Below are 109,087 nucleotides of genomic sequence, written 5' to 3'. Positions count from 1 at the left end.
GTGGTTGATATCATTAATATGGCTATCCGAAATAAAAATCTAAAGTACACTGTTGTACTGTGCTCTATGTATTGTGTTAGAAACTTACAAAACAACTGCAATATATTTGTTTTCAGTAAGGTAAACGAGAGTAGCTATTTCTAACTTTTGGGTTGTAGGATAGAGATTCTTTGATATTGAGTATCTTATATAATACAGTGAAAATGAAGCAATCTTCCTTAAACTTACAGACAAGGACAAAAAAGTCAGAAACAAAACAGTAAAAGATTTTATTTTAAAAATATTGTACATGACATGTTATTATAAAAAGCAGCCATATACACAAATGACTAGAATCTATTCTCTGCCTACTATTGAAACAGCAAGGCTGTCGGGGTTTGGCTTAGAAGCCCGGGACCAAACTGGAAGCTGCAATTCCTTTAGAGCTCCCTCCGTTGTCGGTCCAATCGCAACGATCTGAAAAGAAACATCATATAGCAGCAATCATTCTTTTGTCCCAAATGAATACCATTGTTTCACGTGCAGTTTTAAATCTCCCCGACTTTGGTTTACCAGTTATACACACACTTTTTTTCAAGATGAAAAATGAAAATCCAAAGCCTGTTTCCAGTCATTCAACCAGGTCAGGAATGGAATAAATGAAGCCCCCAACTAGCGGCGAGGATAGGAACTGTATAGAGTGCCGAAACCTGTCGCATTCCTCAGGGGCAATGATTAATGAATGACAAATGATATGAAATTATATTGGAGAGTGATGCTGGAATGAAATACGACAGGCAAAACCGGAGTACCTGGAGAAAAACCTGTCCCGCCTCCGCTTTGTCCAGCACAAATCTCACATGGAGTGACTGGGATTTGACCCACGGAACCCAGCGGTAAGAGGCCGGTGCGCTGCCACCTGAGCCACGGATGCTACACCTTTTTCAAGATGAAGGATTCAATATCATTATCTAAAGGCAGTATATTTTAGTTATATAATTTTACAGCATGCAAGTTGATAATAAAATACAAACATATACAGCAATAATTACTCTGTATTCATAGCTTTAAAAAAATCTATTCTTCACTGTCTTCCTCCCATCAGAAAAAATGTGGGCAAAGATACAACAGATAATTTCATGTACAATGAATGAATTAATGGAGGAAACCAAATACAAAGATTTTTTTTTTAATGCTATTTGTTTGGGGAATCTACCTAGAAAGATCTTTTGCCCCTACTTGCACCATATGTGAGGAACCTGCATGTATTTTGTAAATGGCAGAAGTGTAAAGTGTTGAATGTGAAGAAAGGAATGTTAAGGACGACATGAACACCCAGTCCTCAGGCCAGGGATATTAATCATTTACAATTAAAAAACCCTGACCCGGCCGGGAATTGAAATTTTTTAGTAAACTGACACAAAACACAGAGCAATTTTCCAATATCCTAATACTACCAGTTACAATGATATGTAACAAATACAAATCACACATCATTATTCAAAATACCAGCATAATATAATGGTTAACACTATCAGATGCCATCCTTGGAGACCCAGCTTCAATTCCCCGACTTGCTAAAAATGTCAGGTTGGCAAAAGGGCTGGTATGTAGATAAAAAGGTACATGCAGCTCACCTCCATTGGGGGGAAGGTGTGCTTGAAAAGAACTGCACCATCTTCACATGCGAACACAAATTTCCCATTATTCCCCATGACCACTTTTAGCAAGCGTGCACTCCAAGTCTTTGTTTACAAAAAAACGCTTCATACTGTAATGCTTACATGTCTCTCTTTGTAAATTAATTCCTGAAGCAGAGATCTCAATTTGTAGTCAAGGGGATTTATGTTCAGGCTACCAGAAGGGCAACTAGAGCTAATGAAGTCCAGCACATTGGTTGCAAGCCACTGCTTGGTTATCCAAGCCTTATGTGCTGGGGTCACATCCTGTTGTAAGCTCCAGTTCTGTGGAAGAGGGTGTTGTTGAGGTTCCTGACCAGTCTCTCTAGCACTCTCTCCTGGTACAATTTGGCAGATGTCTTAACCCATTTCTCATAGAAAAGTACCTCAGTTATGCCCTTGAAATTCACACCCCAACATACCATGATTGAAGGTCTGCACACTCCAACACGGGAAGCGGGAACAGGAGCGGGAACGGAACCTATAATCCCGTGGTCACTGCAAAGTTCGTCCTTGTCTTCACACCAGAGCGGGAAACAGTAGCGTCTGATGAGGAAGTGCTTCTGCTTCTAGCAGTTGCCGAGGATGATTAATTATTATTACGACAGGGTCTTTCACTCAAAGTGGGGCCAGTCGACTGACCAGCGCAGCGGGTAGATGGACGAGCTGTTCAGATGAGCACATGGCAACTCGCTGAGCTTGGGGCTGGGAGAGCGCCATATGAATCGCATGAAAAATAACAAGCACACATAATAATGCGTAATCAAAGTAAAATAATTTCTTACCTTGTCACAGAATATGTTGAAAATGTCTTTCACCTTCATCTAAGGAAATTTTCATTCATACGCATTAGTTCATCTATCGAGATAGCCAAATATCTCATGATATTTTGTTTGAGTTCATCTACAGTGTGAAAATTGGAGTGTTGGCGGTAGTAACTGCAGACAGGATAATAGCGCCTATAGTTTTTGAAACCAAAATCACTGGGCAGAGATATAGGAATGGCATTCTCATACCATTTCTTAACAATTGACAGACAATGAATGCCAGTCTGGATATTTTCAGAAAGACTCGGCAACCACGCAAATGGCTAAGGAGTCATTAAATTTAATTGAGGAAATTTTTGACAGCAGAGTAATTAGTAAACCATTGTGGCCTGCAAGATCCCCAGATCTTACGGTTTGCGATTTTTATTTATTTCAAAAATTGAAACATAAGGTTTATACAACAAACACTCACACTGTAGATGAACTCAAACAAAATATCATGAGAGAAATTGAGGTTATCTCAGTAGATGAACTAATGCGTATGAATGAAAATTTCCTTAGATGAAGCCAGAAATGTGTAGATGCAGGTGGAGGACATTTTCAATATCTTCTGTGACAAGGTAAGAAATTATTTTACTTTGATTATGCGTTATGTGCGTTTGTTATTTACATGCGATTCATACGAGTGCTCTCCCAGCCCCAAGCTCAGCAAGTTGTCGTGTGCTCATCTGACCAGCTCGCCCATCTACCTGCCACACTGCCGCGGCCGGCTGGCCCCACTTTGAGTGCAAGACCCTGTACTTTTTTTATTTTATCCCAGTTATTTCTGGGGTTATTTCTGTGACCCTAGGTTGTTCAGCAATAAAAATGCTTTAATACGCAGACTCTTCTTTCTCAAAACCATTTTAGTTTCAGGTAAAAAAACAAACATGCGTGATCTCAGTAGAGGGGAGCCGTAGTACGATGAAATGTTGAGAATAAGCAGGGAATGAAGTGCCGTAGAAAAATAATTTTAAATTTGGAAAAGAAAAATTCAAATAAGCCTCAGATTAAATGGAGACTCGGATTTCTGAGACTCTACTGCACATATTTTCCCTTCAGATTTATGGCTACTGAAGATTCCTATTCTACAATTGATCACTGTTTCCGGGTTGGATTGACAAAAATTGGTGCTACTGTGCAAGATGTTTGCCAAGCTATTTGTGACAGAATACAAGGAATATACATGCCAGAACCATCTACCGAAACATGGATAGAATCAGCTGAAGGATATTAGAGAATGTGTCAATTCCCAAACTGTACTGGTATTATCGATGGAAAGCACGATACTATACAATGTCCAAGGAACAGTGGATCAAATTATTTTTGTTACCTGAAGAAATTTTTATTGTGGTTTTATCAATTACTGATCCAGATTAGAAGTTCATATGTATGGAACATTATGCACGACGAGCACCCACCGTAACTTTCGCCGATCGTGAGAAATTTGTGGAGTTCTTTGGGATGCATAACAACAGTGTATAGATAGTTTTAGCATTCATCTTACATGTACCTGGATGTTCACAAATGGAAAAAAGTGTGCAAAAAAAGACACAAACAGACAGCAATAAATGAAGAACTGATACTTATCAGGTATATGCAATTCTTTTCCTATTTCATCACACAGCATATCTTTCTTCCTTACATTCTTATGATGCTCATCACTCATGTCATAAAGCACTGGATGTTTCTTAATGCACTCTATGAACAGTTCAGTCACCACTGTGATCGTTCGCAATGAACGCAGGGCGCAGTAAAACGCTGCATGCAGCGAACTGAAAATGGTTCGTTGCAATCCCACCATGTAGGTGGGAGAGTGCCGCTCCGGTGTGAGTGGATTTATATCCCGCTGTACTCATAATAGTTCCTGCGTCCCACGGTGTGTGCAGACCTTATCACAGGAAGATGGCCCCTTGAGACTGTTATTGCCAGCTTCTCGTGAACCTGTGGGATATACTTTGTCATTTGGGCAGTGAGAATGTCTTCAATACTGAGACCCATTTCATCAGTGAAAAGAGTTTGTCAGTGGCCATTTGCTGTGTAACAATTAGATAAATATTTTACTTTTATGAATCTCTGGTACTTCAACTCATTTGTGAGGGGATGCCCTTAGCATTGTTAGTAAACATGTAGTGCAAAGTCACTACTTAACATGTGAGACAAAATACATTCTGTTCAGAGGTCATCACTGACCATCCCCTTACCAGATTTTTAAACCTACGATTTGCCACTGCTTTTACTCACTGGTGCTTATTCAAGGAACGATTCCATGCATGCTTATTGTAGAATTGAAGCTGACATACAAAATTTTTAAATGCATGTAGGTCATGTGACAAGCATGAGATTTATCATGCAGCACTTCTAATTTACTACAAAAACTTGAAATAATATTTTTACGTTGACCAAGTTGCTGGAACATATCCTGTCAAGTTTAACCCTCCATCGGGCGCACCTCTGAGGGCCGTTTTCCCCAAATGAGTTTAAACTAAGGTTTATTTTAATCTGGTTTAAGTCTGAGTTTACACTAACATTCATTTTCCCCATATTGGTTTAAACTTTGTATCAAGTTTAAACCTGGCTCAGAGTTAAACCTTCTATTTTGTTGGTTTAAACTGCTGTTTATATTCAACTTTCTTGACATTTTATTAACATATCTGTGATTTTCCTAATAGAAGGGTTAGTTTTGACTACCAGTACTGCAGCACTTTAATGAAAAACGTACTAAAATTATAACCTAGTATTAGCATTAGAAAAATGGGAGAATTTATTGAAGTCTTTGGTTAAATAGGAAATAATTTTGATGTGCAAGAGAGGTTAAGAAGCCGCGTTCCAACAAAAGTTTACAATCTTGGAAAATCGGATGTAACGGAGTTCTTTGATGGATTTATAATTCATAAGCGAACAGCAAGGATTGTCTAGTATCGAAGAAGGATTCATTTAAAACGTCAACTGCACGAAATAATGCTATTTCGCTAGAAGCAATGATTCTGGTTGCTTTAAGATATGATGCAGCAGGCATTTTTTTCATTAACAACGGGAACCACAGACCTTAAATTGCAGTCTCCTTATAATATTATATACTGTAAAATACTGTTCGTGGTATGAATACTGTAATGTGAAGCATAAAAATATTCCTACTTAAGTCGTGTAATACGTCCGCTCTTCGTGCGGTACCTGGTGGCTGTGGTCGCTAAAGCGTGAAGTCAGCATCGTCCGAATCCGTGACAAGGCGATTCGAATCTAATTTGTCGAAAATATTTTTACCATCAGAATGTTGACCGGCACGGTAGGAGAGGCGGTGGTATACAATTTCTAATCGCTAGATTATATATTTGTAGGATCAGAAAAACAATAAAGTATTTCATGCTTGCTAGTAAACTTGTAATAGAATAGATTATAGTTAAGAATGTTTCATCGTATCTATTGCCAGCATACCAGCAATAGAAATATTAATGCTATAGGGAGAAGGGTATTATGCATACAGTACGACATATCGCGAACTTGGTTATGTTATAAACGAATATGGAATCAAGTAATACATCTCCAAATTATACATCCTCAGTGGTCTGTCTGCTGGATCCAAGGTTTGTGAGATTGATCCCGGCCGAGGGCGATGGATTTTGATAGGAGATAGATCCCGAGTATGCTTGGAATTTTACTTGAAATTCACATAAATGTTGATTTTCTGAGGAAAGGAATACCATAGGCCTATTGCTGAAAGACCAGGATTTTAATATTTCAACGTTCCCGTGTGTTCCGTAAGACAATACAGATATCAAAAGACACGTATTAGGCCCACGGTACTTGTTTATGGTAAAGCATGACAGAGAAAAATAAGAAATAAAAGTGCGTTCCAATAAATTGTAAACAGCAATAGGTAGAATTATATGATACAACACTTCGCACAAATGTAAACAATTTATTTATCAGTAAAGCTAATATCCCGCCGAATTTGTTCTTTATTCACTACGTACGATAGTATTAATTCGCCACAAACAGCTGATATTATTACAAAAATGTCGGTCATTGAATTACTTGGCTCTGATTGGCCAATTCCAATCGACCATGCCTTCGACTATTCCTTCAGTGCAGCCAACGTTAGCGCCAACGACAGCTCGCCCGTTTAAACTAAACGAGTGTCAGAAATTGGTGGAGAAAATGGACGCAACTTTAAACTAGGTACTAAAGTTAAACGGGTTTAATTTATACCAGGTTTAACTCGATTTGGAGAAAATGGCCCTGAACGAAACAAAATCAGGCACAGCTGGCCTGAGAGGCCACCCATATATTTTAACCCCTCCTCTCTACCTAATAGTTTGCTTAGGATCTAATAATTTGCTAGGATCTAAGGAAGGCAAATATACCAAACTAACAGGAAAGAAAGTGTTTATTACATGAAATAAAGCTTAAACTAAAACAACAAAAATTGATCACTTATCACAAAAGAAATTTTAAAATTAGATGAATTAAACATTATGAAAGGAAAGAACTGAAATACAAAGGTAAAATACACTGTCTTCTGATGTGGGACCATCATTCTTTGCCGCAGATGTGAGCAGAAACCTACGATGAATCTTCAGAATCAGCAGCTGAATAACAGGTCTGGCACAGCGGTTTTATGTGGCTTAGACAGATCGGTTCATGACAATTATGACACTCGTAATTTGTCATCCTTCTGAATCCTGTTTCAGCCATGCATGTACCACACTTGCATCTTTTGGGAGGTATGGAGGAAGATGTTTCACATTCTTTTTGGGGCAAAAACCTTTTCAAGCGCAATTGCAGCTGAGTAGGCATTCCACTTGTGTTCAGACTTCGCCGGGCTAGATGTCCAATCACTATTTGATGAGACAAAGTTTTGAGGAAGATTCTCCTTAGTGCTTCCAGTCCATTTCCAATCAAAATCACTTGGGAATTTATGCCGGCTATGTTCAGACAGGCAAAGAAAATGACCACCGGCCAGCGTCTTGTGTTCCGGCTCACATTGAAAGTTGCAAACATTTGGTCAGCTGTGTCAACTCCACCTTTGGTTATATTGTAGAATGTAATCCCTTCTGGTTTCTTCTGCACTCCAGTAGATTGATCAATGGCATCAGTTTCACAAAGTGATGAAATGAGAATTACATTTTTCCCTTTCTTTGGTATGTATGAAATCAAAGTGTTACCATTGTTGAAACCAAACAAGCTGCTATATTGATCCCTCCCTCTGACATTGACAAAACTGGGTGGCAACTGCTTTTTATTTTTACTTTCTGTCCCAACATACGATAGCTGCTTCTCTTTCAAATCATTTACCAGATCAATGTCTGAAAACCAATTGTCACAGGTTATGTTACGCCCTGTCTCAAAAATAGGCTCAGCCAATCGTTTGACCATGTCACTTGGCTTATTGCTTACTTTATATGGCCCTTCAGGCTGTCTTCCTGCATAAATTTCCATATTGTAGGTGTAGAACATTCTGGCATCAACAAGGGAAAATATCTTTATCCCATACTTGGTGGGTTTAGATCGTATGTATTGTCTGAAACCGCACTTTCCATGAAATCCTGGCAACATCTCATTGATTGTGATGTTTTCTCCCGGAATGTAATTCTTTTGACAGTTGTGAACAAAACAACCAAACAGTTCCAGATTGGGCAAAGTCGATCATGTTCTTCCGTTGTGAATGGCTGGTACGATCGTCACAACGAATACAACGTATGAGGAACTTGAACCGTTTTATACTCATCACGAGGCCAAATATTTCAATCCCATCTCCTGTTCCCCATAGTTCCTCCAGACTCTGACTGTTCGCTCTGTAAGCTCCAACCAGGTACAATAGACCAATGAATGCCTTAATTTCTATGAGGTCTGTTTCCTTGGCATCTCTATCTCTGGCAAATTTGGCTTTGACCGAGTCAATATATTGGTTGGTATATTTTACAATCAATTCCAAAATATCTGTATTGAACAAACATTCCCAACATAGTAATATGGTTTTACAATTTATTGCATCTCCTTTACACCTGGAAGGTGTGTAATGATGTTGTGACGTTGTGCACAATGAACAGCAGCCAGAGATGGCTTTTTGGTCAATTTTGTCTGTTTATCTTTTCCGAGAAAAAAGGCATCCGATATGTGCTCTTCTCCTTCGTCTTCCTCACCACTAGTCCCGCCTTCTTCCTGTTCAGTTTCTGAGTCCACTTCACGTTCTTCAACCTCATCCTCAGAAGCAATGTCGCTTTCTTCAGCCAAATCCTCAACTAAAGCAGGATCACCACCATTATCCTCAAGGAGGATGCTTCGTATTTCTGCAACATACTTGGGGTTGGAGATATCATACATTTTTTGGGCCATTTCAGCAGGAAATCTGAAACTAAAGATATAAATACTTAAATTAGTTATCGATATAACGTTATCAGGCGCACTCGGCCTGAGAGGCCAGGTTCAGAATAGCACTTATTTCTAAAGATATTGATGAATTTTCATACAGAACAAGCTTATTTGAGTAAAATTAACCCTTGCAATAAAAATACATTGAAAAAACTCACCTTCAAAATTATGACGTAATCGGGCACAGTCGGCCTCACAAGCCACGAAAGTTACAGGCGTGCCGCATGGAGACTGGCAGTTAACTGAGGTACGGTGTCTTATGCACTGCCACGAGTCAGGAAACTATTCATAGGGGCGGCCTGCTGGGGAGTGAGGTGGAGGGAGGGCATGCCAGGACGTGTTTTCGTGGCCTCTCAGGCCAGCTGCGCCCGACGGAGGGTTAAAGAAATCTCTATAAGGAATTTTTTTAAAAGTTAACATCCTCAAACAAACATAGTAGGTATTGAGAAGCTGGTAAGAAGGATATTTCAAAGTGGCTCGAATGGGACAATGATGGTAATTCCATGTTAAAGATACTTTTTTGGCAATAGAGATTTCAGTGATGAAGACAGTGAAACTAAAAATGTCCTTAGTGACAGTTATAAAATGTAATAATAAATAACAATTCTGATGAGTATGATAACGAAATAGGAACTTTGCGGTGGAAATGATGAAGGAGTTACAACATACTCAGAAATGTACAATTTACCGTACTTTAATTATCATCACCATTTCTCCACTCCAGCAAGCCAGGTAAGGGTACAAATGAGCCTCCTTCAATATGTTTTATTCAACTATATTTGCTGTTCCAGGTTTTGTTGCCATGCTGAATCTCTTGACACTCTCTCTCCATCTGGTTCATAATGAACATTTGTATCACAACGATATGTGCAAATATTGATTGAAATGTGCTAAAAATATTCCTCATTGGATATTTAAAATGTTGGACTAGACAACAGAGAGGTTAAATGGGTGGCTGAATTTTTAAAAAACAGACCTCTGAGAATTAGAATAGGTGAAGCATTATCCGATCCTGTAATGATTAGGAGGTATTCCTGCAGGGCAGTATTATTGAATCATTATGTTTTCTTATGTATACAGTATGTAACTAAATATGTGGGAAAGCTCCGGGGATTTGATAGAGGACCTGACAACAAGCAGAACATGTCCTGTAAACATATGGTTTATTTGCTTTCATTTCCGTGTTACAGGCATTGTTTGTGGTGTACATGACACAGACCACTTCACTATGCAGGTTGGTCATTTGTGTTGATAAAGTGTAATGTACTACTTACGGTTCTCTACAGAAGGTTCTCAAAGTGGTTACCACGAGCTGTAATGCGCCGCATCACTGACTGTTCCAATCGTTCCCTTATTCCAGGCGTCTGTCGTATCTGCTGACGCCCTTTCTCTATTCGCTGACACAGCATTTCCACGTTATGAATAGGTGTGGTATACACAGTGGCCTTCAAATGACCCCATAAATAGAAGTCTAATGGATTGAGACTGGGAGAACGAGCAGGCCACGGTGTCGGTCCTTGATGCCCTAACCATTTGTTTGGAAATCGCTGATGTAAAATTGCTCTAGCAGCAAGAGAAAAATGAGGGGAAGCTCAATCATGCATGAACCAGATGCGCTGAATTAAATCCAGTGGAACGTCTTCTAACAAACCATGTAAATCATTTGTTAAAAAGGCGCAGAATGACACTCCTGTCAATGTTCCCGGTAAAATTAAAGGAGCAATTAACGTTTGCATTTTAAGTCCACAGCGTAGGAAGCCATTTTCGGTCCGCAACATGAGGCACCATAGTTAGGTCCATAACATCCAAAAGTGTTTTTTTGTGTGTATGTGTGTGATGCCCAGCCAATGCAGAGATCCAAATTTTTAATGTAGGTGTATTCTTAGATGAATTATTATTCATTAATTATTTATTTAGTTATTTCATATTTATCTGATATTTTCATTCTCTTAACATTTTAGAGAATACAAGAATATCACTATACTAGCAACAAAACATGAACAGTATTTTCTTTCAACTGTCTCAATCTTATATTTAGAGGAAACAAATAGTACATCAGATAGATAATATAAAGAAGGATTATTAACACACATCAGTCAAGGGGTCATTTTAAATCCATGACATAGGAAGCCATTTGCGTTCAGTCCATGATATCCAGAAGTGTTTGGCTGTGCATATGTGTGCAATGGCCACCCAAAACTGCAGCATGCAGAAATCTGAAATTTTTGTCATAGGTGGGCACAACATTTCAATGATCATGCATGGTTGTGTGAAAAAGCAATTCTTGCTCCAAGTAATGAAGCTCCTCACATAGTAATTGTAATGTGTGGTGAGACAGAGAACTACAACTATGGGAAATATACTTTAAAAGTTTTTTTAATGTGTCTGAAGGATTTCATTTTTGGTTGTAACTCTGGACTCTGCTGGAATATTTTAAAAATTGTTTTTTTTTTTTTTTTTTTTTTTTTTTTTTTTTTTTTTTTTTTTTTTTTAGGGAAACATCAAGATAATATGGAACTGTAAATGAACATTGCAAGATATAAGAATTGTTGTGAAGTGATTTTTTTTGTATATAAATTTTATGTAATGGATAATTTAAATTAATGTCAGCAAACATGTAAAAAAGACACTTGGGATGTTTTAACTTGAAGAATTTCTTGAAGAATTATTAGAAAATTATTTTTTGTAATTCTATATGTCAAAATGGTAATCTGATGAAAATGTAAAGTGCTTTAGTTTGAAACATCCTATACCACATGCACGGTTATTGCTGTTGAAATAGGTGTCACAATAGGAATTCTCGAGAAGTTGCTAACTATCCTAATATGACCATATATGGTCATGTAATTCCATTTGCTAAAATAACGAGATTTCCTATTGGCGAAAGGATAGGGAATCTAGTGGAATTTGTTTACCATTGGTGGATTGTAATTTGTCAATTTCCGGCCTTAGGCCGCCTCGCGTGCGGGAGGCAACTATGCAGGTCTATTCCATCTGACCATCCTCGAGTGGGGTTGTACTCAAGGGTTTCCCCTCTGGGGACCCTACCTCCTTATTGGTAGGTGCTATTTCTATTGCCATTTCAGTGTTTTCTGATTTTGTTTGATTTAATTTATTCCTTTGCGTTTCGTTATATTCTTGCTTAACGTCGTTTTCAAAGTTTTAAATTCAACGTGTTTGAGTTTGCCCTGGATTCCCGCTGTTTGTAATTTCAAATCTTTCACCTGTTTTTTTTAATCAACAATCCATTCATTTGTGTTTTTGGATTCGTAATTGTATCCGTTTGTCAAAAGCGTTAAGTATCAGCTGCTTTGTGATTTAATTTTGTTTCTTGTAATTTTTGTTTGTTATTTTTAATATAGTTGTGCAGGAGGGTGATTATTGTAAGTCTTTTCTCCCCCATAATGCCATACCTTCCCATGGACCTCATAGGATTCCAGCACCTTCCACTCTTCTCTCTTAGTTGTCATTTTTAGGCCTGCAAGTGTTCCCTTGTATTTGATTTAATTTTGCGTATTTAAAAGTTACTCATCACGTTTCCATGTTCTAATGTGAATTCACCGCCACTGCATTATTTTACTATTTCCTTATTCATATATTAAGTGTCTATATTATTTACAACTATTTCTTTATTCACATTTTATGTCAACAATTATTATTATTATTCTTTTATTATTTATTTGTGTACATGCGTTATCTCGAACCTACGGTTACATTTGGTAGCAGAGCGTGGTTATAGAAGGAAAAAGGATTTACAATGATCATTCTTGGCTAACTTTTCTAAAATTAATTTTAAATCTTAAGTGTTACGTGTGTATTCTTAATCCCTGTTTATTTATTTCTCATGATTCTTGCGCGAGTTGATCTCACCACGTGTTTTTCGTGTGGCATTGTGCAGTTTGTGCTGCTGTCTTTCATTTTGTAATTAACGGTTGGAGGAAATGGTGCGTCACTATTTGTAACAAGTTTTTTTTTTTTTTTGGTTTCGTTAATTTTAATAAATTTTCTGGTGTGACAAGGTTTCGCTTGATCACATGTTTTATAGTAAAGTGATATCTTCACATTTTGTGTGCTGTGTTTGCGTTCTGAAAGTCTTCTTTGATAAATTTCAATATGTTTTATTATGTCAATTTTCTTCAATACGTGTGTTTTGGTCTTAACATTGGAGTGATTATTTGTTGCTTTAGACTACATTGTGAAATCATGCCAAGCATTGTACCTTCTTGTCTGACTGCATGTTATCTTTGAACAGCTGGTGTGATTATCAGACACCTGGTTACTGACCTATACCTCGAGTCTGCGCGCGCATTTTCCATCTAATAAATTTACTTGTGTCGTAATCTTGTGTTTCTTCCAGGCCACGTGTATTGTAGTGTGAATTGTCAGATGGATCATTGTGTTTTGGTTACTATTAGCATGATCTCGTATTAAGTTTCTGAAAGTTCTGTTTTGGTAAATTTTCGGCAATAATTTTGAGGTTAAAGTTCGTAAATGTTTGTCTATTTCTTCAAGTGTTTTTCTGTTTGTAAATCTCGTGTTTCAGTAAATTATTTTCTAAATTTTGTTTTTTGTCCCCTGGTGTGTTACATTTGGTATGATTCTACATGTGAGATCTTTTAAAATTATTTTGGTGTCGTATTTTAACTCAGCATGTACTTAAATTTCCAGTCATGTGGTGGTGTTTTTGGCCTATTGCTATGTTTGGGTTCGTTTCTGAGTAGGTATGGGACTATTTGGGGACAGTTTCCAGCCAGCTGCTAAATTCGAAAGTTTCCTAGTTTGTCTCGTGCTTTTCCATTGTGTAAGTGCCTGTTCTCTTGCCACGTATATTTATTTACCCCTGTGTTCCTATACTTCCTAGGAAGGGTACTACTTTGACTGTGATAGTCTTTTAGGGTGAAACATGCTCACCATATTCATAGACCAGCTAGGCTGAGGCCCATTTTGGGCAATTTTGACGAGTTACGGATCTGCACTTGTGCTCGTGACATGTTTGAAATCTAGTGTATCTGATATGGGATTCTTCTGTGATCTTTTGGCCCAGTATTAGGTGCCTAGATGGAAAATGATGTCCCTTGTGATTGTAGAATGATTACTAGGAAGATTTTCTGCAAATGTTCATTTCGGTGTCCTTTTGCTGAGCTATAAATTGTTAAATTCATAGTAGGTCTGCAGGTTGTCAGGATTTTCATTTCTGTTATTTTAAATTTGTCACTAGTGAAATTTTGAAAGTATCGCGATTTAGCTACGCCAGTCAGTTAATTTTCCTGCTTTTTTTGTCTTGTTTGATTTCCTCGATGGTAAAATTTCTTGCATTACCGGTTTCGTGTCTTCAAAATTTATGTACTCAGTTTGCAGAAGTATCGGATTCTCTAGATTGAGTATGGTTCAAAATTTGGGTAGCCATGCCATAGCAGTCCTACCATTTTGTAAATAATTGTGAGTCTGTCTTGGGTGCCTTGGGTAGGCATATATGTATGTACTGAGACTTAGGGCTTAAGGTGCTGAGAGGCCATTACTCTCCTGGGAGTACGATATTGGCCCTAAGAGTCTCATTGTCGTGTGATAAGCTCAAGTGTACTTGAGGTCATGTACTGTCCTTTTCTATTGTGGGTACTTCTTGATGTGTCATCGCACGGGTGTTTTGGGTGTGTACTGTGTTCTTGTGATGTGAGATGGAGTCAGTATGAGGTCGTCCGTGCCTTTTACCATTCGTTGGTTATGCTGATTCAGGGATCGTCGCACTTGTATGTTGTGTGTTTTGTGGATGTTGTGTATGTCGGAGGACAGATGCACTTGGGCTTGGTAGTCTTGTGTGTCGTGCGGTTATCTGGTAATCTCTGGTATGAAGGTTGTGCTTGTACCTTTTTATTTCTTATATCAGTGAGTTGGATTTCTGTATGTGCACTCTTGCATCGCTTTCGTTTTTCATTTTTGAGGTCCTGTTGGTAAAGTAATGTGCTTTCGATTTGGTATTCCTGGCTTAATTGCGCCTTAAAAATTTTACGAGTACATGACATGGTAAATGAATAGTGACTTACTAACCTCAATTCATTGAAAATGGTTGCAAGCTAACGTAATTAAGTATTTATTTCCTTGTTTTGAGTTTCCTTGCAACATTCTAAATTCTTCCTTTTATTTGGTTTGGTTCTTTTCTTAACGTTGGGTGATTAAGAATGCACAAGGTAACTTAATTTAATAGTTATTAGGAATTTATTTTGTTGTAAGCAAAATTGTAGTTAATAAGCTGCACGGCAATATTTTGGACTTTATAGTTAATAATTTAATTTAGGATTGCCTTTGTTGTAATGAGTATGGTCATTTGTGACTATATTAGATATACTGGAATATAATGTATTTTGGGTAAAATTAGAATTTTATTAATGGGCATAGTTAGGGATTTTGTAATGTTTTTGGTACTAGGGTAAACTCTGACAGATTTCCTTTTAGTTTTTTAAATTGTCCTAAATTCTGAAATAGCACTTACCAAGAGGGCTGGTGTATCCCAGAACTATGAGAGGGAACCTCCCTAAGGTTACAAAAAAAAAAAAAAAAAAAAAAAAACTTGAAACTCAAATTTAAGTCTTTAATAGTTCAGGCCAGTGGCCTTATTTCTTCAGTTCCTAGTTTCTGCTGCGTCTGTTTATGTTCCAGTGACTGCAATATCATGGACTCTGTTCAACCTGGGGTATCTGTCTGGAGCCTGCAATGCACCTATTGGGCTGTGCTGTGGCTGTAAGAGAGCAATGGTGGGACTGTAATATGGATGGAGACATTGTCGTCGACCACGGTCCATGCCTTCGTTTGGCAGCGATACCAACGTTCTACTTGTTTTTGCCTGTAGAGACGTTCCTAAAGAGAAAGAAGATAAAAATTTGTGGTGTGGTGTGGTGCAATTGTGGCATTGCGAGAATCTTCAGATCTCCGTTTAAGCCTCCCTTTAATTTCATTTAAATTTGTTATTTTTTTAAAAAAATTTCGTCAAACGGAGCTCGACATTGGGAGGAGGAGAATGTCATGTGGTGAGATGGACAACTACAACTATGGGAAATAAAATTTTAAAGTTTTTTTAATGTGTCTGAAGGATTTCATTTTTTGTTGTAACTCTGGACTCTGCTGGAATATTTTAAAAATTGTAATATTTTTTTTTAGGTAAACCAAGATAATATGGAACTGTAAATGAACACTGCAAGATATAAGAATTGTTGTAAAGTGATTTTTTGTATGTAAATTTTATGTAATTGATAATTTACATTAATGTCAGCAAACATGTAAAAAAGACACTTGGGATGTTTTAACTTGAAGAATTTCTTGAAGAATTATTTGAAAATTATTTTTTGTAATTCTGTATGTCAAAGTGGTAATCTCATGAAAATGTAAAGGTGCTTTAGTTTGAAACATCCTATACCGCACGCGCGGTTATTGCTGTTGAAATAGGTGTCGCAATGGGAATTCTCGAGAAGTTGCTAACTATCCTAATATGACCATATATGGTCATGTAATTCCATTTGCTAAAATAACGAGATTTCCTATTGGCGAAAGAATAGGGAATCTAGTGGAATTTGTTTATCATTGGTGGATTGTGATTTGTCAATTTCTGGCCTTAGGCCGCTTCGCGTGCGGGAGGCAATTAGGCGGGTCTATTCCATCTGACCGTCCTCGAGTGGGGTTGTGCTCAAGGGTTTCCCCTCTGGGGACCCTACCTCCTTATTGGTAGGTGCTATTTCTATTGCCATTTCAGTGTTTTCTGATTTTGTTTGATTTAATTTAATTCCTTTGCGTTTCGTTATATTCTTGCTTAACGTCGTTTTCAAAGTTTTAAATTCAACGTGTTTGAGTTTGCCCTGGATTCTCGCTGTTTGTAATTTCAAGTCTTTCACCTGTTTTTTTTAAATCAACAATCCATTCATTTGTGTTTTTGGATTCGTAATTGTATCCGTTTGTCAAAAGCGTTAAGTATCAGCTGCTTTGTGATTTAATTTTGTTTCTTGTAATTTTTGTTTGTTATTTTTAATATAGTTGTGCAGGAGGGTGATTATTGTAAGTCTTTTCTCCCCCATAATGCCATACCTTCCCATGGACCTCATAGGATTCCAGCACCTTCCACTCTTCTCTCTTAGTTGTCATTTTTAGGCCTGCAAGTGTTCCCTTGTATTTGATTTAATTTTGCGTATTTAAAAGTTACTCGTCACGTTTCCATGTTTTAATGTGAATTCACTACCACTGCATCATTTTACTATTTCCTTATTCATATTATTAAGTGTCTATATTATTTACAACTATTTCTTTATTCACATTTTTGTCAACATTTATTATTATTATTTCATTATTTGTGTACACGCGTTATCTCGAACCTACGGTTACAGTAATGAAGCTGTCAAAGTCATCAATAAGCAACTTTTACAAAAATTACCCAATATTCTACAAATTTACAAGTCTATTGAAATGGCAGGTAATACAGATGAGGCTGTCAACTAAACAACAGAGCTTTTGAACAGCTTGAGCTTGGAGTCACTAGAGTACCTTCGAACATCTTGGAGCAGACGACTGTGGCAGTGATTCAGGAACATGAGTCTCAATCATGAAACTGATGGCGAATATTATTGAAATCATTATCATGACTGGACATGCCGTGGGTGAAGTAGTATTCATTCCTCGGATTCAAATCATCCCTTTGGATATACCATTTCAATTTAGATACCTGCAGTTCTCCTTTGTTTGAGTTTTGCTATGTGCATCAACAAAGCACAAGGACAATTGCTTGTAGTTGTAGGACTTGATCTTTGGAAACTGTGCTTCTCCCATCGTCAACTGTACATGGGTTGTTCAAGAGTTGGAACGGCAAACACTGTATACATCTTAGCTCCAAATGGAAGGACATTTACTGTAGATTATCCAGAAGCTCTAAAGGAAAAATTACTTGTTTTTTTATATAATATGGTCTTTTGTATTGTTTTAATATTTATGTTCCATCCACCAACCTGGCATCTTAAGCACTAAAAGTAACAATATTATTCAAAATAAAATAATGTATTCCATGCAATTTGTGAAAAATGATGTGTGTTAATACATTTTTTATTCTGCTTTTAAATAAATGGTTTAAAAACATTTAATGGGTGAATTAATAAACCCGGGTGAAGCCATGGATACAAGCTAGTTCTAAATATGAATTACAGTGCACATATAGCATACCTTAACCTGTTTCAGTGGAATCTGCAATTTCTCAAAAACTGGCACGGTGGACTTGACACCAGAAGGACTGAAGTAAACCAGAAACTCTGGAACCTGTGTTCCACGCGTTGTTGCTTCAGTTAAATTTTCTTCTAAATGTGCCCATGGCTTGGTCTGGTATACAGTCACCATTGAAAGTCGAACTCCTCCCTTGGCCAGTTTGTTGGGTAGGACATCATGCTTCAGGTTGCCACAAGGAAATAATAAAGGCTGCTCATATGTCCCTGTGGATGATGATAATAATAATAATAATAATAATAATAATAATAATAATAATAATAATAATAATAATAATAATAACAACAACAACAATAATAATAACAACAACAACAACAACAAAAACAGTAAAACCTACCTGAAAGACCACTCCTATTAACAGACCACCCCTCGTAGTGACTAATTCTTTGAAGAACCAATTTATAACTCTATTGGAACAATGTATTCTTTTACTCCTATTTAACGATCACTTCTCCCACCAACCACCCATGCTCCACTGTTTTCTTACTTTTTACTCCTTTTAAAAGTCCATATTTATAAATGACTCAATTAAAATTTACTGTATATTGTCTCCATTGACGTGCAAATTAAATCTGGCTATGTTGTTAACTGTTCGTAAAGTACTGTACGCACTCTCCACTAATACTGTATGAATGCAGCTGAGGAAATTCTGAGGAGAGACTAGGCAGGAGGCAGCAAGTCTAACAAAAGAAGAAAGGGTGATGATGTGGCATGACAGACTTTGACCACTGTGAAGTGATTAACTAGGGGACACAGTGTTAACAGTTCCAAGTTTTCTAGCATAGTGTGAAGTTGACAAACATTTCCAGTAAGATGAGAAGTGTATTATCGTTAGAGGAAAGCATGCATGCAACTGAACTATCAGAATGAAAATTAGTGGAAGAATTCAAATGCAGCAAAATTCAGATTAATTAGATTTTAAAATTGAAGAACAATGTTTTAGGTGATTGGAATTCAAATGTGAATCGTTGCATGAACACGAAGAGGTAGGAAAATTTTATGATATTAACACGTTGTTCGTAGAATGATTTAGAAGTGCTAGGTCAAAGAACATTAATATTAGTGGGCCTCTAATAAAAGAAAAGGCTTTAAAAATCACTTTAAAAAATTGGGATTTTAGATTTCACTGCTAGTAATAGTTGGTTCAAAAGATTCCATGAGTGCATCAATATTGTTTTTTGGTCAATCAGTAGTGAGACAGGTGAGGTAAATGATACAACTTGTGAGGATTGGAAAAAATACCTCTCCTAGGTTACTGCAGGGTATGACATAAAATATGTTTACAATATGGATGAAACAAAATTCTATTTCTGATTTTCTAAGCAGAAGTAATGATAATAAATGACAATTCCATTTTCAAGTTGAATACAGTAATTATGTTCATTAAATCACTCCACGATTAAGGCAAGAATAGCGGCAGGCAACAGATGCTATTATAGTTTCCATAACATGTTGCGATCGTCAAACATCTCAAGGCAGCTGAAGTTGACAGTGTCAGAACGTTTATAAAACCTGTAATTATGTATGGATCGGAAACATGGACAATTACACAGCAAATCAGAAATACTTTGGATACATGGGAACGAAAAGTGTTGAGGAAGATATATGGTGCAGTATACGAGAAAGGTGGCTGGAGAATTAGGACCAACAAAGAGCTGTATGAACTCTATAAGATTCAGTCACTAACTGCAGATATAAAGATTAGAAGATTACGGTGGTTAGGACATGTGCAGCAAATGGAGGAACAGCGAGTGCCAAGGAAGGTGTTAGTCACCAAGCCTGAGGGAAGCCGCTCAGTGGGATGACCAAGATTACGATCGCTGGAATGATGTAGAGGCGGACTTGAGAAGACTAGTAATATGGAACTGGAGAAGGCTGGCTGCTTCGAGAGACGACTGGAGGAGACAAGTGATCGACAAAGCCCAGGTCCTCCAAGGACTGTAGCGCCGGATAAGTAAGTAAATAAGTAAATCACTCCAGGAATGTTGTATTTCAATAATAATAATAATAATAATAATAATAATAATAATAATAATAATAATAATAATAATAATAATAATAATAATAATAATAATAATCTATGTTCTGGAGAAGGTCATCTGCAAATAGGAAGAAGAACTGGAAAAGAAAGGATTGCTCAATCAACTATACATTGGAGGATCAAAAAAACGGCATCAAGATCATAGATGACCTTCCTGTCTAGAAACACTGACACAGATATAGAACAAATAAATATACTAAAGCAGGACTCCAAATTTCCTTTAAAAAACAAAATACATGACTAACATCAAAACAGCCCATCATCGCTTGAAGACAGAGCATGGTAAGATAGGAAGAGTTGACAGCTTCAAGTATCTCGAGGAAATCGTTTATCTGAAAACTAGCAAGAGAGAAGCTAATTACACTAGGTGAGAGAAGTCGGGCATGACACATGCTTTATACAAGAGAAAAGCCATCTCAAGGCCAGCTAAAATAAGACCTTAAATCACAGTGATTAAAACAAAGCGTCTGTATGCTAGTGAATGCCTCTGAATGACAGGAATGTCGGACTAAGAGAAGCTGAGAAACTTGAGAGAAGGATCCTTTGCAAGATAATGGGTCCAAAAATCATAGATGGCCAGTATAGGTTACAAGGAAGAGGAGAACTATATCAGGAAAGCCAAACATTGATTGAGTCAATAAAGAAAAGAAGACTCAAATGTTATGGACATTTGTTTATAATGGATGAGAAGAGGTTGACAAAACAGATTTTTAAAACACTGGACATTAAACCCAAAGTTACCAATATATGGTTCATAGAAGTAAGAAAGGATCTTGAACAGTCTGGATTAAATCGGGAAGAGATCCTAAAGCACAAAGTATAGATCAGTGATTGACAGCTTCAGAGGTTCCCTAGACGAATAGAAACTTTTTACAATCGGTTTTACGTCATACCAACACAGATAGGTTTTATGGTGACAATGAGATAGGAAAGGGCTAGGAGTGGGAATGAAGTGGCTGTGACCTTAACTGAGCATTTTCCTGGTGTTAAAATTGGAAAACGAACAGAAGCTGTATAGGGGATGGGCAGAAGAAGGAGATTGGTTTTATGTCCCACTAACTGCTTTTACAGTTTTTACACATACCAAGGTGCTGGAATTTTGTCCCACAGGAGACCATTTATGTGTTGGTAAATCTACCAACACGAGGCTGACGTATTTGAGCACCTTCAAATACCACCGGACTGAACCAGGATCGAACCTGAAGGCCAGTGCTCTACTGTGTGAGCTACTCAGCCTGGTAGGGTGGTGCAAGAAAAATGGCCACATTATGCATACTGTAAATGCTGTTTACCATTAGCCAGTTTTTTAAAAGCCTTTTTAAAGGATTTCATTGAGTAGTTATTGATATGTTTGAGTTTTCTTTAGTCTGACATGCATAAAGTGTCTACATCACTTCCCCTTTTTGAATTATGCTGATGTATCTACTTCCTTAATAGGTAATTACGCAGGTTTTCTCTCATGCCCATTATGCACTGAAAGTCTATACTCAGAGAAGAGTCATGGACACCGCAACGAACTGCGAATTTACACCAGCCACAAATTAAGAATGTGTCAGTTTTAACCACACCTTCATGTGCCGTCCTGACAATATCCAACAGCATTTCAGCATGATTTTAACAAACACTACGGGAACATTATATTTTATTTACATTGGTTGATGCAGAAACACCATCTAGCAGTTCTGCGTCAGCTGGTGGTTATTTACAGTGGCATCCAGTGGCTTGCATACTGCTAACACCACTCAAGTAGATTTGGTGATTGATGATCTGACTACACAATCAATATTTACCAGTTCCCATTTTGCAATTGAAATTGTAATGATTAGCAGTGATGGAACTAACAATTCTATGAATATTAATGCAAGAAAGAGTCTAGATGATGAGCATACTCCAGATGCTAAGAATTTAGAGCCTAATTTATTTTTCAAATTTTACACATAGTTCATCCCAGATTTTAATGTCAATTGTGTGTTTTTACATTTGTTTAGTTATTAGATGTATTACATTAAGGCTGAAGATGGCCAGCCCAGGCCAAAACTAGTCCCTGGTTTAGTAATGTAATTAAAAAATATTGCATATTATAGTATTGAAAAGGTGGACCATTACGACATTAATTTAATAATTATTATTGTGATCACAATTCAATACAGATCAAAACCATGAACTTTATACCCTATGATCAAGAAAATAAGGTAAAATTCTTTACATTTCGGAGAGAACTTTGCTCTGCATCATCAGAAAAAATCTCAACTGTCCACGAGAAAAGCTTCTCAAACAACGAGGTTTGAATTTAAACGTTCGAGGTTTGAATTTAGATATTCAAACCTCTGTTTGAGAAGCCTTCCTCGTGGACAGTTGAGATTTTCTTGTGATGATACAGAGCAAAGTTCTCTGCGAAACGTAAAGAATTTCACCTTATTTTCTTGACACAGCATAAGCCCAAAAGCCTATATCATGCCTGTAAGTACGGGCCATGAAAGCATCAATGGCAACACTCTCCCTATGTTTATTAACTACATTTTCTAATTCTTTACCTGCTGTTGTGAGAATATCATCTGCTTAGAGTACCAACTTGCCTGTCAAGTTTCCATGAAAGACATTAATATATATTAAAAAAATGAATGGGCCTATTACTGACCCTTGAACTACTCCTGTTGTTACATGGAGTAACTACAAGTGCGGATTGTCAACAATTACCTTTTGGCTTCTATTTGTGAGGGAAGATTTAATTAATGATATCTCAAGACCCTTAACTCTATAGTGTTTAAATTTAGAAATTGTATGTCATGTCCTCATGTGATTCTGTATCGAAAGCTTTCCTAAGGTCAGTATGTGCGGCACAAGTAATTGAGTGGGATGCAAACTTATTTATTATTTCAGCAATAACACATTCTACAGCTTAGTGGTTGACTTCCCTGCCCTGAAATTCATTAGGTTGCTATGCTCAGAGTAGTTTGAAAGTTGCATTTTCATGTAGTATTAAATTATTTTTTATAAGACCGGTACAAGCACTATTGGTTGTTTAGCTATCTGGACTCTTTCTCTCCCCTTTCTTACACACTAGAACTGTGACTGAAACCTTCAGACAGTCTGGGAAAAAACCCTCCCTTGAATACCCAATTTACGAGTGTAATTCGAGGGAGCACCATTAAATCAATAAATTCTTTTAAAAGGGAGTTAGAGAAACCATAATAGTCTTCTATTTTAGAATTAATTTTCTCTGTAACTATTTTATTAATATCCCTGGTGTAACTACTTCCCATGTACACTTCAATCTGTCAGTGGTCTTGCTGGTTACCTAACATATCCATGATTGTAGACATAGTTGTAGGCTGAGCCTCGCCTCTGCCTAAAGACTGATTACCAGGATTGGCAATATTTTGCACTAAGTTCCCAAAGAAATTATTCAGGGTATCTGGTTCAATGGGTACTGGTTCCTTCTTCACCTTCCAGTTTGTTTCCTTACATATAACTGCCCAGTTTCTAATACAGTTTTCATTGCCCCTAACTTTTGCCAATTAATTTCTCTCCTGTATATTTGCTTTATCCTGTTGCACCTATCTTTATCTTCTGAACTACGCCTCTTATATTTCTTATATTTTTTTTGCTAGTTGCTTTACGTCGCACCGACACAGATAGGTCTTATGGCGATGATGGGATAGGAAAGGGCTAGAAGTGGGAAGGAAGCGGCCGTAGCCTTAATTAAGGTACAGCCCCAGCATTTGCCTAGTGTGAAAATGGGAAACCATGGAAAACCATCTTCAGAGCAGCCAACAGTGGGGTTCGAACCCATTATCTCCCAAATGCAAGCTCACAGTTGTGCGTTCCTAACCGCATGGATGTTTCTAGTACCTTTCCACCTTCCTCTATCTAACCACCATTGTTCCAATCCACATTTCTTCTAATTATATTATTCCTTATAGTTTTCAATCACCTTAGTATGGGTGTTGTTCTTGCCCTCCATCATCTACTTCAGTAACCTTCCCTCTTCCATCCTCTTAACATGTCCAAACCTTCTATGTTTATCCCTCTCCATTCTGTCATAAAGCTTTTCCACTCCAATTTCCTTCTTGACTTCCTCATTTCTTACCTTGCCTTTTTTTGTCTTTCCTATCATCTTAAAAATTTCAATTCACTGGCCTGAATTTTATTCTCCTGTCTTTTAGTCAGTGTCCAGGTCTTCACTGCATATATCTGTATTGGGTAGTAATACATCTTATACATCACCTTTTTCCACTTCAATGATAGTTCCTTCCTCCACACCAGGTTTCTCACACTCTGGTAGAATGCATTTCTCTGTTGAATCCTTTTACTGATCACAGTGTGACAATAGTGACACCATACTTCCTTGTCGCAATTAATTTTTATTTATGTCTGGCCGGTTACCCCACTATGGTAATAAGTAGGCCACTGACTCCTTTTCATTCCAATTGCAAGAGTAGACCATACATCCAGTGTCACAGTGGTGGTGGTGGTGATTGTTTTACGAGGAAGTACAACTAGGCAACCATCCTCTACGTAACACTAATCAGAGAGAAAATATGGAAGGGATCCGATACTTCGAAAAATGAAGATATCAGCCAAAGAAAGACAACAGCCATGAAGCGTGTGAAAATGAAAGACTCCCTAAGCCTCGATACCTAATACCGCCAGGGTTGGAAAAGAACAAGAGTTGACCAAGGCAGGTCAGATAGGATAGATGAAAGTGAAGAGTCCAGCACAAGTACTTGGAAGCAATGCCAGGACTCAGCTAAGGGCCCTGTGGTCTTTAATGCTTGTTCCCATGTTAAGAGCCCCTGGAGCCCCTTTTAGTCACTTCTTATGACAGGCAGGGGATACCATGGGTGTTATTGTACCGCCCACACCCATAGGGGGATCCAGCGTCTCAAAGCCAAGTATCGCATGATATAAACTTCTTCATGATTCGTATTGACAAACATTCACATTAATAAGAAATGAATATTTTAATTTCTTATTAATGTCAAAACACCTGCTGTGAAAATGGGAAACCACCAAAAGCCATCTTCAGGGCTGCCAACAATGAGGTTCGAACCCACTATCTCCATAATGCAAGCTCACAGTTGCACCGAGTGTCGAGCGGCTGTAAAAAATTTGAATCCCCATAGGGGCCAACGGCTTCAGGCGGATGAACCCCTTTGGGTAGGGTGATGGTCCCCCTCAGTGTAGGAAATGACACTGGAGCCCATCATCTTTGTTTTTGGCCCAATGGCAGAACGGATGGAGGAACCTCCATTTGTGGGTCTCAACAGCCACAGAGGTGGATGAGGTCATGCCAGACGGACTTTCTGTAAAGGCGCAACTCAATGTTATTTCGAGTCTGCGGCAGTCCGTTGCAGTCATACTACTAAAATCTCCAAGTCACATTTAATTTGTGCCGTAGGGTATAGTTCCGAGATCATAGTGTATTGGTCACTTCCTTGCAATTTGTGATCCACCTTAAACAAAATCCTGCTTGTGGCACTTTTTTCTGCTGTCACACCCTTCAACTCAAATCCAATGGCGATGGGATAAGGATGGTGGAGGCAGGTTTTGGGGTTGAAACTGGAAGCCTCTAGTTCGGACATGCACGTTGGCAGTAGATGTGTGATAGTAGTCTTTATGAGATCCCGTGGCTACTCAGGAATTCGGTCCTGCATCTGTGTTTGGGTAGGCCTATTTAGGATCACCGCTGCCCACCCTGAATGGGGAAGGCCCTGGAAAATGTGGGCTAAACATCGGTAGTCACTCCCTCAGCTGGCTGGGAGGCCGCACCCAGAAGGTCACTCCTTATGTGGTCGAAAAACAAAGATTACCAAAACTTTGATTATAGGAACTTGGAATGTTCGAACCCTACTTGATACAAAAGACAATAACAGACCTGAGAGAAGAACAGCGCTTGTCACCCATGAGCTTGGACGAAAGAACATTGATATTGCTGCCTTGAGTGAAACCAGACTGTCCAGTGAAGGTAAACTTACAGAGTTCAGCTCAGGTTACACAATCTTCTGGAAGGGAAATGACGAGGGAGGACACTGCATTCATGGTGTTGGATTCACTGTGAAGACCATATTGGTGAATGATTATCAGCTAACTCCAACCGCTGTCTGCGAAAGAATTATGACTCTCCGCATCCCACTCTCTGGAGCTAAATCTATGGCCCTCATCTCTGCACATGCTCCCACCCTGGATGCTGATGTAGAAGCTAAAGACCAATTCTACAACCTTCTGAGCACTACCATCACCGAAGTACCACCAAGAGACAAGCTCTTACTACTTGGCGATTTCAATGCCAGAGTTGGTAAAGATCACCAATTATGGAGCTATGTGATGGGAAAACATGGACTTCGCAACTGTAATGCCAATGGTCTGCTGCTCCTTGGTTTATGTGCTGAACATGAACTCTTTATTACTAATAGTTCCACCTGCCTAATCGTTACAAGACCACTTGGATGCATCCTTGCTCAAAGCACTGGCACATCCTTGACTATACGTATCATTACCAGGCAATGTGATAAAAGAGATGTCCTTATTACAAGGACCGCAAGAATTGTCGATGACTGCTGGACAGATCATAAACTCCTTTTCTGGCAGTTGAGAATCTCAACCTGTCGCAAACCAAAAAGATCCATCCACAACCTGCCCAGAAAAAAATTTGATACTTCTAAACTTCAAACTGAATCCATTACTACAGATTAGAGAAATGCAATCTCAAACAAACTGGCTAGTCATCCAGTCAGCAGTTATAGTACAAATCAGGAGTGGGCCACACGTTAGGTCATCACTAAGTCAGCTGAGGAAACAATTGGTTTTGTGAGGAAAAAAGACAAGACTGGTTTGATGAAAATAATGAAGAAATTAAGTGTCTGATCAATACCAAACGGGAAGCCCATCTATCCTATCTTCAAGATCCGTCTTCCAATGCAAAGAAATCACATTTCTTGGAACTTAAAGGAAAAAGTCAGACACACATTAGGGAAATCAAGAATAACTGGTGGCAACAAAAAGCTGAAGAACTGCAAAGACTATCTGAAGCCCATGACCTGCAAAACTTCTATGTTGGCATAAAGGAGATATATGGTCCAATTCGATCTTCATCGGGGTCACTGAAGACTGCTGACAACTCCATCATTTTAACTGATAAGGGAGACATTTTAGAGCGTTGGAAGGAACATTTCTCTGCGCTTCTAAATCGTGCCTGCAATGACGCTGAAGACTTTCTTCGTAATGTCCCTCAGCAGCCCCAATAACCATGGATGGCAGTTCCAACTACATACAGAGATTTCACCAAAGCACTCAACTAAAACCAAGAAAGGCTCCTGGTCCTGATAACATCCCTCTGGAACTGATGCAAAATGGAGGTATACCCTTTAAGACTAGACATTTCACACTCATCCTCTTGTTTTGGGAAACTCAACCTGACGACTTGAAGAATGCTACCATCATCACTATCTTCAAGAAAGGAGATCGTTGTGTATGTGGAAACTACCATGGTATATCACTTTTGTCAACTGCAGGTAAAATTCTTGCACGAATTCTATTAAACTGGCTCCAAGTTATCTCAGAGAGGATTTTGCCCAAGTCTCAATGTGGTTTCCGAACCTCCAGAGGCACAACATACACGATCTTCTGTGCTAGACAACTCTAGAAAAAATGCAGAGAGCAATAGCAGCCTCTCTATTTAGTTTTCTATGATCTGGAAAAAGCCTTTGATTCAGAACCAAGATCTGCTATGTGGAAGTATTGAGACATTTTGGATGTCCTGAACATTATGTGGAATTGGTTCAAGTTCTTCATGATGGCATGTCTGGACAGGTTCTTCATAATAACTCAATATCAGATTCGTTCCCAATCACTCATGGATTGAAACAAGGCTGTGTGCTTGCTCCTACACTTTTTGCACTGTTCATGGCTGCATGCTGCATAAATCATTTGCAAATAACTTAGGCATGTAGATTAAATTTTGTTTTCAAACTGGCAAGACTTTGCTCACAAAGATGTGCTCTGGTTACCCGGGTGACAGAGCTGCAGTATGCCGATGACACTGCATCTCCTGCTCTAACACCTACAGAACTACAACAGTCAGTCAACTGCTTTAAAATGATAAAATAACGAAGGTACTTGCACAACCTGCCCCAGGATTAACTCTTCCTGACATCAGTATCTCCATCTTAGACACAACACTGGAGCAGGTTGATCACTTTTCATATCTTGGAAGCATCTTGTCTAAACTGTGTACCTGCTAACAAGATGTTGATAAAAGAATTGGGGCTGCTCATGCAGCATTCGGAAGGTTAATGCACAGAGTCTTCATGAACGACGACCTAAAACTGCATACCAAACTCATGGTGTACAAAGCTGTTATTTCCATGCTACTGTATGGCTGTGAAACTTGGACACTATTGCCATGATATCAAAAAACTTGAGCACTTCCACCAACAAAAAAATGAGATACGTCTTGACTATTAAGTGGGAGGATTATTGTGACCAACAGTGCAGTTCTCGACAAAGCGCAGTTAAATAGCACTGAGGCAACAATCATCGCTCATCAACTGAGATTGTTAGACCATGTTCACTGCATGAGTGATACCAGGCTTCCCCGCCAAATTCTGTATGGTGAACTTTGCTCTGGCAGTAGACCTCGTGGGGCCCCTCTTAAGCGTTTTAAGGACCAGCTGAAACACATCATGAAGACAACTGGTATAAATATACAGACACGGGAAGTATGTGTTGTGGACCGTTCACTGTGGCAGAACACTACATCCATTGCTGTCAACTTGTTTGAAAGAGAACGCCGCAGACATCAAGAGGCCAAGTGACAAGCACGAAAGCTCCGTCAATTACAACCCCGCCCTCCTGCATCCATTCAGTGTGATTTGTGTGGGCGTATGTTTTATGTCAAGATTGGTCTGACAGTCATCGCAAACACATCCATAAACAGAGTTGAACTGCTCACTTTATGCAGGGAGAAGTTTTATATACTCGAATCGAGTTACAGCCAACGACGACGACGAATGTCAAAACCAAGTGTTGGGCAGCGGAAAGTAACCCAATCCCCTAAGGTGACCAATGGCTTCAGGTAGATGGGTTTCCTTAGGTAGCGTGGTGGTCTCCTCAGTGTAGGAAATGACACTAGGACCCCATATTTGTACTCCATGTTAGGAGCGGCCTGATCACCTGCTGGCAGTAGCTTTAAAATGCCCTTGGGAGTGATGACACCATCGTAATAACAGGCTAAAATGAAAATGACACTTTTAAATATCTTTGTTATAGATAGATTTGCTAGTATTAGTCACTTGCTCTACCTTGACATTACCCTTTCAGGCCAGAGAAGGGAAATGGACGACAATGATAGTGACGATGATGATGGTGATGATAATAAAGATATTTACAAAAACAATTCAAAATTGAAAATTAGAAAAGCTGCTGGAATAGATAAGATTTCTGAGGATATTCTAAAGGCAATGGATTGCCAGTATCACATCTGAAGTGCAATATTTATTAGATTACTGTTCATATACACCACACCCAGGCAACTGGAGAACGTCAACGATGATGATGAAGATGATGATGATTACTGTTCACATGAAGGGGGTTATACCAGATGAATGGAGAGTTGCTATAGTAGCTCCTGTGGACAAAGGAAAGGGCGATAAACATTAAGCAGATAATTACAGGCCAGTGAACTTGACATATGTTGTAGGGTTATTTTACTTTATGTCCCATTAACTACTTGTAAGGTTTTTGGGGACGCCAAGGTGCTGGAATTTAGTCCCGCAGGAGTTTTTTACATGCCAGAAAATCTACAGACATAAGGCTGATGTATTTGAGCACCTTCAAATTCCACCAAACTAAGCCAGGATCGAACCTGCCAAGTTGGGGTCAGAACGCCAGTGCCACAACCGTCTGAGCCACTTAGCCTGGATATGTTGCATGTAAGCTCTGGAAAGCATTCTTTCTGATTATATTAGACATGCTTAAAAACTTACTCACTGGTTTGATAGAAGGCATTTCATGTTTAGGAAATGTTATTCCAGAATGGTTCAACTTGTACAGTACCATGCAAATTAATCAAAACGTGGCAATAATGAACACATTTTTCATTTATTTACATAATACATTCCTTGAATGCCTTCTAATAGCTGATGTGTCCTCCTTTATGTTTTGTAAGTTCTTTCACACAATTTGGCATTGATTCCACGAGTTTTGAGCACATATTTTTCAGTTCATCATCATGAAACCCCACTTTAATTTGAAGTGTTGGTGGAAAATTGAGTTTAGCGAGTCTCCACAATTTTTCTATGGGATTATGTCAGGAGAGTTCCCTGGCCACTCTAAAACACAAATAATGTTCTCACTGATTTTTTTTTTTCATTTTCTTTTACGTATGGCAAGGAGCCATATCTTGCTGAAAAATTCCGTCACCGTCTGGGAACTTCTTCTGCAGCTAAGGAACAGCTCTTCTTTGCAATATTTGGATGTACTGGTCAGATTTCATCATCCCTTCAACTGGCACAAGGGTCCCAATCCTTCATGTGTGAAACACCCATAAAACATCTTCTGCATGGAGTGTTTTACAGTCTGTTGCAAATGATGTGAAGTTGTTACCTCACTTGCAAATAACTCTCATCAGAGAAGAGAACTGTCCCCAGTGTTCCATTGTCCAGTCCTGATGACTACGTGCTTCTTGTGCATTTTTCCTATTAGAAGGCGTTTCTTTACAGGTTTGCAGGCTTTCCTTCCAGCTAACAGAGTCTACGGTGAACATTAGAAATGTGCAGATTCCCTCCCCCTTTCCCAAAAATTCATGTGCCAAGTCCATAGCAGTCAGCCTAGGGTTTAATTTATTTCTCCTGAGGAGAAAATGGTCATCTGTTGGAGTAGTTTTCTTTTAACTGCCAGAGTTCCCTGTTGTTAGCTGCCTCTAACATGTCTACATTTGATATAGATGTTGATTCCCGTAGGGGAACCTACGCAGTGGCCTCCACGGTATGCACTAGCCATGCATCTTGGTGGGTGTGATATTTACCAACTGATGAACCCAACTTATGGAAAATTCTAAATTCCCATGGAAGGAATTAAGATATTTTTCACCAATAGAGCATGTCAAAAACATAGCTGCCTCTGTGGGTCAGTGGTAGAGTGTCGGCCTCCGGATTCCAAGATAGCGGGTTCAAACCCGGCAGAGGTAGTCGGATTTTTGAAGGGCGGAAAAAAGTCCATTCGACACTCCATGTCGTACGATGTCGGCATGTAAAAGATCTTTGGAGACACATTCGGTGTTTACCCAACAAAATTCATTAAAATCTCAGCCACAGACGCCCAAGAGAGATCCGGTTTACTCTGTCTGCCATCTAGTGGGCCTAGAGTAAAACGGAACATCGAAATTGATGTGCAGACAGCCAGATGGCGTCAAATTGAAATGTCTGCACACAGTAGCTGAGGCCATACGATTATTATTATTATTATTATTATTATTATTATTATTATTATTCCCTGTTTTTTTTTTTTTTTTTCCGGTGAAATTGATTCAGTTTGTTTGTACTGCTGAACAATTCTATTTATAGCGCCTACACCAACATCAAATTTAGTAGCTAACTCTCTTTGGGACATAGAAGTATTTTGAGATAATGCTAGAATCGCACTACGCTTCCTGGGATCACAAGTATAAAGATTGGAATTTCCACCTAATCAATACTATTATTTATTATGAGGTACTTAAATCCTTTTACATTACAGTACCAGTTTTGACCCTATGTACGCTGCTGAAGAACCTTGATCTTTTTTTAAAATAACATATAATGTTAGAACACGACTTATTCTAATTTTAGATCACTAATCCTAAGTTACATTGATGCACTGTAGAGTTAATATGCTTGAATGAGAAGTGTAAAAGTCTAAAGTTGTTCAGCAATTCATTATGATCACTGATATTGTTCAATCACACACACATTCTATTAGTTTTTGTATTACAATGTTAAATATTGTTTTAAGTTTTTTAAAAAGTCTTATTTCTAATTTATAAGTACTATGTTTTTATAAAGGGGCTGCCTGGCCGAGGCGGTAAAGGTGTGCTCGGTTCGTCCGGAAGGACGTGTTCGAATCCCCGTCAGGAAGTCGTAAAATTTCAGAAATGAGATTTCCACTTCCGGAGGTGCACATGGCCCTGAGGTTCACTCAGCCTACACCAAAAATGAGTACCAGATTAATTCCTGGGGACAAAGGCAGCCGGGTGTAAAGCTAACCACTCTACCCCATCAAGTGCCGAGGTTACGGATAGTGGAAGCCTTTACCTTCCACCCCTCCAAGGGCCTTCATAGGCTGTATGGAGATGACTTTGCTTTGCTATGTTTTTATAAAACGGCACGCTTCCAACAAATACACAGGTGACAGGCTAGAGACAGCAAGAAAATAATCTGTCACAGCACAATTATGAAGAAGGGAACATTTTCACCATCCCAGTTCAGATAATGTGACAACTTGACCTTGAGCAAATTACATGAAGATTTTAAACTTATTCCCCCTTCAAAACACACAACTCGCACCTGTTTTATTGTAGAAGTCAAAGTATGTTAAAAACATTTAGACAAGTGATACTTTCAGACATGATACTGTGTGGCTTTTGGACTTATGCCGTGTCAAGAAAATAAGGTGAAATTCTTAACATTTTGCAGAAAACTGTGCTCTGCATCCTCAGAAGAAATCTCGACTGACCATGAGACCACCCTGTCCCTTCACTACTGTTATTTCATCACAGTGTTTTCCAAATTCGTACGTTCCTTGTCGCCAGATGTTTCATTCCAGGCTTGTGTCTATATCATACACCTGTCTATGTCATATGTTACGCAAACACGTTATGTGAACCGCTTAGTCTGATTGTGATGGTTCGGTCAGCTTCCGCTTCGAACGCTAGCATTGTGCCATGTCCTGGGGGCCATCTGGTGTCGAATGAATGTACCATTTCCACTTCTATTATAACGTCCAAATTCAAAGTGTTATTATTTAGAAGCCTTTCTCGTGGTCAGTCGAGATTTCTTCTGAGGATGCAGAGCACAGTTTTCTGCGAAATGTTAAGAATTTTCCCTTATTTTCTTGACATTGCATAAGCACAAAAGCCATACAGTATCATTTCTATAAGTACGGGCCGTGAAAGCATTAATGGTAACAAGTGATACTTTATTATTAAACTTTCAGAAAACATAGACTTTCTGCTGATGCAAGTTTTATTAAAACATAGTACCATTTAAATTAGAAATAAGATGTTTTTAAAACTTAAAACAAGAGCATTTAACATTGTAATACAGAAGTCAAAAGAATGTGTGTGTGACTGAACATAAAGATCAATGACATCATAATGAATTGCTGAACTTAGACTTTTACACTTCTCATTCAAGTACATTTTAACACTACAGTGTATCAATGTAACTTAGGATTAGTCATCTAAAATTAGAATAAGTGGTGTTTTAACATTATATGCTATTTTTTAAAAAGATCAAGGTTCTTCAGCAGCTGAAGATGACCCATACATAGGATCAAAACCAGTACTGTAATGTAAAAAATTTTAAGTACCTTATAATAAATAATAGTATTGATTAGGTGAAAAGTCCGATCTTTATACTTGTGATCATTTGAATTATCAATACGGGACATGAAGCTAATAGATTATGATACGCTTCCTGGGAGTCTTATCCATCGTAGAAATAGGTATTACTACCACCACAAAAATCCTTCAGTGCGATTCATTCTGAAATAAATACCACTTTTATCCACAACAATCAGCACAAAAATTAAACAACACCAAATAACAGTGCAAATAATGTGTAGAGAGAGCAGGAACTAAGAATAAGTTATGTGTAGCACACTGTCACTAACCATTGGGAAAATAATGAAAAAATTGCATTGTTTAAATTAATTTGCATGGGACTGTAGGTTTCCAGCAAAACAGCAGATATTTTAGATTCAAATGGTCAATTTTACTGCATTACTATTGACTTTTCAAAGGCTTTTGATAGGGTAGAACATGGGAGACTGCTGACAGAAATGAGGGCTACTGGACTACACAAAATAGTGACTGAATAGGTGGCTACATTTCTAGAAAACAGGTCACACAGAATTAAAGCAGGTGAAACAATTCTTTTGACACAAATCACCAAGAACAATTTGTGCTGCTTTCCTTTGGGTCTTTTCTAGTCATTGCTGGTAAGTTTTAGGGATAAGAACATTGTAGGCTATCACATTTTGTTTTCTTCTGGTTCAGCGATACTGGGGCATTCAAGGCCTAGGCTTTCAACCCCTCATTCTTCAAGTGATTGCTCTTTCATGTTTTTCTTCTCGTATCAATAATCATTTTCATTATACTCCTGATGAAGACCATGCAGTTTTACATCTTATAAAAATAATCACAACAACCCTCACCACTACCAATGACAGTGTGTTACCATGATGAATGAACAATATTTCAATGTCGCAAAAATTGCTGTTGATGGACTTGGCAATATAAATCTCAATTAGTGAATCTCTCAGTTATTTTAACTCCTAGGATTCAAATGAGTGAGGCATAAAAGATTGGAAATAGCTGTTTCTACAATGTTTATCAAGTACAGTTGTGTAAAAACACACAAAACATAAAAGATTGAAAATTATATTTTGCACAACTTTTATTATGTACAGTTTTTAAATACAGATTTAAGATATTTTAATTTTTAGGGAAACTGAGAGGGGAAAGCTTTAAATAATATCACATACTTTCCAGAATATAGTCAGCCAAATCACCGGCACTTCCAGAGTGGCTTCCTTCTCCTTTCACTGCCAACTCTCTCTCCAGAGCTCTCTGGGTTCCCTCTCCAACCACAAATGCAGGTCGCTCCTGCCATTCTGTATGGAGACCTGATTTTGTACCAAGAGACAGAGCAACTGCCTTAACTGCTCGAGGACTAGTGAAGATGATACCTAAAGTAGAAAACAAGAAATGCTCGTTACAACAAGCTTACGCAATTATACCTATTTCAGAGTTCAAGAAAGTTCACTATTGTACAGGTACTGAATAAGAAATCTGGACATTTAGAAAGTAAATCATCAATATAATGGGGGCATATTTAGCTCAGTGGCATAGCTGCTGGATTCCCACCAGAAGGGCTGAGGTTTGAGTCCCCATCAATTTTGGGTTGAGATTTTCATCTTTAAAATTATGTGACATCAGGCCTTAAAACGCCAGCCAAAAACAAAATGAGCCTGGGTGGCTCCATTGACCCTGGAAATAACTGAGATAAGCTCAAGAAAAAGCAATAAACATGATATAATTTAAATTAAGATGGCGGCTGGAGGAGACACGCGCAAGCTTAGTGCTGCTGCAGTTTGTGTTGTTTGTGTGGTGATAATCAGAGTTGTTGCGCTTTACTGTTCTCTGCACGGGTCTATTCGAGTTAAGGAATCGGTGTGTGCAAGTGAAAAAGTGAGTTCTCCTCTTGCATGGCTACTAGCAGAGAGAAACTCCTACATTCCAGCGTTCTCTCTGACTGGATGCGCCATTTTCCAGACTTATAGGCGCCTCCCTACTAGCTCGGAGCCGAACAAGCCTAGGCCTGGTCGCTCAGCGATTAGGGGCTTGCTTTGCCTCCTACTACTGGCTGGAGATGTCCACTTAAACCCCGGTCCCACCACTTGTGAAATGAAAACAGATATAAACATCTATTGTCAGAATGTGCAAAGCCTAAACAATAAGTTGTCTGATTGTGAACTATCCCTGCCAGACTTAAGAGAAGTTGACGTGATTGGACTTACTGAAACATGGCTCTCTTGGGCTAGTGACAGTGAACTACCACTCAGTGCTAATTACAGCATATTCCGTCGTGATCGCGCTACTCTAGGTGGTGGAGTGTTGCTAGCAGTGAACAGTGCTTTACCATGTAAACGAAGGACAGATCTCGAACAGAACTGTGAGTCAGTGCGGGTGGAGCTACTCTTTCCTCGACGCCCTGTACTTGTGGGATGTTACTACAGACAAATAGTGGCCAATAGTGCCCCATTTGAACTTGGCATGTACATGTGAAGAACAGTACTTCATATGAAGATTTACAAATTTGCAGGACTGCCTCTTACCTTTTAACTTGCATATTGAAATGTACCATTGTCTTATGTTGCATTTACTGTATTTTACACAGTATATATTTGAAGAGGTCATTCAATACAGGTTTTAATTACCTGGCATTTCATTTCATTTCTCAGCGCAATCTCAAATTCAGATTCACATTACTTAATTTGACAAAGTTTATATAAAGTATACTACCCCATTTGAAATTGACACATACGCATGAGGAAAGAACAACACTTCATATGAATTTCACAAAACGTATATGATTGTCTTATACCTTTCAACTTTTATATATTGAAGTGTGCTAATGTCTTCTTTGCATGAAATGTATTTTAAATAGCATATAATTGCAGGAGTTATTCAACAGAGGTTACAATTACCTAGCTTACTATTATTTCAAACGCATTTCACTTTGTTATTGTAATTTCAACTTTGAATTCACATTACTCATTTTGACAAAGTCTAAGCCTAATAAGAAGTATACTGTATAAGCACATGCGGCTACATTTAAGCATATTTAGTCGACTAAAAACAACGCAATAAATTTTTTTTTTTTAATGTGTTAAAGATAGATATTATTTTAATATTCTTGATCCTTTAAACTTAGATGTAAGAAGCAGAATTTCACTTCTAGACATACTACCTAATGTCTATCAAACATGACATGTTTATTTGTAAGATACAACTGTTAAAACATGTATTCTAATGTGTATATAAATGACAGCTGAGGATGACTTGTGATAAGTCGAAACCGGTCCTGTTTTAAAAAACATTATTAAATTTAGTATTGATACGGTGGATCTCTTTCTTTCTATGACAAATTTAGCCAAATCGATCTCCTCTCACCAATTCAATTTAGTATCTCTTCATTCGTGATTTGATCTATCCATCTCACCTTCAACATTCTTCAGTAACACCACATTTCAAAAGCTTCTATTCTCTCTCTTTCTGAGCTAGTTATCGTCCATGTTTCACTTCCATACAATGCCACGCTCCACACGAAAGTCTTCAAAAACATCTTTCTGATTTCGATATCAATGCTTAAAGTGAGCAAATTTCTTTTCTTAAGAAAGCTCTTCCTTGCTTGTGCTAGTCTGCATTTTATGTCCTCCTTACTTCTGCCATCGTTAGTTATTTTACTACCCAAGTAACAATATTCATCTACTTCCTTTAAGACTTCATTTCCTAATCTAATGTTTCCTACATCACCTGCCTTCATTCGACTGCACTCCATTACTTTTGCTTTGGACTTATTTATTTTCATCTGGTACTCCTTACCCAAGACTTCATCCATACCATTCAGCAACTTCGAGATCTTCTGTAGTCTCAGATAAAATAACAATATCATCGGCAAATCTCAAAGTTTTGATTACCTCTCCTTGGACTGTGATTCCCTTTCCAAATATCTCTTTGATTTCCTTTACTGCCTGTTCTATGTAAACATTGAAAAGGAGAGGGGACAAACTGCAGCCTTGCCTCACTCTTTTCTGGATTGCTGCTTCTTTTTCAAAGCCCTCGATTCTTATCACTGCAGACTGATTTTTATACAGATTGTAGATAATTCTTCGTTCTCGGTATCTGATCCCTATCATCTTCAAAATCATAAATAGCTTGATCCAATCAACATTATCGAATGCCTTTTCTAGATCTACGAATGCCATGTACATGGGCTTGTCCTTCTTGATTCGATCCTCTAAGATCAGACGTAAAGTCAGGATTGCTTCACGTGTTCCTACATTTCTCCTGAAGCCAAATTGATCTTCTCCCAACTCAGCTTCAACTTGTTTTTCCATTCTTCTGTAAATAATACGTGTTAAAATTTTGCAGGCATGAGATACTAAACTAATGGTTCGGTAGTTTTCACACCTGTCACCACCGGCTTTCTTGGGAATAGGTATAACAACATTCTGACGAAAATCGGATAGGACTTCTCCTGTCTCATACATCTTGCACACTAAATGAAATAACCTTGCCATGCTGGTTTCTCCTAAGGCAGTCAGTAATTCAGAGGGAATGTCATCAATTCCAGGTGCCTTGTTCCTATTTAGGTCACTCACAGCTCTGTCAAACTCTGACCTCAAAATTGGGTCTCCCATTTCATCAGCATCAACAGCCTCTTCATGTTCCAGAACCAAATTATCTACATCTTTACCTTGATACAACTGTTGGAAATGCTCCTGCCATCTTTCTGCTTTGTCTTCTTTCCCTAAAAGTGGCTTTCCATCTGAGCTCTTAATATTCATACACCTAGATTTCCTTTCTCCAAAGGTTTCCTTGATTTTCCTGTATGAAGCAGCTACCTTTCCCAGGACCATACAGCCTTCGACATCCTTGCACTTCTCCTTCAGCCATTCTTCCTTAGCTACCTTGCACTTTCTATCCACTTGATTCTTTAATCGCCTGTATTCTTTTCTGCCCTCTTCATTTCTAGCATTCTTGTATTTTTGTCGTTCATCAATCAGGTCTAGTATCTCCTGAGTTATCCACTGATTTTTAGTTGATCTTTTCTTCCTTCCTAACATTTCTTCAGCAGCTGTACTGACTTCATTTTTCATGACTCTCCACTCTTCCTCTATAGTGTTTCCTTCAGCCTTTTCATTTAGTCCTTGTGCAACATGTTCCTTGAAACAATCCCTCACACTCTTTTCTGTCAACTTGTCTAGATCCCGTCTTTTTGCATTCTTTCCTTTGTTCAATTTCTTCAACTTCAGATGGCATTTCATGACCAACAAGTTGTGGTCAGAGTCCACGTCTGCTCCTGGGAAAGTTTTGCAATCCAACACCTGGTTTCTGAATCTCTGCCTAATCATAATGAAGTCTATTTGATACCTTCCAGTGTCTCCAGGTCTCGTCCACGTATACAGCCATCGTTTGTGGTGTTTGAACCAAGTATTGGCAAGGACTAAATTATGATCAGTGCAGAATTCAACCAGCCAACTTCCTCTTTCGTTCCTTTGTCCCAATCCAAATTCTCCTACTGTACTCCCTTCTTTTCCTTAGCCTACCACTGCATTCCAGTCTCCCATAACAATTAGATTCTTGTCACCTTTTACATATTGTATTAAATCTTCTATCTCCTCATATATTCTTTCGATTTCTTCATCATCCGCTGAACTAGTAGGCATATAGACCTGCACTATTGTGGTGGGCATTGGTTTGGTGTCTATCTTGACGACAATAATTATTTCACTATGCTGGTCATAGTAGCTTACCCGTTGCCCTATTTTCTTATTCGTTATTAAACCAACTCCTGCATTTCCCCTGTTTGATTTTGCGTTGATAATTCGGTAGTCGCCTGACCAAAAATCTTGTTCTTCCTGCTAACGTACTTCACTTATACCAACTACATCTAACTTTAGCCTATCCATCTCCCTTTTCAGATTCTCTAACCTACCACAACGATTCAAACTTCTAACACTCCACGCTCTGACTCGCAGAATGTCAGTATCCATCTTCCTGATGATCTCCCCCTCTCGTGTAGTCCCCACCCGGAGATCCGAATGGGGGACTAGTTTACCTCCAGAATATTTTACCCGGGAGGAAGCCATCATCAGTACACCATTCATACAGAGAGAGCTGCATGTCCTCGGGAGGTAGTTACGGCTGTAGTTTCCTGTTGCTTTCAGCCGTGTAGCAGTATCAACACAGCTAAGCCATGCTGAGTATTATTACAAGGCCGTATCAGTCAATCATCTAGACTGCCGCCCTTGCAACTACCGAAAGGCTGGTCTCTCAACAGATACCCATCCGATATGGTTGCACAGATACCCATCCGATATGGTTGCACCTGTGGCTCGGCTATCTGCATCATTGGGACACGCAAGCCTCCCCACCGCGGCAAGGTCACATGGTTCGCAGAGGAGGATTTTTCATAATAAGGTAACCTTTTCTTTATAACTTTTTTAAAATTGTTCATGGCGTCGACCTATGGGGATCTTTTGCCACTACTTGCACTATTTGAGAAGAACCTGCGTGTAAGTGGAATTGCGGAAGTGTAGTGTTTTGAGTGTGAGGCAAGGAATGTTAAGGACGACACAAATACCCAGTCCCCAGGCCAGAGATATTAATCAATTACAATTAAAAACTTCCGATTCGGACGGGAATCGAACCTGGGGCCGCCGGGTGACAGGCGGATGTGTTGCCCCCTACACTGCGGGGCCGGACTATAACTTTGCTTACTTGAAATTGTAATTATATCTCCTTAGGTAGGTACTTTATCTGTAGTATGGAGTTAGCTAAGTATCAAACCAAACTGTAGTGTTGGTGCATTTCCCTATTACCTAGTTTTTGTTGTCCTTTATTTCACTTTATTTTTAGTTTTATTTTATGTTTGTGATCTGCTCAGAGGTGACAAACAGCAGTGGGGACAGTGCACTGCACTGCAGGATGCCATTCTTGGTCATAAACCTTGAGAAGTGCCCATCTCCAATTTGAATGCAGCTGGTACAGTCCTTGTACAATATTTGGACTTTCCTTACAAGTCCTTCAGACATCTTTATCATTTGCAAGCACTGGCAGATCTTCTCCCTTGCAACACTGTCTTTTTAATATCCAAGAATACCACAATTTAAGTTATTGCCATTCTTCCAGTTCTTTGCCTTCAGCGTTCTGGCACTGAATATAAAATCTACAGTTGACCTGTTACTTCTGAACTCATTCTGCTCCTCTTCTAACTGTACTTCTATGATGGTTCAAAGCCTCCACTATGATCTTCATAAGGAATTTTCAGCCTATCTGACAGGTGAGTAATCCCTCTAGAGTTAGTGGTTTTTTGCCTATTTACATTTCCGATCTGCAGTTACTCTGTTGTCCTTCCACACCACATTAAGCACTCTGCATAGCCATTGCAGACCGTGTACCCCTGTTGCTCTGACCATGCCTGTATTCACTTCATATACTCTTGGCAATTTTCCTTTAGGTAAATTTCTTAATGCTGCTTCTGTTTCTACCCAGGTGATAGTGGGGCTCCTCCAAGCAGACTTTCACATTTGGCTCTATGTTTCTCTTTTCTTCCGATCCATTCAGCAGACGGCTAAAATGGTTCTTCAGGGCCCCTCTACTGTCACTTTCCTTTCCAACTACATTCCCATTTTCAGCTTCAAGTGCCTTGATAATATCAATATCCATCAGTTTACTTTTGCCTTTGATCATGCTGTATAGTAACTTCATATTACTTCTGCTATTTTTATCCAGTTTCTGTATGAAAGGCTCCCAACTCTCTGTCTTCTCTTCTTGCAGTATCTTTTTGACCTTCAGCTTCTTATATCAATATAGCTGTTCAAGATCTCTAACTCTGCCCCATTCCTTAAGAGTTCTGACTTTCTGGTGTATTTCTTTCTTTCTTTCTGTGATGCATTCCTTTTGCTTATGGCTGTTCTCACTCTTTCATTCCACTATGATATTTCCTTCTCCCTCACTTCACACTTGTCTTTCCATAGACTTCAGTTATTTCCTTTACCAAGATGTTTTTCAGTCTGGCCCATTCTGCATCTCTGGACTTCACTTCATCTCTTGCAACTGACCTCTTATCTAGTCTTGGTAGTCGGCTCTTGTCTGTTTTCTGAAGTTCCCACACCTTGAGCGTTGTCATTTTCCTGGTCTATATTTTTGGTACATGAAACTCTTTCAAATATGCTACTAGTAATTGGTGGTCACTGTCAAGGATCTCACCAAGTGTTACTTTGATATCTGTCATAAGCCTCGTTCTTCACCAGTGATGACAATCTATTACAGTCTGATGTTGTCCATCCCAAATGTATCTTATGACCTTGTGACCGACATTTTTTTCTTGAACCAGCTGTTTTTCACCACCAAGCCATTCCTTGTGTATGTGTCAAACAGATGTTCCCTTTCTGTGTTCCTTCCTCTATACTTGTGGTCCTATCACGTACTCATACCCAGCCCTGTCTGTCCCAATCTGAGCATTCAGGTCTCCTACAATGATGGCACTGTCTTTATGGATTTTTCTAGATCATCCAGGAATTGATTTTATTATCCTGGTTGCAACTGGTCAGTGGTGCATACACCTGTATCAGTGTTAGCTTTTCCTTCCCTATATGCATAGTTTCATTCTTTCACTGACATACTGCATGTCAGTGATCCCTTCCAGATCATTTGCCACAATTAATTCAACTTCATTCCTCCTCTCTTTGTTGTTACTCTGCCAGAGTAAGGTATACTGTTTCCTCAACTTCTTTGTCTGTTTGCCCTTCCATGTGCTCTTGCTCAGCACCAGGATTGCTATTTTTCTTCTTTCCATGAGGTCCACTTATTCACACTTTCTTGTACGGCTGATTATACTGATGGTCCCATTTTGTGTCGGCTGTCTTCTCCGAGACTAGTGCATGATCGCAGAGCCCTATCCATTATCAGGCCATAAGCTGCCATACCTGGCATAGGTTTGCTCATGCTGGTGTATTGCGTTCTGAGGCTCTTATCTGAATTGATGGCAAATTTACACAACTCTCTTACTGACTTGATAGACCTAATGTTACGAAGGTTTTTTTCTTTTGGGGTTAACTCCGTTGCTTTTAGTGGTCCCCTGCTACACTGGAAGGTGGCAGCTTTCTGATGAGTTTATATGGCACTTCCTCCATAAAGGCTCCAACAACCTCCTAATGGAGAAATCTTCCATCCGTAGTCATTGGTTCTTCCTTACTTTTGCCAGGTTTGATATTGGTCACCCAACCCTTGGCCAGACAGTCATGGGTAGTACTGTTTACTGTCATATATAGTAAGCTAGAAACTGAAAATGCTCTGAATACCATGTGTAAAGGCAAATCACCAGGCAACAATAAAGTAAGCACAGACATGATTAAAGCTGCTTGCATTCATTGACTTCACAGGCTACAGCACTGATTACCATCTGGAATAAGGGGAAAAAATCCTAGTTGATTGGACAAAGGGACATCCAGCTAGTGGAAATGTGCCAACTATAGAGGAATCACTCCTGTCTCATGGACTTAGTTAATGGAGAAAATTACAAAACGACAATGAAGAATCTTGATTGAACAACATCTTGAGAACTAACAGTATGGATTTAGAGGTAACAGAACAACAGACCTCATTTTTGCTGTTAGGATAATTATGGAGAAACAGTATTCTCATTCAGTATTATGCCTAGCAGCAGATTTCTGCTTGATCACCCTCTACTCTCCTCTATCTTCCACTTTCCTCTTCATTATTTCATAGTCTTCTCCTGTTCTGCTTATATCATCCAATATCCGGAAAAGATGTCATCTTTGTCTTCTTAGGTATAGGAAAGGCTTATGGCAGCTTGGCTAGAGACAAATTATGGACATATCTTACAAGAAGAAACTAGCTGATGTACCCATGCTTCGCTACGGGATTCTCAGGAAGACTGACTTTGTGGTTTTCCTAACTGAAGTTAATATAGGTCATTACAAAAACGTCAGTAGGAATGTAGCGATTAAAAGCAATGTTATCATATAAAATACTCGAACAAATGAAAAACTGCACATTGTCTCAATTTTATCGAACAGTACTACGGAGCCGATCTAACAGTCCAAAGTTTCAGAGCTGAAATGACCAGGCTGCAGACAGCCATGAACACTTCTCTGCCATTATTCCGTTAAATATGCACACTTCTCATTCCAATCAGTGTCTCAGAGTAGGGATTGAATAATTCGAATGCTATGATGAACCAGTGTGTTACGTACCAGTAGTATCAGAAAATTTATGAAAGAGAGAAATGGCATGCTAAAGAAGAAAGTTACCTAACTCCCCAGCTACTTCCCGCCAATATTTAGGCAGACTGTTACACTTGGTACAACCGGGCGAGTTGGCCGTGTGTTTAGGGGCGCGCAGCTGTGAGCTTGCATCCGAGAGATAGAGGATTTGAACCCCACTGTTGGCAGCCTAGAAGATGTTATTCCGTGGATTCCCATTTTCACACCAGGCAAATGCTGGGGCTATACCTTAATTAAGGCCAAGGCCGCTTCATTCACACTCGTAGCCCTTTCCTATCCCATCGTCACCGTAAGACCTAACTGTGTCGGTGCGATGTAAGGTAAATTTAAAAAATACTCAGTACGCAGCAGTAATCCTATCGGAAATGAGTGGCAACAGAAGACAAAGCACATCACAACAAACAATGGTCAATGTAATGTTATTGTTGATCAATGTTATGAGCTTTCTATATTGTAGGCCTTCACATTTAGTTTTCTTTCGACTCTGTGATCTTAGGGCGTCTTATAAAATTATTTATAGCGTTGATTGTAGTTCCTTATTCTCCGACTTTACATACCGATTTTCATTAAATCCTGTCTACCCACTTCCTCGTGAATTTATGAATATCTCTGATCATAGCCGGTATGGTAACAGTGTATAAGACATAAATGATCGGAAATATAATACTATATAACTTCAGTTATGTAGTATTTATCGATACGACCACTAATAACATAATTATTTGGGAAATAAATTTAGGCCTACCCCTAATCTACCATTTCATTCAGTGTGAATAAAATTATTTATGGCCTAGATTATATCGACTTATTTCCCGACTTTGCATGTCAATTTTCATTAAGATAGGACCACTAATAACATAACTAATAACATAAATATTGAGAATTCCATTGTAGGCCTTCCCCTAAACTACCATTTCCTCAGCATGAATACAATTATTTATGGCCTAGATTGTAGCAACTTATTCCTCGACTTCCGCTACCGATTTTCTTTAAGATATGACCATTAATAAAAATATTTGAGAATTAAATTTTTGTCCTTCCCCTAAACTACCATTTCACTCAGCGTTGGTAAAATTATTTATGGCCTAGATTTTAGCAACTTATTTCCCGACTTTGTATACCGATTTTCATTAAGATATGGCCACTAATAACAAATATTTGAGAATTAACTTTTAGGCCTTCCCCTAAACTACCATTTCAGTCGGCGTGAATAAAATTATTCATGGCCTAGATTGTAGCAACTTATTACCCGACTTTCACATACTGATTTTCATTAAATTCTCTTCAGCCATTTTCTCGTGATGCGTGTACAGACAGACAGACAGACAGACAGACAGACAGACAGACAGACAGACAGACAGACAGACAGACAGACAGACAGACAGACAGACAGACAGACAGACAGACAGACAGAAATTACGGAAAGGTAAAAAGTGCATTTCCTTGTTACTGTGGGCACGACTGATACAGAAATACCATCCTTTTTAAATTCTGAGCAATGTACAGACAAAACTCTTATTTTATATATATAGATGTACCCGAGTCTCTTACAGTCCATGTCAATGAAGTCTGCTCTCTGGAAGAAGATGGTGAACAGAAATGAGCTCAGTGGGGGCTGATAAGAAATTGATGTAGAAGAATTGTGACTGATGAGGACAGAGGCCATTTACAGTATGTGAAGATGGTAATATATGAAGATGCAGATACTGTCCATGTCTTTTTGTGTTTTTATGTTTGTCCTCATCTCTTCTTCCTGATGTTCCCTCTTCCCACTCTGGCCACTCTTATCCTCATGTTCCTATCTTTCTACTCATGAATCTGTTATGGTCTTTTTCTCCCTCTATGTTTGTCTTAACATTTCTAGTCTTCTGCCAATATATTGTTCCTCTTTTCTTTTATCACATTTATCTGGCTTTCACCTAATCCTAAAATTCCCACATCAAGAAAGAAAATCTGCTGAAATGGCCTCACAATGGGTGTTGAAGCCCACCCTCCTGATAAAGGTGGGAAGCAGAAACAATCTCATTGAGGACCATGAAGAAATGAATGTTGAAAAACTCAGATTGATATGGACAGAACCAATTTACAGTATGTGGAGTATATGAAGATGTGAAGATTGTCCTTGTACTTTTATGTTTTCATGTTTGACCTTCTGTCTTTCTCAAGGGTTATGAATTTCATGTTGTTGGTCCGTACTGAACTTTTTTTGTTTTTACCGACTTTCTCCATTTAAACAGGTCCAATTTGGTTTCCGCTAAGAACTGAGAATCAATATATCCACGTGCAGTTTCCACCTTCTCCTCAACCAGAAATTCAAAAATAACTTCACGTCCAACAATCAACAACGCAACCGACCAACACAGCTTTAATACACCAAATACCTAATTTCTCCGCTTAAGTGATCAGTGTCAAGCCGACTCGACATTAAAAGAGTATCACTCTTTACTCTCCAGACTTTGTACATACTTGTATATATGTTTATATGTGTTATTTTACATTGTTTCTTTAGTACGAGGACTACTGACATCCACGAGGTTATATTTTTACAACTCTAAGCACCCCACTTGTACTTTGTTCCAAACTTGTTTGTATATATATTATTATTTACTACTCACCTGTACCATACTAACATTTCTCATCTCATTACCAAACTTCACTCTATAAATTATAAAATCCATACGATTATTACAGTTAAAAATAACATGTTTTAGGATTCGAAAAAAACTTATGTATGCTATAATATGGCTGATGATGACCCCTAGGTGGGTCGAAACTAGTTCCATGTAATTTATAACATTGTAAATACATATTAGTACTGAATAGGTGGAAACCTTTACTGTCTTCTGTCTTTCTGTTCTTCATGAAGTCCTGAATGATGAAAATGTGTGTATGTATGTATGTATGTATGTATGTATGTATGTATGTATGTATGTACGTACAATATTCCCAACCTCGCCCAAAGTTCAAGCAAATGAATTCCACATAAATAGCAAATTTAAACCAACAGAATACAGCAATGGAAATATCTTTACAAAGCATAGATATCTATAAGCACATCAGACTACAACTGCACCCAGCAACTCGAGTGTCACATAACCAAGCACTCTACCGGACGGGAAGAGTGATAAGTTTTATCACTTCAATGACATTTGATACTCTATTCTCAAACATTCTACTCGGTACAACTTCATGGGAAGATCATGAGGTAAGCATACAAAAGAGAAAAGAAAAAGGGGAGGATACCATATGGAGATAAGAATCACTACTTGATAAACACGCTTGTAAGTGGGCAGTTCTATTGGATGAAAGAAAAACTTGTTGCTTCTTCTTCATTAATTCTAAGGTCACAAACTCTTTAATAATAATAATAATAATAATAATAATAATAATAATAAACCATTTTTAAATTGCAGGTCAATGAGTGTAATAATTGTTTATTGAAATAAAACAATGTAGGATATTAGCAACAACATGAAACAGTTATAGAATACTCCCAATTATCCAGACCTGGATTATTCGTGCATAATTCTTCACATTATTAATTTTTAAAGAGAACAAAAAACCATGAAAAACTGTGGGTAGTGGATCATCAAACGTAATCTTGTAAACAGAGACAAAAAATATAGGTGGTAAAAGTCTTGGAACACAAGACAAACAAAAAAGCAAAAAAGGAACCCAATGGGTCGATATAGATAATGGAAAAAAAAAAAAAATTGACAAATAAAGTCATATATAGAAAGGATTTCCTGTGTTCATCCATCTTTCTTCTTATCCTAAAATTCCCACATCAAGAAAAGATCTGTCAAGATGCCAGTGTGATAAGATGTAGACAACGTTATTGGCCTATTGTGTTTTAATGTTTGTCTCATTTATCTCTCTGTTTTTGCTCACAAGATAACCTGCCATTCTACTTATCCTGTTATGGTTCCTATTCATGTGCCTATCTTTCTATATATGACTAGATTTGTCCCTTACGAGTTCTTTTTCATTACTTGCGAGCTGTGTTGGTCAACTTAAGATATTATCTGTTGTTTACAGGTAGATAAAAATGTCCAGTACACACAAATTAGTGTACCGGTGCATCATATCGGGTGTTAAACGGAAGAGAGTTAAACATTATAACAAAATTTAGAAATCATACCAAAAACAAAAAAAAAGGTGGGTAAGGGTCCGTAAGGGTTTAGTGGCATCATGTACCTCAACAGAAGTCATAACTGCTATAGAATAGAACTCCAGCCAAATGAGTTTCTTCTTCTTTCATCTCTTGCATTAGTGATTCACTTTGTGAATTAGATTAAAATATTAAAATAATCACCAATTAGCTACAAAGTACTTTACAATCAAAATTGTGAATTACCTGTTTTTCTGAATTATGTATGACACTTTCCCTGGCCATTAGCCTGGATATTCAGGAGTACACTACTTATGTAACACTTACAGAATAATACAGTCATATTTCTGTTATGAATGGTGTAAATGGTTGCAATATACTCCAGGTGGGAACAACAACACTAGAAGCATTACATACGTATACATATATACACTCAGCTTATATACAATCTTTACAAACTTTTTGTATCAGACTCCAAGAAGACATAATTAGTCTAATTCTAGTCAGTTTCTAATGCAGGTTTTGTCAAGACAGTCTGGCAGACAAATAGAATGGATCTCCTCTTATAAAAGTGCAGGCACGATCATTTACTGCACAATTTATTTGGGTACTCCACAGAAAACCAACATACAGATCAGTACTTATTGTAAACAAGGACTCCGACCACTATTATAAGCAGAAAAACCTGTTTGATAGCACCAAGAGGTGTGTGAACCTAATAACCCTCCTATAAGGACCAAATGATCTGGTTACATGATTTGAGGCATGTAGCCATTATCTTACATTTAGCAGATGGTGGATTCAAGCCCCACTGTTGGCAGCCCTGAAAATGGTTTTCTGTGGTTTCCCATTCTCACACCAGACAATTGACAGGGATGTGCCTTAATTAAGACCATGGTTGTTTCATTTCCAGTCCTAGCCCGGTCCGCCACCATTCTCGCCATTACATCTCTCCGAGTTGGTGCAACATAAAACAAATAGACAAAAGACACAAACAAACAATTTAAAAACTCCACTATAAGAAAACTGTCCTCAGATATTGTCCTTGTTCTTTTGTGTTTTCATGTTTGTCCTTTTCTATTAGTCCATCTTCCCACACTGACCTGTCATTGTGTTTATTCTATCATGTCTTTGATTTCATATTTCTCTATATATTACTCAATTTAACACTTATTTGTTCCTTTCCATTACTTATACTCGCCTATTGGGATCCTGTTCTTCTTCTATGTTTGCCCCGTGTTCATAGTCTTTACCACTTGTATTTATCTTACGTTTCTTCCCTTTTCATGTGATTATGTGGCTTTCTTCTTATCTTGCAATTCCCACATCAAAACTGAAGGTCACCGAGCTCGATAGCTGCAGTCGCTTAAGTGCGGCCAGTATCCAGTATTCGGGAGATAGTAGGTTCGAACCCCACTGTCGGCAGCTCTGAAAATGGTTTTCCGTGGTTTCCCATTTTCACACCAGGCAAATGCTGGGGCTGTACCTTAATTAAGGCCACGGCCACTTCCTTCCCACTCCTAGCCCTTTCCCGTCCCATCGTCGCCATAAGACCTATCTGTGTCAGTGCGACGTAAAGCAACTAGCAAAAAAAACAAAAAAAAACTGAAGGTCCATCAGGACAGCCCCTCTAAGAGTGCTGACACCCATGATAAAGCAGAGAAGCTGAAACGAATCTTGTCAGAGGCCTGAGAAGAAATGGATGTAAAATAACAGGGATTAATAATGATGATCTACTGTACTTGAAGGTGGCAATAAATGAAGATGTGGAGATCGTCCTTGTCCTTTTGCATTTCCAAGTTTTCTATTGCTCCCTCTTCTCACAATGACCAGTTATTGTGTTTATCCTTTTAGGAGCTCCTTTTCATGTTTCTGCATCTCTATATATAAGGTAATTGAGTACCTTTTCGCAACACTCCATGCAAATGGCTGCAGCAGAGAATAAATCTTAAAATCTGTTCTCATTCACACCATCCAATAGAAAATTGAGATCCATTGGACAAAACAGCCTATAAACCTCCACACCATCCACTTCTGACCAGATCAGTTATGTCCTCATGTGTCATATCAATACTATATTCAAAACCATTACAAAAATAGATAGGTGGGTAGATAGGAATATACAACTATTACAAAGCGCAGTCTCAATATCAGAATAAAAGAGCACTGGTACCTGAAACAACCAAAAAAAATCTGTTGTAGCTGAACATGCTCTCAATTATCTGGACTATGACATAACATTTGAGAAGAGTGATCTGACTACCAACCATTAGTTCCATATTCATCATGCTCACTACTGTCATATACACATTTTTATAAGGGGAAAAGTTCCAAAAATTTTGTATGTTATGCTGTCTGTAATCTGTATTATGATTAGTGCTCCTGATTATCCATATACATAAAATTGTATACAGATAATAAGCAATGTTTCTCAACTACATGTACCCTATGACTCCGGTTACACAAATGTAAATGATTTCAGAGTTTGTTTTACACATTAAAAAAAGAAACAATTTAATGTTTATGTCCGTTTCTCAGTTATTGTGCTCCCCTTATGAAATTGACAACAAACAACATTTCTAAAATTTCTAACTTCCATAGTTGCTAAGAAAGAGGAGTGCATGCTCAGCCATTTAACTCTTTAAATTAGAGGAATCAGTGATCCAAATTAGGCTGTTAGCATGGTAGTCACAGCAAAATGTTACAGGTCCATCTATAGGTTCACAATATGTGAAATGAATGTCATCATTAGAAGCCTGTGTATAATTGATGTACAATTAAACATACTAAATGTTCAATCGTGCAAAGGAACCTAGAGCCAAGTTTTAATTTTACCTTCATACCTATCAACAACTGTTGTACCTTTTTGAAATATGATGTCTGTTATGAAGTAGTTGAAATATTAGTATTGTTACATGCCAGCCCTGCGGTAGCCCCTTTTGGTACTTCTTGGAAGGGACTAGTGAGTCAGCCGATCAGGGAGCTCCCAGCCTGTTTGGAGGCATGGCTGGCATTTCCGTGTATTGTTCTTGTCAGCGGGCTTACCTGTGAGTTTCTCAGAGATTCAATGAGAATGTTCCACCTCTAGCCACCTCACGAATATTCTGGTGTACATCGTCCGAGCTATAAAAAAGGGAGGCTAGCCACGGGCAGTCAGTGTTGGACTCCGTGGTGGAGTCAGTGTGAGACTCAGTGTGTTGATGGTTATGAATTTCATGTTTTTGGTCCGTATTGAACTGAGAATAATATGTAAGTAATAATAATAACAACGTAAACGTTTCCACCTCTTCAATACTAAAATATATTCACAAAATTATAAATTACACGGTACTAGTTTCGACCCATCTAGGGGTCATCATCAGCCGTATTGGAGCAAAGATTATTTTTCTTAGGATTTCGCCAAAAATGATCTTTGCTCCAATAGGCTGATGATGACCCCTAGATGGGTCGAAACTAGTACCGTGTAATTTATAATTTTGTGAATATATTTTAGTATTGAAAAGGTGGAAACGTTTACATTGTTATTATTATTACTTATATATTACTCAGTGTGTTGGTGTTCGGTGGCTGGGCTGAGGGCAGCAGAGGTGTTAGCTGATTCACAAGTAAGTATTTTTTATTTTCCACCTTGTCGATACATTAACTGCTTAAGGCAACTTATTGATTAAAAGTGGTATGTTTTGTATATTATTAACATCTTCAGCCACATAACATTGTTTAGATGAACAATTCATATATGACAAAGTATCAATGCTTAAGAGGAAGTGTCGCTAGTGTCCTACCGAGCTGTGAACGAGGAGATGTTATTGTTGGTATCGGAGTGTCTAGTGTGGCTGGACTGTAGACACTGTAGACGGTGTGCGGAAAAGAAGACTGACAGTCCTGTGTGATTTGTGTATCTCTGTGGACAGAGGATGGCTATGAGTCAGCGAGGGAAGCCGCTATTGTGAGTGTGAGGGTAACCGAACCTGCGTTAATATTCGCTGTTGTATCGTCTTGCTGTTGAATACTATTGAGCTGTTGCTGTTTAGTTGTTCACTGCATGTGACTGTGTGAATTACTGGACTGTCTCTGGAGTCGAACGAAGGAAGAGTCATCATGTTGTGTAGCCAGTAACACTGTGTTCAAATCCAGTGGTCTACACACAGCTGCCGTATGAGGGGACTGGACTTGGAAAAGTGAAAGTAGGGATTATAGCCATCCCCAGATAATTCCAACTGGCCAGGATTCCCTGGTGTGTGTACAGAAGAGAGACTTGTAAATAGACATCAATTAGTAAGTGTGGCCATTCATAGTTGAACATAATAATGTGTTATATTTATGTGTGTGCATTTATTGGACCGTCCTGAAATAAATTAAGAGTAATAAAACAGAGTTTTATTCGTAACAGTATTATACTTATGTAAAATTACTTACTACTACAATTCATTATTTCCTGCTGTATGAAAAAGTACTAAAAAAAAAAAAAAAAAAAAATCTTTATATGTGAAGTTTAAGCATTGTGCTCAAACCTGAAATTCACTTTGAGTTCTACTTTATACCTTTTACATAAGTTCCAGTTGTAATTCGACAGGAAGGTCAGCCCACATGAGAGTGAGGTTAATATCCCCTACCAGTGAATTTCTTCAGTCTCTGGGTTTTTCTCCGTTTGGTTCTGTTTATTGAGAACCTTTATTCAATGTGTATCAGAATCTTCCTATTCTTTCCTGATTAGATGACTGGAAAATTCTAAATAGAAGTTTAACATTTAAGTGTTGTGTTAAATAAGTTCAAATTTATACCATATGAATTGCATATCCTTACTGAATTTGGTTTACATCAGAAACTTGTTAACCTTATTGTGGTCACGCTTAGAAATACAAAATCTAGAGTTAGGTTCAGAAATGAAATCTATGAGCCATTTGAAATTCATACTGATCTTCGACAGGGTGGATTATCCCCATTGTTGTTTAATTGTATGCTGGAAAAAATTCTGCGTGAATGGAATAAAGTACGTCCACCGACTGTTAAGATTGGAAGAAATATTCAACTAAATTGTCTCGCATTTGCTGATGATCTAGCATTATTAAGCAAATAGTACTGAAGAAGCTAAATTTCAAGTAGACGAATTGGAACGATTAGCAGCAAAGGTTGGGTTGAAACTTTATTTTAAGAAAACAGAAATGATGCCATCTTTTCAAGGTGACACTTCATGTATTATCTTAAATAATATTTTAAAAAATTAAGGTTGTAGACATTTTTTTTTTTTTTTGCTATTTGCTTTACGTCGCACCAACACAGTTAGGTCTTATGGCAACGATGGGACAGGGAAAGGCTAGGAGTGGGAAGGAAGCAGCCGTGGCCTTAATTAAGGTACAGCCCCAGCATTTGCCTGGTGTGAAAATGGGAAACCACGGAAAACCATCTTCGGGGCTGCCGACAGTGGGGTTCGAACCTACTATCTCCCAAATACTGGATACTGGCCGCACTTAAGGAACTGCAGCTATCAAGCTCGGTATAGACAAATTTAAATATCTTGGTGAGATTATAACATGGAATGTTAATCAAAAAGCATCCACAGGTAGTAGAACTCAAAAATTGAGACGAGCACAACAAATTACCTGGCTGAGTTACAAGAAACAGTCTCTTTCAATCAATGCTAAATTTTGACATTATTACTTCCTCGTTAAGCCACAAGCAACATATGCAAGTGAAACATTATTTAAACTGAATACCCAATCAACAACAAACTACAGAAAGTTGATAGAAGAATTATTCAGACAATTATTAATAAAAAACACCAGATTGATGGCCAGTGGAAGATTTTGCCAAATTCAGTACTTTACAAGGAAAGTGAATCGATCATTGACACGATGCGAAAATGGAGGATTGCATTCTTTGAAAACATACCGCTTACCAAATACTAGACTCCTGAAACAACTTTTTGATTTATTTTGGAATAGTAACACAAAACACACATTTTTCAAATGAAAAAATTAAAAGTATCCTCCTATTCAACACATAATTCCATCATTAGATGGAGTAATAAAATTCAAACATGTTTCAACTCATTTGAGCCATCTTCAGTGAAATAAGGAGGGTTAAAGTAATTTACAAAATACAAGCTAAAAATATGCTAAAAACATAATGAAGGAACAAATGAAAAACAAAAGAGACATGATGGAAATATAAACAATACAATATACAATATTTCCATCATTAGATGGAGCAATAAATAACTCATTGAGATGAACTCAGTGAAAAAAAAAAAAGGTTAATAAAAAATATAATTGAATCTAAAAAGTGTGTTAAACCTAAGAAGAAAAGAAATGAAAACAAATGATACGGATGGGAACGAACAATTAGTGCTTATAGTGAGGTTGCGGACCTCTTAGTCTAAAAATATTATTTGCAGTTTGATAATTCAAAAAATCAGGACGAAATCACTGTGTTGAAAGTTCAGGCTGACAGTCTGTCTCTGTAGAGTCACCATCACCACAAATGGCTAGGAGGGGAACGAAAAAGCTTGAGAAACCAAGTTTGAGAGGAGACAATGTGCCAGGTGAAATGTATGTGACAAGTGATGGAAAAATGCAGATGAATTTCAAATTTTAGAATAGCAGCATTCACAATTTTTCCTCAATTTAGCAATCCCGTTCTTGATGACTGTTTCCAATGGTGGCTAGGTATGTTTGTTTTATTTTAAATGGTTGGGAGAGCAGGGACAAAATTGAGAAGCTGTATTAGAGAAGATAACAGGTGCATGGTAAACTGTATGCGACCCTAGTGGAAACCGTCAATGAAGTTCCAATCTGTAATGGAAAAAATGAGGTTATGTGAGAAACTTGGGCTGAAAAGCAAAAAGTGTAAAGAAACATGTTTGAATTGTATTACTCCATCTAATGATGGAATTATGTTATGAACTGAATAGGAGGATTTTTTTCCTTTGAAAAGTGAAAACCGTCAATACGGAATGATTCTTGCTAGTGGCTTTACGTCGCACCGACACAGATAGGTCTTATGGCGACGATGGGATAGGGTAGGTCTAGGAGTTGGAAGGAAGCGGCCGTGGCCTTAATTAAGGTACAGCCCCAGCATTTGCCTGGTGTGAAAATGGGAAACCACGGAAAACCATCTTCAGGGCTGCCGACAGTGGGATTCGAACCCACCTATCTCCCGGATGCAAGCTCACAGCCGCGTGCCTCTACGCGCACGGCCAACTCGCCCGGTGGAATGATTCTAATATCGTGTAAAAAACACATGGTTTAAAGAAATACGAATGGATTTATATGAATTGAAAATCACTAAAGATCAAATTGAAAAGAGAGAAGAGAAACTGATTCTAAATAACAAGTACGCAACACTATCACAAAATATTGCAGCGAAAGCAGTATGTTATATCTGCAGAAAAACAGGTCACTACAACACTGTCATCAAACCAGTATCGCTGTATGCATATGAATGCCTTATCCTGTCGGAGAAATGTTTGCTTGCAGATTTAGAGAGGAAAGAAAGAAAGATCCTACACACCATACTTGATCCAAACTACAAAAATGGCATCTACATTAGAAAATCCAGGCAAGAAGTATACTCTAAGATAGAGAAGATCACGGACACAATGCATAAAGGCAGAGTTCGCTTCTACGGTCATATACGACGGATGATCGACTCTCGATGGACGAAACGTATCTTCAGTATATTTGACTCAAAACCAAAAATGGCAATGCCATGGTACATTAATGTCAAGAAAGATCTTAAAGAATGGGGCCTACAAAGCAGAAGATGCACAAGACCGAAATCTTTTTAGAGCAGCCATCAAGACTTTTCGGACTTTCCGGGACGAAAAACGGGCAACTGGCGCTAAATGAACAAAAGAACATCATGCTAAACACAGTGAGCTAATGAAGATGATGTGGATCAAGCAAAAAATGAACAAATGCCAGAATATAAAATGAAGCTTATCGTGGTCCCTAGTTGGCTGATTAGCGAAGTTGAATGAACAAATGAAACAACAACAATAATAATAATAATAATAATAATAATAATAATAATAATAATAATAATAATAATATCTGTTGTTTTCCTTAGCTTTTCTTTAAAGGATTTAAAAGAAATTGGAAATTTATTGAACATCTCCCTTAATCCCCTTCCTATAAATGAATATTTGCCCCAATTTGTCCTCTTGAATTCCAACTTTATCTTCATATTGTGATCTTTCCTACTTTTAAAGATGCCACTCAAACTTATTTGTCTATTAATGTCATTCCATGCCATCTCTCCGCTGGCAGCTCAGAACATGAGAAATTATAACATGTAACATACCACGTAGTCGAACAGCTCGTCTTCTTTCTCCCAATTCTTCCCAGCCCAAACTTTGCAACATTTTTCTAATGCTACTCTTTTGTCGTAAATCACCCAGAACAAATCAAGCTGCTTTTCTTTGGATTTTTTCCAGTTCTTGAATCAGGTAATCCTGGTGAGGGTCCCATACACTGGAACCATACTCTAGATGGGGGTCTTACCAGAGACTTATATGCCCTCTCCTTTACATCCTTACTACAACCCCTAAACACGCTCATAACCATGTGCAGAGATCTGTATCCTTTATTTACAATCCCATTTATGTGATTACCCCAATGAAGATCTTTTCTTATATTAACAACTAGATACTTACAATGATCCCCAAAAGGAACTTTCACCCCAACAACGCAGTAATTAAAACTGAGAGAACTTTTCCTATTTGTGATACTCACAACCTGACTTTTAACCCCGTTTATCAACATACCGTTGCCTGCTGTCCATCTCACAACATTATCGAGGTCACGTTGCAGTTGCTCACAATCTTGTAACTTATTTATTAGCCTACTCTATACAGAATAACATCATCTGCAAAAAGCCTTACCTTTGATTCCACTTCTTTACTCATTTATATGTGTCTGTCTGTCAGGTCATCAGCCCAGAGGCTGGTTGGATCCTCAAATAGCACCACCAAAGGCTATGCAGTTACAGGGAAACTGCAAAAACCAATGGCAGAGCCCAAATGAGGCATACTAGGCAAGATGAGGAGTGAGGTAGTTTGCCATTGCTTTCCTCACTGGACCAGAAGGTGCCACTGCAGCACGACTGAACCTATGAGCAACACCTTTCATAACACTCAGACACTAGTTGTGCCCCAAATGTCATTACTCAGCACCACCCATACCGCAGCAGCTTCCACATTGTCACAGCCATGGATGAGACTGGGATTTCGGCAGAAGCTACACTTTGCTCTGGCCTGTGCCAAGAGATGGATACAAAAATACTGCATCCATCAACAAATGGCAACAGGCGGACACATATATATATATATATATATATATACATATATAAGAAAACAAAGGTCCAATAATACTGCCCTGAGGAATTCCCCTCTTAATTATTACAGAGTCACATAAAGCTTCACCTACTCTAATTCTCTGAGAAATATAGCAACCCATTCAGTCACTCTTTTGTCTAGTCCAATTGCACTCATTTTTGCCAGTAGTCTCCCATGATCCACCCTATCAAATGCTTTAGACAGGTCAATCGCAATACAGTCCATTTGACCTCCTGAATCCAAGACATCTGCTATATCTTGCTGGAATCCTACAAGTTGAGCTTCAGTGGAATAACCTTTCCTAAAACCGAATTGCCTTCTATTGAACCAGTTATTAATTCCACAAACATGTCTAATATAATCAGAAAGAATGCCTTCCCAAAGCTTACATGCAATGCATGTCCTTTGAGCACTTTCTAATACCAATGGACTGAGCCAAAATCAAACCTGGCAAGCTGGAGCCACAAGGCCAGTGCCTCAACCGTCTTAGTCACTCAGCCCGGCGATATTAAATTGATAACCTGGACATAACATACAATATGTACAGTTTAAAGGCAGCTTTTGGTTTATTACAATTTATTTTACTAAACTAATTAAATGAAATGGCGTATGACTTTTAGTGCCGGGAGTGTCTTAGGACATGCTCAGGACGGATTCGGCTCGCCAGGTGCAGGTCTTTTGATTTGACGCCCGTAGGTGACCTGTGCGTCAGGATGAGGATGAAATGATGTTGAAGACGACACATACACCCAGCCCCCGAGCCAGCGAAACGAAATTAACCAATGATGGTTAAAATTCCCGACCATGCCAGGAATCGAACCCAGGATCCTTGTGACCAAAGGCCAGCACGTTAACCATTTAGCCATGGATCCGGACACTAAACTAATACATACAGTGTACGATGGAGAGATTAGCCTACTCAAGACCAGAGAAATTGATAATGATAATGATGATGATGCTCAACATGTGCTGAATTGGAACCAAAGTTTTTTAAGCACACTGGCAAACTCATCCGAGCCAGTTTGCCCTTTGAAATATTAAGTATTGACTTCAACAGACCATTACTGACTCTTGAAAAATCACCATCTTTTATCATGATGGATGGATGGATGAATATTCAAGATTTATGTTTGTATTTCCATGTACTGACGTACCTTCCACAACTGTCAAAGCATTTACGCAATCTGTTCGCAATATTCGGAACTCCAGCACACATTCATTCTGATCAAGGGCAGGCTTTCATGCCACACAAAGTGAAGACTTTCCTGACCGCTTGTGGAATAGCCACCAATCGTGCTTCACAGTCCTCAAGGTAATGAGCAGGTGGGGTTAATTGGAAAACGGAGACACTTGCACTGAGAGTAGAAACTTACATATAATGCAGTGGGAAACTGTCTTAAAGGATGCTCTGTACTCCATTCGATCTTTACTTTGCACTGTCATGAACGCCATGCCTCACAAACACATGTTCTAACATTAGTGAACATGCTACCATGGACACTTGGACACTCCTTACCAGCATGGCTGATAAGATCAGGTCAGTGTTAATGAAACAGCATGTCCGAGTTTCGAAATATCAGTGGCGTACACTGAGGGCTACCAAAGCTATTGGTGAAGCCCAAACCTCAAAGGAGAAGGATGGATGTCTAAAGCATGTCATAATGTAAGCATCCGATACACTCTTCCATTTACAAAACTTGAAAGTCATGAGAAAAAACGTCAAACTTATTTCTGAGAGCAAAGCACTGGAGACTGATATTGTAGTCCAAGCACTGCATCCCTCTCCCCTTACCTCATATGGCTTGCTGCTGAATGTCCGATAGGTGCCGGGATGGGGGGGAGGTGTACTATGCTTTGCTTCGTCAGATCACTACTAATGAACAACCAACCATGCATTGCTCATCGTCTACACCTCCTCACCTCAGTGCTCGTATTCACTCTCGTTTACTTTTACATCCTTGTAGGAAGACATATAGTTTTACTTCTATAGGAAGACTAGCTATATTATGTATGCTATTTGTTTTATGTCACACCAACACAGATAGGTCTTATGGCAATGAAGGGATAGGAAAGGCATAGGAGTGGGAAGGAAGTGGCCGTGGCCTTAATTAAGGTACAGCCCCAGCATTTGCCTGGTGTGAAAATGGGAAACCATGGATAACCATTTTTAGGCCTGCCGACAGTGGGATTCGAACCCACTATCTCCCAGATGCAAGCTTGCAGCTGCGCGCCCCTAACCACAAGGCCAACTCGCCCGGTACTAGCTATATTACCCAGCACTGCCCAGGCATTTGATTGTTTCCCTTAGGTATTTTATTACCTGCTAATTATGCGTGAAGAGAATTTTTGTAGATTTCGTTACTGTGATGTTGACTGATTAAGAACTATTTTGTAGTTTAGAACTTATTGTTGTGTTTAATTTCAAGTCTTATAGATTATGTTCTTTCTCGTTATCAAATTAATTTCGACAAGTTTGGACATTTTCTTCATCACCGCTTTTCGCCATCCCTAGCAGCTGAACTGGTACTTAAACGACATCCTGAGTGCCCCAATATAACTCAGCGACCACGGAAACTATCGATTCAATGCTAATATTGGTTGTTTTTTATTATTCTTGTACATCATTCCCTCCCTTAGGTTCGCTAGAAAGTGTTTCACTCCTCCAGTATCTTTTTGAGATAGTAATTCGTATTTGTACGAAGTCTGGTTGAGAGCTACTCAGGAAGATATTGTACACACATACATCTACAATTTAAGTAATTTTCTCTTTCACACCTTTTATGTTCAGGATTTGTTTTAGTTATTTCAAGTGTGTTTTTTTAAGTTTTCTTAAATTGTGACATTGATTGATTTTTTATGAACTCTTTTGTAAATTTTTAAATTCAAATGTGTATAATTTTATGTTTTAGCTTGAAATTATTTTGTTTTGCCTTAAAGTATTTCCTTGAGGCAGCCCAGATTATCTGGGAAGTAGTTGATCCTTTCAAAGAATAATAAAAATATGTTATAACGTAATGTATTTAAGCGTTGCATTATAGATGTGATCTACACGATTCCAACTGTCACTGGGACTGTCACCAATCAGCCGAGTGACACCGAAAACTGTGTTAACAGCATTAATCTCTTAATCTCTGTAAATTTGGACATTTTTTAATCACCCCTTCTGAATCACCATGCCGATGGGTGCTGAACTTGGACTTTTCTTTTGCTATTTGTTTTATGTTGCACCGACACAGATAGGTCTTTGGCGACAATGGGATAGGAAAGGCCTAGGAAGTGGAAGGAAGCAGCCGTGGCTTTAATTAAGGTATGGCCCCAGCATTTGCCTGGTGTGAAAACGGGAAACCACGGAAAACCATCTTCAGGGCTGCCGACAGTAGGGCTCGAACCCACTACCTCCCGAATACTGGATACTGGCCACACTTAAGCGACTGCAGCTATTGAGCTCGGTGAACTTGGACTAAAACGACATCCGAAGTGTCAGTATTCATCTAAGCGACCCCCAAAACTATAGATCAACAGTAATATTCGTCGTTTTCGATTATTTTAAAGTATCATGCCCTCTGCCAGGGATGCTAGGGGTGTACTAAGCAACATAACTTTTTTCCGGATAGTATAGTAAGTCATGTGTAAACCAGTTTTAGTTGAGAGCTATGCTGGAATATAACACATATATCCATAATCTCTGTCATTTTGGACATTCTTTTTTCACTCCTTATCAACCTCCATTCCAACTGGGCCTGAAGTATGAGTTAAACGGCATCCAAAGAGTCACGGAGTTAGGGGAGTCCTGCCCCCCAAAGTTTTTTTTTTGTATGTTTGTTTGTTTGTTTGTTTGAAAGCTATGCTGGAACATACTTTAATCCATAATCTTGGTTATTTTGGATATTTTCATCAATCATGGTGTTCGATCACTACTGATCTGCATTTAGGGCCATCGCTCAGGTGGCAGATTCCCTATCTGTTGTTTTCCTAGCCTTTTCTTAAATGATTTCAAAGAAATTGGAAATTTATTGAACATCTCCCTAGGTAAGTTATTCCAATCCCTAACTCCCCTTCCTATAAATGAATACTTGCCCCAATATGTCCTCTTGAATTCCAGCTTCATCTTCATATTGTGATCTTTCCTACTTTTAAAGACACCACTTAAACTTATTCGTCTACTGATGTCATTCCACACCATCTCTCCACTGACAACTCGGAACATACCACTTATTATTACTGGTCATTATCCTCATGGTTAATCCGTATTGAATACTGTTATTAACAACAATTATAATAGGAAATTATTTATTGTCCACCTATTCAATACTATCCACCTTCAGGTGGTTACAGTTTCATGCAATCTCTTTATGGGACATGTTTCGCTCACTTAATGAGCATCTTCAGCCTTAACTTAATCTTAAAATGATGACCTTGAACAATAGTGAACATATTAAAAAATCAATTGTCAGTATTAAAATTACATCATAGTCTCTAAAACCAATTTGCCTTACATCTAAAAGACAACACTAAACACTTCTCAAAAAACGTTATAACTTGAGTGATTAAAATTATCACATTGACAATCCAAAGCCTTGTGCCTGAAACTAATAATAGATCTTCATCTTATACACAGTAGTAAGTTTTTTATAATCTCAAAACAGCTCCAAGGTGAACTCCAATCTTCCAGAAATAAAACTGAATACAAAACTTATATGACGTAGTGTATATGAGATATGTGTATTAAAATAGAGTGTAATCATGATGAATTGTGAATACACAAGAATTCATACTGCCTTAAGACAACAGGCAGAACGCAGAATATGTGCGGAAGCCAAAAGTAGGACCCAGTTGAAGTTGCTGTCAAATTTATTTTCAATGTAGATAATAGGTTGTGTTATGCAGTTTACGAAGTAAAAGGGTAAGTTTATGCTGCAGCCTGGCTGCTGGCACATCGCCAAGCCTCGCTGCTCAATGTTAGGCGATGATGAAACAAACCACTGGATCTCAATTGGTGCTTCTACCCTGGAGCCCGGCTTATAGCTGCGTTGCTGGCTGCTATCCTCGCCACATCCATGATCTCAAACACGTTTCATTTTTGAGCCTGGCACATCGCCGGCTATCCTGTAACTTGGACTGTGATTGGTTATTTCAAGGTCACCCGCTCTCCCCACTCTTCTTCTCTTCGCACTCCATACACATGTTCAGTGATCACTTCCTCACTTGCTATCTGAACCTGTCGTTGAATGCAATGCGATTTCGAACCAGCGGCATGCGGATCATCATAAGAGGCCCATATGGGATAAAAGGAGTGACGAAATGATGAGTGGCCAGTAGACCTTTTTTCTACGTTTTATGAGAGAGAGTGGCTTGTTTTATCGTGTTTAAAAGTGAAGTTTCTATTTGTGTTTTAATTGTTTTATTGTTAATTACTATTTTTCTCTACCGGGCGAGTTGGCCGTGCGATTAGGGGCGTGCAGCTGTGGGCTTGCATCCTGGAGAGAGTGGCCTATTCCATCGTCGCCATAAGACCTATTTGTGCCAGTGCGACGTAAAACAAATAGGAAAAAACCTTTTAATTTGAATTAAATATATTATTTTACTTCTATGTCAGTGCCCTATTCAATTTTATGTCGTTTTACTCTTTTTAATTTTAGAGGAAAATTGCAAATTAGATCCACTAATTATTTTAAATTTATAATAAATTTCCTCATCATTATCATTTTTCTAATCCTAGTGGGTGGGTTAATTATAACTTTCAATCCATTTCGTCTCATCTCGTACCATCAGGGGCTGATGACCTAGATGTTAGCCCACTTTAAACAATAAGCATCATCATCATCATCAAACTACGGAATGACGTGGCAAAGGAGCGCGGAACGATTACGTCAACTTTGTTCTTTTATTCTTGCCATTTAGTGGACCTCTATCATTACAGGCAGGTGATTTATATGAAGTACCTCATTTTTCATGGAAAGTTTGACAGTTATTTTTTCAAACTGTAAACACATTTTGCTTAAGATACCTAACTAAAGTAAAAATGAGATACTCCATAACCCCTTATTTTACATTATTCAAAAGTACACTATTAAATTACAAAATAAAGCATTTGTAGCTTCATTCTTCAATCAACTCCCACAGTAGAAATGCACTGAAAAATCCAGACGAAGCATTTTACACTTTTTATTTCACGTTCAGTACACCAAATTATTGTAAGATACACTTGCCAACAGAACTGCGACTCACTCATTAAAAAAATCTGAATTTATTCCACACTTCAAAAGCTTCAGCTCGAGCTGTATTGCTTCTCCTCGACGGGGTAGCTCTTGGTTTCCAATAGGCGACCCGTGGGCCGCATGTGGCCCGCAAAGCCATTTTTGCGGCCCGCGAGAGCACTCTAAAAAATAATGTGAAGAAAAGTCACAAAATGATTTAATAGCTCGTTCAAAAACGTATTAATTTTTATACACCTCATACACCCAAGTCAAAACAAATTATTCTTTGATACTAGTTCCTCTTGTCAAGTATTCACTTGTTCTCAACAGATTATTTTTTATTTTAAAAGATTTAAAATCCAAATTTCAAGTAATAATGTTGTTATTTTTGTGTCCCAATGACTAATTTTGATGGTTTTCGGAGATGCCGAGGTGTCAAAATTTTGTCCCGCAGGACTTCTTTTACGTGCCACTAAATCAACCGACATGAGGCTGATGTATTTGAGCACCTTCAAATGCCACCGATCTGAGCCAGAATTGAAGCTGCCAAACTGGGGTCAGAAGGCTAGTGCCTCAACCGTCTCCAAATTACACTCTTTTATGCAATTTTAAAATAATGTTTTAAGCAATTAAAATTTTCAAACCCTCCTTTCAATTGAACTATGCATATTATTTCATAATGGTGCTTATGTACTATTTGCAGAATTTTACGAAAATTGGCCTATTCAAGTGCGGCCCGCGAACATGACTAAGGTTCCCAAACTGGCCCTCGAGCCCTTACAAATTGGAAACCCCTGGTCTAAGTGTTCATCCCCTCTATATCTATAATCAAATTATGCAAAATACAAACTGCCTTAACTATCAGTTCCTCTGTTTTTAATTTTCAACTACAGCCGAGAGCTGGCAGCAGCGTGCACGCGGTGCTGCTGCAGGGTAAAAGCTCCATGGCGAGCAGCCTGGCTATCGTCAGAAGCGAGATGCTAGAGCGAGCATCCATGTGCCAGCAGCGAATCTGCAGTATAAACGTACCCTAAAGCTTCATGCTTGACCTTCGACTAAGTTAAACGGATTGTGGGATCTGTAATGTAAAAAGAAAAATTAATGTTGTGGAATACGTGTGAGTTCTCCTAATTGACAAAATTTTAATAGGTACGTACTTGTTATGCAAGATGTTAGGTAGATCCTACCAGTCCAGAGTTGTTAACATGTCTGCCAGTGCAGCTCCTAGTATTGTATCTGTGTGGCAGAGGTGGTGAGGAGCCTGGAGGGGGAGAGGAGGTAGGCGGACCCTTCTGCGTCATTGCCGGTACAGGAGGGGCATTCTTACATGTGACAGGACCATGCTTAACGTTTGGAGGAGGGCCGGAAGCTAGATTCAATTTCCTAGTAAGTTCCTTCAATTTCTCCTTACTTCCATAGCCATTTCTAACTATTTCTTTCCAACCTGCACCTCCTTCTTAGTCTCTTTACTTCTCTGTTATAATAAAGTGGATCTTTACCATTCCTTACCACCTTTAAAGGTACAAATCTACTTTCACATTCCTCAACAACTGCTTTAAACTCGTCCCAGAGTCTGTTTACATTTTTATTTACTGTTTTCCACTGATCATAGTACGGTCACGGCTTCCACATTTCTTTGCATTTCTTTGCTCACTGTCGGAAGCAGAACTTAACATGCTCTGATGAAAGCCAATGCAATTTTACTGAAAGCACGGCTTCATTAAATAAATACAATGGCTTTAATCCAGTATTCATTTATTTATTTACGTTAACTTAGACATCTGTTGGATTCCTTTCTGACCCGACTTACCTATATTTAGTCATTCGGGTGTTAATTCATGTAATGGACTTCTGACTTCCGTAATGTCATTGAGGTTTTGATTTTTATTATAATTCTGATCCAAAAATATGTACAGGCTTTCTGGTTCATTCAAAAGCTTACCTTTCCCCATACTCCTAATTATCGTCAAATCTTTTTCTATGGAAGTAAGTTGTTGTTCATACCACTTAGTCGAGCAGCTCTTCTCCTTTCTCCCAAGACTTCCCAGCCCAAACTTTGAAACATTTTTGTAACGCTACTCACCCAGAACAAATCAAGCTGCTTTTCATTGGATTTTTTCCACTTCTTGAATCAAGTAAACCTGGTGAGGGTCTTACCAGAGACTTATATGCCCTCTCCTTTACATCCTTACTACAACAACTAAATACCCTAATTACCCCAATGCAGATCTTTCCTAATCTTAACACCTGGGTACTTACAATGATCCCCAAAAGGAACTTTAACCCATCAATGCAGTAATCAAAAATGAGAGGATTTTTCCTATTTATGAAACACACAACCTGACTTTTTTTTTTAACACCGTTTATCATCATACCATGTCCTACTGTATATTTCACAACCTTATCGAGGTCACTCTGCAGTTGCTAATAATAATGTTATTTGCTTTACGTCCCACTAACTACTTTTCCAGTTTTCGGAGACGCCGAAGTGCCAGAATTTAGTCCCGCAGGACTTCTTTTACGTGTCAGTAAATCTACCGACACGACGCTGTCGTATTTAAGCACCTTCAAATACCACTGGACTGAGCCAGGATCGAACCTGTCAAGTTGGGGTCAGAAGACCAGCACCTCAACCGTCTGAGCCGCTCAGCCCGACTTTTGCAGTTGCTCACAATCTTGTAACTTATTTTAACTCTGTACAGAATAAGATCATCTGCAAAATGCCTTATCTCTGATTCCACTTCTTTACACATATCATTGGTATATATAAGAAAACAAAGGTCCAATAACACTGCCTTGAGGAATTCCCTCCTTAATTATTACAGGGAGAGATAAAGCTTCACCTACTCTAATTCTCTGAGTTCTATTTTCTAGAAATATAGCCAGCCATTCAATCACTCTTTTGTCTAGTCCAATTGCACTCATTTTTGTCAGTAGTCTCCCATTGATCTACCCTATCAAACGCCTTAGATAGGTCAATCACAATACAGTCCATTAGTCCTCCTGAATCCAGAATATCTGCTATATCTTGCTGGAATCCTACAAGTTGAGCTACAGTGGAATAACCTTTCCTAAACCCAAACTGCCTTCTATCAAACCAGTTAATAATTTTGCAAACATGTCTAATATAATCAGAAAGAACGCTTTCCCAAAGCTTACATGCAATGTATGTCAAACTGACTGGCCTGTAATTTTCAGCTTTATGTCTATCACCCTTTCCTTTATACACAGGGGCAACTATTCATTTGGTATAGCTCCTTCATGCAAACAAGGCTCAAAAGTTCCTTTCATAGGACCAGAGCCCTTCCTAGGTGTGTCACTCCTAAGTGTGAAACTGGTAATATCCCAGTGGACAAATCAGTCTCACTTAGGCATTTGGAAGAGGTTAACCATAGCAAGGCAGGTACGTGAACTTATCAAAGGCCTAGCCAAAGTTATAAAAACATCCTGATAAATTTGAATAGGACCAGAACGGGAATGGTAGTTGGACTGTTGACAGGCCATAATACCTTACAGAGACACCTACACATCATGAAAATCAGTCAGGATCCGATGTGTAGAAGATGCGGTAGGGAGGAAGAGACCTCCGCGCATGTGTTGTGTCAGTGCGAGGCTCTTGTAAGCACTAGATATCGATATCTTGGCTCACATTTTGTGAGCCTGGAAGACATCAGGAATGTCAACATCCGAACACTGGTATAATTTATAGCAGCACTAGGGCTGGACTAGGCAAACTCGTTTAAGGAACACAAAGGGTCTTCACAGACCTACGAGTGTAGCCCTACAAAGGCAGGGCTCACCCATTTCTTATCTATCTATCTATCTTCATGCAAACAATAATCAAATAGGTACTTCAGATATGGTAATATATCCCAACCCATTGCCTTTAGTATATCCCCAGAAATCAATTCCAGACGCTTTTCTAGTCCTCCACTTGTGTATCTTACTGTAAATATGTCACTGGTCACTGTTATCATAGGTAAATTGTATTACTTCTTTAGTATTAGTCACCTCCCCTATCTTGACATTATCCTCTTTTTTTTTTTTTTTTTTTTTTTTTTTTTTTTTTTTTTTTTTTTTTACGTCGCACCGGCACAGATAGGTCTTATGGCGACGATGGGACAGGAAAGAAGTAGGAATGAGAAGGAAGCGGTGTGAAAATGGGAAACCACGGAAAACCATCTTCAGGGCTGCTGACAGTGGAGTTCGAACCCACTATCTCCCGAATACTGGATACTGACTGCACTTAAGCGACTGCAGCTATCAAGCTCGGTGACATTATCCTTGTAACCAACAATCTTTACATACTGCTGACTGAATACTTCTTGTGTTTTTGAAGATCCTCGCATACAAACTCCCTTGTTCATTAATTATTCCTGGAATGTCCTTCTTGGAACCTTTTTCTGACTTAAAGTACCTATACATACCCTCCATTTTTCACTACAATTTGTATGACCGCCCATTATGCTTGCCATCGTGTTATCCTTAGCTGACTTCTTTGCAAGATTCAATTTCCTAGTAAGTTCCTTCAATTTCTCCTTACTTCCACAGCCATTTCTAACTATTTCTTTCCAATCTGCACCTCCTTCTTAATCTCTTTACTTCTCTGCTATAATATAATGGATCTTTACCATTCCTTACCACATTTAAAGGTACAAATCTATTTTCCACATTCCTCAACAATTGCTTTAAACTCATCCCAGAGTCTGAATACATTTTTATTTACTGTTTCCCACTGATCACAGTTAATTTTTTTAATCTCCTTCATGCCTGTTTTATCAGCCATATGGTACCACCTTCCGAGTTTGAATATCAGTATGTTTGTTGGCTAGTTTTTATCTTGGAATGAGCGTGCTTATGTATGGTTACAAAAGCTGGACATTAGGAATGCAAGAAAAGAAAAAACTAGAGGCAATTAAAATGTGGATCTGGAGAAGAATGCAGAGGATAAGTTGGACTGAAATGAAGAGCAATACCAAAGTCCTTAGAAAGATAGGAGAAGAACGGAATCTGATAACTGAAACTGAGAAACGGAAAATAAATTTATTGATCACATTCTGCAGGATAGGAGTTCCTGCGTAACATCATTGAAGGAAGAATTGCTGGAAAAAGAGGAAGAGGATGACCCAGAGTGTCTTATTCCAAGAACCTGCTGCTGAGGATGAAGTGCAAGATCTACGCTGAGTTGAAAAGACTGGCTCAAGACAAGACATCTGTGGCCTCAGCGACAAGGCTTAGCCTTTAGAATATGATGATGATGGTACTGCCTAATAGTCCTAATTTTAATACCTTCCTTTATTTCACATTTATTTTTACCTACGACAAAAACAGCTTAGTGATCACTAATGCATCTATCACTTTGGTTTCTCTGTAGAGCTCATCTTTTTCACCCCCATGCCGATGTGGGAAAACTTGGTCTTAAACGACATCTGGAGTGTCGATATTCATCTCAGTGATGCCAAAAACTATGCATTCTATTATAATATTGGTCGTTTCCTATTACTTTTATACTTCATCCCCTTTCCACTCCCGCTCAGAGAGGTGCAGACACATAAATCCATAAACTCGGCCATTTTGGACTTTTCTGAGCCCTTCTTACCCCCATGCCAATGGGAACTGAACTTGGACTTAAATGACAAGCGGAGTGTCACTGTTCATCACAGCAACCCCGAAACCCATGGTTTTGACACTATTTTTGATTATTTTTATATATGCCACCCCCTCCTGACCACAACTTGTAGGGGTGGCTTACCGCCACAGCGCTTTTTTCAAGACATGACTGTCTTATGTGTAGCAGAATCTCTTCTTGGCCTAGCCTACATTTACGCATGTGCCTACTTCGAACACCAGGCTTGTTTTCTACTGCAGAATCCTTGAGCTGATGTTGCCATGGTTACTGCTGGTCATTTATTCATCCAATTCCTAGAGCGGGGTAGTGTGATGCCAATATCTCCAAAACAGCTGGTTTTAGGCCCTTAAAGCATGGTTTTCAGGGCCCATAGGGCCTTACTGAGTTTTGTTCTACACGCCGTGAGGCTTAAAATGAATTTTGTCTTGTCCTTGTATGACAAATTGAATATTTCGCCTATATTAGTCTATGTTAATATCCCAAGGGGCCTAAATCTAAGGAATGGAGAGGGACGTTAAAATTCCTTGTAGATGGGGTTACCCGCAGAGTTTTAAGGTAAGTATACAAAATTCGGTTCAGATTGGTGGAACAGTATGGATTTGTATAAGAAAGGGACTACATACAGACAGACAGACAGACAGACAGACAGACAGACAGACAGACAGACAGACAGACAGACATTCTGCTTTATATATATATATATATATATATATCTACTAAAAAGAAATGCAATCTTTCAGCTTTAGTGTTCTCTTTTGTTGGTGGGAATAGAACCCGTGATGATGGGTCGGACACCACAACTTATCTCTTGAGGAAGCTAATAAACCAGTGAACAATGGGTACGACTGCTGGTAATGCCTCATTATTTATAAGTTTCATTTCCGTATTGATTGGATGCACGTATATAGACAAGAAAGATGCTCCACCTATCAGTACTGTTTATTATGAACAGATTCACATCAGTACCGGTTTCGAATATTTATAGTCATCATCAGCCGATATACCGGTATTACAAAGTTACAACCATTAGACATTGATATGTGTCACAAACAATGTGACAATCAAATCTAATCCACAACCCCATTAGACATCCAGATGTTCTAATGAACAATAACCACTTTGTGGTACATACCAATGTCTAATGGTTGTAACTTTGTAATATATCAGCTGATGATGACTATAAATAGACAAAACCGGTACTGATGTGAATCTGTTCATAACAGATAGTACTGATAGGTGGAACATCTTTCTTGTCTATATACGTGCTGGTAATGCTGCAAAATTCAAAATGTTAATATAATAATAATAATAATAATAATAATAATAATAATAATAATAATAATAATAATAATAATAATAATAACAACAACAACAACAACAATACCCGTGTGGGGATTTACCGGTTACCTCCATCGGGCGCGTCCCATTGGAATTGGGGAAGCTCACTGGCTCTGCCGCCAGCAGAGTCAGAGGGTAGTAGCGAAATAAAATATCACCATGAAAGAAAACTGGTCCCTTGCCAGGGTTACGGCAAAGACTGGTAAATGACCAGAAGCCAGAAAACATCTTGAGGCAACCTCTAGGGCTAACAAACCTAGTTGTAAAAGGATGGGTACCCGTCCCAAGCAAAGTCAAGTCAAAAAGCATGATGGCACAACATTTCAAGAAACATACCCCAGGGGGTAAATCTTCGGATAAATCCCTCGTCATGAACGCCACGGCGCACGAGTCTCGTTCGGATTCTGGGGGAGACTCGACATCATGCAAGAGATGAGTCGGAGCGTCTCGGTGTACCCTGAAGAGTCAAAAACTCAGGCCAAAATCTAAAACCTTTCTAGCAACTTTCAACATAAAAACCCTCACCAAAGCTCTTCACGAAAATCAGATATCCATAATGGCCCTACAGGAAACAAGGTACCCAGATGAAGATATTTTTTAATCCGAAGGCTACCGATTTTTCAAGAGCAAAGCGCAAAGAGGAATCCTCAACGGAGCTGTGATGCTTGGAACCGCGTTTGCTGTCAGAACCAAGATCCTCAAATCGGTTGCAAATTTTGAACCTGTGAATGACAGATTGTCTATACTCACAATTAAATGCGCGAACAAAACCTACGCCCTAGTTAACGCACATGCTCCTACAAACGATAAGAACAAGTCTGATCCAGACGAAGTTGATAATTTCTGGGACCTACTGGATGAAAAATTAAACAAAATCCCCAAACACCATGTCAAGCTTCTTTTGGGCGACTTCAATGCCCAACTAGGTCGTGAACAGAAGTACAAGAAAGTTATAGGAAATTACCCTGCTCACAAAAAAACCAATCCCAACGGCAAAAGACTGGTGTCCATTTGTGAAAATCACAACCAGCAGGTCATGTCGACCCACTTTCGCCATCTACCCCAAATTTTAATAGTCATGTAAGAATATGTTCAATTTAAAAAAAAAAAAATATATATATATATATGTATGTTGTAAGTTATGTTAATATTGTACTTAGGCCTTGTCACAAAGTTTCCTATGGCTGATGATGGCATACAAATAATGCCGAAACCGGTTCCAATGTTTGAAAGGTAATAAATATGTGATGTGTTAATGATGACACATTGTTTTTGTATTGAAAAGGTGGACATAATTATCCTCAATTTATAGTGTAAATCTAGATTCAATACAGACCAAAATGAAGTTCTTAACTTTAAATCTACCCAGAAAGCAAATGACTTGGCGTTCTCCCGTCCAAGCTCTCGGAGAGTTCCAAATTGATAATGTTGCAATCTCTAGGAGAAACAGCCCCGAGATTATGAATGTCAAGGTAAAGAAAAGCATCAGAGGGAATCTGCCACCTGAGCGACGGCCCTAAATGCATATCAGTAGTGATCGAACACCATGATTGATGAAAATATCCAAAATAACCAAGATTATGGATTAAAGTATGTGGTGGAATGATATACATATACATATAAAATCATTATATGTCTCTTATCAAATTCAAACCAATTCCCGCAAACACAAGGAAGACAACCAAAGAGATCACACGCTTCGACAATGATAAACTTCGGCAAAGGGTCAAGGAGTTCCAGGAGAAGGCTAGACCAAATGACTGTGACTTTAACAACGCCAAAAGTCTCCTTGTTGAGGCCGCCAAAGACGTTGCAGAAATCAAGAGAAGCAAAAAGCATGCCTGGTGGAATAGTACCTGCGAAGCAGTCCTCCAAGAAAGACTCAATGCGTCGAAACAGTACTACTCCACGAAATCACAAAATGATTGGGAAATCTACAAAACCCAACGTGCCCAAGCAGCTAGGGTGTTCAGAACTGAGAAACGCAAATACGAAAAATCTCTCATTGAAAAGATAGAACAAAACTTTAGGAAGAATGAAAGCAGAGAGTACTACAGAGCCTTCAAACGCAAACTCACTGGCTATAAATCACCATCTCTATGCTTTGAGCGAAAGGATGGCACACTGGCGATGTCAAATGAAGAAAATTGCAGCATTTTGGCAGATCACTTCAAGAATTTACTTAATTGCTCTAAACCGCAAAGCGCCATTGAGACCAAGAAACCCTTATTCAGGTACCCAGATTCCAGACCACCTGACAGAGATGAAATCATGCGCCACATTGCCCATCTCAAAAATAACAAAGCGCCGGGGGAAGACTCAGTAGTAGCAGAACTATGGAAATATGCCCCAGAGGAATCACTTAATAATTTGCAAAAGCAAATAGAAGAAATTTGGAACAAGGAGACCCTACCTGAAGATTGGAAAATAGCTTTGATCCATCCATTACACAAAAAATGCACCATAAAGAACATCAACAACTACAGAGGAATATCTTCGCTACCCGTGACTTACAAAATTCTATCACTTGCCATCCTGGAGCGTTTGGAAGCACAAGTCGAACATCAAATAGGTGAATACCAAAGAGGGTTCACAAAAGGTAGCTCAACAGCTGAACAGATCCAAAATCTCAAAACGATCATCAGATATTGTACACTAAGCAGTGTGTGTCTTGTCTTTGTGGACTTTAAGAAAGCGTACGACTCCATTGACCGGGAAGTCCTGCTAAACATCTTAAATGAATTTGGAGTTGATTTGAAACTGCTGGCATTAGAGCCACCCTGACCGATACAAAATCCAAGGTGAAGTTCCACGGATGTCTCTCGCATTCCTTTGACATCAAAACAGGAGTCCTACAAGGTGATGGGCTATCCCCGATACTCTTCAACTGTGTTCTTGAAAAGATCATCAGAACCTGGCGGGTGAGATTACAGGAAACCAACTACAGTCCATTGAGAATAGGAACCAAATCCAAGGGGATCGCAACAAACTGCTTAGCATTTGCCGATGATATTGCTGTTCTCTCAAACGACATAGAAACCGCTAGAGCTCAAGTTGAAATTTTAAAGGAAATTACCGAACAAACTGGTTTGCAGATATCGTTTGAGAAAACAGAAGTAATGACTAACATCAAAGAGGCTCCACCAAAACTCCATACAAAATACGGGGACATCACCCGAGTAGACAAATTTAAATACCTGGGTGAGATCATCATGAAAAATGGACTGGACAAAGAAGCACTTCAGGAGCGAGTACGCAAACTGGAAATAGCCTACCAAACATCCCGCACAATCTACAACAAAAAATGCCTTTCCCAAAACACCAAGATACGTCACTATGAAACAGTTCTGAAGCCAGTAGTTCTATATGCAGCCGAAACCCTGTCTCTAAATGCCAACAAAGGACTCCTTGAAGAACTGGAGAAAAGAGAACGCAAAATTGTGAGAAGAATCTTGGGATCAAAGTACAGAAATGGAATCCATCAAAAGAGATCCAACAAGGAAGTCTACAGCAAAATAGAGAAAATTACTGACACAATCAGAAAAAGACGGGCACAATTTTACGGTCACCTGAAAAGAATGGACAGAAGAAAGTTAACTAAAGAAATCTTTCACTTTTTTGATTCAAACCCCAAAACCACAATTCCCTGGTTTAGAAATACCAAAGAAGACCTGCAAATGCTACATATCTCAGCTGAAGACGCCCTTAACAGAGATCTCTTCCGCAAGAAAATATTGATGTACGGGCTAAACCGAGACGAGGAGCATAAGCAGGCCCACTCACAAAGAATGAGGGATATTTGGGCTTTAAAGAAGGCCAAGTTCAGTGTCAAATGCAACAAGACTTAACGTGGTCCTTGATGGCCCCAGCGAATTATATATATATAAAACAATAATAATGCATGAAATCTTTATAGGCTTGGTGGTAACCTAATGAGGATGAAAGGAATGGCGAAGACATCATAAACACCCATTCTCCAAGCCAGGGGAATTAAGAGTACAAGGGGGTTGATTCTGAGAATTGAACTGGGCCATGGGACCGAAGGCAAGCATTCTATCCACTTAGCCACGAAGCTGGACTTTAAATTGCTAAACCTTAGCCTACCATCATCTCCACTGATCAGGTGTTCATTATTGACAGTAGCAGAGGCCAGGCCAAAAGCTTGTGAAACAGCCTTGACAGCACACCAGGCTACTCTGCTGGCTATTGGCTGCAGCTCGAAACTCTTAAGGTTTGATGATCACTAAACCAGCTATCGAAACATCTAGTGGAAGTCCACGTCTTCATTCTACCATACACCACTGCGAAATATAATCCATTAGTAGAAGTAGTTCAGCTCAACGAAGTGAATCCTGACTATGCACACGTTTGTCTTCCTAATGGCAAGGTAACAACAGTCGCCCTATGGGAATTGGCTCCTGCAAGTGGTGCACACTCTTATAGCAGCTCTCAGTTAACACATGACTCATCTATCAACCATAACAATGATGAGAGCAATCAAATGCTCTCTTCTGACGACCTTACAACAACAGAAGACAGATGTTTCGCTACAGGATACTGTGACTTCTGACACGCTTTCCGTTTGACGTTCAGAGAGAACTATGAAGACCTCCTAAACATCTGATTATGCAACATGCTGATGTTAAAATTTTAAAGGGGGCAAGTGTTATAGGGATTAGTATTCATTCCCACTACTCACTGAGTTTACTAATGTGTAACAAAACACTTTGGTTCTTCTATGGATATTACATTGCTAATCTTGACATAACATAATGTACTTTTTTTTTCTCAATTTTTTTATAGGCCTAAGTTGCTTTACGTTGCACCGGCATAGATAGGTCTTATGGAGACTATGGGATAGCTCCAGCATTTGTCTGGTGTGAAAAATGAGAAGATATTAAAAAACCACCTTCATGGCTGCAGACAGTGGGCTTTTGAACCCACTATCTCCCGAATGTAAGATCACAGCTGTGTGCCCCTAACCGCATGGCCAACTCGTTCGGTTCGTACATAATGTAGAGTTTGGCGAAATAAAACCGACTTTTGGTTTATTATAGTAACTCTATTTAGTTTCATGAGATCAACAACATTGATTACATCCATCCCTTATAGACAATTATTTTTAATGGCTAATCTTCAGCAAGGAATAGACTGTAAATGATTTGATGGTGTTTTATTTTAGGTACTTGGAACCTCAGCATTACCAACCTATCTTTGCATATTTTTTAAAGTTAATTTTGTCCGATGAGCTGTGTTAAAGCAATGTCTGCCCTGTGTATTCGTTCATCATCAACTGAGGTTAGAATTAGAAGGAAGCTGCCAGCTTCTTCATGGAGCTGAAATACAAGAAATCAAAGGAGACTACTGATGGTATTCTGAACCAGAAACCACCTTAATATCACAAACTATTTTGATTGGTAAGCTGAATATGACAGTATATACGAACCAATATTCATGAGGAAATATGCCCTCTCACCTGAAAAATTGATAGGTGTCTGCAGATAGCTATGCAGCAATTCTAAATTGCAATATTCGAAATCCAAAACAGGAATAAGTTTTGTAATGAGACCACATTCTTGCAATTTCTTACGGTATGGATCGTCGTCTTCACCGTCATCGCTGAGGGCTTTAAATATTAACACTTCTCCATAATTGATGCTCACCATGGTACCTCAGTCTTTCATTAACCATGATATTAAGAAATAATTCAATAGTCCTGAATTGCAATCACCTGAAGTACATTCTTGTTTTCATTATCACTGGTGTACTTCTATCTCACAACCCAAAACTAATACTCTGTATGAGAACTGTAAAATGACCACTGTATTTTGGTCATAACATCTACGAAAGTGGGATGATATGACACTTCGACACTTGCACTCACTCAACAGCTGATACGCAGTGAGGGTAACTATAGTTCATCAATTACATGAGAGTAAGGTGTCATATTTCATAACTATACCGAAATATTGATAAAAATAAATAATTAACATAATGTTTAGTCTTATTTTATAGGAAATGTGCTGATTATTGTACGAAATTAGAATAAATATTAACAATATGATCAGATTTCTTGTTCTTGCAAATTGGTCACATTGATAATTCCGTACGCGAGCGAACCCTGAATAGCGCGGAACTCAAACGAAGTTCGCTAATGCGGTTAATTTCTATTTTGAAATGCAGTGATTTCCTTCAAAATGTATTCTAATATATTAAATAGGACATCATATTCATTAAAATTATTTATAAATCAATAAATATTGTGTATTAATAGGGAATGGAAGACCTTAATTTTATATATCTGGCAACCACGCTGCCTGCGAGTCAGCTGTTCAGCTTGGTTGGAGTGGTAGGGTGAAAGCGGGTGAAATTGGTACAAAGTAAATAATAAAAGAAATATTGGTGTTTATCCCATGTATAATTTAATATAACATGCTCGTTATTAATCTTAAGGAATGATGTGATGATTTATGAACAGCACCTATCGGATAGCGGTGTGAAGAGATGACGTGGTAAGTAATGTCAAAATATATGATTATCTTGACCTTTCACATGTCATTTAATGCTTTTCTTTTACTAACCTCAAACTGTCACAATCATCCAACTAACACAGAGATTGCAGACAATATTATTTGGCCTTTGATATACGAATTATTTCTTTTTCATTTAAATTAATTGACTTGTATGTTGAATTAATTCACCAAGGAGTAGTGGTAAGATTCTGTATTTAAAAACCCACACTTTCTATTTAATTCTTTTAGTAATTACTCATATAATATCTGTAACCGAGAGCCAAACCAACGTGTCACATTTTAGTAAGTTTACAGGAAAGAGGAAAAACGTCAGTTGTAGAGCATTTTTTATCAATACTTGCTGCATTGTGACTTAGGCAATGAATGCTCATCATTGTTCCTGAGATATTTTTTTGTAATTTTGATCACTGAATACTTTCATTGATAAAATTTACATTAAAAATGGTTAATTATTTATTACCATAAAAATAATATGACAGTGGGCTTAAATTTATAGCCTATAGCTTTAAGTTTATTTCAATACTCCAGACTTTGCCATGAAAACATTAGGCCTAAATAAACACAAGGTAAAGCTTTACTTCTCGCAGCCCAGCGTTTATAACATTATAAGGGAGTTAAAATAATGCAAATCTTACTTGTAATTCCTTTTAGAGGAGCGATGTGTTCATTGCGGTGTCTATAAACCCACTATCCCGCCCCAAGGACCAAGGACCAAGGGGGATGTTTTCATTCCCCTCCCCGAAGGGGAGGGGCGGGCCACCTAGAAGGTAACGCCTTCTCTCTGGCCAGGAGATTCAGCGGGGTTTGGGGATTTAATTGGTTAAATGAGAGAGAGGGAGGGTGCTTTTATTTGGTGATGTGGGGGGTTGGCCTCTTGGCTAAGGGTGCAGCATCTGCTCTTTTGCTTTTTATTGGTTCTTGTTACAATGGTTTACAATTTTGGAAGATTACAGTACAGATTTACAAATTTTGGATGATTACAGTATTGGTTTACAAGTTACACAGATTTTAATTATTAGTATTGTTGTTGGAAAGGAGAAGGTGAATGGTTTGTTGATAGAAGGAGGTGATGTTAACAAGGGAAGTGAGTAGTAGGACAAGAAGGTTAGAGTTAGTAGGTGGGCTGCGATGGTGGGGGAGGCGGGGTTGGTTCCGGGGTGGGTTGGTGTTAGGGCGGGTGGATGGTTGAGGGTTAGAGCGAGAGGGTTCCACCCGGTGCTGTTTTCCGAAGAGCTGAATCCCTTGCTGTATTAGTCTTTGAGCATCTTCGGGTTGGTGGAGAAGGAGCCGCACCATGTAGGTGGGCCCGGCCGTGTTGTGGATCCTGGCTGCTTTCTTCAGGTTGAGTCCCGATCGCTGAAGTTCCTGTGTGATGATTTCCTGTGGAATGGCTGGATTGATTCCTCTAATAACGCAACTGGCAATGGACTGAGGCGCTGGTGGTGGTGTCGGCGGAGTTGCTTCGTTGGACTCGGGAGCTGGTGGTGGTGTTGCTCTTCTAGTTTCCATGGTGACGCTGGTGGCGTCTTCTTCTTCGGGCTGTAGGTTTACTGGATCAGGCTGCTTGGTGGGTTGAGGGGACATCATTATGGGTGAGGAGTGTGTCATCACTGTGGAAGTTATGGGAGTGGTGGGGCGGAGGGGAGAGGTAGCAATGGTGGTGGTGATAGTGGTAGTTGTGGTGGTGTGTGGATAGGTCAACGGATAGCGTGGAGGGGTGTATGGAGGTGGTGGCCGTGGTAATGGAGGTTGGAGTTGCTGGGGTGGCTGGGCTCTCGGGATCGGTTCGAAGTCATTTTCCATGTAGGCTGGGCATGGTTCTGCGTAGTGTGGTCTTCCATTTATGTAGATGCCCCTTCTTATGGCATTTTGGACAGCTTCTTCTGTGGGAAGTTGGATCAGGACTCGGTCGGTGGGTATAAAATCCACCAGAATACGGCTTAGGTTTAATACTGGTACTCCTTTGTTTTTGAGGTACCCGAATAAGGCAGCGTCGGTGAAGGAGTGATCTACGCCAGGAATTATGCAGTTGGGCATGTTGGAGGGAGGCCGACTTCCAGTTTGGTGTCTTGGCCTGATTATGCTTTCTTGTCACGGCTAGGGTACGAATTGGAGACTGGAGTGTTCCCTAGCCGTAGTAAAAAGTGGCATAGATCGGTTTCCCGCCCCAAGAAGCACATTTACTTTTATATCCTAATGAAGAGCAGCACCCGCCATCGGCCATGTCTAAAGTAGCTACTCGCATTCTTATTGGTCAACGTGAACAGAATGTGACGTCATTGCCATCAATGCTGATAAATACATTGCGTTACCAACCCCGGCTGAATTAAAGCACAAACACTATGTAAAGGAAACTATGTTCCACACGAAACTAGATGCCTAGAGCCGCTTCGCGGCTTCTAACCGTCTTATCCTAACCGTCCGCACGGCAAGAACAAGTCCAGACCAATCGTGTAAGAATAATCACCACCACCAGGTATCGAAAGTAGATGCCTAAGGCCGCTTCGCGGCTTCTAACCGTCCAGGCCAATGGTCTTGTCCAGATCCTATCGTAGCCGTCCGCACGGCAGGAATCTTGCCCAGATCCTATCGTAACCGCCCAGATCGTATCCTAACCGTCCGCACGCCAAGAACAAGTCCAGACCAATCGTGTAAGAATAATTACCACCACCAGGTATCGAAAGTAGATGCCTAAGGCCGCTTCGCGGCTTCTAACCGTCCAGGCCAATGGTCTTGTACCTGGCCTAAGGCCGCTTCGCGGCTTCTAACCGTCCAGGCCAATGGTCTTGTACCTGGATGTAACAATAGACCAATCGTGTAACAATAATCATCAACACGTTCTCGTTCCTAAGTACAGACGTTGGCAGAACTGACCACCAGTTTTGTGGTTGTGTAAAGAAACGACAAACAAACGAGAGTCGCTCCGTGCGCGGCTAAATGTAGCGAGCGCTGGGCTGCGAGAAGTAAAGCATTAATTAAATACAATCTGGACTAACCATATCCAAGCATTAGTACTTCAGTGTTCTTCCCAGAAATTTTTGTAAGCCGGGTGGCAGGAATTAGTAGCTGGGCAGGTAATAGGCCCTACTGCATAAAACATTAATATTATAAAATTTCAATTTATTCCCCTCAGGGCATTAAAAGTAATATCAGACAGGTAAACTCTAACTGCAAAATTGAATTTTTTTATTATTATCATGAATAAGATACAACAGGTTATTTTGAACTTCGAGTGTTCTGCTCGTTCATAATCACATAACACTGGGGCTTACCACTCTGTTAAGGCTCGCTCCCACCTAGTGGAATCGAATCGAACCGAACAGCCGAAATTTCCACTCGACCGCTCACATCTAGCGGAACAGAATCGAACGGGATTCTACGGGAAACGTCACAGGCTTGCAATGGGCGGTCTGACAGAAGGTGTGAGGAGGCAGAAAATTATGAGAGATCGGAGAAGTTTCTGGGTGCATGAAATTAACAAGAGAGCCGAAAGAAGAGTACTCAAACTCATTTGAATGTCGAATGCGCGATGAAGCTAAGTTTCGACGGTAGGCCTACTTCAGAGTTACTGTATTGCAATTTCAACAACTATTTCAGATAGTAGAATTTAACAGAAAATTTAATTTTACAGGAGGAAATGCTACTGTACATCAGATGCAATGGGAGGCCGTGATCATTTTTAAAACTACTTTAACGCAGTAGATTGCGTCCCGTGGTAGGACGAAATCATTAATCGAGGTAGCCTCAAAATTCCTTTTTTTCCAATTTGCTAGGTCTTATGGCGACGATGGGATAGGAAAGGGCTGGGACCGTGGCCTTAATTAAGGAACAGACCCAGCATTAGCCTGGTGTGAAAATGGGGAAACCACGGAAAACCATCTTCAGGGCTGCCGACAGTGGGTTTAGAACTCACTATCTCCCGAATGAAAACTCACACCTACGCAACCCTAACCGCACAGCACACATACGACAGTTTGAAACCTTGGGAATGCCACTTACGAAATCGTTCACTGAAAATATAATAAACACTTAAAGGATACATCCTATGTGTGATATGATGTCAATTATCGTACTGGTATACTGTATGTGGACTCCGACATAACATGATTTTGTGATGAAGTCAGCAAAAATTATGAAATAAATTGTATACAGACTACAGTAACCTACCACAAAATTGAATATTCTAATAAGTTTGTTTTTCCATAGCCTTGCTTATATCCTCCCAGGCATTATTCTTTACGTTGTTGCAGTAATGCTCGTGGGTCTTGTAGTAGAGGAAATTATATTTTTGAACTAAACTAATATGTTTTTCCGTGTCTAGTATTAATAAGTTAAATAAACGATCACAAAACAGATCATTCCCGACCGTATCCAACAAACAGCTGACTCTCCAGCTGAAGCTGATACGCATTTGCCGGCTTGCCGCCAAATGGTCGTCCTAAAGATCTCGACTCGACCCGACCGTCTACGAAGTTGCACGAATCTTGATAATTCTGTTCGATTCCGCTCCGCTAGTCGAAAAATATTCTTGGCAGAGAATCCTGTTCCGTTCGGTTCGATTCGATTCGACACGTGGCGAACGCCATCTCTATCCCCCATTTAAACACATGTTAAAAATAAGTTCTGTTCGGTTCGATTCGATTCCGTTCCACTAGGTGGGAGCGGGCCTTTACTGTGTAGTGACATACAGTTTTATGATGTCGTTCAGAATCAAGCACTCGCATGCAATTCCACGCTGATCAAGACACCGCTTGTACGCAACATTACATGACAGTGAAGCTAAATATTTAAACTCCGATGGTTAGCTGCGTTGAGGAAGAAGGCGGACGTACCGACCCTCGGTCCCGGGAATTTGGAACTATAAATGATCAAAAGAAAGTCAATGTCGACCAATTAAGTGACAAAATGGAAGAAAGAAGATATCAGTGCTGTAGGCGTTACGGTACTAACAACAGTGGAGGTAATCTGGCAGTTTTCGGGCGTCAAATTGATCAATCATCTCTGCATGCAATAGTGAGGTAAAGTTTAACAAATTACAATATTACACAAGCCACGCACCTCAACAACAAACCCATCTAAAAGTGTTACCACAGATAGCACAAACCGAGTAAACTCACACCACCAGACAAATCGATTCACACAGGTGAAAAAATCTATAGTTGCAATAAGTGCGCTCAGACATTTACCCCTACCCCACAAACTGGTTCACACAGGAGAGAAACTCCACAGTTGCATTAAATGCGGTCAGACATTCACTGCTATCCCATAAACCGATCCACACAAGAGAGAAAGTGTACAGCTGCAACAAATATGGACAGGCATTCACTGCTAAAGCAAGAGGACTTTCCCCAAGTGACGAACGTCTTACGACACATAAAACACAATTAATCTGGCAGACCCCGTATGACGGTGACACACAGGAAGAAAACCACTGACCTGCCATAACTGCGAGGAAACTTCCTGCAACCAAACAACCAGAACATGGAAAATAAGCAGTGCCCAAAATGTGCCAAATGTGCCATAACCCTGACAAAGGACAAAAACACCATCAGCTGTGATGGTGACTGTGAACTCCGGTTCCACAGAGAATGCACTACGCTCACAATAACAGAGTACAACGCCCTAAAGTCAAAGAAAGGATCCCTGCTATGGGTGTGTGAAAAATGCAGAAACCGCCTAAAAACCTATGTACTGAACTCTGGAACATCAGATGATCATGAGACAAGACAAATCGCGCTTGAAAATAAACAAACATGCGATGAAATCAAGGACAAGCTTAATGAAGTAAGCGAAGATCTAATGAAGAAAATGACACTCATCCTGGAGATGCAACTTCAGCAAGCAGACATATTGTCGAAAGGCCTGGAAAAATCTGCAACCAGAAGAACTACGAATAACACCAAAACAACTTCAGCAAACAGACATATTGTCGAAAGGCGTGGAAAAATCAGGACACCCATCTGTTTTCTTTCTTTCAACCTTTTCATTTATCTGTAGACCTTGTACAATGCATTCCTTGAAATATTTTCTTTCTGTCTCTTTTCCTTCATAAATGCTCTGGTAAGAAAGAGCAAAGTGATACATATAGAAAACAGATGGAGAATAATAAAACATGGCTCAGGCAGCAGCGCGCCAGCCTCTCACCGCTGGATTCCGTGGTTCAAATCCCAGTCACTCCATTTGAGATTTGTGCTGGACAAAGTGGAGGCGGGACAGATTTTTCTCTGGGTCTCCAGTTTTCCCTGTCATGTTTCATTCCAGAAACACACTCCAATATAATTTCATTTCATCTGTCGGTAATTATTCATCCCTCAGAGAAGTGCACCAGGCTTCGGTAGATGGCACAATTCCTATCCTTACCTCTAGATGGAGGCTTCATTCATTCCATTCCCGACCCGGTCAAATGACTGGGAACAGGCTGTGGATTTTAATTTTCAATAATAACTTACCGTATAAGCACGCGAGAGAGTACCTTTATATTTCTTTTATATGTACTCTAAGTGTGCTTATATAGTAAGTGACAGCTCTCGATCTTTTTTTTTCCTTCAACTTGTCTATATTCCATTTCTTTATTTCTTCAACTTCATGCAGCATTTCATAACCACCAAGTTGTGGTTAGAGTCCACTTCTGCTCCAGGGAAAGTCATGCAATCCAGTGCTTGGTTTTTTAATCTCTGCTTAACATAATGAAGTCTATATTTAATATATTTGAGAGTCTGTAGGTCTTGTCCACACTTACAGTCATCAATTGTGTTTTTGGGCATTGGCTTGGTATCTATCTTGACAACAATAGTAACTTACCTGTTTCTTATTTTCCTAGTCATTATAAAACCACTGAAAATTGTTAGCACAACTAACACTCATCTCTTTAACTTGCAGAATGGTTATACTCAACTCTCTGGTGATCGCTCCTTCCCTGTAGTCCCCATCTGGTGACTACTTGGAAGGAAGCCATCATTAGTATGTCATCAAATATTGTTTCGAACCATTTCAGTCATTATCCAGACTGTCACCCTTGCAGCTTCCAAAAAGCTGCTATCCCCTTTTGATGAATCAGTCTGACTGCAGCAAGGTCACATAGTCTGCAAAGGAGGCAGTATGTATTTATTTATTGAAATAGCAATAATTTATAATGATGATGGCCGCTACAGTAATAGAGTAGACCTTACAGCCAGCGAATCTTTGCTGAATGTCAGGCAGCGAGAAATAACTCAACACCCTAAGAGGACCAATGGTTTTGGATGGATGAGTTCTTTTAGGTGGAGTGATGGTCCCCTCATTGAAGGAAATGACACTGGAACCCATCAAGCAGCATCTGTCCCTAAGTTAGGGGTAGCTGCAGAAGACGTCTGAACTCCATGTTATAAACGGCCTTATCGCCTGCTGGAAGCAGCTCTAAAATGCCTTTGGGAGTGGCGAACCCATCATAACAACAGCCTAAAAATGAGTGCAAATACGGTGTGGCGTTGGAAAATGCTAGGGCGTCCCCTGCAGGCTACATGCAATTCTTCAGGTACTGGGAGAGTTGTGACAAGTGGGCGACCAGTATCACAATTTGTCTGTATCAGGATAGTCGATATCCAAACTTTGACAGAGAAGACTGAAGAACTGATAGAGTTCATGAAAGCCATCTTCGGCCTTAGCGAAGTAAAATGGAGAGGAAAAGGGGAAAGAAAACTAAAGGAAGGGTACAGGCTGTTTTACGGTGGAGGACGGATGCAGTAAACTGAGTAAGAATGATCATTAGACAGGATGTCATGGAATATGTGGAGGAAATGAAGAAATCAATGACAGAATGATTATAGCAAGGATACAGTTTGAGACAGTAACATGAGATCTCTTCCAAGTATATGCTCCACAAACTGGAAATAGAGAAGATAACACAAAACAATTCCTTAAAAAAGTGGAGAAATACATAAAAGACAAGAAAGTAATTGAATATTGAATTTTCACGACCGCATTGTAATCGAAACAGACTTTCAACGTATTAGGTCGTGTTACGTACATGTACTACGTGTTGAAGAGATGTTAAGTACAGAACAAAAATGGCCAGCCGGATACCAGTGGGATCCGAACCCACAACCTCCCGATTTCGCGTCGGTTGCTCTACCAAGTAATTATAATGAGAGATCTCAATGCACAAGTGGGAAGAGAAAGACTGGAAAGATAAGAGATTCTGGGGCCATTCAAAATATGACAATAAGAATCAAGAAGGGGGTATGTTAGTGGACTTCTGCTTAATAATGTTACTGGTTTTTACGTCCCACTAACTACTTTGGCGATTTCTGGAGGTGCCGGTTCAGTTCTTTTACATGCCAGTAAAGCTACCGACATAAGGCTGACATATTTGAGCACCTTCAAATACCACTGGTCTGAGCCAGGATCAAACCTGCTAAGGACTTCTGTCAGAACAACCAACTAATAATACAAAAAACATGGTTCAGGATGAAAAATAATGAGAAGATTACCTGGTATGGATGGGGAGACAGAAGAATGAGAACGTTTGAGTATCATGTGAAATCTTTTATGAAACTCAGCATGTATTTTATAATTTTGTTAACTTAGATGCTGGGCTAATTGACATTATAATCAAAGTAGGAAGGGCTGCTGAGAGGGGGGGGGGGGGTGAAATGATTTCTTACTGATATTTTGAAAATATTCAGCTTTTAGATGTTTCAAACAAAACTTACTTTAAATTTAATTTTGAATATTTTTAATCATTACATCCTTTTTTTTTGTATTCAAGCCTCATCCACATCATATTATCATCATCATCATCGTTTCTCCACTCTAGCAGGCCGGGTATGGGAATAAACAAGCTTCCTCCCAAGGCTTGTTTATTTATTGTTGAAAGCAATCCCTCTTTTTCCTCTTCTGCTGACTCACTAGGCCTAATGCATTTGAGAGTTTTTCTGTCAGGGTGAACTCCCCTAGATTTTAGTAGTCCTCTACTGTACAGTATTAGTATTACACATTATTTTGCAGTACCACTTTCATCATGCAGTATGAAAGAAACTTCTATGGCTGTTGGGCAACACAATCTTACAGGACAATGCAAACAATGCAATGCAAAGTAGACACTGTTAGAGACTAGCCTTAATGAGACAGTTTACTACTACTGCTTATCATATTAACTTGGTGTTGTGGCATTATGTTAATGTTGCTCTGCGCAGCTGAATTTTCTGCATGGTTCATTTATAGTATTGACTGAAGTTATTTCAGTGCTGAAAGGTTGTCAGCATTGTTTACAAGAACATGTTATACACTTCATAACTTGTTTACAAGGAACATGTTACAAACTTCAGAATAAACAACATAAATAACAACAAAAAAAACTAATGAAAAGGAAACTGAAAACAGAGATTATTGAGAAACAAGATATGATTACTTCCACTCTGAGTATGTTGGGTTTTGTAAAAAACTATACATCAAATAATTAGTGAAACTATTGTCATCCCTTTTCACAATCCTTGCAAATAATTGAAATGGTCTTCTTAAGCTAGTCTTGTAAACTTGCACATTAATAACAGTTCTTCTCATAACCAGTATAAGGTGTTTGACAGGTGAGGAACAGAAATGATCAAACTTCATCATCTTCCCATAGGATCTGAGATGATATTTTCTTGGTTTTTTTCTTTTTTTCTTTCAGGAATCCCTTAAAGAAGAATCATTTGACTACAAAATTGACTTTTGCCTCTCCTGTTATCGATCGAAATGTTGATCAACAACTGGAAGTTATATATCACAGATTACAATAGTAAGTATGCAATATAGAGTTTATGTTAATGGTAGCTACAGCTATGATGTTTATAGATGATGATGATGTGTCTTTCTTTCTTTCTTTCCTTTTTTCCTTCTATGACACCTCGCACAGCAGACAATTTATACAATGGATGTTGACTTGCTGAGTTTTGCAGCAATTATTTTTTTAAGAGGAAGTACAACTGGGAAATCATCTTCTCTTAACAATAAAAAGGAAGAGGTCAGACAAAGGATGAAGGTATCTGCAAAAGAAAGGAAAGGCCAGGAAGGATGTAAAAATAGAAGGCTTCCTAGGCCTCACAAAACTAATACTGTTGAGGTCGGAAAGGAACAAGAATTAACCAAGGGAGGTCAGATAGGAAAGATGAAAGTATAGAACTTGACACAAGTTAGTGTAAGTAATGCCTGTCGACCCATAGTTGCCAGAGTGAGAGAGCCACTGGAGTTCGCCTTTTTAGTCACCTCGTATGGTAGGCAGAGGATACTGGTGATATAATTTTCCTCCCCCACCCTCCAAAGAAGAAGCGCTTCGTATTTGTATCCTAGTCCCTTTGACCTACCTCTCATGCCACAGAAGAAGAAGTTTGTTAATCCACAAATGAATCACTGCCATTGTGCATAGATATACCAAACGGTTGAATACAAGATTTCGAGAGGATACAGTTTTTGTAGTGTAGACTGAACATTTCATGATGTTGCCAAGTGGTTAAATCTCACCAAGTAAGGCATGTCTGAGGTGAGGAACAAATAGACTGCATAGCAATTGCCCTGTTACTTCAAAATACCAGGGTTTGTATCTCAAAATAGTGGCTCACAGGCAACCAGCATTTTCTTCTAGATCTGACTTCTTCTGAGCTATAGGGGTTCATATCTCAGATCAAGCTGTATGCCAAAGACTGCATTAATTTTGTCTCTGCTCCACATGGCTTATTTTGATGCTTTGCTTTCTGCCAAGAGAACTGACCTCATTGAAGGAGCAGGGCTTTTGCTCATCAACTGTGGACCATTGCAGAACAGAAAAATGTGATGTTCAGTGATCAGATCAGGATTGGTATGAAATCAAACAGCACAGAATAATATAGAGATGACAACGTATACCGCAGTACACTCATTCACAGAAGCAGAGCTTTGCACACATCGCCATATTGGCAAGATCACAAGTGTCATTTAATTCCTATGAGAATCAGTCATTTCAAAGGCGTATTAGTGTTGTTATTCAGTTTTTTTCACCAAACTGTTGCAACAGAAAAGCATCCTAATCTTAATGACATGATCTCAACAATCCAGAACACTTTTAAAAATCACAGTAGCTTGAAGATTCAGAATTATGTGATGAGATTATTATTATTATTATTATTATTATTCAACGAGCTCAAGCGGGTAGTCATTATTCTAGGAAACTGACGCTTCTTGTGACTCTAGATGTTAAAAATGCCTTCAACTCGGCAAGATGGAGTGATATTTTGGAAGCTCTAGAAGAAACTTTCAAGCTACCAGAATATCTCGTGTATATACTGCGAGACTATCTGAAAGACCGTACATTGTTATACGACACGGAAGACGGTCAGAGAAAAAAACGGCTCACAGCTGGTGCAGCGCAAGGCTCAATTCTCGGACCACACCTTTGGAACATCATGTATGATGATTTATTACGGCTGGAGATGCCAGAAGATGTAAAACTTGTGGGTTATGCTGATGATGTGGCTGCTGTGATAGTAACCCGTAACCTAGAGCTGGCTCAATTTAAATTGAATCAGGTGATGCGACGTGTCAAAGAATGGATGATAAATCACAAGTTAGAACTCGCAGATCACAAAACGGAAATTGTCCTCCTGACGAGGAAAAGGATTAATACTGTTGTACCGATGCAGATCGGACAGATGGCCATCGAAACAACTAGGAGCACAAAATATCTTGGTGTAACGCTTGATACTAAGCTTACATATTGGGACCACATCCAACGGGTAACAGATAAGGCAGCGAAAACCATGACTGCACTGAGCAGACTCATGGGAAATATCAAGGGACCGATATCTAGTAAAAGTCGGCTTCTCATGTCGATTGTTCAATCGATACTGCTATACGGTTCGGAAATTTGGGCTGAATCGTTAAAAATTGTGAAATATCGGAGAAGAATTGCGGCTGTACAACGGAGAGCAGCTTTTGGAATTGCTTGCGCATATCGCACAGTATCAGAACCCGCGATTCTAGTAGTAGCAGCAGTAGCTCCCATTGACTTGTTGGCCTTCGAAAGACAAGAAATTTGGCTCACACAAGAAGAGCTAGGAAGGAAAAGGGCAAAGGCTTTGGCTCATAGTCGCAGAATGCAACGATGGCAAACAAGATGGGAAGATGATTCTAGAGGGAAGTGGACGAAAAGACTGATACCTTCTCTGGGCGTATGGGTTGCCCGAAATCATGGTGAAGTGAACTACTATCTCACACAGTTCTTGACAGGTCATGGATACTTCCGAAAATTTCTTCATAGGCTAGGGCTAGCAACTAGTTCGGTGTGCATATACTGCGGCGATATCGATGACGTATCGCATACTTTCTTTGGCTGCCACAAAGAAGATGCTTAGAAGTTATGCATGGAGAATTGACGCCAGAAGGGATCGTGTCAGTAATGCTACGAAGTCGAGAATCTTGGGACCAGGTGGCAGTCTACGTAGAAAATATTCTGCGTCAGAAGAAGAAGGACCTGGACGATTACGACAGATAGTAAAGAAGAAGAAGGAAGATGAAGCACAAGATGCATTAAGCACGACATCCGCCCTGAAGTAATGCGAGAGCGGTTTCCGGGGGGGAGATAAACGTCGTGGGAAAAGGGAGTGTGGTTTTTAGTGGGTAAGAATCTCCACACACTTGTTGAGTGCGGACCCTCACAAGCATCTTATGAAAGATTTTCCACACTCCCTCGCAAAAAAAAAAATTATTATTATTATTATTATTATTATTATTTCATATGTATTGCAGATTTGCAGTATATAGCTAAAAACAATGGAACACTTTCACAAATGCATATATTAGATAATAATGGTGTGTGGCCTCCAGAGAGGCCTGGTGCAAGTCTTGATTTGACGCCCGTAATGTATTAAATAAAAGAACAACATTGCAAAAGCTTCATGAGTATTTGTGTAATTAGTCTTCAGTTGCCTATTTGGAAGTTAACACAAGTTTCTCCACTTTTATTAAAGATAGAACGTTCCACATTAGTCATTTCTTACACTGCCATAGAAGACTCTAATAAAGTAATTACCGGGCGAGTTGGCCGAGCGCGTAGAGGCGCGCGGCTGTGAGCTTGCATCCGGGAGATAGTAGGTTCGAATCCCACTATCGGCAGCCCTGAAAATGGTTTTCCGTGGTTTCCCATTTTCACACCAGGCAAATGCTGGGGCTGTACCTTAATTAAGGCCACGGCCGCTTCCTTCCAACTCCCAGGCCTTTCCTATCCCATCGTCGCCATAAGACCTATCTGTGTCGGTGCGACGTAAAGCCCCTAGCAAAAAAAAATAAAAAAAAAAATAAAGTAATTGTAATTGTAAGAATCCTCCTCTGCTGTAAAATAAATTTAAAATATAGTGCTCTGAAAATATGTACGAATATGGCTACAATGAAGAGAGACTAATCTTTGAGTTTGCTTGTAGATACTTGCAGAAAGCAGTACACATAGATGGCACAGCCCATTCCCTCAGCAACACGACACATAGCAAATTTACAAGAAATGCAGTATAGGTATTGTATTTTTTTACAGTAACTGTCTCCAATATTTTGGTTCAACCAATATGGCGATATTGTTTACAACATTTTCTTAACAGAGTATGTGTAGATTTTTCACCCATTTCACACCGGATATGTTATGAAGTTTACTACTTGCATTATGGTTGTTGCGCATGTGTGCTGACTTGAACTCAGGCACTACATTGGTGACTATATTATTTTGTGCTCATTGTTTGAAACTCAACATCAGACATACTAGAGTATGGAGGACCTCCAGACAAAACCAGCAATACAGCCACATTCAGAATATCCAGTGCTTTTCTTCTACCAACATGCAACAGTACTCAGTACAGGCACCTTTTTCTTATAAATTATAAATACTGTATTCATTAATCCAATTTTCAGTTTTGAAATTATAAAGTTAGCATGCAAATTCCACTTAAATGAAAGAGAAGCTGTTTTGATTTCCGTTAATATCTTGAAGAAAATAATGTCCAATGCATCGGGGGCAGCTAATACTTGTATCCAAATATTCGTATCTCTCCTGCGAATCTTCTAGTATTTTAATCCAGGGTACACATGCCTTTGAGGGTTAAGGAGACCAACCTGGCATAAAACATACCACCACATTGGTTGCACCTTATAGAGGGCAGTGGTCATGGTTGAGCCTGGTGATGTTTATGCTTCTGATAGTTTCCTGCTTCCTGTCTATGATGTTCACTCTCTAATTGTGCAACAGCAGCTGCAGTAGTTGTGCACCAACAAGTGCAGTCTTCTGCAGTGATGTACCAAATACTTAGACCATTGTCAGTGCTCCTGAAAATCTTCTTAATCTGATCTTTATAGCACTTCAGAGGGGCACCATTGGGTCTCCTGCCAGAATTTTTCGAGGAAGTCTGTTATCTTTCATGCGCTGGAAATGCTCACTTCATCTGAGTTGGTAACCAACGATAATAGCCTGTATACTGTTCATGGAAATGCTCAATCCAAGTTGGTAACCAACGTTAGTAGCCTGTATAGTGTTCATCTTTGCCCTCTCTAGAACTGTTGTGTTTGGAATGTAGTCATCCCATTTGATATGTATAATATATCTGAGCTTGTATTGATGGAAGCATTCTAGTTTCTTCATATCACGGTGATAAAATGTCCAGGTTTCACATCCATAGAGCAGGGTGGAGATGACAGCTGCTCGATACACAATCAGTTTTGTATACTTTTAGATCTTTATTCAGGAAGACCTGATGTGTGAGACATCCTAAGCTACATGGGCAGTACGTATTCTGTTCTCCATGTCCTTCTCCATTGAGTAATTACTAGAGAGAATACTTCCTAGGTAGAGAAAATTATCTACTTGTTCTAAAGGCACACTGGAGATAAAATACTGAAATATGGAAAGGCAATTCCAGTAGCTGGCTGTGTGAGTATCTTTGTTTTAAGAATGCTGATGGTTAGACCAAATCGTTCATATGCCCCAGTGAAACAGTTAACTGACATTTGCAACTCTTCAGGTGTATGTGCTGGAGAAGCATTGTCATCTGCATTTTGCAGTTCAGTTACATAGGTAGACTGACAAGTCTTTCTGGTTGGAGTCTGGCCTGATTGAATAGCTCTCCATCAAGCCTATACTGTTATTTTCAGACGATGTCTTGTAGAGCATGGCTGCCATATACAGGACAAAGAGTGTTGCTGCAGGTACACAACCTTGCTTAAGCCCATTACTGATGGGAAATTCTTCCGAAGTTTCAGTTTGGTACAACACTTGCCCACGTATACTACTTCCTGTAAAGCACACTTTGGACACAAATGCAATGTCTTCCATTGAATGTGAAAGGTGCTTTTCTCTTATGAATATTATGTAAATTCATTTAGGACATCTCTGTTTGTTTGGACAACTTCTGCACTGATCTTCATCAGGAAGTACGGCCTCCTCTCACTCTTCAACTTTAGTAAGTATGCGGACTAATAGCTGCTTCAAGGTCATCTTTCTTCGATCTGGAGATGGTGAGGCTATATCAGATGAAATGAAATGACATATGGCTTTTAGTGCTGGGAGATCCCAGGACGGGTGCCAGGTGCAGGTCTTTTGATTTGATGCCCATAGGCGACCTGCGCGTTGTGATGAGGATGAAATGATGATGAAGACAACACATACACCTAGCTCCCATGTCAGGGAAATTAACCAATGATGGTTAAAATTCCCGACCCTGCCGGGAATTGAACCCGGGACCCCTGTGGCCAAAGGCCAGCACACTAACCATTTAGCCATGGAGCCAGACTATCAGATGATAGGTTAAAAATGTGGAGGTTGCTGTAATATCTTCATGATGAGTACCAACCCTTTTTCTTCCTGAAAAGAAGGCTTTGTGTATGTCCATCCAGTTGTTTTTGTAAATGTCATGTCCTCGGCTGGAATAATAGTTGGATGACAGAAGTCTTTCCTTCTCGAGGGCTGTGATAGTAGTGGCATTGTTACTGGCTTCTCACCAAGGCAGCTCTCATTTGAATCCCAGCCATAGCTTTTGAAATTTTTGAAATGAAAAGTCTCTTCTTTGTGATTCAGATTGCACATAGACCTGGAGTTGTTGTACCTTTCTTTTATTCTTATTCACAGTACTCTTGCTGGCTCTGGAAAGCATCTCTTGTACTAGGAAATTAATGAAGGAAAAAAGGGGGGGTAAGATTTTAATGTCTATGTGATTTTTCACGAGAGTTTAATCCTGATGTAAACAAATAGGCGGAGCATCTTGGCTTTGCACGTGGACATAGACGTAGTTGATTGGAGAAGCAACTGTCGCACTAACTTGACTGTATGCGAGCTCGAAGAAAATTAGTACGTCGCATTAATTTAATTTTATCTTAGTTTATTACATTTAGATAGTCTGAAAGAGTACGTAATCAAATTAAAATATGGTTGTCATATATACCGGTATATATCTATATGTTTTTTAAATAAAACAGTGATTAAATAACAAGATATGAAGGCAGAAGGCGTGGTGTAATGCAGGAAGTCTTCTCATAGTGAGGGAAAGTCCCAAGCTGTACAGCGTGGAGATAAGGTGTTGCATCTTGCAGCAGCTGTCAGTGTCAGTATTCATAGCGAGAGAAATGGAGCAAGAGGTAGGACCATCGCGTGTAGTGAAGCACAAAAGAGGAAAACCGCTCAGAAGTGACCATAGGCAGTGCGTTGTGTTTTTTTTAATAAAATAAGTGAACAGAATCCAGGTTTAGCCGTAAAAGAGGTAGAGAAACTAAGTGCAGAGTTGTGTGGTGTGTCGGCTAGTTCGGTTCATAACATGCGGACAGAGTTTAGAAAGACAGGGAAATTAACAACGCCGGGAAAGGAACGTAAACGACCTTAAAGTATCAAGAAGTACGACGATATCGTCAAAAGTGGTATTAGAAGGAAAATTCATGAATTTTTTTTCGGAATGAACCACCTACTTTACGCAAAGTATTAGAGAGTGTGAATAAAGATAAAACTTTACCCACCTTCAGTTTAACTACATTGTACAGACTTTTAAAGGACATAGGGTTCCAGTTTGTTAAAAGAGAACGTAAACCTGTGTTCATGGATAGGGAGGATATTGTATTGTCTTTTTGAGTTGTTTCTTTTCGATAGATGTTACAGAATTATCAACAGTTCCGTCTGACATGTCCAATCATGCTATATGCTCTATCATGATAGGAACTCTACAAGATAAGAGATATACATTTCAATTCAAAAGTTGGTATTCTATTAGGTTACAGTCTACCGGGCGGACATTTCAAACAGCTGTCCTAAGATAAACTTTCCTACGCGTGTAATTTTGTGTTCTAGCCTACAATAGCTTTCTTTAATATTCAGAAATAAATAAATAAATAACGTAGGCCCTAATCTTCAGCAGTAGATGTCCCTTCAAACCCCTCCGTTTAGTTTCACACAGTTCAAAAACTGTTCCTCGTCTATTTTGGGTCATATGCGCAGCACTGTATGTCTGAACACGAGACATTGACGGGGCGGAGGTCGATACTACACGCTCAGCGAATCACAACTCTTTCTTTGGCTGAGGCGTGGACATGCTTTGTTTACATCAGGATTAAACTCTTGTGAAAAATCATATAGTAAACTGTACCTTTCCAAGATGAGCCTGTAAAATTCTATTCCTTGTGGGAGATTTTTTCTTTGTAAGAATGACTATGTAAATTCCTCAATTAGAAACAGAATTTAGTTTGTAAGAGTTTTCTTCAAATATATGGTTATATATCTTACTATCTGATAGGTAGGCTATAGGTACAGTAAACTATCTCATATCCGATTCCTCTGTTATCTGCCTACCCATTGTGCTTGTCATAATATGATAAAGTGAGTTGTCACTGTTTATTGTTACCCCATCACAACAAAATATTGATGGCCAATCAGTGCATTTCAATATAAAATATTTTATGCATGTAAGGTTGTGAATCTGTTGAAAGCAGCAACACTAATGTTGTGGAAATCTACAGTGGAAGTCTACAGATGATTCAGCGGAAAATTCAACTGGCCGAAGCAGAAGAGTAGCTTGCTGAAGGAAACTTCACTAAGGTCACCAACAAAGAGCTTAACTTAGGTCAAATCATTACCACTGTTCTGTAGGCTGGTGTTAATGAAGATGATATGGGCAGTGAAGATAAAGATGAAGAAGGAAACAAAAAGATAGTCACTTTGAGGCCAAGGAAGTATTCGAGGTTGTGCTGATATACATCAAGCAGCATCCAGTAGCAATACCTGTGGATGCATTATAGGTAAAGAAATGGTGAGATGCATCTGAAAAATCAAGAATATCTCATTTGAAACCAAACATTATTATAGAGTGAATTAATTCCTGTAAAGTCATTTTTATACAGAATTGTACTCTTCTATTGTGTTCATTTCATTAAACACACGAAATACATTTTTATATAGTCACAGTGTTACATTCCCTCCCCTGCGAACCATGTGACCTTGCCGCGGTGGGGAGGGTTGCATGTCCCAATGATTCAGATAGCCGAGCCGCAGGTGCAACCGTATCGGATGGGTATCTGTTGAGAGACCAGACTAATTAATATCAAAAGGGGGGTAGCAGCCTTTCAGTAGTTGCAAGGGTGGCAGTCTAGATGATTGATACGGCCTTGTAATAATACTCAACATGGCTTAGCTGTGTTGATACTGCTACACGGCTGAAAGCAACGGGAAACTACAGCCGTAACTTCCTCCCGAGAACATGCAGCTCTCTCTGTATGAATGGTGTACTGATGATGGCTTCCTCCCGGGTAAAATATTCCGGAGGTAAACTAGTCCCCCATTCGGATCTCCGCGTGGGAACTACACGAGAGGGGGCGATCATCAGGAAAATGGATACTGACATTCTGCGAGTCAGAGCGTGGAATGTTAGAAGAGATACTGAATCGAATTGGTGAGAGGAGATTGATTTGGCTAAATTTGACGAGAAGGAGAGATAGAATGACAGGACACATCTTAAGACACCCAGGACTTGTTCAGTTGGTTTTTGAAGGAAGTGTAGGTGGTAAGAACGGTAGGGGTAGACCAAGGTATGAATATGACAAGCAGATTAGAGCAGATGTAGGATGCAATAGTTACGTAGAAATGAAAAGGTTAGCACAGGATAGGGTGGCATGGAGAGCTGCATCAAACCAGTCTATGGACTGATGACTCAAACACGTGTTACATTCAGTTTTTATTTTAGTTGCTGCAAAACTATTTTACATCCCTTGTTGTAAAGATTTTTATTGTTCCTATGATTATTTAACCTTGTTTTTGTGTACCGGCCATGCCCTGGTCCCATAATTGTAGGATATAGAGGGCCTACGACAGTGTGCCTAGAGAGATAATCTGGGAATGCCTAGAAGGTATAAGTGTGCCATACTTCCTGATTGATAAAGTAAAGATGCTCTATCTAAAGTGCTTAGGCCGTATCCAGGTAGGGGATGGAAGATCAGATTGGTTTGAAACCAAAAATGGAGTCCAGCAGGGAAGTGCCTTGTCACCACACCTGTTCATCATTGTCAGGGATCAGATCATAAAATCCATCAAAGAACATTGCAAAGAGCTTAACACTTTAGTATTTGCAGATGATGTTCTGATCTGCAGAGAAAATGAAGCCGAAGTACAGGAGAAACTAAATCTCTGGAATGGCAAGTTTGAAGAATATGAACTGAACATCAGTAAAACAAACTGTTGAAATGACTATCAACAGAAAAGGCACAGATACAAACATTTTCCTGGAGGGAACTCTGTTACAATCTGTTTCTATCTTCAAATACCTTGGAAGTATCATTTCAAAAGATAACACAGTAAACCAAGAAATTCTTAATAGGACTCAGAAAGCTTCTCAATTTTATCTACTCTGGGATGATAAAATACCACCAAAAGCAAATTGACCATGTTTTATACCTACTTCATTCCAATTCTCACACATGGACTCGACACACATACCCTGCATAACAAGGTAAATAGTAAAATCCAAGAAGATGTACAATATTAGAAGGATCCACCTTTCAATACTTCGTTGTAAGTTGAACTAAAAAGAAGTCACAACTTGTTTATTGGGACCGGTTTCGACACATTACAAGTGTCATCATCAGCCAAATAGTAAAGTAGGGCAAGATATAAAGATCTTAAAACAACTAATACATTGAACATTGATATTGAAATTCTCAGCACTCTGAATAAAGGCCCTCTCCTAGACATCACCGAAAACTATTTTATACACCTTGACCAGTTTTTCAATCCAAATCTTAATCTGAATGATATTTCTGAGAAGCCCAATGCCCTTTTCGATTTTCTCATCTCCATTTTAAATAACCTGAAGTCAACAAGTAAGAGATCAATCTTTCACAATTTACACAATACCCTCTCATGTCACTTCCCCCTTCCGCAACACCCCCCTTGATCCTCCTTAGTTTCCCCCACCCCCCCTTTCTCTTCCTTTTCTCTCCCACCCTCTAAGCCCCAGGGGCTCTGAACTTCGGAGCGTGGGTTGGCAACCACGGGGCCCTTAGCTGAGTCCTGGCATTGCTTCCACTTACTTGTGCCAGGCTCCTCACTTTCATCTATCCTGTCCGACCTCCCTTGGTTAACTCTTGTTCTTTTCCGACCCCGATGCTATTAGGTTTCCGAGGGCTAGGGAGTCTTTCATTTTCACGCCCTTCGTGGCCCTTGTCTTCCTTTGGCTGATATCTTCATTTTTCGAAATATCGGATCCCTTCCATTTTTCCTTTCCTTCCCACTCTCTAACATCCCAGGGGCTCTGAACTTCGGAGCATGGGTTGGCGACCATGGGGCCCTTAGCTGAGTCCTGGCATTGCTTCCACTTACTTGTGCCAGGCTCCTCACTTTTATCTATCCTGTGAGACCTCCCTTGGTCAACTCTTGTTCTTTTCCGACCCCGAAGCTATTAGGTTTGCGAGGGCTAGGGAGTCTTTCATTTTCACGCCCTTCGTGGCCCTTGTCTCCCTTTACCGATTTCTTCATTTTTCGAAATGTCGGACCTCTTCCTCTTTTTTCCTCGGTTTAGTGTTATATAGAAGATATTTACCCATTTGTACTTCCTCTAATAGCAATCACCACCACCACCACCACCACCACCACCACCCTCTAATAAACGTTCCCCAACCTTTTCTTTATCATCTCCCATTCATCTACCATTTACTACGGCAAGTTGTTTCGAGTTGAACCTCACATTGCAATTTTCTTTTATTATTTCTTCCTATTTTTATTTGGCTTTATTCTTTTTAATGTTTTAAATTATTCTCAAACTTATATATCTACTTTGAATTTGACAAAATTAAATCCTACACTTTTTTCCTAAGACTTCAATTACGTCACCTTTTACTCTTCGGCCTGAGAAACAAATGCCTACAAGACCTGTCTAGCAACGACTCTACATAAGTGCATACTTGACCTGCTTGTGAACTTCAACTATATTTGTTTTCGGCGCAAGACAATGATGTTCTGTTTACTCTCTTGACTGCGATCATTGTGTTTTGGTCATTAACTGAATTGCTACGATATGAATCAATGTTAATTTTTTGCCTGTGTTCAATGTATTAGTTGTTTTAAGATCTTTATATCTTGCCCTACTTTACTATTTGACTGATGATGACACTTGTAATGTGTCGAAACCGGTCCCAATAAACAAGTTGTGACTTCTTTTTAGTTCAACTTACAACGAAGTATTGAAAGGTGGATCCTTCTAATATTGTACATCTTCTTAGGCTATTTCTCTATTCAATACGGAACGATCATGAAGTTTTTAACTTTAAATAGTAAAATCCAGTCAACAGAAATGAAATTCATTAGACCAATGAACCAAAAAACCAGAAAGGACAAGATTAGAAATGAAGCAAACAGTAAGGAGGCTAGTATCAAAATAACATGTTTCCGAGCTTTTAGGAAGACGCAGGCTAAAGTGGTTTGGACATGTTATGAGGATGAACAGAATGAGAACAGCAAGGAATTACTTTGACAGTATTGAGAATTATCTTCAAAACATATCCTCAGAAACAAGAAAGCTTTAAGGAAAGCTGTGTACTTTGGAGTTCCTAAAGTATTGTAATATTACATGGAAGAAAGAAGTGAACTCCAGATTTTACAGAAATAAAGTGCTACAACTATTTGAAATTTATAAATGTATGATGGGTAAATCACTAACAAGTGAGGAGATATCGTGGTGGTTAAGGAAGGTATGTTTTCTTTTGGCTGGTCTCATCTCAAAGGCACTAAAGACTAGCTAGTTATGAAAGGAAGAGTGGAGAACAAGAGCTGTAGATGAAGCAGAGACTCCCATTATATTATGTTATAAAATTGGCCTTGTATTTAAAATGCTTTAGATCTGTTGGAAGGGGAGAAATTTTAGCAAATAATAGGGATACATGAAGAATTGTCATACCTTTCTGTGGACCAATAAATTGAACTTAAACCTAATTGTCTGAATTCTGTTTTCAGTTTGGAAGAAACTACTAGGAAGCTTCAGAAGAATATGAAGAAGTACTTGGATCACCTCAGCAATGCTTGCAAAGCTGAACAGAAGATCACCACTGACCTCAGTAGTAGCCAGTTATGTTATCAGAATGAAGAGTTCCGGAAAATTGTTGAAAACTATCACACTATTGCAGCTAAGGTAAACTTGTGTACAACCTTCATTTTCAGTTCATCAATCTCGTGGCTAGTCTACAATTTTAGAGAAGTTTTATCTTCCCATGATTAAATCAAGGAGGAAGCTGGGAATGTGCTTATGATTGCTCTAGCATGTTGTTTTTGAAACACATTGTAAAAGCAATCTAGTAGCTTCACTAATTAGTTTACAACATCACTGAGTTACAGAGTGATCTGCTTCTTGAAGCTGCATGGAAGTTGTTAGTTAAGGGTAACCTCATTCTGAGAGGCTCTTACTTATTGCTCATGGAAATATGCAATTCCAATATGAGAATTGCTCAAATTGTAGTGATTTCTTCCATAATTTTAGGACATACTCTTTTCTTTTCCTGACTGCCCCCCCCCCTTTTTTTTTTTTTTTTTTTTTTTTTTTTTTTGCTTTACTGCTATATATTTTGAATACTGACACTGCTCCTTTATTTTTCTAACTTGTTTTTAGAATTAAGGTTTGCTTTCTGACCGTGCTCGGTATGTTTCTGTGAAGTAGGATGCTGGTCTTACTTACACATAGTGCAAATTTCTCCTGTAATCGGTTAGTAATCATGCCTTATGCATAAACTGGCTTCAGTGATGGGATCATTGAGGTAAATGGAAGAGGAGAGGTTACGTAGGAGAATAATGGACTCTGCTATGGAGGGTAAGAGAAGTAGAGGGAGACCAAGATGATGATAGTTAGTCTCAGATTCTATTGATTTAAAGATAAGAGGTATAGAACTAAATGAGGCCACAGCACTAGTTGCAAATAGAGGATTGTGGTGACATTTAGTAAATTCACAGAGGCTGAAAGGCATAACGGTCTATAATGATAATGTATATATTTCATCAGTGCATTTATTCTAACCATAAAATATGACTTTACAATTACTGGATTTTTTTCTGTAAGGTGTTGTGTCTCGTAAATGTCAAGTGTAGTTGGATCTACATCAGGTCTACCATGAGCTAGTAGTAAAGCCCTTCGTTGATCTAACCATTTGAGATAATTCGAGCTAAAAGTTACAAAGTATGTTGGAGGTTCCAAGCATCTGATTTGGGCTGAAAGTTCATTCAAAGCTGATCTCCAATAAGCTGCAGATCCTCTAAAAATTTAACATAAAGATGAATATCTTTGACAGCTCCTTGTTGATTACAAATTGTTTTCCCACACGCTCATATAATACTTTTCACTTGATAATATTCAAAGAACAATAAGGCATAAAAGAGATAATTGTTACGTTGAAATCTAGTGTCACTTCCAAAAATTCTGTACTAAAATAATCAAGTGGTGTTATGTTTACAGGTCTTGGCTCATTAAGTCTGCTTTTTCCATATGGAAATAAAAAATACCAGGCAAATTCTTCCGCTTTCAGTTCATGAGCTACATTGACGATATTGTCGGTTGTCTTGTTAAGGTTCCGTGAAACTTGTGTTCATCTTCGACATTAGGTTGCATGACATCAATGTATGCCGTCACCGACGTCTGCACCGGAATGATTTGTTGTATAGGTTATTGTGAAGTAGGAATTGTTGGTGTTGATACTCCTTGAGTAATCTGTCAAGTTTGAACTTCTGGCTCCACAAAGTCAGGTATATCAAGAATATCAGTATAGTCTATTTTAAACTGAACATTTTTGTTGCTTGTTGTATGCTTACAAATTCTTACAAACTCATCTAAATTATCACATTCAGTAACACAAGCTTTTCCATTGTCCTTTGCTTTTGCACTCTTTGGATCACACGAATGAGAATCACTGAAGTAATATTTATTGTTATAACACATTACTCCGAATGATTTACCTGCTGATATCAGTATTCCTGCCGTATGATTTATAAAAAGTTTTACAAAAGCTTGCCAAAGTGTAAGTCCAAAGTTTGACTGATAAACTTGGATCATTTAAACTCCCAAATAAGCTTGGTTCTTCATCAAAATTTATCTGAAATCTTTTGTTGAATAAAATCAGGTAGTCTTTGATAACGCTGAAATTTCGTACGAGTAAGTATCCATCATGTTGGATAGGATGAGCTACGAGATTTCTTTCTGTTTGAAATCTGATATTACTATAGATTTGATCACCTGTTATGAAATTTAAAGTAAGGATGTTTGTCGACCAATGTTGTCGTGGAAGAATACTAGCTCTTACAATATTTGCTAGTACCATAGTGCAGCATTGTACTCCTGCAAATGCTGATGTGAATACATCACCGTTAGCTGATGCCATGAAGCAGGTAGAATTCTGGACAATTCATTAATTCTCATGTAAGCAGAAGAATGCTGAGTGGATTCATCATTGGTCTCGGCAACATTCTGTACGGGAGCTTCTTGTACTCTTATTATATCTTCTTCATTAATTTCAATGTTGTCAATAATGACATCTTTGTAAAGAGGATTATTGCCACTAACCAATGCAAAGCATCATATACATTTTTCCTGCATATTGAAAACTGTCACGTTACATTAATATTTTTAAGACGCTAAGACAAGTAACAACAACTATACCAGCATTGTTTAAAGTTCTTGGTAGCTTGTTAGTAAGGTTTTCAGTAACCTCAAATACATCCTTTGCAAACAATACCGCCTGACCCTGGAAACTATATTGTCCAGATACGCCATTTAATTTGATGATTTTAAGGAATGGAATAATATGCAAAATCAATTGTTGCACCGGTTGTGACAAATTCATAATAACTTCTGGAATAGGGCCTGGATGTAAATTATTCCAATATATTTTAGGCGGTGCAGTAGTTTTCTTTGAATTTAAATTAGTCTTGCAACAACCACAAGAAACCGAAGAATGTTTTTGCTTAAGTTCATCAGGCAAGTAAGGTGCTGTAATGGTACGTATCGTCCACTTGGAGATTTGATGCGGATAACAACGTTTAGTGCAAATTTTACAAATCTTATCACAAAATGTGTTAATTGCCTGCATAAAAGTCATTTTACTTGCCCTACACAATTCTCTAGATTCCGTCATATGCAGACGCATATGCTGTAATGAGCTTCTCTGTCTTGTTCTGATTATAAATTTCTATATTTTTGCATGTATAGTCCGCCTTTTGTTCTTTTTCTGTGTCACTTCATCATTTGAGATTTCTGCTATATTTTCTATTAATTTTTGTCTTTTCTTTGCCACTCTCCCTTTTTTCCTGTGTTGTTGTTTCATTTTTCATTTCTGTCCCCAAGTAAAAGCATGTCCCGCCTTGAAACGCGAAACCTATCTCTTCTTTACTCGGGCTCTGTGGCAGCTAATGGTGACAGAAACTAATAGATACGCAACTCAGTTCTTGAGGTCAGCACAACAATTGAAGCTGAATTCCCGGGTAAAGCAGTGGCAGCCTGTTACTCTGAAGGAAGTGAAAGGTTTTGTCACTGTATTGTTGGAGATGGGGATTACACGCAGACCGACATTATCTTCTTATGGCAGCAAAAAGAAAAGAAAAAAAATAGGGGAAGGTAAGCAAACCGACTGCAAGACAAGCCTGATTAGCGGGTTGCCTGCCCAACAGTATGTGAAGATTAATAAAAATAAAAATCATTATATTTTATTCTGGTGCTCCTGGTCAGGATATTAGGATTAAATTAATTAAATTATTGTATTGTCATCGGCCCTTGATACATGTGCAGATTTTCAGGTTAATCGAACGTCTCGAGGTTGGTGAAAATGACGTTGACAGATTCTGTTACATAGATAGATACAAGTCAAGCTAATAAAAACGTGTTAATTATGGTAATGGCAGTGGCATCTATACTGCATATGGTACCTAAGGCTCAAAACGTTTGATGCCTCATACTTCTTAGAATAAATGGAATGACCTAATGTATCCCATACGTTACATCAGGACTTGAGTGTCATGTTAATCCTTTGTCAGTAATGAATTGGAATTGGAGCGTAATGTAAAACACTCTTCATTTGTCATCACATTTCCTGGGAATTTCAGTCGAGTTCAGTCAGAGAACTAAAGAACAACGGGCAGTTTAATGAAAAGCGCTCTTCAGTTGCCTTAACCATTCCTTGGAATTTCAGTCAAGTTTTGAATATTTGTAAGACATTTGTTTGATCTTTTTCTTTCTTTTTGAAATTTTTGTCCATTCATGTGTTTAAATGTATAATTTGGTTTGAAAAATAAATGTATGTAGGTTTACAGTAATGTATTGTGAATTTGGAAATTTTTAAAATATTGCCTCCCTTACATAATAATCTTTAATTTTAAATAATCTGAGGTAGTCTTGGTCCCATCCACCTTGAATTATTGAAACTCTCATCATCGCTACCATCATCAATTTCCTTTTGGGTCCAGCTCCGTTGCTAAGTGGTTAGCATCCTGGCTTTTGGTCCAAGGGGTCCCAGGTTCGATTCCTGGCCAGCACAAAGATTTTAACCTTCATTGGTTAATTCCGAAGGCTCAGAGGCTATACATGTGTGCCATCTTCGGCATTAAAATTCATCATACATAGGACCCCATCCTCACAGTTTCACAGGTTGCCTATAAGGCATCAGCTCAAATGACCTGCAACAGGCCTCTTCAGAGGCCACATACCATTATAATTTTTTAATCATCATCATAATTTTCCCTTTTTCATCTCTATCCAGGTTAGGATGTTAATGGCATCTTTCCATCTTCCTCTCTGCAACCATCATTGCTGTGTTCAAATCCAGGTTCCTTATGCTGTTCTTGATCCTGTCCAACCACCTTTGTTGGGGTCTACCACTTGCTCTTCTCCCTTCAGTCTTTGTCTCCATCATCCATTTCAGTGTCCTTCCCTCTTCTATTCTCTTACCACATCCATACCATCTCACTTTGTTTCTCTCATTTCTCTCAGAAATTTTTTCACTCTAATTTCCTTTCTAACATCCTTATTTCTCTACCAAGATTTGATTTCAGCAGTATCAAGAGGTTTCACCATTAGTAACCAATATAGGTTAGTTCTACTGAGGTTTTTTCTCTTTTTTCTTCTCTTTCTACCTTAATTCTTCTCTCTCTTTTTTTTTTTTTTAGTAACACTATATCTATATAAGAGTTTCGTCTGTACATTGCTCAGAATTTAAAAAGAATGGTATTTCTGTATCGGACATGTCCACAGTAACAAGGAAATGCACTTCCGACTTTTCCATAATTTCCGTCTGTCTCTTTGTTTGTATGTATGTATGTATGTACGTACGCGCATCACGAGAAAATAGCTGAAGAAAATTTAATGAAAATCAGTATGTAAAGTTTGGGAATGATGCACTACAGTCCAGGGTATAAATCATTTTATTCACGCCAAGTGAAATGGTAGTTTAGGGGAATGCCTAAAATGTAATTCTCAAATATTCATGTTATTAGTGATCCTATCCATAAATGCTACATAGCTAAAGTTATGTAGAATTAAATCTCCAATCATTTATGTCTTTTACATTTTTACCGTACCGGCTATGATAACAGAGATATTTATGAATTTGTATTTTTGTTGCTAAGTCTATATCAACGCCGAGCCATGAGGAAATGAGTGAACAGAATTTAATGAAAATTGGTATATAGAGTCAGAGAATAAGAAAAATCAGTCTAACCTACAAACAATTTTATTCACCCAGGATGAAATGGTAGTTTTGGGGAAAGGCGCCTAAAATTTAATTTTTAAATACCTATGTTATTGGTCCTATCGAAAAGTACTACATAACAAAAGTTAGAGAGAATATAATTTCCGATCATTTATATTTTATTCAGTTTTGCCATGCCGACTATGATAAGAATGGTATTTTGGAGTCCAAAGAAAACTAAATATGAAGACCTACAATATCGAAAGCTCATGAAATTGATCAACAATAACATTACATTGACCATTGTTTTTTTACAATGGCGAAAAATGAAAGTATCCTCCTATTCAATACATCATATATTCCGTCATTAGACGGAGTAAACAAGTTCAGACATGTTTCGGCTCGTTTGAGCCATCTTCAGTGAAAAAATTAGGGGGGGTTGGAAAAATTTACATAATATGAGTTGAAAAAATGCTATAAAACATAATGAAAGCGCAAATGAAAAAACAAACAAAAGAGAGCCTAGACGGAAACAAAATAGTACAAATATACAATATTTACATCAATATGCAGAGCAAAAAACAACTTAATGCGACAAAATTCAGTGACACAGGTGTTAATTTGAAATAATAATTGATACTAAAAACTGCGTTAACCTAAGAAACAAGGGAATGAGAAAACAAATGATGCAGATGGAAATGAATAATAGTAGCACATGGTGAGGTTGTGGACCTCATAGTTTACAAATTATTAGTTTATAAAAACGACAAAACAGTTTGAAATCGCTGTCAAAATCCTAGTGGAAACCCATCACATAAAATTGGTTTTTTGTTTTTTTTGCAATGTTCTTTGCCTCTTATGCTGCCACTCATCTCTGATACATGGAATTACTGCTGCATACCGATTATAACAGCCTGCCTGAATATTCGTGGGAAATAGCTGCGGAGTTACATACTTTCTTCTTTAGCATGCCATTCCTCTGGTTCATACATTTTCTGCTACTGCTGGTACGTAACACACTGGTTCATTTTAGTATTCCAGGTATTTGATCCCTACTCTGACATACTGATTGGAATAATCAGCGTACTCACTTAACAGAATAATGGCAGAGGCTCGCTTATGACCTGGTCTAGAATTACAATTTTGGCCTATTCCAAAGTATAACACCACAGTTCACTAAATAACTCAAAATTCAACCCTGAAAAGAGCCGCTTCTTTAGAAAACCTTCATCGTTCTCTTCATTTTTATTAAATTGTACATTCATTGTCTTCCAAATTAGCAGCAAAGAAGGGGCTTTCTTATCTGGCTTGGAGGAGTCCCCCCACCAGTGTAGTGAATTGAGATTTTCCGACTCATTGGGTACTCCGCGGAAACAGATAAGTAAAAGGGCATAGTTTTGCCCTGGGACTCTCCTCAATTCACCCCCCGCCCTCACCCCCTCTTCCGAAAATAAAAGCGTGTTCACGGCTGTCTGCAGCCTGGCCATTCCAGCTCTGTAACTTTGGACTGTTAGATTGGCAGCATAGTACTGTTCGTTAAAAGTGAGAAAATCTGTTGTTTTTCATTTGATCAAGTATTTCATATGATAGCATTGTTTTTAATCACAACATTCCTATTGGTGCCATTGTAATGACCTATGTTGATTTCAGTTTGAAAAACCACTAAGACAGTCTTTCTGAGGATGTAAAAAGGCTGGTGGAGAGTATCTGCCATTATAATGAAAACTCCCCAACGTGACTGTGACTGATGGTAGGCAAGAGGGCCTACCATTACAATGAAAATTCCCAACCCAATCTGCATATAAGAAAAAACGTTTGGTGACTTTCCCGTCACGTTTCTTTGGGTAATGTTAAGAGCTATGCAATTTAATACAATCTTACTCACAACATGTACACTACCTAACCTAGAATTCTCTGTATACAATGTAGAATTCCATAGCGAAGCATGGGTACATCAGCTAGTTTTTAATAAATTACAGTTGGTAGTTACGAACTATGAATTAATGTCAAGTTTGTTTAACTATATAGTCAGTACACTATGTTACATACTTTAAATACAGTCATGGGTTTTTTCTTTCATACACTGAATTCTGAAGCTCTTTCTGATAATAATTTCTAAGTGCTTTCATAGCTTCATTTGAATAGTTCGAAAAATATTTTTCTTTCCTGGTGCAGAAGAACACAAAATGGCATTATAAACGTTACCTGTAGAAAGTGTATTAAATATTATTTTTTTGAAGCTTATTAAACAAGTTGTCTATTATAATTGCTGTTTTAAGGAAAGTCTTAAAAAATGTTGAACTCAGAATAACAACTAATATTCATTGTTTCTCTTTTAGGGAAATGAAAATGTGAAAGAGGTTTCTCTAGTTTGTCAGCAAGCTTTCCAAGATCCCTTGAAAAAGTATGGCAGTTTCTTCAGTGGCATTGATATGGTATTTCACCGCCGGGAGCAGCTTGTCCAGGAGTGGCGTAATATCTCTGGTAAAGTGCGTAAAATGGAAGAACGTGAACGTACAGCAAGTAATCTTGTTAAACTGGATCGAGAACGCAAAGCATTAGAAGTTGTTAGCCAAGAACTAATTTCTTATCATAATTCCCTTATATCTGAACTAAATCAGTTTCTGAGTAAACGTGTGGATTATTTTGATCCTATTTTTTTAATTTTAGTAAGATCATTGGTTGATTATTATGGTGATATGACTCGGCTCTTCACTCATCTTATCACGTTACCAAGTCCTCCTCAAGATGCTTCACCATCTTCTGCCTGTATACCTGAAGAAGAGTACCAGCAGAAGATTCAAGCTAAACTTGCTAAAATAAGGGCACTTTCAATAGTTAAGCCATCGAAAAGTAAGTAAGGAGGTATTGGGAGATTTCTAATGATATACCAAAGTTAATGAAGCTACTAAACTTCACCATTTTAATTTAGATTCATGGATAATTTGAATCAGTTATTGTTATAATATGTATTGTGTTGGTTACTTAAAGTATTCTACCAGAGTTACATAATGTGAAATGTTTTTTGTAATGTTACTGATGTAATTAACATTGTATTGATATTATTTTTTCTCTCTCTTTGACTTGCTGAACTTACACAGACTAACTTAAGGAGATATAGTCTGGAGATAAACAGATCTTTCTACCAAATGAATAGATTTTCATGAAATTTTCAGGGAATGCCTTCTAAGTATTAGGAAAGGTCTTTCCAAAACCTATTGAAGATTTTATAGTAAATGCTCCACAGAAGAAAGGAGTTCTTTAGAAAATATAAAATCTTTCTTTCTCATGCAATTTTACTGAAGAATTCGAGTAGGTAATAAATGTTCAAAGAACAGTGTTTATCAATTTTTCTGTATGTAATTTAAAGAATTGTTTTTAAAAGAATGATTTTGTCCCACCTGAAAAAAAATTCTGATATCAAAAGTTCCATACACTGGTTTTCATTATAGGAGAAAACCATAATTCAATTTTGTCAGTTTAAATGGAATATTATAGGAGAAAACAATTAAAATCAATATGTAAAATTGGAAATTCTGAAAAAAGCATGATGGATTTTTTTCTTCAACAAGTTATTACCTCAAATTTCCAGAACCATACGTTCTCATCAACATGACCAATAATTTTATCTCCAGACTGTTCCGTTAACCTGCCTGAACACAGATGAATCTCTGTAAACTTTTAAAATTATAATCACTGTGCTATAATAACTTACAGATACTGCCATTCATTTTTAGAAAAATTGTCCATAGATTCTACAATGTCTGAATGTGTCTTGGGGACTTAAGTATTAATATTCATTAGAATATAATTTATTAGCATACAGCCCTTGGCTGTGTGACCTTACTACTTCTTGAGGAACATAGTCTTATGTAGC

General features: G+C 38.7%; 2 protein-coding genes across 2 annotated transcripts; one reads left to right on the top strand and one right to left on the bottom strand.

Moving 5' to 3' along the window:
- Window positions 1–245: 245 nt before the first annotated feature.
- Window positions 246–76,419, bottom strand: LOC136866322 (uroporphyrinogen-III synthase). Its single transcript, XM_067143173.2, has 4 exons — window positions 76,008–76,419; window positions 34,869–35,072; window positions 18,029–18,291; window positions 246–456 (listed from the first exon to the last, which is right to left on the bottom strand). Exons 1-4 carry the CDS (start codon window positions 76,195–76,197, stop codon window positions 337–339), a joined length of 777 nt encoding a protein of 258 aa, XP_066999274.2. The 5' UTR covers window positions 76,198–76,419; the 3' UTR covers window positions 246–336.
- Window positions 76,420–76,891: 472 nt separating this feature from the next.
- On the top strand, window positions 76,892–108,839 carry LOC136867290 (bridging integrator 3). The gene is made up of 4 exons (XM_067144441.2): window positions 76,892–77,043; window positions 86,714–86,821; window positions 99,509–99,683; window positions 107,550–108,839. Exons 1-4 carry the CDS (start codon window positions 77,036–77,038, stop codon window positions 108,069–108,071), a joined length of 813 nt encoding a protein of 270 aa, XP_067000542.2. The 5' UTR covers window positions 76,892–77,035; the 3' UTR covers window positions 108,072–108,839.
- Window positions 108,840–109,087: the final 248 nt, after the last annotated feature.

Source organism: Anabrus simplex, chromosome 3 (genome assembly GCF_040414725.1).
Source record: "Anabrus simplex isolate iqAnaSimp1 chromosome 3, ASM4041472v1, whole genome shotgun sequence".
Classification (NCBI taxonomy): domain Eukaryota; kingdom Metazoa; phylum Arthropoda; class Insecta; order Orthoptera; family Tettigoniidae; genus Anabrus; species Anabrus simplex.
This window is presented reverse-complemented; position numbering and strand designations above follow the sequence as displayed.

Excerpts from the sequence above, each read along its gene's own strand:
- LOC136866322 (XM_067143173.2), bottom strand. The coding sequence starts at position 76,197 with ATGGTGAGCATCAATTATGGAGAAGTGTTAATATTTAAAGCCCTCAGC. Across the intron at positions 35,073-76,007 it reads GACACCTATCAATTTTTCAG|GTATCATCTTCACTAGTCCT; the intron begins GTGAGAGGGCAT and ends TTTCTACTTTAG. Across the intron at positions 457-18,028 it reads TTCCACTGAAACAGGTTAAG|ATCGTTGCGATTGGACCGAC; the intron begins GTATGCTATATG and ends GTTTCTTTTCAG.
- LOC136867290 (XM_067144441.2), top strand. Across the intron at positions 86,822-99,508 it reads ATATATCACAGATTACAATA|TTTGGAAGAAACTACTAGGA; the intron begins GTAAGTATGCAA and ends TTCTGTTTTCAG. Across the intron at positions 99,684-107,549 it reads ATCACACTATTGCAGCTAAG|GGAAATGAAAATGTGAAAGA; the intron begins GTAAACTTGTGT and ends TTTCTCTTTTAG.